The sequence below is a fragment of the Lucilia cuprina genome, chromosome 6 (assembly GCF_022045245.1).
Source record: "Lucilia cuprina isolate Lc7/37 chromosome 6, ASM2204524v1, whole genome shotgun sequence".
Classification (NCBI taxonomy): Eukaryota; Metazoa; Arthropoda; class Insecta; order Diptera; family Calliphoridae; genus Lucilia; species Lucilia cuprina.
In genome coordinates, this window is record NC_060954.1 from 38,394,699 (window position 1) to 38,518,919 (window position 124,221).

The 124,221-nt window shown below is 32.3% G+C and overlaps 10 protein-coding genes across 12 annotated transcripts; 4 read left to right on the forward strand and 6 right to left on the reverse strand.

Moving 5' to 3' along the window:
• Positions 1 to 14,184: 14,184 nt before the first annotated feature.
• LOC111677236 (mucin-5AC) lies at positions 14,185 to 44,465 on the forward strand. Of its 2 annotated transcripts, none has more exons than XM_023438329.2 (4): positions 14,185 to 15,161; positions 40,746 to 41,144; positions 44,026 to 44,169; positions 44,228 to 44,465. In XM_023438329.2, the coding sequence occupies exons 1-4, from the start codon at positions 14,331 to 14,333 to the stop codon at positions 44,342 to 44,344; spliced, it is 1,491 nt and encodes a 496-aa protein (XP_023294097.2). In that variant the 5' UTR covers positions 14,185 to 14,330; the 3' UTR covers positions 44,345 to 44,465. The 2 variants fall into 2 exon arrangements, with proteins under 2 accessions (XP_023294097.2, XP_023294096.2); XM_023438328.2 differs by lacking the exon at positions 14,185 to 15,161 and adding an exon at positions 33,950 to 36,366.
• Positions 44,466 to 53,146: 8,681 nt separating this feature from the next.
• LOC111677234 lies at positions 53,147 to 53,704 on the forward strand. The gene has a single exon (XM_023438326.2). It carries the CDS (start codon positions 53,147 to 53,149, stop codon positions 53,702 to 53,704), a length of 558 nt encoding a protein of 185 aa, XP_023294094.2.
• Positions 53,705 to 64,577: 10,873 nt separating this feature from the next.
• Positions 64,578 to 65,489, reverse strand: LOC111677235. The gene is made up of 2 exons (XM_046955862.1): positions 64,737 to 65,489; positions 64,578 to 64,673 (listed from the first exon to the last, which is right to left on the reverse strand). Exons 1-2 carry the CDS (start codon positions 65,362 to 65,364, stop codon positions 64,600 to 64,602), a joined length of 702 nt encoding a protein of 233 aa, XP_046811818.1. The 5' UTR covers positions 65,365 to 65,489; the 3' UTR covers positions 64,578 to 64,599.
• Positions 65,490 to 68,054: 2,565 nt separating this feature from the next.
• Positions 68,055 to 69,000, forward strand: LOC111677226. Its single transcript, XM_023438318.2, has one exon. The coding sequence runs from the start codon at positions 68,202 to 68,204 to the stop codon at positions 68,928 to 68,930; it is 729 nt and encodes a 242-aa protein (XP_023294086.2). The 5' UTR covers positions 68,055 to 68,201; the 3' UTR covers positions 68,931 to 69,000.
• A 2,029-nt stretch (positions 69,001 to 71,029) lies between these two features.
• LOC111677222 lies at positions 71,030 to 72,016 on the reverse strand. Its single transcript, XM_023438313.2, has one exon. It carries the CDS (start codon positions 71,870 to 71,872, stop codon positions 71,111 to 71,113), a length of 762 nt encoding a protein of 253 aa, XP_023294081.2. The 5' UTR covers positions 71,873 to 72,016; the 3' UTR covers positions 71,030 to 71,110.
• A 3,112-nt stretch (positions 72,017 to 75,128) lies between these two features.
• Positions 75,129 to 90,948, reverse strand: LOC111677213 (probable serine/threonine-protein kinase clkA). 2 transcript variants are annotated; one of them, XM_023438301.2, is made up of 4 exons: positions 89,907 to 90,948; positions 84,837 to 85,931; positions 80,908 to 81,814; positions 75,129 to 76,195 (listed from the first exon to the last, which is right to left on the reverse strand). In XM_023438301.2, exons 1-4 carry the CDS (start codon positions 90,341 to 90,343, stop codon positions 76,193 to 76,195), a joined length of 2,442 nt encoding a protein of 813 aa, XP_023294069.2. In that variant the 5' UTR covers positions 90,344 to 90,948; the 3' UTR covers positions 75,129 to 76,192. The 2 variants fall into 2 exon arrangements, with proteins under 2 accessions (XP_023294069.2, XP_023294068.2); XM_023438300.2 differs by lacking the exon at positions 75,129 to 76,195 and having other exon boundaries at positions 80,455 to 81,814.
• Positions 90,949 to 102,755: 11,807 nt separating this feature from the next.
• On the forward strand, positions 102,756 to 104,672 carry LOC111677209 (zinc finger Ran-binding domain-containing protein 2). Its single transcript, XM_023438297.2, has 3 exons — positions 102,756 to 103,022; positions 103,275 to 103,543; positions 103,606 to 104,672. Exons 1-3 carry the CDS (start codon positions 102,925 to 102,927, stop codon positions 104,469 to 104,471), a joined length of 1,233 nt encoding a protein of 410 aa, XP_023294065.2. The 5' UTR covers positions 102,756 to 102,924; the 3' UTR covers positions 104,472 to 104,672.
• On the reverse strand, positions 104,639 to 106,027 carry LOC111677210 (28S ribosomal protein S15, mitochondrial). The gene is made up of 3 exons (XM_023438298.2): positions 105,741 to 106,027; positions 105,554 to 105,687; positions 104,639 to 105,498 (listed from the first exon to the last, which is right to left on the reverse strand). Exons 1-3 carry the CDS (start codon positions 105,953 to 105,955, stop codon positions 105,002 to 105,004), a joined length of 846 nt encoding a protein of 281 aa, XP_023294066.2. The 5' UTR covers positions 105,956 to 106,027; the 3' UTR covers positions 104,639 to 105,001.
• Positions 106,028 to 106,419: 392 nt separating this feature from the next.
• LOC111677229 (39S ribosomal protein L52, mitochondrial) lies at positions 106,420 to 107,176 on the reverse strand. Its single transcript, XM_023438320.2, has 3 exons — positions 106,986 to 107,176; positions 106,770 to 106,915; positions 106,420 to 106,697 (listed from the first exon to the last, which is right to left on the reverse strand). The coding sequence occupies exons 1-3, from the start codon at positions 107,032 to 107,034 to the stop codon at positions 106,509 to 106,511; spliced, it is 384 nt and encodes a 127-aa protein (XP_023294088.2). The 5' UTR covers positions 107,035 to 107,176; the 3' UTR covers positions 106,420 to 106,508.
• A 397-nt stretch (positions 107,177 to 107,573) lies between these two features.
• Positions 107,574 to 109,378, reverse strand: LOC111677223 (DNA polymerase epsilon subunit 2). Its single transcript, XM_023438315.2, has 2 exons — positions 108,582 to 109,378; positions 107,574 to 108,521 (listed from the first exon to the last, which is right to left on the reverse strand). Exons 1-2 carry the CDS (start codon positions 109,282 to 109,284, stop codon positions 107,647 to 107,649), a joined length of 1,578 nt encoding a protein of 525 aa, XP_023294083.2. The 5' UTR covers positions 109,285 to 109,378; the 3' UTR covers positions 107,574 to 107,646.
• Positions 109,379 to 124,221: the final 14,843 nt, after the last annotated feature.

A 124,221-nucleotide genomic window follows, 5' to 3' on the forward strand; every position in this document is an offset into this window, starting at 1 on the left:
CTCTTGCGTCATCCTTTTTATCTCTTAAAGACGGTCAGGTTTTTTTTGTCGACAGAGTTACTTCTCAACCCCGACCTAATTTAATGCAAACGTGTGCTTTTGTTTTACACTTGGAAACTTTTGTATACATATGAATCGGCTTTAATAATTTCCAACAAATTTTATATAAGCATGACATTATATATGTCCATGACAATTTTAAAGGGAATCCCAAATGCAGCATACAAAGATAAAGGCAATTCTTACAGCGATAACACTGTCTCCTTGATTCCTAAACAAATTTTTCAATTCATTTATAAGTGCAGAAATGTCTAACATGTCATAACATGTTCTATTTATCAAAGAAAACCTTAAAGTAGCGGACGTTATGACATTACCAAAAGTGTCACTATAACCATGACCATAATGATATAAAGTCCTTGGCTCCCATGATAAAATTATAAGATAAAATTGCCTTCATAAATACTAAACAAATTTTCCAAATCATTTTCCAAGTGCAAAAATATCCATGTACACAACGACACTTTTTCGTTAGTCATAGGATTCAGGCCCAAACTGTGGTACAGTGCCGAACTACGTTTTTGTATCTTTTTTTTTTGAGTAATGGAGAATATCAAGCTACGATCGTAAAGCATAGATACGAAATGGAATTGCTTGCTCTTTTTCTAAATATTGCGTATTAATGAAAACAGTAAGTATTGGAACTAATGACTAATGGCTGACTAGTCTATTGGTTAGTTTATGTACTAATCTGTTTCGTACTTTATCGCTCAGTATTTTGATCAATCTATTAGTTAAATAACAATTTTTTAAAGTAATAGATTCTAATATGTTGCAACCCCACATATGAATCGATTTTTCGATATCAAAAAATATAGAAAAAGAACAATTGTATAGAGTTTTCCATTTCTGTTCAGAGTCGAAATTCGGTCCTGATTTGAAGAATAACTTTCACGTCATCGCCATTATTATTTAAGGACGATCTGGCTTGGGCTCGTTGTCTGATATTTGACGGAATTGCATCTTACCAAAGAATATTTATTACAAGAATACGCATCTCGACGTGTGGGTTATTATGATTTAAACGTATTCTTTAAAATATATCTTGTATTTAGGTAATATTTTGACTTTTGAAGACCATAGAATACTCAAACCATTTATATCCTTTTTTTCTTATGTAAGTTTTCCAAAATTCCCAGTTTCCTATATTAAGACATACATAGGACGTCTAAAAAAAAATTTAATACAAAAAATGTTTGAACTAATTTCAGTAAAATATAAATCAATAATTGATCAGATTTGTTTAGAAATTTGTTTTCGAAATTTTTACAAGAATAGCACAATACCGGAAGATGACACAAGATAATATATGTTAACAAAAAAAGTCGAAACACAGAGACCAAGGTATACACTTCTAAAAGAAATGGTTTTCACTGAATCTGAATTAGTCTGAAATTAAAGAAATCGTCAGTTAAAGCTTTCAGATGATTTTATAAATAATTTTATAAAGGTGTCTTCGTGCTATTATAACGTAAATGTTATCCAAAACTCGATTTTTTCGATGGTGTAGAAATACTGGTGTACAGATTTAAAAATACAAACCTGTTTTTATGGTCTGTGTAATTAAAGTTACATTGCAAGGTTCTCTGAGCGACAATATCGCTTAATCCAAACCTAAGGGGTTTATTAACAAACCTACAGATGAATCACAAAAGTCGTTTTTGAAAAGAGGCATCGTTTTAAAGCTCTTGCATTCGGTTTAACTATAACTTTTTCAAAAGAAAGAAGAAAATTTTAGAAGCTCTTGCAATTGTCCTAACTATTAGAGCGGGTTTTTGAGATGGCAATCAAATGCCAATTAATAATCAGATTAGTTAATATAAAAATAAATTGTTTCTGATGTTAATCCACTTTGATGTTTTTGATTACAATATTAAACTACGCAGTGCTGCCATACAAACCTCCATTGGGCAAACAAAGTTAACTAATTGAGTCGTTCCCACAACAATCGGTTCTTCGCACCGGAACGACTCGGAGTTCAATGAACAACGACCAAAGATTGTCAACCCAGCCACACCGACTTTAAACGTAATTGAGTACTCAAAAACAACTTTCGAGGATTAATTTTAATTTAATCCTTAATCATTCTCCTAAAGATTGGCCCTTAGAAGTTAAAATATTGAAAAAATTAGAATTTCAATAGAGCGAATATTTTGTTAAATTCATCAGTCAGAAGTGTAACAGGAACGGCAATTTAATACATCAACTTACTCTGGCAACTCTAATAAAACCCGTTACAAAATAAGTTGAGTGAAAAGAAACTTTAACATTTTTACTCAACGTAAATATTTAAGGAAATTTGGATGTAAATGTAACATACAAAAAAACAATAACAACTATATTAATAAAAAAAAATCGTGATAATTTTAACATTGTTGTCATTTTATTCATTTGTTGTTGCCTGTCTTCACTTTTACTGATTATTGTTATTGCTATTTTCTTTTTTTGTTTTTGTTATTACTGCTGGTACCCAGTGATAAGAAATACATGAACACACATATTCAAAATTATTCTGAAACAAACGAGACGAGCAAATTCTGGAATTTCTCTATTTTTTCAATTGTATTGTATATTGTTTATAAATAAAATTTGTATTTTGTTTATATTGATTTCATTTGTAGCAAAAATTATAAAGAAGTACAGTTTATTTGAGCTTTTTAGAAATAATTAATTTCATGATTTTGTATTGTTTCGTTGGCCTTTTCTTGAACTAAAACAAATTTAATGCATTTTGCAGCAAAAAAAAAAAAAAAAAACAATAACAATAAAAATTTGCGATAATCTTAATTTTTAATTTGGTTTTTCTATGGCCTCCGCCATTATTAGGTGATGATAAATAGCGATGATTTGGTTTTAATTTTATTTAATGTGTGTTTCAAATTGTTAAAAAAAATTTGATTAAAATAACAAATAAGGGGCCGTAAACCCTGTTTTGTTAGAGTTCATTTCATAATTAATTAAAGCCTTTTGTCAAAGGGACTAATCCGATAATAAGTCTGACGATCATGATATGTTTAACTTCTACCTTTTAAACTTCCCTAATTCAAGGAGTCAATGAATGTCGAGAGTTTTAATGTGAACACCTGCCTTGACGGCCTTATCTCACGGTGGTCTTTTTCATCCACTGGGTAGACTTGAGAACGGTCTACCATCGCCCCTTTGTTCTTCAATGAATAACTCAGATGGCAATTTTTGTACATTGGCCTTAACCGGTCCATACACAAGTACTTTGCTGAATCTCTGACCATTGGAAGGCTTCTGTTGATTCGACAACAGCACCTAGAGTCGTAACCGGTTGACGGAAGTATGGATCCATCAAATAAGCCGAAGACATTGTTCTTACTCACAGAGACACAATGTGGTAATTCTGATATGAACAGAGTAGACTCTGAACATATCTGGACAAGGAAGGAAAATTCAATGGTATGATATGTATATCATACCTTTCATCCATCATCATTCAACCCAGCATACATCTCATTCATACGACACATTCATTAGGTAGACGTGTGGGGTAAGGACCGCCGAACCTCACATTCATCCCGTACCATAACAATTAATACCAACTCATTTCCAACGCTTAGTCCCACAGCCACTCCTCTGTGGGGTATCTGTTGTTTTCGGCAACAGCACCAAACATATCCCGAAATATTGACTTTATCTTACATCAGTCTTTTAAACGCCACTTACTCTCCCCTCGAATTTGGGTTTAAACCACAGCCACTACGTGGATTCCCAAGAAACCTCAATCAACTAACCAGCCAGGACATAGTCCTGAGGGCAACTGGCCACTCGTAGTACCAGATTATGCGGTTCTCTGGTCTGACCTCTTTCAATCTATGCAAGAACTAAGCCAAACAGTAGACTGTACACAATTTTTCAGTCTCGACCAGACTGGGGGTATTGGCCACCTCCTTATACCCCGGGATTGCAATAACACCAAGACGGAGGCTTCACTAAGGTAACATGCCCCCGGGGAGAATACAAGAAGTCAAATTATGCCAATGGACCGCAACGCTAATGGACTGCGCGTTTCAATGAATGGTTATTACGTTGCAATACTGCGCGAAGCTTGTAACTATCACCAGCAAAGTTCTAAGCAACAACTGGAGGAGGAAAGAAAATCTATCTCTTAGCGTCGATGGAGCGGAAATTCCGTCCGTGCACCATTCAAAGAATCATGGAGTCATTTTTACTTATTCTCGAGCCACTTGGTCCTTAAAGCTATTGAAATCCGCCAATGTTACCGGAACCATCACAACTTTAATATCAGTAAGATGTTCTCTCTATGTTAGGAAGCACCATTGTGTATAAGAAGATAGCTTATGTACATAGACATGATAGATAGTCCACCTATATGGAACTTGCAGAAAGCAAGAGTAGTTCTGAAGGAACAATATAAAATTGGGATAGAGCAACAGATTCAATGCCTACTGATCACGCGTAGAAAGTGCCGTTCTCATCATACTTGAAATATATTCAACTTCTGAAAAAATACAACTTCAGTTCTTCCATTGGATTTATGAAAACATCCTGTTTAAGTAGCACTCTCAAAGTAAAATTATGCAATAATCTAATCAGATTATTGTATAATTTTACTATTGCAGTTTACTGTTGGGCGTCGATATCGTTGAATTCGCACAGAATTGATTAACATTGATCTGTAACACTGGTTATTGACGACCTTAGCAAAATTGTTTCGAAAAATATATAAACCTATTAAACATCAGCTTGAAATGTGCACGAGACTGCAAGATTTTATGGATCCCTTGTAAACTTTTGAATCTTATAAAGTTTGATGAAAATCAGTTGGTTATCAATAAATTGTTTCTTATAGACTACAAACTAATCAATAGACTATACCGTACGTTTTTTTGAATAGACTATTCCATAGTCCACAGATTTAAAAATAGTAAATCGAATAGATAATGACCAGTTCATGACGCAATGCATAGAATATTTCATTGTCGAGTCATAAGACTAGTCATTAGACAAGTAATAGACTAAGCAATAAACTAGTTAATAAACTCTAGCAGGGTTATTTTTCTAACAGATCCATTTATGGGAACTTTCGTCAATTATAGCCCAAACTCTTCAGATTTCGAAAGAGTGATAAATTTTTAATAACAAATCATTTTTGTTGTATTTCTCTTAATTTTCATTTGTTAACTATAAATCGTAAGATTTTAACTTACTCTTACAGTTAAACTCATCTTCTGAATGGTCAGTTATGTATATAAAAACTAGGGTTGAATATGACCGTGTTTGACCCTATACCGCTTCAACTCTATAAAGATGGGCCTGCATGGCGGAATCATGTTAAAGTCTAATGGTGAGTATAAAAATCATCTGGCAACTTTTACACTAGTGCTGTAAACACCAACTTGATGTGTAATTACATTACAGCTTTGAAATCATGACTTCACATTTAATCGCATGCTGTCCAAGATTAGTTGTTACAAACAATAGTTTAATATATGTCTTTAGTTTTTTTTTCTTTTTTTGTGTTTCTTAAATATATTGCAATGGAGTGTTACGATTATTAACAAGAAATCCAGTTCAAAGTTGTGTATTGTGTTTCTTAGCAAAGTTTAAACTTTAAAGTTAAAAGTATGATTATATCTAATACAACAAACATGCTTATGTATAGGAGAGTATTTTGCAAATTGTTGTAAATTTATTTATTTTTAAATAAAACTTGTTTCCCTTACTTTTACTTTCATTTGTTTAGATTTTAGAGTTTTTCTCAAGTTATTGGTAGTCAAGGTCTATTGAAGTTTTGCAATCGCTTCTTGTAGTCAAGGAAATTGTTGAAAAAAAACATAATTTTTGGGTTTGTTGGCGTGGAAAAATCAAATAACATTATATAAGTTAGTTGTTCTTTTTTGGAGTTTTATATAGGCTGCCATCGAAAACAAAAGTTGCAAAATCTCTCTGCTAAATTTGCAATTTTATTCATATCTAGATATTGTTTTTGTGAACAACCATTGGATAATATATAGGACACATCATGCTTATATAATTTATTTTCCAAAGAAATTTTATCAGGCCTATTCTGAACAACGATTACCTCGGAAAACTGTTATATGCTAAATACCAATTCGCTACTTTATACCAGAATTTCTATGTGCAGTTTTGTTATTATTAACAAAATCTAAACACCTTGATGTCAAATTGGAATTAAAACTTCCATGAATGACAACTATCTGATCTATGGTTTAATAGTCCGGTTGTCAGCAAATTTGTACTATGTATGTCTGAGTCTATGGGAGGTGCAAAGTACATTAGGACCTATATGTGATGCTAAATTTTGTAGGAATTTTCAAAGTCAATAAACTCCAATAATTACCCCGACAAATAGTCGCGTAGCATGTATCAATATATACCGTTGAGAAGGCAACAGCACCGAAGAACTTTCTAAATCAGTACTAATCTCCAATATCAGTCTACGGAATGACAGCCAACCATTGAATTCTAATATGACAAATCCCCAGCATATATCGGCGTCCTACTACGCGACCGCTAAGAAATACCGATCGGGTTCAGGAATCCAGCATATGCTGCTTTGTACACAGACCTGTTCGAAGAGAAAATTATCCAACCCATTTGGTATAGGTTATATCAGTCCTTAAACCAACATTATCTCTGTGGGTATTAAACCACAGCCACTACGTGGATCTCAAAGGAACCTGAACCAATTGACCAGCCAGGACAAGTCCTGCGGGCAACTGGCCACCCGTAGTACCAGATTATCTGATGCTCTGGTTAGACGCCATGTCAAATCATTTCAAGGAAAGACCGAGGATACATTTGATGATCACCAGTTTATAGTCCCGGCAGACTAGAGTTACTGATAGCACCTCGGTTCCCCGGGATTGCAATAACACCAAGGTGGAGTTTTCACCAAGGTAACATGCCCCCGGGCGAAATATGTAGAGCCCGAAGTAAGAGGATTTTATGGAAAGAGGACTTTTCGGTAGTGATTGTTTTTAACACCCTGGGTGAAGGGTATATAAGATTCGCACAGCCAAACATAGAACTCTTACATGTTTAATTTATTAAACAGGGTGTACCACAGCACAGTGTTAATGACTGCTTATTGCATTGGACGTAACTTAAAATTATCAACAGTGCTAAGGAGGCATATCCAAATTCGGACTTCGTAGTCCATGGAGCCCGACTGGATAACATTTGTTTAACTTTTGACAACTTCTTCACCTTCTTAGCTAAAGATGTTGCAATTATGCACAAATAAACACAAGTTCCTCATACTCAAGGTTCTTGAAGTATGGATAAAGTAACCTTGTTGGCTATTATGCTCCATTGTTGGTCAATTACGCTCCATTAGTAAGAAAAAAAACAAGTATGAATGTACTACACCAGTCAGTATGTATGTTAAAAATGGGGATTTTTTTAACTTTATTTCGGAATATTTTTAATTTTTTTAAAAAAAGAGATTTTTTACAAGAGGGCTCAAAGGAGAGTAGGGCAAAATATGGCCCTATCCTTAAAAATGTTGGTAGGGGAAGATAAGTCTTTTTCAATATTATTTATGTAGAATTTAAAAGTGTTATTAGTGTTTGTAAGTGAATTTTGATTTTTAAGTCATTTCCTGATGGGGATTTTGTATGGGGGATAGGGTCAAATGAAGCCCGATCATTAGAAAAATCGGTAGTGTCATTTAAAGTTCTATAAAACTAAGTTTGTCGACTTTTGTTAACATAATGGATCATTTAAATTAATTATAAGGCAAAAGGCCCTATTTGGGGGGTACGGTTGTACGGGGGCTAGTCGAAATAATGGACCGATTTTAACCATTTTCAATAGGCTTCCTTGGTCCAAAAGAAGCGCGTGTGCCAAATTTCATCCAATTATCGTAAAAATTACGGCCTGTACCTTGCGCACAAGGTTTACATGGACAGCCAGCCAGACGGACAGACGGAGATAGCTTAATCGACTCAGAAAATGATTCTAAGCCGATTGGTTATACTCGTATGAAGTAGATTTAAACGACGACCATAGAGACGTCATAGAAATACCTATAGCAGAGATAGAGAAAAACCACTCGCGGAAAACAAGAGCTTCTCTGGCACAACTGAGATCGGAAAGAGCCGAGAGGCTCAATACTTACCAGTTCTCATACACTTTGGCGTCCCTAATACACATATGTCCAACATATGTTCAGGATCCTAATAATATTTACAACAAATTCAATTGCCAAGCCCATTCTAATTCAGTTCCCGTATATACTTTGACGTCCCAGTGATACTCATCAACGCAGATAGAATTTGTATAGTTTAAGAAGTCAATCTTAAACTTTAAGCAGGAATATTTTTTGTTATATTTTTCAACAACATTAAGAGAAATTTCAAATTACTAGCTTCATCCTTTGAATGAGCAGATGTACAAAAGTATGGGCATATGTAACTAGACCGTCTTAAAATAAAAGATGGGGATATAAAAATTTCATATTTTACATTGTGACATTCTTCAATTAAGTGAACGACATGTTCATTTAGAAGAAATAAATCTCTTAAATTTTATTTTACATGCGCTTTTTCGACTTAAAGAGTGACTAAACACCAACTAAGTTAACAATAACAATAAAACAGCAACAACGACGACAACAAAACAGCATGCACATGAAAAGTGAAAGGGTATTTCTTGAAAATAGTAAGAAAAAAATGCATGTCCTCTATTACATGAATATTCGTGATGAAGGCGATGATGATGAGGTTGATAATAGGAAAAAAACACGTTATATTTGTTGTTGGTATTTGGTATCCAACAACAAAAACGTTTATTTTTTAAATATTTGGGGGTAAACCTACAAACCTCCAACAATATAGTACAGTGTGAGTAAGTTAGCGGTTATATAGGAAACAAAAGCACAAGTATTAAAAGAGCTTACTGCTGCTCTCAATATAAAAGTTTATGTACTTTTTGCTACTGTTTTTTTGTATTTGCCGGAGACAAAAACAATAAAAAAATCATCAACAACAAGAAAATACGAAACCAAAAACACACAAAAAACAAACAAAACAAACAAAAACAAAGTTAGAGTCATATTACGTTATAAAGTTTAGTTGTTATATTGAGACACTTGTGACCGGACGTTAAAGTGAATATTAAATAAAATTCACATAAATTCATCGCATAGTTTTATTCCGCCAATTATTTGTTTTTAATTTGTTTCAGTTACAAATTTTTACATGTTTTTTATTATTATTCGCCGTGAGTGTTTGCAGTTTAAAGTGAAAAATTGTTAGTTTTTTTTTGTGTTTGTTGAACATATTTTGGGAGTTTTCTTTTTTACTTCTTTATCATTTTGTTATATTTTTGCAAAAAGTGATAAAAAAAACTACTCAAAGATAATACAAATTATAACGGTTTCATTAAATGTCAAATAAGTACTAAAATAAAAAACAACAACAATAACATAAAAGCATTAAAATAATTGAAAATATTGCCAAATAAAAAGAAAGACGAAAAAAAGGTTATTTTGTTAAGAGAGAGAGTAAAAGAGTGAGGGAGAGATATGTTTCATTATTGGCTAATTAATAATATTGTCAGTTTGTTTTGGTTTATTCGTGTTTTTTGTTTTTATTTAAGATATTTGCGTGCTTTTTAATTTAAGCTTAATTTGGCAATTTCTTTCTTTCTCTGCGTTTTTTTACCAAATTTATTTTTTGCCAGAAGTATTCTTAACAATTTTATTTATTTAACCAATTGAAGGTCTTTGAACTTGTTTTTATGATGATTTTTTTAATGGTTTCAATTAAACAATTTTGCATTTTTGTATATTTTTTCTTTCAATTCTTTTGTCAAGTCCAAATAATGACAAATATTTTTTTTGGACAATATCATTGAAATTTGAATGTGATAAGAATAACAAATGATGCAAAATAATAAAGAATAACAAAACAAATAAATTGTTCTGTTAAAAGTTTAACTAGATAATTTCCGCCTGAGAATTAATTATTAAAACAGCAACAACATCATCAGTAAAAAAAACAACATGTTAGTTATCTTCTCATTTCATCCATCCATCCAACCAGCCAGTCGCTCAGTAAACCGAATACTTTACAAAAATACATAAACAATGTGTTCAGAAATGACCTAGGTTATGTTCGTATAGGGGCTTAGTATAAAATCTTATTGATTGTTCTTAGACCTGTGACTTAGAGAAAACACTTTAACAAAGAGTTTGAAAGTTTTCAAAATGTTTAATCTTAACCAGCAAATAAAGAACTTCCAAAAAAGCGAAAAAGAAGAACAACCCAGCAAATAAAGAACTTTCTAAAAAGCGAAAAAGAAACACAATTTACTTCATGGAATTACTGAAAAAAACTGAAGAGGTTATGATTTTAACACAGGCTTATAATAGGAGGGATTTTCTTCCTAGTGCTAGTTTGGAAGTGGTGATAAATGTTCTTCTTTTGAAAGTACTTCGTTTTATTTTTGCTAGGTACATACATACAATTTTTTAGGCTACCTGATCTAAATAATGACCATTGGTGTTCATTTGCAATTTGTTAATTAAATTTGTTAGAGATATCGTTATTTCCTTTGATGAGCCCTTAAATAGTCCATGTAGGAATTTTGTATTAAAACTTAGGAAAGATGAAGTTATTTTTGTGGACATGGAATTTAAATCTTTTTCCATTGAAAGAGGCAGTAAAATTCAGGGCTATTATACTTTTTTCTTAAATTTTTGGTACTTTTGGACAAAGAAAAGTACCATAGAATCCCCACGATATATTAAATACTTTTTATGTTAAAAACTGTCAATACATAACTCAACAGATATCTCTATACACAAGACCATAAACTAGTCCAATGACTAGTGCGCAGACTATGGGAGATTAGTTCATGACTAGTCCAAAGACTAGAAGATAGACCTCATCATAGACAAGTCTGTAGAAGAACCAATTCATCAGTTATAAACTTTTTAATAGACTTGTAAATTATATTGGGTAATCATAAAACTAATTTATAGACTTGTCAACAGAATAGACCATATACTAGCCAAAAGAATGGAGTAGTCAACAGACTAATCCATAGAGTAGTCATCAATGAACTAACCAACAGATTTACAAATAGATTAGTATATAAACTAGTTCATAGACTTTTCCATCGGTGAGTCAATAGACTCGTCCATAGAAGTATTTTAGTTAGTTTACTAGATTTGTGGGTATCTCGACGTTAATTTCAAACTGCAATATCGATAAAACAGTGAAACTTACCCGGTAACTATTTCGGCGATGCATCGGTCAATCGAAAGGGTTGGATGACCTGCTGTCAGAAATTATATCGTAACAATTTGGCGGTGTATCGGTCAATCATTAGAGAGGGATGACCTACTGACGGAGCCATTTCTGCAAAAAAAAAAAAAAATGAAGTTATCCAAAAACATTATTGGAATACAATATCCGTTTAGTTTTCTTGTATAACTAAGACAAATTATATTGGAAACAATATGGTCCATAGTCTACATTATATAGGACCATGTGGTGGATCATAGGGATAGTTTTGGCATTAGTAGGATTTAATTAATCTGTAGGACATCACAACGCTAAATGATTTTTCATATACATATTTGGATTTATTTTAGACCACATAAAATCCTTTGCGGAGTAGTCTCAATTTTTGCATGGATATAAAAGGGTGCTTTGAATCGATTTCCGATGAACCAAATTTGATAAATAAAAGTCTACTAGTCTTATATCGAGGATGAGTCCGGCAATTTCTCACGATTCGCAATATATATATAAAATAATAAAGCTCCATTGAATTAATAGAATTTGACAATCTTGTTTAGAATTTACCATTGGCAATTTAAAAACCATATCCTTGCTAAATCCATATCATCCCATATATTTCGAATTTCATGGTTTAAAGTTTTTAAGATCTCAAATGTTTCAAAAAAAAAAAATATTAAATATATGAATATACATTTCTTGATTAGCAAAAAATTTAGTGCTTTAATTTATTATTTAATAGATCTTATGTTTTGTTTAAATTTATTTTTAATGCGATAATTATTAATTTAAATAGGTATACTTATACTTAAAATTCACTTAGATTCAATTAGCACATATTTTTGATTAGCGAAATTATGTACTAAAATAGCACAGACAGTTTTCTTGTATAATTAACACAGTATTATTCCATTAAATTAGGACTGATTAGAAATAAATTTAAAAAAATAACATCTACTTTTGAAATTTATTGGAGTCCTACGCCCGACTGAGATGGCTTTCAAAGTTGATTTAGAGATCTTTAAAATTTCAGAGTTGGACGATTACTTCATGTTATTCCTCATTGCCTCAATCTAGTTTGTTCCTTAATAGAATGAATCAGAGTGTCAGTGAAAGCCAGTCACTAAATAAGATGTTTGATGCTAAATATTTGATAAAAAGTAAATTTACTATACATTCTATCCACTTTTAATAGAAAGGCTAAGAAGTCTGCTGTAGATCTTCCACTGCAAAAGCCGGTCACTAAAAAAGTTATTGGATTCAAAATACTTGACAAATTTGAAATTAGCCATACATTAGATGGATTTGGAATGTGCTGAACATATTGAAATCTGGGTTTTGGATATCAGGGTTTTTAGCCTTATCGTTTTCAGAAATTGACATTAATTTAGCAACCATCCAACATGCAGGAAATAGGCCGACATGGTCGAGAATAATCAATAGATTAACTAATAGTCTTAGAAAGTGCTGAACATATTGCAGTGGAGCAGTAAATATCACGAGTGTTAGCCTCTTCTTTTTTCCCCGCGGGGGCATGTTCCCTTTTAAAAAGACCCCATCTTGATATTATTGCAATCATGGGGGGAAAGGTGCTACTAGTACCTCTAGTCTGTCGGACTATAACCTGGTGATGCCATTTCATTCTTTAGATATTCCACTTATCTGGTACTATGGGTGGCCAATTTTTTGAATTTATCTTCCTTGGTATGTTCAGAGAAAACTCTGTTCATACCAGATTTAGGCTCTATTCATACCAGAGGGATGTTTATTCCATGAATTCGTACTTCGATCTACCGATTACGCGTCAAGGTGTTGTTGCCGACTCAACAGAAACTATATCACCTAAGTGGTTGTAAACGGAAGAGATGTTTTTGAACCTCGAAAGTAAAGCAACGGTACAGTAATGTTCAGAGACTAAATAGATCAAGTGCTTGGACTAGAAATTCCATATACGTAAATTGTCACCGGCGTGAAAGAAGCACAATGGGGCGGTGGTTAGTCATCACAAAAGCTCACAGTGTGGTTGAAAAATACCACAGTGAAATGAGGACAACGCGGCAGGTGTTATACACCCTCTCCCTTCTTAGGAATTGGCGTTACATAGGTAACCTTCTAACATGCAGAAAACATTGGTATAGAATGATTAAAAGATTAGCTAATGCATTAGCTAGAGCAGAAGAGCACTACTCCTGTCTTCTGGTCCAGAAGACTTTTTAATGTTGAGATTTGTAAAACCCTTTTACTGATAACTTTTCGAGCTCGAGTTTTCTATCAAGCAAGAATGAAATTTTGCACAAACATCTTCCTTAGTAATGGATCTTAATATATGAAACAGTCGAATATAATATTCTTACTTGTTGGCGGACTCCAAATTCTGATTATTTTTCAAAAATCTAAGACATTCTTGATAAGATTGTCTAATAGCTGACTAATAAGTCTAATATTACTACTGTTCTAATTCATTTCAATGACACTGTATATATTGTTCTTAAAATAAAATTCTAGACAAAAATATCATTCAAAATTCGCTATAATAAATTAAATTTTATGGTGTCATTGTCTGATATTGTTATTGTATTCCTAACAATTTCCTAAGATAACGCAGATGCAGTGTTTTCGTTAGTTTCGCTAGTGATGATGACCTTGAGCTATTGATAACTTGAATTCTGTGTTGTTGGTGGTTCTTAAGCAAGCATGGATCGACGATTGATCTATTTATTCTCTTAAATAATTTTAAATAGCAGTTAATTAGTTGCTCTCTCTCTCTCACTTTCATTCTCTCTTCTTATGCCATATGATTCACTAAAATTTTGTTATTTTTCTTTTTAGTGTGAAATATTTTTTCGCACTGGCAAAATGATAAAAATTTTATTAATAAAATAAACTATATTATGTTAACCACGTGCTTAATTAAATAAAAAGAAAAAAAATTACGAAAAAAAATATTAAAAATAAAAACAATAATAACACCTATTTAAGCAATTTTATATTTGTTTTGCCATATTGTGTATGGCAAATGCAATTTTACGTGACGTTTTATCGACAACTAAAAAGCTAAATCTAAACAGTGCAAAGTGTAATAAAGAAACTGATAATACCATCAGCACCACAACCAACTCTAGCACCAGCCACAGCACTATCAATAACAATTGTACTAAAACAACCCACCGTTTAGTTGATTTTGTATGTTCGTGTGTGTGTCATCACCCAACAAAGCTCTCGGCTGATTCACCCCACTTGATAGCCAAGCTATTGCCGGTCAATATAACAGTTAATAACAATAAAAGCAATACCACCGATTTGAACGATGAAACATTAGACTTTCGCAATTCGTATACAAGTTCAGAAGATTGTCTACGTTCAAATTGTCCAATAGAATATTTTAAATTTCGCACAATTGAAACATTTTCAAATCTAAACATTTCGTCATCTACAGCATTTGAAAATACCTCTAACGAAGAGGTTACGGACGCGGATACCCCACAAACACCACCCAGAGAATATAGCGCCAATTTTAGAGCTTTGGGTATATTACAAGAGAAACGTTCTCCCTTATTTGGTCCAGCTTTGAATACACCCTCCGGAGGAGTGTCATTGCGTAGCCAGAAACCTTACTATACACAGCGTATTCTTAAAAGAGAAGATCTTATATTATCTTCTAAGTCTGTTAAGAGATTTAAGGAAAATATCGATTATACAGCCACCGAAGCAATAAGTATGAATGGCGGGAAACAATTAAATAATGGACCATTGGGAACATTTACAAAATCAAACTCAACTGGAAGGGTGGGAAATGGTGGTATTGATATAAATCGTAATAATGGTGCACCTAGAAATTGGGTAAGTTTTTAATGGATTCTCTATTTAATTAAGTAATTTATGATATTTTTAAGTCAATTTTCAATACCAATACGATTGCCCGATTTTTGTGAATTTTTTTATTCTAAAATTTTAATAACTTTTTTGGCATTTTGCTATTCTGAGTTCTGAGTAAAATTGGACTTAGCATTGCCATATGTTGTCAATCAGTTGTCTGATACTTTTCCCGAAAAAAAAACACAATAAAACAATCTAATTATTGTATTTCGAATTTTTAACATTTTTTAATTGAGTATAAATAGATTTTATAATTCGTCTTAAGATGATTGAAGGAAAACAGGGTTGTAACAGACACTTTTCGTGGTTTTTGAAGAATGATTAGAACATGAAGTTCCGGTTTTATGACTCTTCTCGCAAAACTTGTTGACAAATTTATTTGCAAATCTCAGTGTTGTCAAGTAATGGTCTATCATTTGATCAGACTTTAAATCGGTTTGAAATGTCTACGGTGTAAACCCACACGGGTATATTATACTTAATGAAAGATCCCATCTTGGTGTATTGCAATCCGGGGGTAGATAGGTGCTACCAATACCTCTAGTCGGCTGGGACTATAAATTGGTGTTTACAGTTGACTGCCTGGCTTAGTCCTTGCATAAATTGAAAAGAGGTCTAACCAGAGAACCACATAATCTGGTACTACGGGTGGCCAGTTGCACTCATGACTATGTTCTGGCGGTCAGTTGGTTGAGGTTCCTTCGGGATCCACGTAGTGGCTGAGGGTAAAACCCAAATTCGTGGGAAGAGTGAGTTGCGATTAAAAAACTGATTTAAGGTAAAGTCAATATTTCGGGATAAGTTCGGTGCTGTTGCCGAAACAACAGATACTCCACAGAGGAGTGACTGTGGGACTAATCGTTAAAAATGAGTTGGTATTAATTGTATATGATACGGGATGAATGTGGGGTATGCGGCCCTCACCCCACCCGTATACCTATAATGAATGTGTCGTATTCTTTTCTCTTATGAATGTGTCGGATAAATGGGAAGTGTTTTGGGTTGTCTGATAATGGATGAAAGGTATCATATCACAGTGTGCCCTTGTGAGTAAGAACAAAGTCTCGGCTCATTTGATGGATTCGTACTTCGGTCTAGGTACTGTTGCCAAATCAACAGAGGCCATCCCATCTGCGTGGTTGTAAACGAAAATGATGTTTTACAACTAGGAAGTTACGCAGCGGGGCAGCAATGGTCAGAGGTTAGATAGCTCAAGTTCTCTAGCTAAGTTCTACATGAACCGGTCCAATCCATGCACAAAAATTGCCTATCGTTATCTCAGTTTACACTCAGCACCTAATTTACTCTAAGAGTTTAGATTGGTAAACTCCATTTTGTTACCACCGGTTGTCAGATTAATTAACACATTAAGGAGACATCTAATGAAAGTGGTTACTGCAAGTGTAGAAGCAGCTTTCCTATGTGAATTCCTTCCTACGATATTTCGTTGTTATCCCTGGCAGCATTCTTGATAATCTAGTTGTGATTCCTGAGTCTACATCTATGTCCTGCTTTTCATTAGTCGTTAACGATTGTACCCATTTGAAAATGTATTTTCAGAGGGTATACGTTTAACTTAACTGATAGAGCAGGTTATTCGCAGAGAATATGAAAAACCGACTCTTCCTTTTCCTTGTCTTTGAAACTGCGACCAAGCCGGGTTTTCTTAATTTCGGGTTATAATATGTCTTGTACTGATCTCATTGAAACAAGGTGACAATAAATTGGTCTCTCTTTATGCATATGCCTTGATTACTCCATTTTTAAGATAGAACCTGAGGAACTGAAACTGCATTGTAGATATCTAGTCTATGCCCTACATTGAGGCATACAAACGAGGGTAATGTATATATGATAGCCAGCCTTGACAAATCTTTCTTGCATTATCTGACAAATATGAAAGTGGTTGTTGTCTGCAAATATTGAGGTCATATAGTACCCTACAGAGTGACATAATCCAAACACTACAGTTGCTGAGAAGACTTCTGCTTCTTTGAAGAACACATCAAAACCAAGATCGAAGTTTATTTTAGAACCATCTGTGATGATGCACTCTCTCCCGGATGGAACTCTAACTTGAATGAGTTTGTCAAAGTTCGTATGTGTATATTTAGTATGGTTGGCTCAAGGTTGGTCTGCAACTTCTGGATGAGATAAGCCTTTACATGAGTTAAGTTTCTCACAAATATGATGCGCAATATAGTATTCAGAGTTTTCGAACCAATAGTTCTTAAAGCACCTGTTATTTCACTGCATACTGAGCATTGAACTTTGTTGTATTGCTCTGCAATAAATGTATTCTTCTTTAAGTCCAAAATACAAGGGATCTGTATATTACAGATTCCACTGTTTTATTTACAATTTCTCTTGAATTAAATTTTGAGCCCAAACAAAAATAACTAAAATTCATTGATACTAGTACAAGTAAAACACAACTCGTCGTAAATAATTTCTCTAAATAATTAATTTTATTGTGTTTTTAGTCTGGTATTGTTTGGCACAACTGAACAAAAAAAAAATCAGCTTATACTCTCTTTTACCGCATTCAATGAATATTCAATTGCACTTAAACAAATAGGGAAAGAAAATTACTTAAAACAAATATCAAACCACAGACGTGTTTGAAATAAACAAATAATTTTTAATACATTGACGGACATACTATACACACTAGTATATACATGTTATACTTTAAGAGGTAATGGAAAAACGTTTAATTATTTAAATTAACACATATTCATATATACAAAGGTAAACGGACAGAGAAAGAGAAATACAAAATAAATTGTATAATTTTTTAAATTTTGTTGATTTTTTTTAAACTGGCAGTTGTGTGCTGCACAGTGGAGTTATTTCTTTTCTTTAGCAAAAAGTGGAAATAATTCTGTAATTTCTAGATGTCCAATCCGCCCAGAATATCCTTAACAAAAGAAGTGAACGTGTCAAAATTCCCATTATTTGGAAACTATTAAGCACACTCACTGCAAGTCTATGGATTCAAATTCATAACACAAATCTTACAATAAGAAATTTTTGATTTAACTTCCCTTTCTTTCCGATTTGTTCCCACTGTGCAGCGTAAAAAAGTATTAAACCATATTCTACGTACAGTGAAAAAATATAATAACAAATTGTTGAAATAAATACTACTAATTATTAAACAAGTGTTTTTGTATTTTTTGTTGTCTGTAAAGAATTCCATTGAAATTAAAAGTCAACAAACATGTTTTTGGAAAAATAAAAAAAACAATCTTTAAAATTATTAAAAAAAATATGATAATTGGTCAAGGTCGTTTAACGTTTACACTTCACAGTAATTAGCTTTAATCTTATGGGTTTATATAGTTGTTCCACTTTCGTGGTGAATTGCAACTGCTTGAAATTTAAACGTGTATTTGATTCATTTAATTTAATAGCTAAATACAGATTGTGTGAGAAATGTTGTAAGAAAATATATTCACTTTAAAGAAATTGTTTTAATACTTAAAGTAAATACTCTATGGAAGATCGTTCAGAGATTGGACAACTAACCGGCTTTTTTGTTATATGAGATATTATTAATATTACAAACATCGAATGCCCCCCAGATGCACTGAGAAAGGATTTAATATACATCTTTACCTATAAGCAATCAGCGCGGAAAATTTTTAATAAATCTCCAACTATCTGTCTGTCTGTATCTATCTATCTATCTATCTATCTATCTATCTATCTATCTATCTATCTATCTATCTATCTATCTATCTATCTATCTATCTATCTATCATCTATCTATCTATCTATCTATCTATCTATCTATCTATCTATCTATCTATCTATCTATCTATCTATCTATTTATTTATTTATTTATTTATTTATTTATTTATTTATTTATTAATCTATCTATCTATCTATCTATCTATCTATCTATCTATCTATCTATCTATCTATCTATCTATCTATCTATCTATCTATCTATCTATCTATCTATCTATCTATCTATCTATCTATCTATCTATCTATCTATCTATCTATCTATCTATCTATCTATCTATCTAGTCTATCTAGTCTATAGTCTAGTCTATAGTCTAGTCTATAGTCTAGTCTATAGTCTAGTCTATAGTCTAGTCTATAGTCTAGTCTATAGTCTAGTCTATAGTCTAGTCAATAGTCTAGTCTAGTCTATAGTCTAGTCTATAGTCTAGTCTATAGTCTAGTCTATAGTCTAGTCTAGTCTATAGTCTATAGTCTAGTCTATAGTCTAGTCTAGTCTAGTCTAGTCTATAGTCTAGTCTAGTCTATAGTCTAGTCTATAGTCTAGTCTATAGTCTAGTCTATAGTCTAGTCTATAGCCTAGTCTATAGTCTAGTCTATAGTATAGTCTATAGTCTAGTCTATAGTCTAGTCTATAGTCTAGTCTATAGTCTAGTCTATAGTCTAGTCTATAGTCTAGTCTATAGTCTAGTCTATAGTCTAGTCTATAGTCTAGTCTATAGTCTAGTCTATAGTCTAGTCTATAGTCTAGTCTATAGTCTAGTGTAGTCTATAGTCTAGTCTATAGTCTAGTCTATAGTCTAGTCTATAGTCTAGTCTATAGTCTAGTCTATAGTCTAGTCTATAGTCTAGTCTATAGTCTAGTCTATAGTCTAGTCTATAGTCTAGTCTATAGTCTAGTCTATAGTCTAGTCTATAGTCTAGTCTATAGTCTATTCTATAGTCTAGTCTATAGTCTAGTCTATAGTCTAGTTCAGTCTAGTCTAGTCTTGTTTTTATTCTAGTATAGTCCTTGGTATAGTATAGTCTTTAGTCTTGTATACAGTCTAGTTTTGGGGTTCTGCATCTTTTTCCAAATCTACCAAAAATTACTAGTGTAGGATACATATGTTCGACGGACGCCGACTAGTTTAAATAGTAAAACTGATTGGAACAGGTAAAACTAAATTTCATATAACTTTTATATATAAAGTTACCAACTGCGTTATATAGTAATAGAAATTCTTTTGAAAACAATCGTAATATTTATGTTTAGAATATTTTATTTCCTTTCGTTTTTACTTCACAACATTTAATTTTTGAGCCACACCTTTAAGACATGTAAACATTTGCGATTATTAAATAAATTATTGCATGTGCCAAGTAACAATACATTCGAGACATGTTAGTAGGAAAAACTAAATAAATGCATACAGTGTCTAGTAAAAGTTTAACAATGTATGCAATAAGTTTAGGACATTGAATCTGGACAATACAAAATGTAGTTTTGCAATATACATACAATATTTTCTCTGTTATATGTTTTGCTTGTCACTGTAAACAAATAAGAACACATGAGTACATAACATATAACAAAACCCCTTTTATTTGTTGGCTTTATAAAATTTTAATAAAATCGTTATTTATTGTTTGTTATGAAAGCGAACCATCTATTTTTCGTTAAACCTTAAAAATCATAAGGGTTGTAAGTTTTAAGAGTCACAAAGTTAGTTTTAAGATAATGTAATGAATTGATTTATTTACAAAAAGTGAAATCTAAAATAATGTGAAATCATGTCAACTTTAGTTACATTGATTTAAAAATTGGTTTCAGCTGAAAGACCTGCAAACCTGAAACTTGCAAAACCAAAACTTTTAAGTCGGTATCGATGTAGGGTATCACAGACGAATTAATTTTCGGAAGTAGGTATGCATAACCTCAATCATGGTTCTGTCTTGCTCTTAGGATTTGACTATTTCAGGCTATTGATACTGTAGGCAACTTAGTGGTTTTAAAAAATACGTATAATCTGTCTCCTTGCCAGACATGGGGTCTAATGATTACACAAAGTAATCGCCTTTATGATCATTTACAATTACTTGTCATTGATCAGTCATGGATTTGACTATTTCAGAAAGCCTGCAGTGTCTACTGTAGGCAACATCGTGGTTTTGGAAAATACAGATAAACTGTCTCCTTGCCAGGCATGGGAGGTAATGATTACACAAAATAATTGACTACATGATCAATTACAATTACTTGTAATATGTAATTGAGAAATAACCAATTACAGCATTTTGCCTTATTAGAACTATATAGTTGACTTGAAGAGTACCAGAAGATTCCTCTTCCTAACTACGACCAGTGGTGAGCGCTTAAAAGAACTTTCCGTATAAAACAATTTCTTTTACTGGAAAGAGGACGGCCTTTTTCCTTTTTCAGTGTCTGGTTTACTCCTCAGCATTTTTAGGAATATGTTTTTCAAAAGCCCGCAATTTCAGCGTTGATTCAGCTAACGTTTTCGTCTTCTCAATAGCTGACTTGGTTTTACTCTCATTTTTGATTTCTGGTTAAAAAGACGTACAGCTTGGTTTTGACAGTATTTTAGAAAACGAGGAGATAATTTTTGTTTGTGTTTAATGTTTAACTCATTCGAAGATGGAATTATCTTTTGTTCTAAAATCTTTGGAACTGTCCTTAGCTGGACTCACTATCAACTTCTTTCTCTGTTCCTCATATAGCCACTTTTGCAGATCGAAAACTTGGTTATGTAAGTAACCCACTTGCTGCAACATCTATTCAACTTCAACCTGGTAGCGAAAAGTTGATGGTGATGATGTTTTTATTAATGGACTCGGAAATTGAATCTTCTAATAATGTTTAGATTGCTTGTAGTCCATACCAAGTACAACTTTCTCCTTAATTTTTAAAAATGACGAGTTTTCTACTTGATGCATTGTTCGCTCGTATTTCGTAGTAATTTTTCGAGAGTGATCGCAGGATCACGTCGATACATTTGGCCTAATCTGTAGATTTGATAGTAACTGTCGATAAGACATGTACAACTATAGTGTAATGACGTTTGTAATGTACAAAATATTCGTCCTTTAAGATCTTATCGTATACTCTAGAATAAAGTTCTGAGTTGAATGTAAACCTTATACGATAACCAAGATAATTCTATGAAAAATTAAGTCTAAAGTCTTAGTTAGAAAATCAGTTTTATTTCATAACTGGTGGGTATCATTTGGTCGGCTATGCCCGACTATACTTGTTTAATTGTTCTCTTTTTTTAGAACATACATAACTGATATGAAAATAGCTCAAATATAACTTAAAAACTGAGTGTTTTTTCATACAAATTTCCTAAAGTAATTAAAATAAAATATTTCTCATCTTTAGTTTAATATCTAACAGAAAAAAATATCAAAAAAAAGATAAGATTACAAAGATCCAGTAAACCTATACAAAATGAAATGATGCTTCTTAAATAAACCAAATACAAAGTACTTTAATATAAATACTTTGTTAAAAAAATGAATGCATACAAAAATGGTTACACTTGCACAATCACGTTCGTTTTTATTACAATATTTATTTAAAATTCCTTTTAAATCTTGTTTTTTTTTCATATTTCAATTCTTAATTGCATATTTTTACTATAAACCATATGTTTTTATATGTTTTGTACTCCCTTTTACTTTTACTTTAGGTTTATGTCAAAGGAGAAAATAAAACAACCATTAAGTTTTCTTTATCATAAATTCAATGTATTGCAAGCAACTACCACTTTTTAGACGAAATGTTTGTAGTAAAAAAATGCATTTATGTACCATAAAATCATACTCGTAACTTAAAAGTAGGTTAAAATACGTAAGAAATATTACACTCAACGAAAAGTTTTAGTTAATGACATATATGTTTATAATACTTACTATAGGATAGAGTATTTCAAATCAAATTTATAGTAGTTAGTTAGTTTGAAAGGAGGATGTATACACATCAAATCCGAAGAAATACACCTAGGCCTCAATCGGGCCTGTTGTGCGCTCCTCAACCAGTGCCACGGGTGGGAATCGAACCCACCACCTCTGGTCTACCAGACTAGAACACTAACCACTAACCTACCGGAGGCCACTTATAGTAGTTAAAATGGCCCCTGCATTAGTCATTCTTTAAGTCACTCATATACTACGTATTAAGTTAATACTGCCTTCTATTTGGTGTTTCAGGGGCCAAAGGATCAAATATATTTAAAGGATATAATTTATTTTAACAAAATTTCGAAAGTTTTTCGTATGCGATAATTCAGCCATAGATTGTGAATTATTAAATCTATTTAGCTAAAGCCATAAATTTCCCCAACGTTGCTAGTTAACTTGCCCATGTATGAATTGTGCGTCCCTTTCCTATATTCTGTGTATTCCATTCTACGTTAGTTTTGGTGAAGTCATTTAATTGATTTCTGGTCAATGAATCTGGTCAATTCATTACCACTTGTGGCAGTTTTCCTATCCATAAGGAATGTTATTACCGTATGATTAGGCACAAACGAATACGTGCATACCCCCAGGGGCAAGAAAACAAGAAAACTTGTTAAAGGACCCTCATCTTGGTGCATTGTATAGTCTGCCGCACTATAAACAAATGATGTCATTTCACTCCTCGAACTTTCTTGGAATGATTTGATTTGAAGTCGAACAAGAAAACCACATAATCTGATATTAAGGGTGGCTGTACAGTTGTTTAAAGATTCTTCGTGATCCACGTAGTGTCTGTGGTTTAAACCCAAACTTCGTGTGGAGAGAAAATAGCGGTTAAAAGAGTTAGTGGTCCGTCTGTCCATGTAAACCTTGTAAGCAAACTACAGGTCGCAATTTTGAAGATAATTCAATGATATTTGGTACATGATCTTTTCTGGTACCTATTGAAAATGGTTACCATCTGTCGATTATTTCAAATAGCCCCCATACAACTGAACTCCCGAATAGGACTTGTAAAATTTGTAATCAAAATACAATTTTTGAGATAATTCAATGAAAATTGTCACATGATCTTTTATGGTACCGTAGACCTATTGAAAATGGTTAACATCGGTTCATTATTTCACCTATCCCCCATACAACTGAACTCTGGAATAGGGTTTTATATTCATAATTATATCTCGACAAAAAGCTGAAAAACCAAGTGCTATACTAGACTTGATGGCCCTCATTCCATAATAATAGGTCCTTATATGACCCTAGCCTTTATCAAAATTTCATTTAAATGTCCACAGTTTTATTCACCAATAAACGACTTAAGTATGTATATTTGAGGCAAGGCACAATTCAACGTAAATGCTTTATTATGGCAACTAAATCACATTTTATTTTTTACTTGTTTTATCTTATCAGTGTGTCGGATGAATGCAGAGTTGAATGATGATGGATTGAAGGTATCTCATACAAGTTATACGATTGAATATTTCTTTCTTATCCAGGTATGTTTAGGGTAAACTCTGTTCATACTAGTTTTACCACAGTATGTTCTCTGTGAAAATGAACAAAGTGTCGGCTTATTTTAGGTCCTGTTTTTGCATCTCGGAAGTTAAGTAATGGGCCAGCAATTGTCAGAGATTCCATAGCTCAAGAACTTGAGGTAAGTGCACGTATAGTGGAAATTTTGGTGCTTAAATAAACTGGATCAGGGCATCCAAATTGACTTTAGTATAGCACATGTTTGAATCAATGTAAAATCCTCCCTTATAGCAAAGTACACACTGTTATTGGACTGCTCAATAACTTACCACTTCTGTGTTTGCATTCCCAAATCACATCATAGATCGAAGGCTATTTCGAAGTCTATGAAACAGTAATTCTGTTAAGGTGGTCTTTATTGCAATTTTGGGGTCTGTATATAGTTTGTTTCTGTCTCACTCTATCGGAGGTTCTTTAAAGAATCACCACACCAATAATTATGATCTAAAACGTCGCTCCTAAACAGTTAACCCCTCTAGCTCTAGCCTTTCCAAGTTGATTGAATAATTAGAAGTATTATATTTCTAATTCCGTTGTCACCTAGAGATTAGTAACCTTACACTCTTCTCGGTGATGGATAATTTAGTAGTAATTTATTCTGGTATGGTTTTTTATGGGCTAGAACAATTCGTCTGCTTAAGAACTTTCTGCTGTGATTTGGGTGCTCAAAATTCGTGGGGCTTGATTCCAACCAAAGTCTCTACTAAAGAAACTAAAATACAGCAATGTGTATTTCTTCGGATCCCATGTAGCGTACATCCACCTTTTAAACTAACTAACAACTAACCAATTGTGCGTACTTGCTGATGTTGTTGATCCTTTGAAGCTTAGGCCGTTAAGTATTGAGTTATACTTAACTTTCGTGTTCTTTGTGACATGATTCTAGTTGAGCCATTGCTCTTTAAGGTCATCCTTTGTATTGTCAGACGTGTTTACTTTGCACAAGTGTTTCATGGACGAGGTATATGGATTTCACTCTATTCCAATTCATTCAATTAAACTTCTTGCAAGAGCCAAAGACTGTTCATGAAGTTTTAGAATAGATACATAGGCTCAAAGTCACCATTGTCACGTCTATGTCCTCAAATGGATAGATATCTTTTAATGTTCAGAAACTCAGTTTCCTGGACGTAATTCCTAAGCATTTACAATCAATTTTAGTGAGGAATGTTATTTCCGGAATAATATCACTCCCAATATACATGGAACTAAACTACCTTAACACATAACTCCCCGACAAATGATGATCACTTGTCATATTTGCTCTTCCATCATGTGCTTCACGCCATTTACTGTTTGTCGCTTTCGTTTGAAATGACTATTCAAAAAACAAATTCTTAGAACAGATTTTGGGTTCAGAATAGCTTAAACTTCTTTAGAATTTAACAAACTTAAGAGTTCTTATCTTATTGGCAACTACTACTTACTAATACCAGTAAAGTCCAAAAAAGTGTTTATTATTTGAAATTTAAGGACAATTTTTTCGTGAGGGTTCTAAAATAGATAGCATTTGAATACTAAAATAAGGAAATAAGCTGTTCAAGTACTAACACGTGTATATATGTGTGTATGTATGTGATTTGCATTTTATATTAAATATTTCATTAAGAATATTCTATACTACAACTACGTACAAAATAAAATGGTACGTGCCTTTTTCTTAAAAATTCCTAGATCCTTTATAAATATGAGTAATTATGAGTTAAATGCAGTTATATATATGTATTATATGTAAAGAGAGAATGTGTATATACATTTTAATATTTACATATTTATAACCAAATTAAAATTTAATTTAAGTAATTATATTTAAGTTCATGGCCCTAGGGATAAATTATTTGAATAAAGATTTAAAGAAATATAAAAAACAATAATAGTTCGGCTATATGAATTGATGTGTAATCTATAACATTCATAATAATATCAAGTATTGTAATCATTGATGGCGCTAAATTTTCCTGATAACTGAATGCAACATGAACTAAATATATAGTATTTTCTAATCAAATATACGTAGAAAATATGTTTGCTATAGTAATTGACTTTAAGGAAATATATTTTATTTGCAAAGATAAATATGATACATTTTACTATTTGCGGTTAATGGTTTTATTGATTTGGAAATCAGCTAGTACAAGTATTTCGTCATTTTTAAATATAATATAAATGAATATATCATTTCAAAAAGGGCATTAGTCACATTTTTTTTAAATGGCTGTAAAACTTTTTGGCTCCATTTTATTCAGGATTTTTAAATATGTTGTTTCTGTAAAAAGGACATATGTTTTACTGTATTCGGATTTGTAGGCAAATTACAAATTTCTAAACTACCCAGCTAGCATTTGTTGAAATTTTTGATCACATTCGAGTCATTTATGACTCTTCTACACGATTAAAATTATCATATGCGCTCATTTTATGATCATAAAAAATACATTCCTCGGAAGAAAATGGTACGCTACTCTTTTAAACGAGACGTTTATGAGCCCCACTTCTGATCAGTTCTGACTCACATTTTAATCTTCTTTGTGTCATTAATAAGCCGAATTATTGGTCGTTTTAGAGTTATTTTTGAATCATATTATAGTTTTTTTTTGTGTCTTTTCTGACTAATTTTTTTAATGTTTCAGAAAAATACTATACAGCAAAAAAACTGTTTTTTTTTTACTATATTCGGATCTGTAGGCAAATTAGAAATTCCTAAACTACCTAGCTAGCATTTTTTGACATTTTTGATCACATTCGAGTCATTTATGACTCTTCTACACAATTAAAATGATCATATATGCGCTCATTTTCTGATCATAAATGATTCATTCCTCGGGAGAAAACGGTACCTTATCCGCGACTCTGCTAAATGAGTCGTTTTTGAGCCCCACTTCTGATCAGTTCTGACTCATTTTTTAACTTTTTTTGAGTCAATAATGAGCCGAATTACTGATTGTTTTAGTGTTATTTTCGAATAATATTATAGTCTTTTATGTGTCTTTTCTAAATAATTTTTTGTATGTTTCAGACAAATACTATATAGCAAAAAACAGTTTTTGATCTTCCGAATGCGCGAAATATAACTACAAAAAATTTATAAACAATCATATTTGAAACACCTGGAAGATCTATTTGAGATTGCTGTACATTTTATTATTGTTTTTAAAATAAAACAGATTTTAAAATTAATTGGAATTATTTAGACCTAGGATAGGGTTAGGTTAGGTTGATAGGAGGGTATATACATCAAATCCGAAGAAATACACGTAGGCCATTATCGGGCCTGTTGTGCGCTCCTTATCAGAAAAAAGGAACTGAATAAATTATTTTTCAGTGTTCAGAAACTCTGTTTCCTGAACGTAATTCCTAAGAATCCTCCAATCTGTGTTAGTCAGGAATGTTATTTCCGGAATTAGTACAACACTTACAAGATACTTGGATTTAACTTCGACGAATGCCTGGCAGTGGCAAAGAAAGTGTTCTAGAGTTTCATTGTCCTCTCCACATGCTCCACATACGTCTAAATCCGCACGTCCAATATGTACCTTCATACTAACTTCAGACTTTCTCATTTTGAGAAGATTTTTCGTCTTGCTCTCACCAGGGTCACCCCATAGGATAATCTTGGTTCTACCCACTATTTCATTATTCCAAGAGATCTTATGGGATTCTCTCACCCATATTTTTAGTCTAGCTTTTGTTGTATCGAATGGTTTTGTGTTTGTCAGGTTAACTACCTCGTGCTCCCTTCCCTTTAAAGCTATTTGTTACCGACTATTCCCAAGTGGGCAGGTACCCATATGAGAGTATTCTCATATGGGAGAGCCACACAAAATTATTTGCTTTAATACAATCCAATAGTTCTATCACCTGATATCGCCCTAATTGGCTTCTGGCTGCCGGTAGAAATATTAACCGCTGTGGGCGCATTCCGTCATTGCTCATACTTCTTCCGTTTTTACTGGGTTAACATTGACTTATTTTAGTGATGAGTCATCCAAATATCGTCCGTAGAAGATCATTAAACATATAAAATTATTATAATTAAATCATAATATAATTTTAATTTCCTTCACAGAAAATCGACTTAATAAATATCATATTAATTGAAATAATTATACTTTTAATTTTCTAAACATAATGAGAATTATATCAATTCATTTTAAGCCACACAAAATTATTTGCCAAATTTTCTATAAGAGTCCTTCTCTGAACCAATTACATAAATAACCACTTAAGATTTGATCATATATCAAGCAGTTCTGCTTGATATATGATCACAAAATAAGTTTTTAAAACCATCATCTATTTAACAACAAGATGATCAATTTATGATTGCTATACATTTTGTTATTGTTTTTTAAATAGTAATTTTTCAATCAAATATCGGGATAATTTTCGAATAATTTTTTAAGCGCTCAACATATTAAACATTTTCAAGTCATCAAAACGGTTAAAAAATGACTCAGTTTACTGATAAATCATCAAACAATATTCCAAATACTAGCTGGGTAAGGGGTTAAAATGTTAAAATTTACCTACGCAATAGCATTTTAATTAATTATTTTAACATGGTCTTCATTTTAGGCAAGTACTTACCACAATCTCTTACAAGTAAGTTGTTTGAAAAAAACTTAAACAGCATCTATATTTCAATGAAGATGCTTAATAAGAATTTAGAATTATAAAGTATTTATATAACACATTATTTATAAGGCGTTATTAATGTACTTCTATGTAATCAGAGCGATATGCAGTAGTCAATGACAAGTATGTTAATAAGGAAGCGGTTACAATTATCGTTAGGGCATTACCACGTCTAAGAAGACATTTCTTGAAAATATGTTCTTTTATCACTGTAGTATTTTATCACTACAGTGAAATAGAAATAGAGTCTTTTGAAGTAATGGACTTATGCCCTTTTCGAATTGCAAATATGTATGAAGTATGTATGAATATCGATACATTAACATTACACTTACTGACTTAGAATTATTTAAAACCCATCAAGTGCGTGTGAGAAATATTTTTTTACTTGAGTGATTAATTTTTGCCTTCTTATCCAATACTTGTTCTAACTTAGGTTAAAATGCAGTGATTTATGAACATTTGTTATTGTATATAATGCCAAGAAGCTAAACAGGTTAACTATACTTGGATTGTATATTATTTCTAAATTTGGTGTAGGTCGGTATAATAGGCATATCGAGGTACTATATTCAAGAGTGTCTATCTTAAAAACCAAACGTTACTAGAAAAAAAATTCTATAATATTGCCAAAATATATATTTCTCTTTGAAATCTATATCACGGACGTGGAATTGTTTGTTGAATAGTATAGTAGTCCCTTCAAGATTTGTTATTGAATATAAAGACGCCATTTAAGAGAGACATGGTCATGGAATACGTTATAGCTTTTCCATAGGCTTGCTGTGAACTACTGATGGTCACATTTATAAGTGTATGGAATTATGAGATCTTACCATTTTAATTAATGTCTGGCTTCAACCTTCACAGAACGAATACTTTAAAACTGATCCAGAGGCTTATGGCAGACTACTGATGGTCATATTTAGAAGTGCATGTGATCGTAAGATCATGACTTTGTAATCTGCAGATGGTACAGCTTTGACAGATAGGCTATTTAGATTTAGAATCTTGTCAATGTGTAACATCCTTTAGCTCTTACAGATCGTGTATGAACTATTTAATACGATCGGCGTTCGAAGTAGTTGGATCAAGCAGTTACCATATATTTATTTCAATTAATGAACAATTTACGAATATTTAAAAGTGCATTGGATCGTGAGTTCAAGAATGTTTGATCTATGGCTGGATTTAGCCCTCACTGATCGCATGTTTTAAATCTGATACCGAATCTTGCAGTATGCTACTCAAGGTCATATTGAAACTTACATGGGCTCTTGAGATAATACATGTTTAATCTGGGACTGGCATTATCCATAGTTTAATAAATGGTTAAGGTCATATTTAGACGAACTTGGGATCCAGACATAATATGTGACTAGCTTCAGTTCATTAAGATTGTGCATGGATCATACTAATACGATCAGCATTAGTATTAAGTAATCTATCGAATTCAACGCTTCATTATATATGAGATTTATGGATATCAAAAAGGCATTTAAAGCAGTTATATTAAGGTCATATTTATACGTGCATGGGATCTTGGCTGAGTTCTTAAAGATACTAATACGATTCAAATACTAAACTACAGATGAACCAAGCAGTTTTTTTGAAAAAAATCTTGTTTTCCAATTATTGAACAGCCTTTATCTGTTTGCAATATTAAAATTTTTGACTTTTGGAACATTTTTATATAAACTTAATCTAAAGGTGACCTTATATGATGGGTAGAGTTAAATGTGAACCGATTTTTTCATACTTTATAAAATAATCAAATTTTTCCCATAACTATAAGGACCTACAACTGTCGACCTAGATTTACTTATACTTATTTATCATATTTTTTTTGACTTCACATAAATATGCATTGTTAAATCTAGTCAAGCATAAAAGGTAACGGATCTGGTTAACCATCGATTAATAACTTAAATTACATTATGTAATATTCCCTACCATTGTAACTGATACTTATTTTTATATGCAAACTAGCAAATGTATGAAGTTTTCCTTCCCTGCAGCATCAATATTACATTAAAATTGCATTGACTATTGACTTCTATATTTAGTGATTAAAATTGAAATCATAATTTTTAACTAAAGTATCTTTTGTATTGGTTTGTCATTTATATATTAAATCAATACATTTGATTGTTTTTTTATATGTTTGCAAATATGTTAAGATTTTGTTCATTCAATTGGAATGTCAGGGTTTTGATTTAGTTTGTAATGTTTTTTTCTAATCTTAATCACTAAATATTTGTGTGAAATAATAAAACTGACCATTGTTGTGTGAAATATAAAGACTTTTTATTATTTATTAATCAGTGATAATTATTTTAAAATAATTTTTAGACAGTGCATTTCAAAATTAGTGTTTAGAATGTTGATGATTATATTGGTTGTTTTTTTGTTTTTCACTTTTCACGCCTTTATGTATTTATATAAACTTTTTGGAACTAAATCTAGAAATACGATTTACGTACCAGGCTTTTGTTATAGTAATTCAGTCCACAAACGGCTGCTATTTGGGTGATTTTTCAAGCCCAATAGTTTTAAAAAGTAATTATAGCTGGTCTATCAGCATAACTTAGTGACTTAACAGAAAATAATTGAGAGTTATAAATCGCATAGCTGTGTGGACCATTTTACAGAACTGTTTCACGTAATCACCAGTCAGTATATGGGGATTATTAAAAAATAAAGCATTTGAATTGTTTTTAACTTTATTTTCAGGGGGTTCAGTTGTATGGGGGTTAGGTGAAAAAATGGACTGATTTTAACCATTTTCAATAATCTTTGTTCTTGGGTCAAAACAAACGTGTATTTGATAACAACGTTTACATGGACACACGGTCGGTCGGACGGACGGACATCGTTAAATCGATCGACTCAGAAAGTGCATCTGACTAATATTTTAATACGTTACAAACATCAGCACAAACGCATAATACCCTTTCCACTATAGTGTAGTAGGGTATAAAAAGGATTTTTTACGTAGAGGAGGAAATATACTCCTATCGTAATTAATTTTGGTAGAGAGTGGTAGTGAATTTTGACTTTCAAGTCATATTACTGAAGGGGAGATTTCTACGGGGGATAGGGTTAAATGAGGCCCGATCATTACAAAAACCGGTAGTGTCATTAAAAGTTCTATAAAACTAAGTTTTAGCCGACTTTTGTTGATATAATAAAACATTAGGGTGCTAGGCGAGATAATGGACCGATTTGATCCATTATCAATAGACTTCATCATGTGTGACCTGTACCGTGCGCACAAGGTTTACAGCCAGACGGACGTACATAGTTTACCCTCTCAGAAAACGATTCTAAGCCGATTGATATACTTTAAGGTGGGTATATGAGGAATATTTTTGTATCTTACAAACATCACTACTAAAGTGGTGTAGGGTATACAAACATTATTGATCATGGTGCAATGTAACAATCTTCATTGGAGTAAGCTTCAGCTTCATTTTTGATGAAATAAGTTTTGATTATGCAACAAGCTGAATTGAATGAATTGTTCACAGCAAGTTCACGATTGCAATTTTCTCTTTGAAGAGAATACAAATTTGAGGGGAAAAAACATTTCACTTCTATCTAGGGACTGAGCCTGACAACCTGACATCGCTGAACACAATTTTGTGTTAAATTATCGGTCAATCGATCACGACTGGTCCGGTCATTTCTCCTTTATATAGTAGTAGCTATAGACTAGAGGAAGCAACTATATAAGCTTACACGGACTGGTAAATGTCTGATTGCTTTGCGTTAGTAACTTTCATATAGAGACGTATTGGATGATCTACAAAGAAAATAAGAATTCTCTCTTCCACACGGATGACACAAGTAGGGAAATTGTATCGATATCGTACATCCATCGCCATTCAAACTACTCTATTATCCGACATATTCATAAGATCTTCTGTTTGAGAAATGTTTACAGTTTCACTGACCACAATATTTTGGTAAAGTCAATTCAAGTTGTTCACATAGTAAAATATATGAAGCTATAGAGAGAATCATTTAACAGATATGAATTTTAAGGGTTTATCCTAGAACTATTAAAGAGATAATCGGTTGTTTTTTATGGCAAGTGGTCAACATTAAAGCATGATAGTTTGCTTTAATTTGACTCTGTAATTAAAAAAAATCTTCCAAAGTGGCATTTGTGTAATTAATATATATAATATGTGCGAAAATTCACACTAATCCAGATTTCAGATTTACATTTTAAATGTGGATCTATTAGAAAATTAAACTTCTAATAGTTTAAACTTTTTCACTTCCTACTTGTATACATTGTTATTTTCAAATATTTAATCTTCTTACAAAAAATTCACACTGAATTATCTCGCATGTATTGGAGCATAAGTGTAGTAACATGTGTCAACACATTCACTTGTATATTCATACATGTCTATGCACTTGTTGCAAGCACTGTACATTGACCGCAATCAATTTTGAGCAGAACTCAAATTTCTACCTCAAATTGTACTCATTTGGTGTGATGGTTGTTGGTCCCTTTAACTTAGACCAGACTAGAATAGATAGAATTGGTTTGACTTAACTTGAGGTGTCTACATAGTAGTATATTATGTGTATGTGTGTGTGTGTGTAAACATATTACATATTGTAATCTAAAACCCTTATTCACAACAAATTGCAAATACTACATGGACTGACTACTGAAATACATTGTTTGTTTGTCGTTCGTGGTTGGTTTGGCCCTCAAATGTATAGAGCAGATGACGACGTTTGTGTTTTGATATATATATAGTTTTTTTTTGCAGCTGAATAAAAACTAAAAACAAAAACAACAAAAAAAATTATAAAAAGCCTACAAATACCTAGAAGAGAATAGTTATGTTCAAATTGGCGTTGTAAACGGTGGTGATTTAAATACAATTAAATAACGGACAAATATTTACAGTTAATTACTGCAAGCAGCAACAATAACCGGTTAAAGCTCCGTCCGCAAACAAGGATATAAAATTTTGAAATTATGAGTGAAAATGGACCAGGATGTCGGAAATATAATAATGGAATTTTATACAAGAATTTGTAAAAGTTTTTTATGAATTTAAATTTGTGTTCTATTTAAAATAATTGCATTAAAGAAACCTTATAAGTGCTTTTAGTGAAATCAAAAGAATCTTTTGCAATAATTTATGTTAAATCAATTGAAATCTTGTTGTACAAAGCCCTTTATCCTCCACGTCCTATTTAAAATTCCCCTAATTCCTTTTACTTGTGCTAAAAATTTATAATAATATGCCAAATATTGACCCGGGCGAAAATAACGATACTTTTAACAAGTTTGACAACTTGCAACTAACAAAACCCACGTCACTGGAAAGTTTGACTTGTGAACAGCATCAACTTTTAGAGGATAGTTCTAAAGCTGAAAGTTCTCGTAACATACACTCTGATCCGGAGGAGACTCAAGCTAAGACCAAAAGTCGTTCACGTTTTTCCTCTGCTCTTAAAAAGCTCTCACGTTCTACTCGTAAAAAAGAGAAACCAAATATCAAAGGCTCTTCCACAGCTACCGAATCTTCTGAGCAGATTGTTTCAAGTGGAACTGAAGATTTACCCGAATCTAAACTGTCAACAGATGAGGATAAGAAATCAAAGAAAAAGAAGAAATCTGGTAAATCTTTATTTGGACTGAAAAAGTCCAAGGTAGTGCCGAAACAAGACCAAGACACAAAACTAAATTTCGAAGAACAGGAGACTGCAAAACTTTTGCAGCCGATTTTTCAGGATAATGAAAATGAAGTAGTTGTTACTACGGAACGTCTAACACCTTTGAACTCTAGAAGTAAAGTTCAAATTACCATAAAATCGAAGAAAATCGAAACCGTGGCTTCACAAGAACTATTAAATAAAAACCCAGCAACTCCATCATCATCACCAACGCCAACGCCGTCCCCAAGCAATAACACCAATACCTTAGATGATAATAAACCTAAGACCTCAGATACCGTGACGAAATCATCTGATGAACCATTAGATAAAAGCAAAAAACTCAAACCTAAACATACAACTCAAACGACGCAGAAACCCTCAACAACAGCAACAGCACAATCTAAAAGTAAACAGCAAGAAGAGATAACAATCACTCAAAGTTCTAAAGATACGCCACCCAAAGAGAGAGCACCCACTAAGCCATCACGCTTAACAACGACAACAAATACGAGTACGACAACATCTACACCTACCAGTCAAACGAGTACAAGCAGTGGTGCAATACGCAAAACATCTACCACAACTAGAGCAGCTATTAAACTAGTAACGGGTGCAAAATCCAAACAAAAATCATCGTCTTTGAAGACCGCAAAAGGATCCAGCGCCAGCAATAACAGCACAGCTGTCAATACGACAACAGCCGCAACAGATAAAACTGTAGCAACGACAAAAAAGGAAACAGAATTAATGATAAATCCACAAAGAGGTCACAGACTTCCAAGACCTACCTCAACAACAACACCACCACCAAATACTGTTAAGCAACCCCAACTTGTGGAATCAGCAGTTGCTGAACCAGCAACAGCCACACATGCAACTCAAGCCATAGATCATACATCACTGCCAACGAATTCATTAATCCAAAAACAACTACAACCAACAACACCCGACAGTCTGACTACTTGTAAAAGTTTACCACAAACATCGTCTGAAATTCAATCTTCTTCAACTAACGCTTCATTGGCAACACCGCCGACGCCGCCGATTTCAATCACAACAACATCAGCCACCGACGACATTACCACTGTTAGACAGCAGCAACAGGAAAATATACAAACATCTCCCATTGACAATTCGAATTCAGTTCAATTAAAAACCTTTCCACAAGCAGACGATCACATCTCAATAGCGGAAAGTGTTAAACCAGGCGATTATTCCACGCATTACGATTCCCTTGAAGCTATCAAGGAACCGGTTACCGTACATTTCGCTGTAGGCAGTCCAGTTAGAGCTCCTTTCCAGCAGTCTTTATTTGAGTTTACCATTCAGCAACCGGTCAATCTATCGGAAAAATACATTGACGACAAAGATACATCCTTAGCAGAGGCAAATCGTCGTCGCATACACTATATATCACAGTCGAGTATATACGACGAGTTAAATTCGTTGGAATTGAAACGTTCTCATTTCCGTTATCAATCGGGTGTTAGTGATTTATCTTTGGATACGGACGAAAACCAAGTTTCACTTGAAGAGTTACAACAGATGCCAGCTTTTGGTGATTTAACTATGGATCAAGATATGGAACCGGTAAGAATATTAGCATATATTAGTATGTCTTAATGGAATTGTGCTGTTATCCGGTAATATGTGTTTAAATTAACCGGAGTGTTTTAAGTTCATGGGACCTCCAAAAATGTTTGCATATTTTGGGATTAATCTGACGTCTGAATAACGTAGTCCTTACCTAAGATATTGTAACATTAAATGGAGCATGAGTTTTTATATATTTGGATTACTTTTGCTCTAATCCTAGACCTCGGAAGATACCTAATCTGGGTGCTATGACTTATAAAGATCCAATATATACATACCATAACTATTTGAGTAAAATACTGAATCGATATTGATCCATTTATGATTACCCGCAACATTCAACATACGATTATGTATTTTCGACTTGAGAGATTATATGAGTGCCATAGTCAATTATCGTCCGCTTCTACAAAATTTTAGTATATCCAAAACATTTTTAAATGGATGTCGTTAAAAACTAAAGCGTGTTTAGGTTATATATCGCATCAAAGCGATATTTTATAATGTTATGTTCCACACAGTTGGATCAAATTTTGTGTTGATATCATAACTTGATCTTAAGAGAGTGAACTTATATGGAAGCTATATTCGATTATGGACTGATCTAGGAAAACATTTTGTATAGATTTTAACATCAATTTCGAGAATATGTAAATTTTTATAAAAGTAATAGGAAATTGTGCACCTTTTTCCTCAATTATATGTATATTCTGGGTCCTTATTAAATTCAGAGACAATCTAGCCATATCCGCCTATCTATTGAAATCACTATAAGGATAAAAGCTAGACAGTTTGATAACGTTTGGTATTGGAAATGTTTTATCATTCATAACTGATTTAAAAATACTAGAATATCGATGAAATTATACATAAAAAGTCTTATGTGAACGTAAATCTCTTAACCTAGTTTTATGAGGATCGGTTTATAATTGACTCTATCCCAGATATAAGGCTGCCTTCAGAAAATGTCTTTAACGCTCATTACTAGATGAGTATGTTTTGTATGAGCCAAAATCTCTCTACCAACTTTAGTGAGAATCAGTCTATATTTGACCCAAACCCCCAATGTACTAGTCAATTGACTAGACAATAAACGAATATATAAAGTTTAAAACTAGTCCTAAGATTCATTCATAGGATAATCTCTAGAAATAAACGACTAGTTAAAAGTACTTTAAGACTATAGATTAGTCAATAATTAAGACCATATACCCAGCAAAAAAAGTGTGAAAAATGATGCAGTATTTTCATCAAAACTATTAACCCGAAGTGCTTTAAATTCAGGTGAAAACTCTATGAAGTTTACATTAGCGTTTCATTGTAGGAATGTTTAATTTTAAAAGCAATAAAAATCCAATATTTGGAAGTCTTTTTTTTAAATTTCACTGGTTGTTTACCAAACTTTGATGTACTCCACATATGTTATTTGTAATGACTTTTCTACATCTCTTTTCTCACTTATATTCGGTTATAAAAGAGAATAATATGTAGTAGCATTTTACAATTATTTTTAGCTGGGTAGGCAATAGACTGCTTCTTAGGCCGAGTTTCTTACTCCTCAGTTAAACTAGGCTTAACTTGCTGTTAGAATAAACTCGGAACAAATTTCAACTTTTCACTCAAAAACATAAACAATGAACAGCAGTTTTTTGCAAAAAATACTTTTGTAAAATGGACAATTTTGGAAATTTCCTTATAATATTAAGTTCCTGTTCTTCCGAAATTATTGTTTAATTGTTTATGTTAATTATGTTTTCTTACTTATAACTAGAGTTTAATTGGCCAATTACACTCAGTTAAACTAAGATAATAAGTAACATTACTGATAACTGAAAAACACGAAACATATATTAAACCCAGTTTAACCAAAGAATGAAGATTATCTCTATCAGTAAAACCCGCCCTTAAACTGACTGTCTATTGTCTTTCTATATATTAGAGCACAAATTATATAAGTCTATAAACTAGACAAAAGTCTATAAACTAGGCATTAGATTAGAGTATTGTCTAGTCTACAGAATAGCCCAAAGACTTATTCAGAGAATAGAAAGGCGATCAGATAAAAAAGCACACTCTGTTATATGGTTACAATATCTTCAAGGATTCTTTACAATATTCTCTTCTGAAGTTTAGTAAAAATTAGACAAAGCAGGTTGTTCTTTGAGCTATGTATTAAAAGTAAAATTTTTTAATTAATCAATAAGGGAATATACTTTAAATTGTTCAAATTTGGTTCTTGGTGTTCCTTTGTACTTTTGAAGATCGGTTTGTATCAAAAGAAGTAAAATTGTACCAATTCTGCCAACCCTGATCGGACTATCTTTAGTTTATTTATAAGGAAGCAATTCGAATATAACACTCTTGTTTGTTTTATATTCCGATTTATACCTTTTACATTCTAGTAACTTGCTCTCATTGCTACAAGAATTTTTACTTAGTTTTTCGAGATGTCGTATTCTATAATTTAAAAAATACATATCTGGCCATATTTGAGACGTCAAATTTTAAATGGAACCACTATAAATTCTAAGAAAACACGATATGTATTAGTTTATTAGAAACTAAATATAGTTAACAGATTAAACTTACAGATGCTTAATCTGTGGATTAAGTATCTTTAAGGATTAAAACGTTTCAAATATACTCGATATCTTGAAAACTTGATGTGATTAAGACTTTTCGAGTTTAGACTAGATCGATCCTTTAGAAAAGTTTACTTTGTTCTCTGGTTAATAATAAGCCCCATTACCTTTAAGGTATTCATTGATTTCAATCTATTTTAACATTAGCTTTACACATGTTGTAATAATTTCTACATACAAATGTTGTAAAACATTTTTACTCATGTTTTCTTGGTATTAAGCGAATAAATCTGAGAAGGACAAGTTTAGTCACTCGTGCAAATCGTTTTGATTTAAATAAGTTAGTTTTTCTCTATTCAAATACTCAGATCAATTACAAAATTTGCATACATATTTTAAAATATTATAATCATACATATTCACAATGCAAATCTTCTATGTATATCATTCGTTAAATGTTTTTTCACACTCAGTATTTTTATATTCTCAGACTATTTCCTCATTGATTTAGTTGTTGCAATCGGTTTTTGAGTGAAAACTACAAGAGAAATTTGAGTCTGGAAACCTTAAAAATGTAATTGTTGATTTCTTTTCCTGATTTTTAATGTTACTGTCTGTTGCTGCAAATGAATAAATACTGGAAATAGTATCGATGTTTTAATCTAAATTATTATTACTTTTTTGAACAAGCTTTTTCAATGACTTTATAGTTTCGTTTTTTTTTTTTTAATTTGTTTTATCATTATACCCTATACCACTATAGTGGGGAGGGTATAATACGTTTGTGCTGATGTTTGTAACATACAAAAATATTCAGAATCATTTTTTAATCGATTAAGACATGTCCGTCCGTCTGTCAGGCTGGCTGTCCATGTAAATCTTGTGCGCAAGGTACAGGCCGCAATTTTCAAGATAATTTGATGAAATTTGAACCAATCATGTTTTTTGGCACAGGGACGAAGCCTATTGAAAATGGTTGAAATCGGTCCATTATTCCGCCTAGCCCCCATACAACCGTACCTCCCGATTTGAACTTTTTATGTCATAATTACGTCAAATATTCTATTATCTCTCTAAAAATTGGTACAAATAAGTTTTATGTAAGCATAAATGACACTGCAGATTTTTGTAAGGATTGGCCCTTACAAACCCCCCCAAAAAATGTCTTAAACGTCTAAATTGCCTTGTACACATTTGTATCGCAATGAAACTCAACAAAACTAACTGCTATTTAAAAATATATCCCTTTCCCAAATTTACCTAGGATCGGCCCATATTTTGGAATATTTTGAAATAATATTCAACATAAAAAAGTAAAAATTTTAAAAATATACTCATGGTGTAGGGTATTATATGGTCGGCCATGCCCGACTATACTTTCCTACTTGTTTTTAAATCTTATTGTTAGGCCAGAGAACCATGTTCAAGGAAATAAAAGTCATTCAACTATTTACATATAAGAAACCCTAGGGCTTATAAGAAAATCCAAAGAAAACGTCCAAGACTTAGTAGTTCAAATAAGTTTAAGAAAACATACATATAAGAAAAGTTTTTGTCTTTAAAAAACTATAAATCAAAGAAAAAAATAAGAAAAAAAATCAGTTTTTTTGATTTAAGGCTTCAGATTAAGAATATTTTTAAGACATTACTGAAAAAAGTTAGTAACTTTCTTTTTAAATTAAGAATTTTCAAAGCTTTTCTTTTAAGCCTTCTTTGTTCTTAAACATTTTCCATTATATTCTCTTCTACTAAAGAATATTTTTCTTTTCTTATAAATATATTTATTTCCAGACTGTAATGACATCATCAAGCACTGAAAAGCGTGAGCATCTCTATAAAATTCTAGTCATCGGTGAATTGGGCACTGGCAAAACATCATTTATCAAACGTTATGTTCATCAGTTTTTCAGTCAAAATTATCGTGCCACAATTGGTGTGGATTTCGCTTTAAAAGTTTTACACTGGGATCCCAATACGATTGTACGTTTACAGTTATGGGATATTGCCGGTCAGGAGCGTTTCGGTAATATGACAAGAGTGTATTATAAGGAAGCCGTTGGTGCCTTTATTGTTTTCGATGTAACACGTAGCGGTACATTTGATTGTGTTAGTAAATGGAAAGAGGATTTAGATTCTAAAGTACAATTGCCAGATGGTAGTCCGATTCCGTGTATATTGCTGGCCAATAAGGTATGTTATATGTTGTTTTGAAAGTGAACTAAACCCGGAAACCTAATGTTGATGGTCCTATTTACCACCTATTAACCTTTTTATACCAAACATATGTAAATATATTTAAGCAATATTCTGGGTGTCATAAATCATGAAACGATTAAATATCAAATGATTTTGAAAAACTTCAACCAACTTGTGCTTTCTAACCCTATTGTGCTTTCAAGCACCAGACCGACACTGTCGAATGTAATAAAACCCGAAGTTTATATTCATCAAGGTTTCAGTATGTATGGATTCGACATTCATTCTATTGATCCAGTTCCTAAATAAATTTTTCAACTTCTTCTACTTCTTAGCTTCGCTAGAAGTAGTTCCGACATCTAGCGAAGCTAAGAAGAAAATACTTAAGAATATGTCAAAGAAAAAAACGGACCTTTGTCAAACTTTAGAAACCGATATCACGAAAACTTGATATGATGAAAAAATTCTGCAGCCAGATTCTTATACGCAGGTCTTTGGATTAAAAAGGTTTTCGCCTATGTAAGTTTTAGTTAGTTTTGATAGGAGGATGTATAATAAATCAAATCCGAAGAAATGCACCTTGGTAGCTATCGGTCCTTTCTCCATGGAAAATATTTGTTGATAAAAACAAAAGCATATAGTCCGATGTTCATAAACTCATTTTCCTGGACGTAATTCCTAAGAGTTTCATTGTTATGGGATTCTCACAATCGTTATTTTTAATTTAGTCCACGTTATTGTTGTAATAGTTAAAACTATACAATAATCTAATTGGAAGTTTCACAACAATGTCCAAGTCTTTAAATTGTGCTACTTCAACTGAATGTGTCCATAAATCCATTGGACAAAGAGAAGTAGGGTTGTCTAAGCAGTTTATTATGTAATGCTTATCGTGGAGACCTTGACCACATGCTGGACATTCATTGGACATAGGACGGTCTATACGTGGCCAATAGGCATTAAGCCTCTTTTTCCATTCCGATCTGAGTTGTGGTAGAACTACTCTAGTGTCATGCGATATCCTTTGTTCCCGGATTTCATGGCGTCTCTATGAATGGCGGTCAAAGTTTTCGTGTATGAGGAAAGATCTATTGAATCATGTACATATCTGCGTATGTTCTCGATTTCGTCGATTAAAGTCTCCATATTGGTAAGAATCGCAGGGAAAAGTGGTGCTACCAATACCTCTAGTCTGCCAGGACTATAAACTGGCGATTATCAAAGGTATTCTCAGCCTTTCCATGGAATGAATTGAAATGGTATAGACACAGAGCACCACATAATCTGGTACTACTGGTGGCCGGATGTCTGGCAGACTTTGTCTAGGCTGGTCAGTTGGTTGAGGTTCCTTATGAATGAAATGTTATTCTTCATAAGTGCATCGGATGAATGTGAAATGTGCTGGGTTAAATGCAGATGGAGGTATCTGCATATCATAGTTTAGGGAAAAATTCTGTTAATTTCAGATTTACCACAGTGTGTTCTCTGTGAGTAAGAACAAAGGCCTCGGCTAATTTGATGGATTCGATTTTCAAATTCCTAATATGTCTCTAGGTGATGTTGACGACTCAACATAGGCCATTCCATCTGCGTGGTGGCCAACTAAAGAAATGTTTTTACATCTCGAAAGTTAAGCAACGGAGCTTGCATGAGGACCGATAGAATCATGTGCAAAAACTGAGACCTGCGTGTATAATAACCCAAAGGTCTTCAAAGAAGCTCACGCAGTGGTTGAAAAAGACAAACGTGAAATAAGCCAGCACTACAGGTGTTCATGTAAAGGCTTATTTCAAGGACTCGTATTAGCAGATGCCATCATATATGCTTGGTTGTAAATGGCAACGGTCAGAGATTAGATGTTTGTACATGGACCGGCAGAACATTGTACAAAAACTGGCATCAGTGTGTATGATACTCAGAGGGGAGGTAGTGAGCCATCAGGCACACCCAGTAGATAAAAAAGACTACCGAGAAATAGCACTTCGATATTCATATGATCTCCTCGTATATACCTTTCAAACATGCGTACTATGTGATGTAAAAGTTAGGATAATATCCCAGGTTGAACTGTTAAGTCAACATGACTTTGCACCTTAACTGGGTGGACATTAGTTTCTTTGTGTAGAGGATGTTTCGATGTAATTTGTAAGCAGCCCATTACAGTTCATAGGGCAGTGTTTTGGCAAAATTGAATGTTTCTCCAATGGGTATCAGTAAGCAAATGTTACCACACTGCAGCAAGGTTTCTTTAGCAGCAACAATTCAGACCCAGGGTAGCGTTGATTGATTTTGTGTTCGTCAGGTCAACTATCTCGAAATCTTTCCCCTCTACAGCATTTACTCTTTTGCTGCCGAATACTTCAACCAGTGGTTGGAAAATACCACCGTAAAATAGGCAAACACGGTGGAAGTTAGCGTAAAGCAATTCGTTATAGATTTCTTCTCCTCGTATATAGGAAGGACTTTCATGGCATTATAATTGTGTGCTGTTAAAGTTAGGATCATATCCTATGAGGAATTGTTTAATCAACATGATATTGTTCCTTAACTGGAAGTGCCTCAGTTTCATTGTGCAGAGAATGTTCCTTGGTTATTTGTAAGCAAATAACCAGCGTTTTGGCAGCTTTGAATGTTTCTCAATTTTGTAGCTAACAAGGTTTCTTTAGCAACAAAAATTCAAATGTTGAATTATTTCGAGCTCAATTCTCTTTTGCTTCCGAGTGATCTGGTACCGGTACGAGTTAAACATAACATAAGGTTAAAGGTTTCTTACCACCCAATAAAAACTTAGATTCAAATTTTTCACCTGCTATAACCCCAACTACTCGCTGGACATTCAAAGCTAACTAAAAATATTTTCAAATTCTTTTTTCAGTGCGATCAAGATAAACAGGGTGTTGTAACGAATACCGAGAAAATGGATGAATATGTTAAGGAACATGGTTTTGCTGGATGGTTTGAAACATCCGCCAAAGAAAATATTAACATAGATGAGGCAGCTAGAGCGTTAGTTAATAAGGTAAAGAAATAAAAAATTAACTGTAATATATAATCTTAAACTTATATATATATTGCAGATTTTATTAAACGATAAACTAATAAGTGCTGCAGATTTGGCCGATAGTGAAAAATTCAATCTCAACAATACGGGAGATCAAACAGCTTTAGATGGCAAAAACAAATGTTCCTGTTGATTTTGTTTTTATCATCATTAATATTATTATTATATTTAAATATTATCATTATTACTATTATTATTTAAATATATTGAGAGAAAATTAAAATACTGTTTGCCTTATACATATATTTATAAAATACAAGTTTCACTTTTCTTTAATTTATAAAAATTTAAAGAATTTTCTTTTCTAATATTGTATATGTATTTATTTAAAAAAAAATAATCGAAAAAGTTTTGTCATGTTTCATATAAAAATAATTAATTATTACAACACTTTAGTAGAACAAAACACAATACACTATAAACATTTTTTATAAAAAAATATATATTATACATTTAAAAAAAAAAAACTAAAATAAAAAACAAATAATAATTAAACAAATATAATAATTTATAAATGAAAAGAGTAAAGAAAGTAATTTATTCTTCTCAAATATTTCTGTTTTTTTTTTCTTCTTTCACAGGGCCCTTGATTTTTTATAAACAATTTTCACTATTTTTAGTATATAAAGTAATTACAGCAATTAACAGTAGAATTATGTTATAAAATAATTTATGTGCTGCATACATAAATATATATAAATAAATATAAAAATCTAACATTTAATAATGGTGTGAAATCCGTCTGTAGCCATATGCCCCAATGCATACATAAAATATTTACTTTAGTTTCTAAGATAAGCAGCAAAAAAAATCATATTTTTTATTAAAAAAATGTTTATGTTAAAATTCTTAAAAAAAAACATGGTTTTTATCTTAATTTGTTTGTTTTTTTTAGATTTGTTTTTCTATTTAAATATTTGTTTATTCTTTTTTTTAAATTTATTAACTTTTGTATTATGATGCAACTTAAAACAAAACTTTCTATTTAATATTTTATTGTTTCATAATTTGTGTCTTTTGTTTTTTTTTCGTATTTTATCTATTTATTTAAGAAAACATAAATAATAAAAGAAATTAATCTCAAATCGAGACAATTGTCTAAAGAATGCTATCTTTTATAAACTATATTAAAGTTTTTGGACTTTATATCAGAAATAATTATGAGCAGAATGATTACAATGCATTTTTATTTAAAAACTAGCATACCCTGGATGCTTCGCTACCCTAACTATGTTCAATATCGTAAAAATATGAAAAAGTACCATCGGAAAAACGAAAAAAGTACAAAGAGATCTCTCATTAAATTCTCATTTAATAAGGACAGTGTGTTCCGGTTAACCATTATAAAGAATCCATTTGAAGATTAGAAAAGTACCAAATAGTTCTCACTTACAGAATATTATTCAGTCAAGACCATGTATGTTAAAATTAATGATTCTAGGTTGAATATTTTAGAAAATTAAAAAAAGTACAATTTATGAGATAACAAGTTAGAGTGCTATATTCGGCTGTGCCGAATCTTAGATACCCTCCACCAGCTACTTTTATGTTATTACTTTTCTAATTGATCAAATATTTGTAGAAATAAGTTTTCTCATGTTAATTTATTAAAATTCAAGATTTATTGAACATTATAAATTTAGTAATTTGTATGTGAAAGATTTAGAGAATTTCAAAATACAAATACATATATAATTATGTTCTACACAAAATTTTGTTCAACACAAATTGATAATGCTCTTTAAATACGGTTAAAGCGCTTTTAGGGGCAGGACCTAATATAGGAGAAATATAAGTATACAAAACTAATATTTTTGCCAAATTATGTATCAATAGCTTAATTTGGTAATAAGTAATGTGTGTTTAAGAGATTTTCGTAAAAGGACTTTGTATGGGAGCTATGTCCAATTATGTATATAAAGACAAAGATTCAGAATTTTGTATCTATATTATTACTTGGTAATAAATATTGTGAATCTAAGTGATTTTCTGGACCTAGTAGAGAGCTATGACCAAATATGGACCGATCGTAAAACAATTTTATAGTGAATTTATGTATACAAGAGCAATATTTTTGATAAATGTATGGATATCAATATTTGGTTATGAGTTATGTGCGTTTTTTCTGATTTCCGGAAGGGAATTTTGTATGTGTGTTTTTCTAAGAGGGACCTTGTGTGGGAGCTATAATCAATTATGGACCGATCAGAAAAACATTTCATAATATTATTTTTCTGTATATGAGCAACACTTGTGCCAAACTTTATATGGATATTTTAATTTAGTAATGAATTATGTGCGTTTTAGTTATTTTCGGGAGAAGATCTTGTATGGGAGCTATGACCAGTTATAGACCGATGGAAAAAATTTCTTAGTAATATTTTTTGTATATGATCAATACTTGTACCAAATTTTATATGGATATCTTAATTAAGTAATGATTTGTACGTGTTTAAGTGTTTTTCGGAAGGGGAACTAATATGGGAGCTATGACCAATTATGGACCGATCGGAAAAAGATTTCGTGGTAGTATTCCTTTCTGTGAGAACAATGCTTACAACAAATTTTATATGGATATCTTAATTTACTAATGAATTATGTGCGTTTAGGTGATTTTCGGGAGGGGACCTTGTATGGGAGCTATGACCAATTATGAACCGATCCAAATAAACTTTCATGGTTATATTTCTGTATATAAGAGCAATACTTGTACCAAATTTTATATGGATACCTTAATAAAGAAATGAGTTATGTGCGTTTTAGTTATTTTCGGGAGGTGACCTTGTATGGGAGCTATGACCAATTATGGACCGATCCAAAAAATCTTTCATTGTAATACTTATTTCTGTATATAAAATCAATACTAGTACCAAATTTTATATCGATATCTTGATTTACTAATGAGTTATGCGGGTTTAACTGATTTTCGGGAGGGGACCTTGTATGGGAGCTATGACCAATTATGGACCGATCCAAATAAACTTTCATGGTTCTATTTTTAAGGATACCTTAATTAAGAAATGAGTTATGTGCGTTTTAGTTATTTTCGGGAGGGGACCTTGTATGGGAGCTATGACCAATTATGGACCGATCCAAAAAAAGCTTTCATTGTAATATTCCTGTATATAAGATAAATATTTGGACCAAACTTTATATCGATATCTTAATTTGGTAATGAGTTATGCGGGTTTAACTGATTTTCGGGAGGGGACCTTGTATGGGAGCTATGACCAATTATGGACCGATCCAAAAAATCTTTCATTGTAATATTTCTGTATATAAAAGCAATACTAGTACCAAATTTTATATCGATATCTTGATTTACTAATGAGTTATGCGGGTTTAACTGATTTTCGGGAGGGTACCTTGTATGGGAGCTATGACCAAATATGGACCGATCCAAAAAATCTTTTATTGTAATATTTCTGTATATAAAAGCAATTACTAGTACCAAATTTTATATCGATATCTTGATTTACTAATGAGTTATGCGGGTTTAACTGATTTTCGGGAGGGGACCTTGTATGGGAGCTATGACCAATTATGGACCGATCCAAAAATCCTTTCATTGTAATATTTCTGTATATAAGAGCAATACTTGTACCAAATTTTATATCGATATCTTAATTTAATAATGAGTTATGCGCGTTTAACTGATTTTCAGGAGAGGACCTTGTATGGGAGCTATGACCAATTATGGACCCATTGAAAAAAATTTTCCTTTGTATAAATTCTATTGTCATAAAATTTTAATTTCTAAAATTTTGTGAAGATATCGACATTAGGACGGAAGTTATTAACAAAAAACCAAATTTCCGGGAATTTGTACTTTTGTATGGGAGGTATATGAAATTGTTGACCGATTCTGGCGATTTTACGCAGAGATAAAGCTCTTGTGTGGAAACGGATGTGTGCCGATTTTTATGGAATTATCTTGCATAGTTTTCGAGAAAAATACATCAGAATGTGTAAAAAATGTCTATTTTTTTCGAGGTTGTTTCAAATTTTGATTCATAACTTTTCCCGATGTGAACCGATTTTGCCCATTTTCAATACCAAACAACTTAGGAAAACGAAAAACATTTTGGGTGAATTTGGTTAACTTCTATTGCTTCGTTTTATCGTGAGCGTGTTTTACACAGACAGACGGACATAGCTAGATCGACTCAGAATTTGATAAGGACCCAGAATATATATACTTTGTTGGGTCTTAGATGAATATTTCTTGGTGTTACACACGGAATGACAAAGTTATATATACCCTCTATCACCACTGATGGTGGTGGAGGGTATAAAAAGTACTAAAAAGTGGTCTCTTAAAGAATCTTATTCAATGAGCACCGTGTATGTTTAATAATAATGTGTTTTCAATTCATATTAAAGAACATACATTTGAAGGAAGAAAAAGTACCTAAAGTGGAATAAAGTTTACCTAAATGGAAAGTACTAATAAAAAGAGTACAATGTTTCCCCTTTTCGCTTAGAAGTATACTTTTTCGAGAATTAAGCTTACAAAATGTTCCGTATTTAAATCTACATATATATCACAGTTAAAACTCAAACTGATTCAAATCTGCATTCATTTATTCCAGAAAAATTGTTCTTTAAAAAAGGTACCAAACAATTTCCTCGAATTTGGTCCTATATAGGCCTTAGTACCAAAAGCTTATTTTGTGTGAGTAAATAAATTACTTCTTGAAATTTTTTAAAAGTTGGCTAAATGAGTTTGAATAAAATTAAATTTCCCGTTTTTCCCCTTTTTGGTACTTTTTTTACCCAGTGAAATAGCAAAATTTTTAATACAATAAATATTACAGAGTTAGTCCGTAGGTGTCTTATAATTTTGAGAGATGTTTCCAAAATATTTAGAAAAATTTGATTATGTTAATTAGTTTAAAAGTTATAAAGGACTAAAATAGGTACCAAAATCACAAAGAAAACCTGTTTTACCCGTTTTTCCCCTTTTTACATGTAAATGTGCAAATTTCCAAAAATCCCTCCTTAGTGGATCTACATATCAAAATTTCATGATTCTAGGTTCAGCCGTTTGTGCTGTGCGATGATGAATCAGTCAGTCAGTAACGCTACTCTTTTATATATATAGATACACTATTTTGGTAATCATACTCAAGGTTAACATTTGTTTTATAAATATACTACAAAAGATCTTTCTGACATGCAAACTGTGTGATGTTAAAGTTAGGATGGAACTGATTAGTCCACACGTAATTCCTAAGAATTTTAAAATCAGTGTTCATGAAGGATGTTATATCTAGAATATCACATTCAAGACATTTGGATCTAATTTCGAAAAAATCCTCATAATGGCAAAGAGAGTTTTACTGTCCTCTCTACATTCATCTGTATCCGCACGCCCAATTTTGTAAAGCTTTAACTTAAGGGGGAGGACCTTGATTTCTTCGTGCAGAGGATGTTCCGACGTAATTTGTAAGCAGCCAATTACAGTTTTAAGGGTAGTGTTTTGGCAGTATTAAATGTTTCTTCACTGGATATCAGTAAGCGAAGGTTACCAAACTAGAGGTCCGTAATAATAATAGCTATCAAGGCTTCTTAAGCAACAACAATTCAGGCCCAGGGTAGCGTTAACTGATTTTGTGTGCGTTAGGTAAACTATCACGATCTCCCTTCCCTTTACAGCTAGTGCATTTACTCTTTTGCTGCCGACTACTTCCGGGTGGTCTGGTACCAGCTCAACCAGTGGTTGAAAAATACTACCGTAAAATAGGCCAACACAATTGTTCTCCTCGTATATAGGAAGGACTTTCATGACATACTAATTGTCAGCTATTAAAGTTAGGTTCATATCATATGAGGAATCGTTTAGTCAACATGATATTATTCCTTAACTGGGAGGGCCTTAGTTCCTTTGTGCAGAGAATGTTCATTTGTTATTCGTAAGCAGCCTATTAGCTATAGGGTAGAAGGGGGATCAGTCACCAAAAGGGCACATCTGTCAAACCCGAATGACGACTAGAAAATCGATTAATCGATTTTATCACGTTATCAAATTTTGTTCTGCGTTTATCAATTATCTATCATTCCTGAACGTTTAAAAGATTAATTTTAAATATGATGATAGGCGTCTGTCTTTGTTATTCACAGGGGATGTGAAATTATTTCACTGTGTGAATTTTTTGTGTAACTAATATATTGGTTAGTTATAGAATATCAATAATAGTGAACAATAAGAAATTTTTCTCGATATAATAATTTAAAGTACGAAAAACCCCCGAAATGCCACTGGGGGCAAGGGTCAAATAAGGCCCAATCATTTTATATAAATCGGCAGCGTCATATAGGCTTCTTTAGAACTAAGTTTTGCCGATTCTTGTTGACATAATATAACATTCAACATAATCAAATTATCATGAAAATTGCAACCTGAGGCGTGCGCACAAGCTTTACATGGACACATAGACAGACAGACGGACGGACGTGTAGGTACATAGCTAAATCGATTTAGAAAGTGATAATAAGGGTATACTTTAAGGTAGGTGAAGAACCATTATTTTTGGGTCTTACAAACATCAGCACAAACGCATTTTAACCTCCCCACTATAGCGGTGTCATTACTAAGAACACATTTGGGTCCATTACGTTAATCCCTTTGTTATATCCGCAAAACTAAAACCAGTTTCTCTCACGAATAAATAAGTCTATCTTTCGAATTTAAAATTCAGCTATGACGTCTTGACAACTCCTGTAGTAAGTTTAGTCTTCTAGTATTGTGCCCGAAAGTTCAGAAGCCAGATACCACTGCAGTTAAATTCCGTAGATTTGCTCTCGGAAAGTGATTTAAGTGACAATTTACAGATCAGTCTGAAATGACCATTTGTGTTGGACATGCTCGTACAGTTTATTACGAATTGAGCATTTGCAGTTTGCATTCCGACTTTCAAACATTTTGCTTGCAAGTAGTCCATATTAGCAAAAGAGTTTCCATCAATGGTATCTTTTTATGACCTAAAATCGAGTACAGTGCTATTGTGAAATGTTTTACTATTACATTTAAGAATGTTCGACATTCTGAAATCATATTATATTTTATCGAAATATCACTTATAGGTGTATATTCGTTTCAAAACATTGGTCATGAAGTTAGGAGAAATCTTGCGCCCGCAATATGTCGAATGGTTCTGAATTCGTCAAGTTAACTTCTTCAAGTGTTAATCCATTTAAATCAAGAACATTCGCTCTTTTATTTGCGATTATTCGCGAGTATTTTATAACACCTACAACATTGGGATTACTGTGTATTTCATACAGCCCAATGCTGCTAAAATTTTAGATAGTCAGTCCCGTTTGGTTCCTAATTAACAACAATCCATGTAAATGATGCAACTCCACTCTGTACTTTATGATCCACCCTTATGATCGTAAATATTTCGTTCTATACAATTGCATAAGTGGGGTAGAAGGGGGATCATTGCCATAGGGGCACATCTGTAAATGCGAATAACTTGAAAACCGATTAATCAATTTTATCACATTATCAAATTTTGTTTTCGATTATCTATCATCACCTGAACGTTTGAAAAGTTAGTTTTACATATGATGGGAGTCAGACGAGATTGATTGCTTTTCAAAGGGCTATGAAAATATTTCACTGTGTGTATTTTTTGTGGGATGGGGGTATGGATGGGGCGGTATTGTTGTTTTTGGTCTTGTCCACAATGCCGTTTTTTTAGGCCGCATCAAAAAAAGTATGGTCCCAAAACGTTTCGTTAATTGACATTATTATGAACTATTTAATTAATAAATTGTCATCACTAAATATAATAATAAATTGTTTTAATTATATTGTTCTAATATTAACTATCCGATTATTTATATTAAAAGACTTCCCATTAAACTTTCTGATTGTACTTATAGTGGTGCTCATAGCACTTATTATAGAACAATTCAAAACAAAATTTGAAATAATTCTTATAAATAGATTCAATTTCACCATGGAATAGCAAAGTAATCAGTTTTAAAGCTTTTAATGTCTTAATACAAGTAAGAAATTATAGTCGGACGAGGCCGACCATATAATACTCTACACCTTTTACAAAAATAATAAAAATGAATTATACCTTGCCTCATATATACTTAAGCCGTTTATTGTTGAATAAAATTGTGGACATTTAAGTGAAATTTTGATTGGGGGCTTTTCATAGGGTCTAGGGTCATATATGTCCCTATAATTATAGAACTCGTTATTCAAGTCTAGTATAGAACTTGGTTTTGCAGCCTTTTGTCGTGATATGAGTATATTAAACGAAATTATGAACTTAAAAGCCCTATTCGGCGGGTTCAGCTGTATGGGGACTAGGTGAAAAAATGGACTAAAGTTTAACCATTATCAATAGGCTTTTGCTACGGTACCATAGACGATCATGTTCCAAATTTCATTGAAAATTGTGACCGGTAGTTTGAATAGAAGGTTTACAAGCCCTATTCATCTCAATAGACTTCGCCCCTGGGACCTGTAGTTTGATTAGAAGGTTTACATGGACGGACACTCAAAAAATGCTTCTGAGCCGATTGGTATACTTTAAGGTGGGTATAGGATCAATATTATTGCGCGTTACCAACGTCAGCACAAATTCAATACACATATATTATGTACACATGTATATATAATTGGAATCGAATAATTAGTAAAAAATCGGATGCAATATTAATATTATTCATTAGATGATGTAATTTAATCATCTACTTATGTGGTACTTTGATAACCGCAATGCAAGTGAAGACATGCGACAGAATAATGACGTTTTTTAAGCGGATTTTTTCTATAAACATTTTGCAATAAAAAGAAGCGTTATATTCTTAAAACAACTAGTAAAAAAGAAGACTTCAGATCAACAACTAAAGTCTTCTAATCTAAAAAAAAAAACTATTAAAGCAATTAAAAAAAAATTAATTAAAAATGGAATCATCAAGTGTTCAATGCTCAAATTGTGATAAATATTTCAATAACGATGACATTATTTGCGCATCAACCAAATGTGGACATTTGTATCATCAAACATGTTTGAAGGCCAAGTTTGAAAAGGATTCTCGATTATGTGATGGTAGATATCGGTGTTCAGCGACTTGTTATCCACGCTATTGTCGACGTGTGTATTTACAGTTTAATACGTTCAATTGGTTCGAAATAAAACCCAAAATCTTTAAACGTGATGAAAAGGAGTTCGCGGACAGAGTTTTAATGTTGGGCACCAATAAAAAAGGTCACAATATATATGCCGCTCGTGTTCTTCTTGAAGATACAGTTAAAAAATGTTACTATAATGCGCAAACCGAACAGATATATGCTGATTTTGAATGCAATTCAGAATATGTCTCTAAGACATATGAAATTTTAGATATAAGCCAGGATACGGAACATCAATATATTTGGGAAGATTGCCGACAAACATCATCTAATGATTATTATAAAAATAATAAAATATTATTAAGGATACCTACCCGAAATGTAATATAATTGGAGGAAATCTGTGCTGTCTAGTTTAAGATCTAATACTCTTGATATTTTATTTTTTTTATTTAAGTGAGGCAACCATTTTTTATATTTATTAATAAAATTAACATTTAATAAAAAACTTTACAGATCTATATTAATTATAAAAACTACAATCGTGAATCTATCGAGAAACGATTATACGAGAATTCGGAATATATAGTTTTAAAAAATGTTCTGAACTTGCTTGAATTAAAGCGCTTTATTATCAAATAAGTTAATCTCTCCCCCAAGCTTTCCCGTTATCGAGCGCGAATAGGGTGGCGGACCAAAATACTAGAAAAAAACATGGAAAATAAAAATAAAAAGATGAAAGTTACGGTACAGTACCGGCGGCAAAGTTTGATCCACTACCGAGTCACTTGTCGTCGTCATCCTGCAAACGTGTTCAAAATACTACTACGCATTGTCGGGCCTCCGCGGCGGACAATGCGTCAAGTGTACAGCATGTCATTGGCAAAAACATAGGGGTGAAAGATAAGAATGTTCTCGGAAAAAGTTCTAAGATACCTCAGCCTTTAAATATAGCTGAGGGTTCCGACTCTAAGTCCTCAAAGGATGAAGTAGAGCAAATGGTGAAACAGGTGAGTGATAACATAGATAAACTTCCTATTACTAAGAAAAGATTATCTGGAGCACAGATGAAAAGTAATAAAATTTTTACTAAAATAAACATTAAAATGACTGATTTATCGATATCGGTATTTATCGGTATAAATTATAGGGACTTCACACTATATTTTTTTGTTTTAAATTGAAGTTTTTATTAATTTTCATATTACATTTACGATTGTCTTCGTCTTTTTTATAAAACATGCATTGTTTTGATAACAAACAGTGACGTTTTCTGTTGTTTTGTATGGCAACACTGCAAGGTTTAATCAAAGGGAATTAACATCAAAATCAATTTATTTTTAGATTAACTAATCTAATTATTAATTGGCTTTTGATTGCCAACTTAAAAACCCGCTCTTAGATGTTTTGAGTACAAATTTAAACTTCAGAGTGTTGACATACAAAACAACGCTATCTGTTTGCTATCAAAGAATAAAAAAGAAAATGATATCCATAAGTGTAATATGAAAATAAACGAAAACTTGAAAACAAAAACTTTGTATTTTGCCGTCTCCATAATAGTTACTGCTAAATATCTGGGTGTTATCCTGGATTCAAAACTATCATGGCATTTGAACACTCAATCTAGGGTGTCTAAAAGCGGCTTCGGCCTTATGCTCGTGTAAAAGAGCAATTGGTAAATCATGGGGCATAAACCCTAAGAATACCAAATGGCTCATTGACATGGTAGTCAAGCCCATATTACTGTATGGTGCACCTGTGTGGTGGAAGTCTGTACAAAAGGACTCACAAAAGTTTTGACGGAATCCTTCGCACATCAGCTCTGTTGATAAAGGGGGCCCTTCGCACCACCCCATCAAAGGCTCTTTTTGTCATGATGGGACAACTACCAATTGATTTAATGGCTCAAGTGGTTGCCCTCAACGCTACCATTACACTCAATACAATTGGTACGTGGCATAAGATTCAACCAGGTCACTCTTCCATTCTAAATTGTCTAGGAGAGATCCCTGACAATATCGACTATTGCATCGCCAAACCGTCTTTTGATAAAAGTTTTTGTCGGTATACCGCATTTAACCTGCAAACGCTCGATACGGAACTTAACACCAGTGGTAACTGGCCACTGGCTTTTCGAACTCCATGCAAGAAGACTTAACTTACCCAGTAACGACTTCTGCAGGAGCTGCCAGGATTAAGAGGAAGAAGAAAGTATAACTCACTTCCTCTGTCATCGTCCCTATCTGATCACAGAATGGGTCTGCTAGGTAGCTATTTTCTGCATGACTTATCGAGTCTATCGTAGGTCTATATCCGAAAGATAGATTCCCAAATCCGTGCGACAAACTGGTTTGGTCTAGAAAACCAGAGTAATTAGGCAAAAGTGTACTAATTCGCCGACCATGTCCTCTTTTTTGAGGTACCACAAAGGGATCAAATACTGTACCCAAGTGTGTCCCCAGTGATGATATCGCGAGAACGACCTGCCTACGTAACCTAACCTACTGGTGAAGTACCATCAAAATCTCCAGTGCTTGAAGGATCCTACTTCCTATATGAGGATATAGGTCGACTTGAAGGTTTTCCTTTAAACCAACGTGGGATACTCAAAAAGTAAATACTTACCTACTTTTTCTGGGATATTTCTTTAAATTTAAACGGGTTTCATTCATTTATATAAGTTTCATAATGATTGAAATTATTGAATCACTTACTACTAAGCTGAGTCTAGAGCAATACACAAAACATTGTGCAATACGAACAACCGCAAAAATAATGAATCGACAAAAGATGAATAAAGTTATTTTCTTTGAAAGCAATAGTTTAATATATTATTATATACATATGTATCAATCGTCATATTAAGTAAGGTAATGTTCGTATATTTATTTTTATCTCGATATAATTGGTCATCAATTACAAATCGTAATTGAAATAATTAAACAATTAATTCTAATACTATGTGATATTCATGTTTCAAACTCATCATGTGCATTTATTTCAATATAAATTGAAGCCGCTGCGAAAAATAGTTGGAAAATCCCCCGAGGCATGTAAGGAAGGATATTCGTATATACGAGAACATACAAAGATATGTGCAGGATTCATTAGATCAGTCTTCGTATACGACAGCTTTGAAAGACATTCATGGACACTATAAATTCCGCGGTTGCAGGATATCGGATTAATGTCGTACTTATGCCTGGGTATTGATGTTGAACTCCCAACCAGATTATTGTGTAGTTTTAACTGTTACAAATTATTTCCCCCCGGGGGCATGTTACCTTGGCGAAACCTCCACCATGGTGTTATTGCAATCCTGGGGAACAGAGGTGTTACCAACACCTCTAGTCGGTCGGGACTATAAATTGGTGTTGAAAAGAGGTCTAACCAGAGAACCACATAATCTGGTACTACGGGTGGCCAGTTGCCCGCAGGACTATGTCCTGGCTGATTAGTTGGTTGAAGTTCCTTCGGGATCCACGTAGTGGCTGTGATTTAACAAACTAAACACCAATATCTACCATCTCATAATCAGGAATGCTTTTCAAATTTGGCCTTTAAGTATGTTTGATGATATAAATAATCACATTTGGTAGATACGCAAATAATGTCATAGTTTTTTTTCAATATTTATCATATATAGAGCATTGAACACTTGATGATTCAATTTTTAATACAACTGTTTTAATTACTTTTAATAAGATCTTTGGAAAAAAGTTGTTAATCATCAGATTAACAACTAAATTTGATATTAAAATTGCCTTTTATTACAAAGTATTTATAAAAAACTAGCATTTTGTACCCGGTGTTGCTTGGAATTTTAAATGATTTATAATATTAAGTCTATAGATCAATGCATGCAAATTAACATTGATTTTGCATTTTACCCCCGAAAATAAATTGGCGCAATTAAAATATACATTCAAAATATATAATTCAGAACAACTTTCACAAAATTTACCAAAAACTCACACATTTTCTCCCTTTCCTAAATTCTTTAGGCTTGCATGGTGGTAAAAAAATACCTTTAAAATTTTAAATGTTATAAAGCTACAAAAATGTTAATACTTAAGGGCCAAATAGACTAAACAAGCGGCTTGACAAACATACTAGAATATTACGTTTATGCAAGCCTGTTGTATAGTGTATGAGGGTTTTTCGTGTTTGTACAAATACTTGCGGTTGGCTTGTACAAAAATAATTGATTTTTTTTGTCAATGCGCTTGTGTAGTCTATTTGGGCCTTTAAAATTTCGGATTTCTAATCATTTTCTCTTTTAAAGCAGTTTAAAAGGTATATTACTAAAAATTGAAAAAGCCAAAACCAGCTTTCACACGATCACACTTTACTTACGTAAGTCTAATGAAAAAGTAAGATAAAATTCCATACATTTTTCAAAAAATAGAATGAAAGTTGTATGATTTATACTTTTTGTGTTTACACGATTGGTATAAAACAATAATAAAGTAAGATGGAAACAGATGTTTCACTTTTACTTGTTAAGTTTGAAGTACCCACATGCCTATTTCCCCCTTTACATTTTACACATTACTTTCTTACAGTTTAGATAGATAAATCGAAAATAATTTCGCGTTAGAATATACAAAAATCAGTTTTCAGAATAAAAGTACCAATTTTTCCTGTTTATCGCCCTTTTACCACTTTTTGATATCCTATTTGTTCCAACTTACGCAACTAAACTACGTCCAGAAAATTGAATTTCTAAACATTGGGCAAACATAGATCTTTATATGAAATTTGTAACGCAAATTTTTTTAGAATATTTTTGCAAAATATTCAAGTTTTTATACTCAAAAAATGCCTTCAAATCTATCGTATACTTTTAGGAGGCTTATAATAAAGTTATGGAAAATCAGTGTTGCCAAAAGAAAGTTTTTTATTTACGAACTTTCTTTTAAAGCGGGGTTTTGAGTTGGTGATCAAATGCCAATTAATAAGGAGTGAGATCGAAAAATTCTTAACATACATATATGTTTATAAAAAAGAAACCACTAAACTTACAGATTTATTTTTTTTTATTTGATTCAAATTATTATTACAATTTACAAAAAAAAAAAATATTTTTATAGTTTTAATCACTAGTGATGAAATTTTGAACTCTTTTCGGAAACCCTTCCATTAACGTTTTTATATTGCTTTCTGTCACTTTGCTCGAACATGTAGCCCATCTCCGTTTAAAATCTACCACACTTTTGGACACCTTTTTTGTACTCTTCAATTCTCTTTTAACAAGAGCCCAATATCTCTCCACTGGCCTTAGATCCGGGCAGTTTGGAGGATTTGCCTCTCTTGGTACAAATACCACATTATTGTTCTTGTACCACTCAAGGGCTTGTTTACCATAGTGACAGGATGCCAAGTCAGGCCAAAAATAAGTGGACACATTATGAAGTCTTATGAATGGAAGCAGCCTTTTTTGTAAACATTTCTTGATGTAAATTTCGGTATTTATAGAGCCCGTTGTAACAAATGATTGGCTTCTTTTGCCGCAACTGCATATTGCTTGCCATACCAAGAACTTTCTGGGAAATTTTGTCTGCTTTTGGGTCCTAAACTTTTCTTCAACATTCCCTCGAGCATCAGAAACATAAAACTTTTGACCTGGAAGTTGCGAAAAATCTGCCAGAACATACGTTTCGTCATCCATTATGCAGCAAGAATATTTTTTTATAAAACTTGACTTCAATTTTCCATTGGAACTTTCACTGCATTACATTCCGACATTCCAAATTTATCCAATAGTTTGTTTATACTCGGTTCTTGTGATATTTTTAAAGTTCTATTTTCAAATGTTAGTTTCATTCCAAGGAAATATTTTAGAGGGCCACAATCCGACATTTCAAATTTTCTTTCAAGGTTAGTTTTTAATTTGTTAATACTTTCGATGTTGCTTCCAACAATAAGCAAATCACCAACATATAGAATTAGGTATAAAGTTTCATTTTTCTTTTTTATCTATTTTAACATATAAACAATAATCGTGTTTTGACCTTGTGAAACCAAGAGATTCTAAGAAGTTATTGAATTTATCATTCCAGCATTTTGGAGCCTGCTTAAGACCGTAAAGGGATTTCACCAACTTGCAACACTCTTCACCATTTCCTTTAACACCTTCCGGAAGAGCCATATAAATGTTTTCTTTTAAATCGCCATGTAAAAATGCAGTTTTGACATCGAGTTGATGAAATTTGTATCCATGGTGCAGACCAACAGCTAACACTATTCTTATGGTACTCAATTTTGCTACAGGAGCATATGTATCCCAGTAGTCTGTGCCGTATTTTTGAAGAAAGCCTTTGACAACTAGCCTAGCCTTATATTTTGTTGGGTTTCCATTCTCATCTTCTTTTATTCGAAACACCCATTTCGATTTTAATAATTTAGTCCTAGGTGGAGGCTGGACTATATCCCAAACATGATTTATTTTTTAATGAATTCAATTCATCTGCAACAGCCTTCTCCCATTGATTTGTATCACCTCTATTAAAAATTTCTTCATATGTTTGAGGTACATTGTTTTGAACTATTTCAGCATTGAAGCCTGTTATGTAATCAAAAAGTTTACTGGGTAACCGACTTATTCTTTCACTTCTTCGTACTTCAAGTTGGGGCTCAGCTGCAGATTCTTCTTCATCAGTTAAATCGTTTGTTAAATCCAAAACTTCTGTAACATTGGATGGATTTAAAGATGCATTTTCACACTCAGTCTCTAATTCATTTTCAGCTTCGCAAGGCATTGGAGTTGATTCTACAGAAGAAGAAACATTATTTATATCAGACACAGCAATACATTCATCATCCCCCTCTTGCTCGTGGCTGGTTATTATAATATTATTTGAAGTTTCTTTCGGTGTTGGTTCTGATTTAAAAGGATAACAAAACTCATTAAACTTTACATCACGAGCTAATATTATTTTTCTGTGTTTCCATGTCCCACAAACGAAATCCATTTGGAGCATAACCAACCATTACCGTTTGCTTACATCTTGGATCGAGTTTCTTTCGAGTGGCTTTAGGTACCCAGGTATAAGCTTTACAACCAAATGTTCTTATTTTCTGTAGATTAATTTTATCACGATACCACAAATTTGCAGGGGTTTCATCTTTAGCAATTGCTCTAGTAGGACATCTATTAATTATATATACTGCTGACAGAGCTGCTTCGTTCCACAAGTATTTTGGCACACCAGATTCTAATAACATAGATCTTACCTTATTAAAAACTGTTCTGTTGAATCTTTCCGACACCCCGTTTTGTTGTGGGGTATAAACAACAGTACACTCGACTTGAATGCCCTTATTCTTGTACCAATCTAACTGATTGGATGACAGATACTCCCTTCCTTGATCGATGGTTATTGAAGAAATTTTTGATTCAGGAAACATTGCGCAAACCAAGGCCTCGTATTCTTGCATTTTACTAAAAACATCGGACTTCTTCTTCATACAAAAGATCATTGCAAAATGTGTGAAGTCATCTATAAAGGTTACGACATAATTATCACCATTCCAGGCAGTAGGTGTGATTGGACCGCATACATCAGAGTGAATTCTTTGAATAACTCTAGTAGCTCTACGTCTGCTCCCATTAAAAGGCTCGCGGCACATCTTGGATTCCATACATACATCACAAAAACTAAGTAAATTTGGTTTAAGATCACGATTTATTAATCCAATTTTCTTAAGTTGTTCAAAGCCACTAATACCAATATGACCTAGACGCTTATGCCATAATTCAACTTCATTTTTAGTACAGGATAAAGCCGACCGTGTTTCATAATCAAATTTTAATTCATATAGGTTTCAACGAATAAAAGCTGTTGCAATTTCAATTTCACCCTTTGATATTACTGCTTTATTATTTTGAAAATTCACTGAAAGTCCGGAGTTTACAAGTTTTCGAACTGATATTAAATTATCGCGTAAGTCAGGAGTATACAAAACATCTTTTATATTAACTGCAATGCCTTTATTGCTAATTCCATTTATTTCTCCAATGTGATTTGCATAAATTGATTCATTGTTTTTAGCAACACTTATTTCAACAGGGACTTCAAGTTTTCTGATAGTAGAAAAATAGGACTTGTCCTTTGCTAAATGATCACTAGCGCCTGAGTCTAATTTAAAATGAATTTGTTTGTTACCACACTCTTGTTCACCAACATTTCTTTTAATCATAAAAGATACTGCATTTGTTTTAGCCACTTTTGCTTCACCCTGCCAGCAATCTTTTGCTTGATGTCCAAATTTATTACACTTGTAGCATTTTCCTTTAAATTTCTTCTTTTTATGAGATTTCTTACTTGAGAATGCCGTTTTAATCTTCTGCGGTTTCATTATTACGATCAGCAAGCTTTGCCTCTTCCGACATCAACCGCTCTTTCACAAGATTTAAATTCAATTTGTCACCATCCACGTTTTGGAGAGCCGTTACGAGAGGGTCGTATTTTTCTGGAAGTGTTAAAAATAATTGCGCTAACACATCCGAATCTTCCATCTTAGCTCCAGCCAATTTTAACTGTCGGATCAAATTTTCAAATGCTAAAACGTGGGTCACAATTGAATCACCTTCGTTCATTCTTAACTTTGCCAATTTCTTCCTTATAAGTAATTGGTTGACAATGGATTGTTTGGCGAAGGCGGCTTGCAGACTGCTCCACATTTCAAATGCGGTTTCTTTTTCCCTTATGAAGCTCAAACAATCCGAATGAACAAGACTTACGATTCTGTCTTTTGCTTTCTTATCCTTTTTTAAATATTCTGCTAAGGCAGCTGCATCACTTGGAGGACTGCCGGTTAGAACATCCAGTAAGTTCAGCGAATCCAGATGAGTTTTCACCCGGAACTGCCAGTCATCGAATCCTTCCCTTTAAATTGAGGAATTCCGTTTATATCTTTATTGTCGCCCATAATAAAACGTTTATTCGTTTAAAATAATTTTTCAGAATATCAAATTTTTCAATAGCATGAAAAACTTAAAATCAAAATCTACTGCGATTGAAAACTTATTTCAACAGTAAAAATGAACACATATTTTTTGTTCAAATACGAATATTTTAAATTTAGTATTTTAAATTTTTGATTTAGCTTTTTAAAATTGGAAAAAAATAGACTATAGACTACACTACAGACTAGACTATAGACTAGACTATCTACTGCGATTGAAAACTTATTTCAACAGTAAAAATGAACACATATTTTTTGTTCAAATACGAATATTTTAAATTTAGTATTTTAAATTTTTGATTTAGCTTTTTAAAATTGGAAAAAATAGACTATAGACTACACTACAGACTAGACTATAGACTAAACTATAGACTTGACTATGGACTAAACTTTAACTAGACTATAGACTATGCTATAGACTAGACTGTAGACTAGGCTATAGACTAGACTATAGACTAGGTTATAGACTAGACTACAGACTAGACTATATAGACTATAAACTATACTATAGACTAGACTATAGACTAGACTATAGATTAGACTATAGACTAGACTATAGACTAGACTATAGACTAGACTATAGACTAGACTATAGACTAGACTATAGACTAGACTATAGACTAGACTATAGACTAGACTATAGACTAGACTATAGACTAGACTATAGACTAGACTATAGACTAGACTATAGACTAGACTATAGACTAGACTATAGACTAGACTATAGACTAGACTATAGACTAGACTATAGACTAGACTATAGACTAGACTATAGACTAGACTATAGACAGACTAGACTATAGACTAGACTATAGACTAGACTATAGACTAGACTATAGACTAGACTATAGACTAGACTATAGACTAGACTAATACTAGACTATAGACTAGACTATAGACTAGACTATAGACTAGACTATAGACTAGACTATAGACTAGACTATAGACTAGACTATAGACTAGACTATAGACTAGACTATAGACTAGACTATAGACTAGACTATAGACTAGACTATAGACTAGACTATAGACTAGACTATAGACTAGACTATAGACTAGACTATAGACTAGACTATAGACTAGACTATAGACTAGACTATAGACTAGACTATAGACTAGACTATAGACTAGACTATAGACTAGACTATAGACTAGACTATAGACTAGACTATAGACTAGACTATAGACTAGACTATAGACTAGACTATAGACTAGACTATAGACTAGACTATAGACTAGACTATAGACTAGACTATAGACTAGACTATAGACTAGACTATAGACTAGACTATAGACTAGACTATAGACTAGACTATAGACTAGACTATAGACTAGACTATAGACTAGACTATAGACTAGACTATAGACTAGACTATAGACTAGACTATAGACTAGACTATAGACTAGACTATAGACTAGACTATAGACTAGACTATAGACTAGACTATAGACTAGACTATAGACTAGACTATAGACTAGACTATAGACTAGACTATAGACTAGACTATAGACTAGACTATAGACTAGACTATAGACTAGACTATAGACTAGACTATAGACTAGACTATAGACTAGACTATGGACTAGACTATAGACTAGACTATAGACTAGACTATAGACTAGACTATAGACTAGACTATAGACTAGGACTAGACTAGACTATAGACTAGACTATAGACTAGACTATAGACTAGACTATAGACTAGACTATAGACTAGACTATAGACTAGACTATAGACTAGACTATAGACTAGACTATAGACTAGACTATGGACTAGACTATAGACTAGACTATAGACTAGATTATAGACTAGACAATAGACAAGACTATAGACTAGACTATAGACTAGACAATAGACTAGACAATAGACTAGACTATAGACTACAATGTAGACTAGACTCTAGACTATACTGCTTTGTAGATTACTTAACAAATTTATAAGTAATTTAGAAAAAACTAAGAATATGTATTGAGGATACCGCGGCATTTTGCGGTTACAAAAATTACTAAACTGTTTTTGAAATTTCTATGCCTGAGGTGAATTAAAAAGCGATAATCTATATTGACGATAATATAGTTTACCAAGTCGCTCCACCATAAAAATTTCGTTACAATATTGAATATTTCTAAAATATATTTCCAAAACACTCTTAAATACTTTGCTTATCATTTAATAAATATTAGAAATTTTTAAATTTTGCATACGTTTAAATTTTTAATAAATTACATAAATATTTTCTTGAATTCATAATAAAAAATAAAAAAATACTATACGTTATGATGAATAACATTTCAGTGACATGTACTGCTTTTATGGATATCTTACTAGAACTTCGCAGATCTCATTGCCATTAGTATTAAATTCGATCTCTTCGTTTTCAAAAGCTAAATAAATTTTATTGTTTTCACCATTGTCTGTCGACCATAACTTTCCATAAAGAGTTTTACCTTTGTATACACCACGAACAATAAAAAGCTTCTCGTCCAAATTATCTGGTCCATCAACATCACTCGACAATAAACCCAAAGAGCACGGCGTTATATCAAATGCATTTACAGGTAGCTGATCGTTTTCAAATGGTTGCCATTTATATAAACGTAGATCATCTCCACTAATATCCAGAAGATCAATATCCTCTTTTAGCTGATACACATGACCGCCAAAAGTTGTAATGGCACACTTACGGGCGGCTACATAATAAGCTGGTAATATCTTTCCATCAAGAAAAACTCTTGCTGCGTAAATATCATCATTTTTGGTATCAGTTCCCAGTTTAAGGCAAGTTTTAGACAATTCCTGTGGTTCCATAAGTGTTTTGGAATCACAATATATCCAACTATATTCCCAAGGATAATAGCCATCTTCTCTTTGGGCGTTCGATTCTGAATATGCATTTAATTTACGACACTGTCGTTTATCGTACTGTACATGACAAATGCTGCACGTTCTTTTGTATATAATTTTTCTTAGGCACTCTTTATGATAAATGTGACCACATTTTATTATAGAATATACGTCCTTAGAATCATTTAAATTATCCAAACATAAACTACACAGAACACTTTGAGAATTCATTTTGTCACTTTGAGGATCGCTCGTTCTTTGTAATAACACAATAATTCAGTTTCTGATATGGTCGAGATATTATCGTAAGTTTTTTTTTAACTAATGAATAATGCATTTCATTAATACATACTAAAGGCCTGCACAAGATAACAATAATGCGACTATTTTCTATCAAATTTCTTTATTAATTTATTTAAAAGATTTTGAAAAAAAATATAATTAACATATCATCTTCTTGATAAATACCTAATATTGAAGAATTGAAATTGCAGTTACAATAGAATGAATTGCTTTAATTTTATTTTGGCAAAAAAAGAATTTTTTACAAGAGGGCTCAAAGGGGAGTATGGCAAAATATGGCCCTATAGGGGAAGTTAAGTCTTCTTCAATATTATTTATAAAGAATTTAAAAGTGTTATTAGTGTTTGTAAGTGAATTTTGATCTTTAAGGCATTTTCTGAAGGGGAGTTTGTATGGAGGATAGGGTCAAATAAAGCCCGATCATTACAAAGATCGGTAGTGTCATTTAAAATTCTATAAAACTAAGTTTTGTCGACTTTTGTTAACATAATAGATCATTTATTTTAACAACATAGTGTCATTTAAAATTCTATAAAACTAAGTTTTGTCGACTTTTGTTAACATAATAGATCATTTAAATTAATTATAAGCCAAAAGGCCCTATTTGAGGGGTACGGTTGTATGGGGGCTAGTCGAAATAATGGACCGATTTCAACCATTTTCAATAGGCTTCGTCCTTGGGCCAAAAGTAGCGTGTGTGCCAAATTTCATCTAATTATCTTCAAAATTGCGGACTGTACCTTGCGCACAAGGTTTACATGGACAGACGGACGGACGGACGGACATAGCTTAATCGACTCAGAAAATGATTCTAAGCCGATTGGTATACTTTAAGGTGGGTATAGGACGATTATTTTTGTATATTACAAACATCAGCACAAACTCAATATACCCTCCCCAATAAAGTGGTGTAGGGTATAATGAGAAAGAATTGTTCGTTCGCATTTAGAGAAACAGACAGTAAGTTTTGTTTGGTATTAAAAATGGGAAATACCTATCTGTCCATGATTTCTGCTTGCCGCAAAAACAAGTTCTATACGGTTTTGAAATGATGGACCGATGTTAACCATTTTATAAAGGCTTCGTCTACGGTACCATAAAAGATCATGGAGCGTTTTCGCTGATTTAGAAAAACGTAATTTAATGCGAAGGTAAACTGTATAGATTTTGCTTTTTAAAAAACTCACTTAAAAAAGATATGTCGGCAGTATGTGTAATGGAGTTTTACCGTTATTCATCATTTAGACCATAAAATAATGCAATTTAGACACGTTATTATAAATAAAATCTTATCTTTTCATACCTGTGTTTTTAACAATCTGATTTTACTTGCAGGCAAAACTAATTTCATCTTCTAATCCTTGCACATTTTAAAGCCTTAAATAATCACTTTTTTCACTTTTATAATAATTTTTTGATATTGTTTTAAAATTTGTATTTTCTTTATGTTTTCTGCACAATTGTAAAAAAGGTACTTTTTACACTACGACAGCGCTGTATATTGCTACCCAGTCAGATTTTAGGTTAACTTAGACCTGGTTCACATAGGAAACTTTTTTTGGGAAACTTTTGATTTTTGTGTGTGAGAGAAAGAAATATCAACCATCTCTTTCTCTCACACACAAAATCAAAAGTTTCTCAACAAAAATTTCCTAGTGTGAACCAGGTCTAAATGGACTGTTTCCAAAAATCTACTAGATTTTGTGTATGTGTAACTGCCGGTCCACTTTTTTTGATACTATTTGATGTGCAAAAGTACCGTGATACTCCCGAGTCTTATTTGATACTTTCAGGGCTACATATAACGCCCATTCTAATATAAAAATGTATAAATATATTTCAGAAATTACAAACTTTTAGCAAAAAAAAATATTTTAGTACTTTGGATTGTAAGAAAGCTTTAACTGAATACTACCCCAGAGGTAGGTTTCGCTCGAAAGAGCGAATGTAATAGCTTTAAAGGGAAGGGAGCTCGAGGCAGTTAACCTGACAAACGCAAAACCATTGGACGCAACAAAAGCTGAACTAAAAATATGGGTGAGAGTATCCCATAAGACCTCTTGGAATAATGAAACAGTGAGTAGAACCACGAAAATCCTATGGGGTGACCCTGATAAGAGCAATACGACAAATCTCCTAAAAATAAGCAAGTCTGAAGTTAGTAAAATAATACGTATTCGTATTGGACAAACACGATTACGAGCACATGCAAAATTAGACGTGTAGATTCAGACGTATATAGAGCATGTGGAGAGGACAGTGGAACTCTGGAGCACTTTCTTTGCCACTGCCCGACATTCATCGAAGTTAGATCCAAGTATCTTGATGTTATTCCGAAAATAACATTCCTGATAACACTGGCTGGAAGATTCTTAAGTACTTTGAGACCCAAAAAAGTACTCTCTGAAATATATTTTAATACTGAAACAAAATCACTTTTTCCATCCCTGCTTTATTCCCAATCTGACTATATGAGTAGAATTAACAGTAGTGGTGAATTAATAAAAACAAAAGTGTTGCCATATTAGAGAGTTTAACTCATAACATTGCTATATTATATTAATAGAAAAATCGCTAAATTGCCATACTACTAAGAATGCAATTTGACAAATTTAATTTCACAACATTACTACCTACTACTGCATTATTTAAATCGTAAACAATTCATATCTGTTATTTATATATTAAAGAACAGAAAATAAACAAATTTATATCTAAAAGTTCTAAATTGTTTTATTTAATTTTAATTACTTTAAAATTTGCAAATGTCTACGTTAAATATTTTGTGTGCAATTTGTAGTGAATATTTTAAACAAAACGATACAATATACTCGACCCGTTGTGGACATGTATTCCATAAGAGATGTCTGTTCAGGTGGCTAAGACGTTCATTAACCTGTCCACAATGTCGAAAGAATTGTTTGAAACATAATTGTCATCAGTTGTATATTAATTTTGTGGAAACGGTACCTAATGAAAACGGAACGGAAATAGAATTTCCTAAATGTTACGATTGGCTTTATATAGAGACAGATATGGATATGACTGATATAGAGAGTTTTGCTTTGAAATTTGGTCAGGATGAAGAGGGCAATGTTATATATGCCGCTCGTGGTCGATTCAATGGTGATCTTATACCTGGCTATTATGTACCTCAAAAGAAATCCGTTATTGTTCCTTGGGGTTTTAAATCACACACAACTACTGATGACATTGAATTATTGGACATTTCAAATGATAATGCAGAATACAAATGGGTTGCAGCATCAAATGGTGATATACCCGAAAATGCCTTTGCCACTGGACACACTGTCATGGGTGATGTTCTCTATACGGCGCGAGCAAAACATGAGAATATGATATTATATGGTAAACTGCATCAACGTTATAATTCAGCATATGTGCCTTTTAAAGATCTGGAAATTTGTACTAGTACCTACGAGATTTTAGTGAGGAAACCTAAAAAAAATACTACTACAAATGTTCAGCTCTAAAAGCATATCCTAATATTTTATGAATAAAAATAAAACAAAATAATTGCAAACTGAAACTTTAGTTTTAAAATTTGTTGTAATTATTCTAAAATGAAGGAACCTGAAACAATTAATGCGCTGATCTGATACTTGTTGCATAGCATGAATGATATTTACCATTGCTGTTCCTAATAGAACCAAGAAGATTTTTGAGTAGTGTAGAACAAAATACTTTGTTCATAATTTAATTTGTTTATTATAAAATATGATTGTAAGCTTTGAATAATTTGTATAAAGTAAAGAAAGAACTCTAAAACAAGTATGAATGTATAGTCGGGCGTAGCCGACCATATGATACCCTACACCAGTCAGTATGTATGTTAAAAATGGGGATTATTAAAAAAACATTTGGTTTGTTTTTTTTAACTTTATTTCGGAATATTTTTACTTTTTTTTGGCAAAAAAGAGATTTTTTTAAGAGGGGAGCAGGGTAAAATATGGCCCTATCCTTAAAAATGTTGGTAGGGCGAGTTAAGTCTTCTTCAATATTATTTATGTAGAATTTAAAAGTGTTATTAGTGTTTGTAAGTGAATTTTGACCTTTAAGTTTGTATGGGGGATAGGGTCAAATGAAGCCCGATCATTACAAAAATCGGTAATGTCATTTAAAATTCTATAAAACTAAGTTTTGTCGACTTTTGTTAACATAATAGATCATTTAAATTAATTATAAGCCAAAAGACCCTATTTGGGGTGTACGGTTGTATGGGGGATAGTCGAAATAATGGACCGATTTTAATTATTTTCAATAGGCTTCGTCCTTGGGCCAAAAGAAGCGTACAATTACCTTGAAAATTGCGGACTGTACCTTGCGCACAAGGTTTACATGGACAACCAGCCAGACGGACGGACATAGCTTAATCGACTCAGAAAATGAGCCGATTGGTATACTTTAAGGTGGGTATAGGACGATTATTTTTGTATGTTACAAACATCAGCACAAACCCAATATACCCTCCCCACTAAAGTGGTGTAGGGTATAATAAAACCATAAACTATAAATATCAATTACAATAAATAGTTCATATCGTCACTTAAATCGCAAACGGCCCTAACATTTATAAAATTTTACAGGAGAAGCAATAAAATATTTAAATTGAATAGTTTATTTCTATCAACTCGATTTATTTTTAGTAAATAAACATATTAGTAGATTTAGTTTTCCTTAAATCGCGCTAGGCTAACTCAATTAACTAACTTTCATAGTGGATATTTGAGAAAACACAATTAACAAAAACAATAAAACAATGATTTTGAAAGAACAAAAAGTAAATTGCAATCTTCTAATATTTTATGCAAATATTAATTATTTGATTTGTTTTATTAATATTATTAATGAAGATTATCTTTATCAGAAAAATTCGCCCTTAAACTTTTCGAAATAATTCTTTGATAATAGCAGGAGGTTTTCATTTCAGAACTATAAAAGATAATCAATAGATGATTCATATTTTCATTACCAACTCTGTTGAGAAAATTAACTTTTTGTAATTACTAATTGGGTAGACTGATTGACTCACCCTCCATTATTATAACAACAAAAAAATTAATTTAAATAACAGATACAACGAGATGTCAAACACATCTGAATAAGGTGTTGTGTTTAAAAATATGATATTGGTTGCATATATTTACTACTCATCAAGGTATTACTGAAGAACTTTATAAAAAGAAAAGAACAAGTTATGACCTCAAATTCAATATAAACATTAAAGTAATAAATTATTAAAATAGAAGTAAATTTTTGCAAAAAAAAAATATTCTTTATTCTACATTTCACCTTCTTGGGAAGGGTATATAATAATAGTTTAATAACAATTACAATGTTATAATAATAATAATAATAATTTAGAAAATATTAAGACGCAAAACTTTTAAATTGGAAAAATTACAGTATTCTATACTGTATTATTATATAAAATAAGCTAAAGATTTAAAAAAAATTAAATATTGGTACAATTTAAATTCAATTTTTGTTCATCTTAAAATAAAAACAACATTAATATATCTTATATTAAAATATTTTTAACAAATACATAACGCTAATTTCGGTAAATCCAAATAGATAAAAAAATAATCTATAAGCGTTATTTATACAATATACTAACAAATATACAGAAAGATTTAAACATAAAATTGATTTATACACTATCCTTGGGTATTCTAACCAATACTTCATAGTTTTTATTATTTAATTCCTTTCCTTTATACGGTATATAGGCACAGCCATGCGATGGATGTAATTTTCCATAACGCATTCTATCATTGTGTACATAACGGGCAGTATATAATGTTTCACCAGTTTCCGCATAGCCGGATGCTAAAGCATTTGTTGGTATTTCACCATTCGAGCTTGGCAACCATTTGTATTCAGCATTATCGTTATTAATGTGTAATAGTTCAATGCCTTCGGTTAGAAAATGAGATTCACAATTCCAAGCGGCGTAAGCACCTTTTAACTTGGGCACATAATATGCCGGTAAGAGATCATCCTCTAAATAGACACGAGCCGCAAATAAAGGATCACTTTCTTTATCTAAACCCAATAGAAAACCAAATTGTGCTATTTCTTCAGCTGTAATACCTTCATCCACATACAACCACTCAAAACTCTTAATGGGTTCGGCATCGATTTCGTCCATTGCAGTGGGTTCACTGAAGTTCAAATATAAACGATGTACATTGTGTTTATGTACACTGGCACGACACTGAGGACATGTATTGGAACGTGTTAGCCAACGAAACAGACACTGACGATGAAAAACATGACCACACTTTGAAGTACTATAAATTATATCAGAACTTTTAAAAAATTCACTACAAATTGCACACATTACGTTTAAAGATGATTGCAATGATGTCACTTTACACTCAACATTATCCTCTTTATTTTTTTCCTCCATTATAGTTAGTTTTGAAAATAATTATGAAATTTCGACTAGAGAAGAATTAACTTTTTCTTTGTCTTTAAAGTGTAGACTAATGAAGGCAAATGCATCCAACAAATTTCGCAATAACAAATATAAATAAAAACACAACACAAAGACGCAATGACGATTAATTGAAAACCAAATTCCCTATAGGAAATTTTAAAAATAGTACCTAAAAGTAGGGTTCTATAAATCGACTTTCGAATAATCGAACAATCGACTTTTTGTCGAAAAAAGTCGACTATTTATAAAATATTAAAAGTCGAAAAATCGACTTTTAATTATATGAAAAAAGTCGAAAAATCGACTTTTACCTAAATGCAAAAAGTCGAAAAGTTGCTTTAACACAAAAGTCTATTATACATTGTGTACATAAGATTTGATTGTTATAGGTTTTCTTTTTATGGACTTTCTACGATTCAGAATTAATTTCCATAAACAAATTTTTAACTAAATTTTGGAATGACTTTATGATAATTTATCTATATCAGATTGACCAGGCATATATTTCCATGAGCAAAACTAGTTTCCAATTAAAATGAAATCCGTTTGTATAATTCGTTTAACTTTTTTCTATTTTTCCAATTAGGTTCATTTAAACATATGTTCATAGTGCTGCCAAGTTTTAGGTTAAATATATGTTAAAAAGTGTAACCCAAACTTGCACTGTGAGGTGAAGTCGTTACGGAAGCTGATTTTTATTTCTTTATTTAAATAGTGGGTTGTGCCAAAATAAATTTATTTAAAATAAAATATATAATAAAATACTTTTTAATTTCAAATCAAAAATTATAAATTAAAATGTTTATAAAAAGTTTTTAAAGAAGAAAATTTAAATGAAAAAGCATTAAAACATTGTCAATTAACGTGTTAAATTATACAAGTTAATTTTAACTTCGATAAAAGTGCTACCAAGTCAAAAATAAGAATACAAATATTTTCAAGATATTGTAAATAATTTCAAGATTTAGCTGACTTTTTTCTTTGAGGTGATGCCAAGTCAGGAAATGTTCGTTTTGTTGCTAAGACCTGGTTCACACTAGGAAACTTTTAATTTTTGTGTGTGAGAGAAAGGGAATGAAATATCAAACATCTCTTTCTCTCACACACAAAATCAAAAGTTTCTTAACAAAAGTTTCCCAGTGTGAACCAGTTCTAACCACTGAACACTAACTGCCGGTCCACACTAGGTTTCCTAGTGTGTGATGAATGTGTGATTTTGCGTGAGAGAGAAAGAGAAAGAATATCATCTCTCTCGCGGTACGGAGTTTCTCGTACTCGGAAACTTGTTTTGTTTTGTTATTCTTCTCATTCGTACAGCAACAAATCAATACAATTAATACGTAGTTTCTGAAACAAAAGTTTCTATGTGTGGACATTAAGGAAACTTCAAAAGAGAATTATGTAAAAGTTTCTCAACAAAAGTTTCCTAGTTTGGACCAGGTCTTATATGTAAACAAAAAAAATGCGCTTCTTTGTATTTTCGAACGGAAGATCATGCAAAATGGATAAGTTGATTTTAAGTTTTATTTTGATCTGGATGATAATAGTTTAGTTTAGTTTAAAAGGGTTGTATATCAATGTATACATCCACTCGGAGACCCAATGGTCCATTGTGAATCCCTTTAATAAAAGACAAGGAGAAAACAGAAAAAAGGAGAGATGAGAAGAGTGAGATTTTCCCTCCAATAAGAGAACAGGAAAAAGAAGTGGTCATGGAAGGGAAATCCTTAATTGTCTATTAACTGAAAATCCAAAAAGTTCCCCTAATGAAGCCCATAATGTCGCCTAGGTTACACCCTGCTACATCCCCTAGTTCATCGTGGAATCTTTTACCTAGCCATTTCAGTCTCAGACTCTGTAATCTGGGACAGTGGCATAAAATATGCTCTACTGTCTCCAGTTCCTCTTCGTCCTCACACAACCTGCAAAAATCCTGTGTGTTACAGACCTCATTACCCCTAAAGGCTCCAATTGAGCAGTGTCCGGTTATTACCCCTACTAAAATCCTTGTACTCTTCCTGTCCAATCCTAATAGCATTCTGGTTGCTTTTGGATTTAACTTCGGTCATAGTGTCCTAGAAACCCTACAATCCAGTCTACTGTACCAGGATTGGTTGGTGGTTTTTTTGAAATATTCGGAAATTAGTCTATAGTAATGACAAATGGGGGGATGATAATAAAAACGAAATTAAATTATGCAATAAACTAAATTAATAAATATAAACAAATAAGAAAGTATAGTCGGGCGTATGAATATTAAATGTGATTTATTTTTCATAATAAAGCATTTATCTTCATTGTTCCGATGCATTTAAGCAATTGGTTGATGAAAACCTAATTTTCTCAAAGAGGCTTTATATGGGCGCTAGGGGAAAATATGGACCAATCCCGATAAAATATTGTGAATATATTTATATTTACATCGAGATATTTGTCTTTTTAAATTAATTTTGGACATTCAAGTAATTTTCTGAAGGGGATTTTGTATGGGAGTTAGGGTCAAATGAGGCCCGGTCTTTATGTAATTTAGCAAGGTCATCAAGACTTTAGGTGAAATAATTGACCGATTTTAACCATTTTCAATAGTCTTCGTCCTTAGGCGATATATATACAAATAATAAAACAAATTAATTAAAATTTAATTACTCATTTAATGCATCAGCCTTTTTCTTGGTGCGTGTTTGCCGCCCGTTTGCACATCAAATGTTACAGTGATGTATTTTAAACACACTACATTTGCAGTGTTGTAAAGTGATAAATTTAAAAACAGTGTTGTAAAGTGATACATTTTCGAACGTGCTGCTAATCAAATGCAGCGTAGTGATGCATTTCCGAACAGGCCCAATATTCGTAAATAACTCATGAATATGCTAATGTATATGCAATTCAATTTTCCCGAACGGTCCATAACTGACAAAGCCAGGTCAAAAATGTATAAATATCAATCATGGTTTTTTATGTTCTAATTATAAATTTATTTGTTTTTAACATTTGTTTTAAACTTAATTATTTTTTGTTTTAATAAATCTCTTAAAAACTATTAATGGATTTTGTTTTATTACTTTATTTTTTTATATATATTTTTTTTGTTATTTATTTTCCTTATAACAATGTGATAATTTAAAATGTAATACATTTTTAAGTATTTTTTTCAGTTATTTTTTTTTGTGATAAAATATGAAGAAAATAGAAAATTAACTTAAAGAAATTAAACAAAAAGTGAAAATAAAATTAAAATACATTTATTTAAAATAATCATGTTTTATTTTTAAACAATCTTAATAAACATACAAAGAAGAAAGAAACATGTTTTGTCTTATTTATTAAACAATAAAATTTAAGTAAAAAAATAAAACATAATTGAAAACAAAAAAAAAAAAAAGATATTAATATTATTAAATATAATTATAATGATAAATGGAGCATACATACATAAAGTCTATATACAATGATATATTATGCGGAGAGGGGTAAATGGGGATATTGGATATTAGACACATAGAATAGAAAATGGCGGATACATATATGATAATTATTAATTTGTAAAAAACAATAAACAAAATGGCAACTGAATTAACTATGTATTTATTTATTTAATTTAAAGGTGGTTGGTTAAAACTTTTTGTAACAAATTGTTAATTTTTATTTATTACTTTTTGTTTTAATTTGAGTTTGAGCTAAAAGGCAGTTTATAATTTCTGATTTAAATAATTGTTGTTGTTGTTTTCTTAAAAACCTGAGCTCCGGCGGAAATTTTGTTATATTTTTCTAAATCTATATTACTATATAATTTGTAATTTTATTTCTGTTAGCAACAAACCATTTAGAATGGCCAATTATTTGTTTTAAATAGTTTTTTTATACAATTTTTTTTATTTAATTAAAATAAACTAAAAATAAGTGTTCAAATCAAAATAGTTAACAAATAAAAAGAAGCAAATTTGTTAACAATAATTGTAAATTCTAAAATAGTATTAAGTAAAAGGAAAAGGGTTATAAAGGGGTTGTTGTTGAATGGTTAGTAGTTTTGTAATTTATAAATGATAATAAATGTTTATTTTTTTAAATGTTTTATATGTTTAACTTTGTAGCTTTTAATGTTCAGATCTTTTGTTTAATTTAAAAAAAATGTTCAAATACCATTTTCTTTTGTTTTTTTCTTTTTTGTTTTGTTTTTTAACACATAAAATTTGTATACCACAGAGTATCTATTGGTTTTTAGTTAAATTTTTACTAGAGCAGACATTGAAAGGAATACATTCTTTATCTTTGCCTTATCTTCCAAAAAATTCACTAAAAATAAACAAGAAAGAAATATTTTCAATAAATTTAATAAAAATCATTCTAATTTATCAATGTGTTTCATATGTGTGTATGTATAAGTATGAAAACCACAACGACAACATCTTCTCTAGCTTACCCATGCTTTTTTACAATATTTTGTACATACATGTTGATTTAATAAGACCCGGTCCACACTAGGAAACTTTTGTTGAGAAACTTTTTCTTAAGACCTGGTTCACACTGGGAAACTTTTGTTGAGAAACTTTTGATTTTGTGTGTGAGAGAAAGAGATGATTGATATTTATTTCTATTTCTCTCACACACAAAAATCAAAAGTTTCCTAGTGTGAACCAGGTCTAATTCTGTTTTAAAGTTTCCTTAGACCTGGTTCACACTGGGAAACTTTTTTTGAGAAACTTTTGATTTTGTGTGTGAGAGAAAGATATGGTTGATATTTCTTTCTCTTTCTCTCACACACACAAAAATCAAGTTTCCCAAAAAAGTTTCCTAGTATGAACCAGGTCTTAATGTCCACACATAGAAACTTTTGTTTCAGAAACTACGTATTAATTGCATTGATTTGTTGTTGTACTAATGAGAAGAATAAGACCTGGTTCACACTAGTAAATTTCTTTGGGAAACTTTTGATTTTTGTGTGTGAGAGAAAAAGATAGAAATATCAACCAGCTCTTTCTCTCAAGCACAAAATCAAAAGTTTCTCAACTAAAGTTTCCCAGTGTGAACCAGGTCTAACAAAACAAAACAAGTTTCCGAGAAACTCCGTACCGCGAGAAAGATGAATGATATTCTTTCTCTTTCTAACGCAAAATCAAAAGTTTCCCAAAAAAATGTTTCCTAGTGTGGACCGGCAGTAAATTTACTAATATGTTTAGCGTGCAAGTGAAAAGAAAATATATAAACATTTTTTTATACTAGGATCATGCATAAATAAATGCCCAAATTAGGAACAATTTTTAAAGAAAATAATATTGCAAATTAAAAGAATTAATGAAATATTAATGAAATTAACTACAAAAGAGGTTTCTACATATTTTAAATTTAAGTACAGGGCAGATATTTTTGGTGAAAACAATTTAAATTACTCTTTTCCCTTAACCAGTATTACGACAAGATTTTCATTTTAATAAGACTCAATAAAATCGGCATAGCAGAATTAAACTATTTAAATATTTTTATTGTTAATACCAATTATCTTTTCACCTAAACAGTAATTGAATTTTAAAAGAATTTAAAAAAATGGCAAGATTATTAATTTATATTATAGGATCATTAATCATCTTTATGAATAGACTCTAAAAATGCGGGATCCATAACAGATATCTAATATTTAAAAAAAAGTAAAAATATAGAGGCAAGTGTCAAATATAGGCAAATCCTCCTACATTGGACCCTATTCTGCATTTCAATTTGAATCGAAATTTTCTCCGTTTGACAACTTTGGTATTCTGCATTTCAACAACTTACAGAAACGTAATTACGATCGAAATGCAAAATACCCGCAATGTAAAAATAAATTGATTCTGATGTTAATCTCCTTTGATGTTTTTAAGTACAAGATTAAACTTCGTAGTGCTGCAACAACAGAAAACGTTACTGTTTGTTGTCAAAACAATGTACATACATATGTTTATAAAAAAAGGAAGATAATTGTAAATGTAATATGAAAATTAATTAAAACTTAAATTTAAAACAAAAAAATGTATTGTGAAGTCCCCATAATTTATACTAATCAATAAATTTAACATTTTAATGTTTATTTTTATAAAAAATTATATTAATTTTTTTTACATCAGCTGTTTACACTTTTGCATTTCTTGCTCAAGTTTAAATCACTTCCATTGGGCGCTTGAACTAGGCAACAAAATTAACTAATTGAGTACTCAAAAACAACTTTGTATGATTAATTTTAATTTAATCCCTAATCCTTCACTTAAGGATTGGCTCTTAAACTAGCAAACAAAATTAACTAAGTGCCGGTTCACACAGGGAAACTTTTGATTTTTGCGTGGGAAAGAAAGAGAAAGAAATATAATTTTTTTCACACACAAAATCAAAAGATTCTCAACAAAAGTTTGACAACTAACTGAGTACTCAAAAATAAATTTGTTCCTTAATGGGAATTTTTATTGTAACGATCTTTCTGAAATTTATATCCGTAAAAATGTTCATATAGGATTTCAAAGTTTGTATAAAAGCTAGGTGGAATAATGAACCAATTTTAACTTCGTTCTTAGACCAGAAAAGACGTTTGATCCAAATTTCATGAAATCATCTCTTACTGACAAGGCTAGAGTTCCATAACCTTCCCGAAATAACATTTACACAGTTCGAAAAAAGGCAGGAAACTGATGTATCCTCTTTAAAATGTTATATAAACACTATTTGTTATTGTTTTGCTGGCTTATATAGATGATTTTGTAAACATGAAAATCTATAGATTTTACCAAAATCTCTTTTGATTCGCGATTCACGAGGACTGTTTCGATAATTTAATTTGAAGTGTAAGTTAAATTAAAGCACAAAACTTCTCCTAGAACACATCAGTCAGTTACAAGAAATGATGTAGAAATATTAAAAAAATATATGCTTTTAAGATGAGATTGGCAAGACTGTCCAACTAGGAGGATTTGTTCGTGTATTCGATGTGTGAGAAGTTATTTCTTAAACGGTCCAAGATGAATATCGTACGTATGTCGGTGTCTATATATCACTGATACTGATATAAAAAGATTTTTTAAACTATCTGACGAATGTAGTGTAGATGAAGCAGAGATCCTAGCGATCTAGAAAACGACTGAACTGTTACGAAATTATATGGTTGGGTTTCGTGGCACTGCAATGTGTATGGTAATGATGATGCGGAGGAACTTGCCAAATTACTATTGAAGTGTGCTCAACTCAAGATACTTATAGTACTGTTTAGGCGCAGTTAAAGGATTCATAAAGAGAGATCATAACCAAAATATTACAGAATATATGAAGATACAAAGAAAAAAGAAACGATTAAGCAAATTAATTCCCACAGTCCTAGAATCCAGAATATCAGATTAAAGTGGCTGAGAAATACGACAAACTGGGTTAACAGATAAATTGACTTAAATTCAAAACTGAAAAACACAATCATCGGTTATAGTCCGCCTAAATTTGTTTCGAGTTTAATCTAACAGCAGTTGAGCCTAGTTTAACTGAGTAGTAAGAAACCCGCCCTTAATGACCTAAACTTTGGCAGGACTGAAATAATGCGATAAAAAAGTATGCATCAGAAACAGGTACATAACTGGAGTGCATCTGATGTGCAGTATTTGTTTATACATAACAAGTACTATTTAGATTCTAAAACTTTATTGTCTGCTTTTCAATTGAATCGAAATTTTCCCTTTTTTTTATTGGACCAGCACTCAGGGGATGACCCCTACTTATGCAAACCATTGTGTTGGAACTAAGAAAATAGGTTGTGGGGTGGAGGATATAGGGAGTAGTGTTTGTAGTCATTTGATTTAAATCTTCTTATATCGAAAGTGGCAGGGAATACCTCAAAGGTACACATTACATTGTAGTATCGATAGAACAGTGAAATACACCCCACGTTGCGACGGCAGATGTATTTCCAAATATATCCCATTTGTTATTTTGTTTTACTAAGTTTTAAGAACGTGTTATATCTTCTTTCTTTTGAAATCCTACATTCGCCGATTACAAGGAAATACGTCTCCCGCAACTCTTTTATGTTCTCTCATTTATAATAAAGTTTAGAGATTTAATTTCTCTCGTTTTACAAAGAAGGCATTATATTTTGACTTTCATAACAATTTATCTAAAAATCTTAATCTATATTACTTTAATCTCAAATTTTTGTATAAATTTGGATGCAATAGTTCTTGAGTTTATTTACCCTAATATAAAAAGTATAAAATAGTCCATTTTATTTTTGTGATTATCGAAAAAGTAAGAGTTTCTTGCTATCAGAAAGTATTTAAATAAAAGAAGCAAGTCACACTTCATAATCAAATATAGAAAATAATGGATTTCATTTGTTAAAAGATTAACAAAAGAATTTCCATATATAATGAAATAAAGAATTAAAGTTTATACAATTTATAGACAAATAATTATTAATCAGACATTAATTAAACACAATTTACTATTAACACAAAACAATAGATAACAAACTTTTAAAATCTGCTACAAAAAACACACCCGAAAATTAGATAAATAATGATTAGTTTTCTGAAGTTTTTTTTTTTTTAAATAAATAGCATTCCTTTCAATGTCTGTAATGTGTTAAACAAAAACAAAAAAACTAAATAAATACAAAATTAAAAAAAAATGTAATAAAGTATGAAAAGGATATTAAAACCATACATATTAACACCACACACGCACACACTCTATGTATAGGATAAATATTAATTTTTCCAGACAAAAAAAAAACATACAAAAATAAACTTATTTCAAAATTTAGATATCATTCTTAAATGTTAAAAAAATATTTGTTTAGCAATTATATTCTTTTAGAGGGAAAAATTATTTTAGTTTTTTTCTTTTCTTTCGAAAAAAAATGGCAAAAAATAATTTTTCTCTCCAAACTGAAAACGTTAAAAAATATAACGTATCCTTTTGTTACATTTGATAGAGGAGCAGGTTCATTTTTTGGATGATAAATAATTCATATAGTCTGTAGTTTGACGAGCATTACGTACCAATTCACTATTTGTATCCTTGTCATTCCAATGCTGAATATCATTGGGAAGATCTTGTTGCTGTTGCGAAGATGTACGTCGGGAAAATGAACGATTTCTTTGATGGTGGCGACGATCTAAAGTGCTGGAAGCATCACTGGCCAAACTGCTTTGACTACTATAACGGCTACCGAATTTGTGTGATCGATTTTTATTTTGATGCTGATTATGATGTTGATGATGATTGCCACCACCACCGCGCTGCTGATAACTGTTGGGACTTTGACTGCGTCTATAGTTATTGCTTTGATTGTTGCCATCAATTCTAGACTTGGCCGGTCTGGGCAAGGTGCGTGCTCTTGAGGAGCTGCGACTATTTGACTCGGGTCCATTTGTGTTGTATGAAGAATTTTCATCCACATATTGTAAATTACTATTTGAACTTCTCCAGGTATCTGAATTTTTATCTTTAGCATTTTTATTATTCTTCTGAAAACGTGGTGGCTTATCGTAAGTGGGCCTATTATTATAGTGTCTACCACCACCTCTACGATGGTTATTGCCACGCTCATAGTTGCTCATGTAGGAACGTTCACTGCGATCGTCCCGTTGTGATTGTCGATCCCAATTGGAATTCGCTATACCCGTATACGATGACTGATTGCCAGAACGTTCAATTTTCTCCTGAGCATGTTTCAGGCGATCATTAATGCTGTAGAGGCGTATACTGCCACCATCACTGCGTATACTTTGACGATCATCGTCAAAACTGGCACTAAAACGTCTTTGAGCATTGCGCGATCGATTGTCTTTATTTTGATCGTCACGATTAAATCTGGGAGCTCGCCAACGTGGCAAAGGTTTTGATTCGTCACGTTCTTCATTACCGCTATTTTGAGAATCGCGACTATTCTGTAACGGTTCATTGCTAGAAAATAATCGTAAAATAAAAATAAACAAAAAAAATAAAATTTAGAATTTGGAAAACAAAAAAAGGTTTAGTCAATTGCAAATTAAAGTGTAATAAATAGCTTTTTAAAGGGACACCACACATCTCAGCCAACAGAAAGGGTTAGTTATTCAAAACGATTTGATTTTAAATGTCTGACAATGCCTTTACACAACCTTCACCAAAAATATTCCAAAATAAATTCAAAATTCTGTGTTTAAACTGAAGTCACAAACTAAATTATTGGAGTGACTGACTAGTTTTCTATAGAATTCCATTTGTTGCAAAAGTTCAGCATATTAATTAACAAAAAGTTTCAATTTCCCTAAACAATGTTCATGGCAAACTTAATAATAGATAAAACTATATCATTCAAAGATTCATGTTGCGTTTAAAGGAAGCATTCATTAACTTTTGAAAATTGCTGTTCTAGCATAAACAAGCGTTTAATAACTTAAGGTCTGAATGCCGCCAAACGATGTAGAAAAAGATCACCATTGACAATCAACAATTTTGGATTACACACGCTTCAGTGGATTATGTTTCTCTTTCTTTGAATAATTGAAAGCATACGTCTCAGGTTATGCGATGATGCCGAGGAAATTACAGAGAATACAGATATCAGGTTGAAAAAGCTAGATAATAGGTTCCATGACGAAATTGCGAGACATTTTAAGCAGTTTTCATTAATCTCTCTCTCTGTCTCTTTAACTATATTCTTTTTAGTTTTTCTAGTGTTCATTTTTCTTTTTTACATAAACCTATACGTCCCTTTCATTTAATGTTTATCATGTTCTACTATATTAACCACTTCATATCAATTCGATACAAAATTTGTGCTAATAGTTGTATATTGAAGTAAATTGAAGAACACGGACACCCAAAATTCTATACCAAAATGACTGACAGGAAGGTGTTGTAAAAGAAAAAAGTATTTGAAAACAAAAAATAATGAAGTATGCCAATAATTTTGTTCAATCAAATTGGACACTTTTTTTTAATTATTTTAATTAAAAATACACGATAATAATACCTCGATAGAAACAAAGTAAATTTTCTGGAAAACTAGTCATTCTATAAAATTAAGATTTCTATATTGAAAATCTATTTAATATCATGAAGTTTAAAGTATGTATTTAAAGTACGTACTGTGCCAATAATTTAGTTCGAAATTGTATTTAAAGCTTAATTTAACGAAGCCGGTGTAAAATAAATGGATACTGTCATCTTTTGATGTACTACAATATCGATGTACATTATGACATTAGATAGATATTATGTTATGTCATTGGTAATCTCGATTTAGAGGCCATTAATAGTCATGAGAATCTCACCTTACCAATGGTTATTTGAGAAACGTTTCAAGATCTTTTATTGGACTTTACACATTTGAATCTAAATCATAAACTCAAGAACCGTTGCACCAAAATTTCCAAATTAATTTCATTACTAATTAGTTCTAGCTTTCAACAAAAAGTAAATACACTATAGATTAGACTGTAAAGTAGACTTAACTATAGACAAGACTGCAGACAATACTTTAGACTAGTTTATAGGCTAGACCAGACTATACACTAGACTAGACTATACTATACTATATACTAGACTATAGACCGGAGTATAGACAATAGAATAGATTAGTGTATAGAATAGACTATATACTATACTATAGACTAGAGTATAGACTATAGATTTGACTTTAGAAAAGATTATAGACTAAACCATGGAATATACTATTGACTATACTATAGACTAGACTACAGGCTAAACTATAGACTAGACTATAATATAGACTAGACTATACTATAGACTAGAATATACATATACTAGACTATTGACTAGAATATAGAAGAAACTATAGAGTAGACTATATATTATACCATAGACTAAACTATAGACTAGACTACAGACTGGACTAAAGACTAAACTATAGATTAGACTAAAGACAAGACTATAGACAAGACTATAGACTAGACTACAGACTAGATTATAGACTAGACTATAGACTAGACTATAGATTAGACTATAAACTAGACTAGACTATAGACTAGACTATAGACTAGACTATAGACTAGACTATAGACTAGACTATAGACTAGACTATAGACTAGACTATAGACTAAACTATAGACTAAACTATAGACTAGACTATAAACTAGACTATAGACTAGACTATAGACTAGACTATAGACTAGACTATAGACTAGACTATAGACTAGACTATAGACTAGACTATAACTAGACTATAGACTAGACTATAGACTAGACTATAGTCTAGACTATAGACTAGTGTATAGACTACCGATTTGACTTTAGAAAAGACTGTAGACTAAACTATGGGCTATACTATAGACTAGATTAGACTATAGACTTGAGTATAAACTAGACTAGGATATTGATCACTTTTCAAAAGATTATAAGTTATAAAAGGTACCAACATGTCGTGGAGGTTCCGCAGTTATTTTCAATGTCAAGAGCTACTAAAGTACTGAATTTTTATGTTATAAATTTGTAAATATTTTTTTATGAGGTTTTAAGATATGTAATGTAATATAATGAAAGAAGAAATTTAAAAATCTTTACGAATTAGCGAAATAAACAGTTTTTGTTCTTTTGAAAAGTTTTGTTTTTTAAGTTGGAGACATCACTTCGATGTAAACAACAATGTGATCCGATCAAAAAAAATTACATATGCATAATTATTCCATTTAAAAATAAAATCCAAAATTAACAAAATTTCTAACAATAAAGTTTTGCTAATCAATATAAAAATAATAGTACTATGTAAAAAGCATTAAAAATAATTTACTAACTAAAGACGCTATCACCAGAAATATTTGTCCCAAAATAAAAAAATTAAAAATATACCAAAAATTAGTTTTTAATATAAACATGACATGTATTTCTTTCGTACAATTTACAATTGTATTTGTGATAGATAGATAAATAAATAAGACTTTATACTTTTCTTACATTACAAATAAACTTAAAATAAACTTACCTATTGAAGTTTTGTTTAAGTGGTCTTGGTGATTGTCTGGGTTGAAATGAGCGTCTTGAGTTGCGACTCTGTCTATCGCTGTCATTATCATAACTCCTATTAGAAGAATGCTGACGATCACGTACATCACCAAAGCTTCTGTTCAATTGATCTTGATTACCACCACTGCTGCTCAAGTTTAATTCACTTTCGACACCGTTATACTCCTCAAAAGAATCCTCACAAACTTGTTCGCTCCACTTCTTATAGCTGTCGGGATCATCTTCGGTGTTGTCGTTAACATTACCAGAATCACCATTTTCATAACTGGTATTATTCGACGACGAAGGCAGGGGAACTTCATCGTAACTATTTTGCTGCTGTTGTAGTTGAGTTGAAGGGCAGGTAAAATTTGGTTGTTGTTGTTGTTGATGCTGGGGACTATTGTTGGTTTGATTTTGTTGCTGTTGCGCATGATGAGAATTAGCTTGCGACGAGGGTGTTTGTTGATTTGAATTTTGATTATTGTTACCCTCGTCATCGTCCTCCATAATGAAATATTTTGTATACATTACTTCTAATTGTGACCCTAAACTTGCAAAATTGCTATAAAATAAATCTAAAGTCATTAACATAATGGCTTTAACGGTTGGCTTCAAATTTGGCTGCTCTATTAGATTCTTTCGTATGTGATATAGTAATTGTGATATTTCCGTTTTATGCAGATTGCGCATCAAATCACCATTGAGTGTTATTTGTGACAATATTAATTTCGCCAATTTTACATCGTTCACATTCTTTTCCTCCTTAATTTCACGTATGAGTAGACCCAATAACGACTCACCCAATATGTTGATGGGCGAATTATCTGCCAAACGTACACGATGATAATATTCTCCCAAAAGTGTTATAGAATTATAAAGACGTTCACGATCATGCAATCTATAGTTTTCAGCATTAACGAAATTCTTTTGCAACAGCGTTAACATGGCTGTTCGCACTTTTGTCTCCTTCATGGCGAGAACATCAAAATTATGTGATGCAAAGAGTAAAGCAAATTTTAAAGCTGTTTCACCGTCTTCCAATGCTTTGTCATTTAGATATTCCATTGATTCACTAAAAGAGAAGAGAAAAAAGTTTAAAATTATTAATATTAATTTAAAAAGTTAAAAACTGTAATTGATGATAATTTATTGTTTTGGTACAAAATTAATTAAGAAGATTTTTTTTATTTCATATTATTTTGTGTATGAATGTTTTGATGACTTTCTTTTTATTAAAATTGTGTTATTGTTAGTGTGGGAGTTGTTGGTTAAATATACAAAAATACATTCGTCATAATTTAATTTAACAGTATTAATAAGTCTTAATTAAAAAGCTGTATAAAGTAAATAAAAAACACTGTGTATGAAATTTAAACTTTGAATTAAAAAGTTTTTAATAAAAAACTTTTTCCAATAAAATGATATGAATGATATCTCTCTATCGTTCTGTGTACTTGACTATTGTTTGGTCTAAGAAATTATCTATGGACTAGTCTATTCAATTTTATAGTCTACTAGTGTAGATTATAATATTGATAAAATTATTGACTAGTCTAATAAACAATCTAACCATAAACTTTTGACTTCGGGTAACTATTGTCCCGCCTATTGACTTTTTTGATGGAGTAGTCTTTTAAGGGCTTTTATAAAATAGTCCTTAATTTATAAACTATACTATTCACTTGTCTATTTTTCTCCGCCTTGGTGTTATTGCAATCCCGAGGTATAAAGAAGTGGCCAATACCTCTAGTCTGGCCGGGACTAAAAAATTGGTTAAAGTCTACTGTTTGGCTAAGTCCTTGCATAGATTGAAAGAGGTCAGACCAGAGCATGGCATAATCTGGTACTACGAGTGACTAGTTGCCCCCAGGACAGTGTCCTGGCTGGTCAGTTGGTTGAGGTTCCTTTGGGATCCACGTAGTGGCTGTGGTTTAAACCCAAATTCGCGGGGAGAGTAATTGGCGGTTAAAAGATTGATGTAAGGTAAAGTCAATATTTCGGGATAAGTTCGGTGATGTTGCCGAAACAACCGATACCCCACAGATGAGAGACTCTAGGACTAAGCGTTGGAAATAAGTTGATATTAATTGTATATGGTACGGGATGAATGTGAGGTACGGCGGGCCTCACCCTACACGTCTACCTATAATGAATGTGTCGTATGTTGTTCTCTTATGAATGTGTGGTATGAATGAAATGTGTGCTGGGTTGTCTGATGATGGATGAAAGGTATCATATACAAATGATGCATTGAATTTTCCTTCCTTGTCCAGATATGTTCAGAGTATTCTCTGTTCATATCAGAATTACCACAGTGTGTCCCCGTGACTAAGAACAATGTCTTCGGCTTAATTGATGGATTCATACTTCAGAGATCAGATAGTTTGAGCATTTCAGCAAAGTGCTTGTGCATGGACCGTTCAAAGCCAATGTACAAAAATTGACACTTGAGTTCTTCATTGAGGGATAAAGGGGCGATGGTGCACCGTTCTCTAGTCTACCCAGTGGATGAAAAAGACCACCAAGAAATAAGACCGTCAAGGCAGGTGTTCACGTTAAAACTCTCGACATTCATGTCTATTTTTCTTTCGTCTAAAGTATTAACTATTTTAAGGACTAAACTAATGCTATGTATACACGGTTGTTAGATCTTACAACGTTGTCAGTAAAATGTGCAGAAATTGTCTAATAATACTGTCAACTTACAAATTTTGTCTTGCAATATTTTCGGTAATATTTTTTCTGACAACGTTGCAAAAGAAAAATTGAAAGTTTAGTTTCTAACTTTTTTTTGCAGGACTTTTTCTGTTATTCGAATCTTTGCCTTTTAATGGGAATATCAATCGACAATAGTCATAGTCTTAAGTAAAATTTAATTTAAAAAATCCTAAGTAAAATATCGCATAATAATGATTTTTTTATTTTAAAAAAGGTGACATAAATATTTTTATTATTAATTTAAGATACAAAAGCCGCAACAGTGAATCATTTAATTAAAAATATCTTTAATGTATATAAAAATGGAAAACCTAAGACAACTAAAACAGATTATATACAAATACATGCATAAGTAAATAAATACAATACAAGTATATAAAGAACTTAACAACATAATAAATTTGCAAACAAAAAAAAAATAAATAAAAGTAAATGACAACAATGGAAAAAAAATAACAACGTAAGTTAGAAAATAGTTTATAAAAAAATTAATGACAAACCAAACGCTGACCACACAGTAGTTGAATTTTAAATTGTATTAAAAACATTGACAAGAAAAACAAAAACGACAACAAAACAGAAAAAAAAACGGACAACATGAACAACATAAATTAGCAAATAAAGAGATACATACAATGAAGTAAATCAATTTGCTGCTACGACTAAAGGTACAAAAAAGAAAGAAATATAAACAACTACAGTACACTTCAAAGCAACAAATTAACCATCTACTACTAAACACTAACTAACTTATAAAGAACATATACTTAAGGCTGTTTCTGTTAGTGGTGCTATCTATCTCTGCGATGGTTTAAATATGCTGTAAAATAACAATAATTATTTGCTATAATCTATACAAACATACAATCATAGTTGCATAGATAGATATGTGTATGTATATATGTCATGTTCATTAGGGTGGTAATGAAAAATTTACATTCTTTATCTTGTCACATCTTGGTGCGATTTAGAGTATACGTTTGGAAACATCGCTATTGGATGTTGTTGAAGAGAATTCTATTCTAGGAAATCATTATTAAGAAGGGAACAACCAATTGTCATGTATGTTTATTTATACAGTTTGTGTGCCCTGAGAATAATAGAAGTGGTGTTTGACTCGAGCGGGTTTCTTGCTCCTCAGTTAAACTAGGCTTAACTTGCTGTTAGATTAAACTCGGAACAAATTTAGGCGGACTTTAACCGATAATTGTGTTTTTCAGTTTTAGATTTAAGCTCAGTTAACTTTGTTAGTATTGCCAAGTTTTCACTCAAAAACATAAACAATGAACAGCTGTTTTTTGCAAACAATACTTTTGTAAAATGGAAAATTTTAATTACAGCGATGTCGTTCTATTGACAAGTTTAGAGCTGAGGTTGTTGTTGTAAAAGATTCGCTGTAACTGGACGTTCTTCCCTATGGAACAAAAGCTGATGTTGTGTTATGTGATTCAGTAAAAACATGACGTTATCTTGCGAGTGAGAAAATCCATTTCTGGGTTTGTTAGTAATTGCGATTTTTAAAAAATTTTCTGCAGTCTGAACCGTTTTCCAGATATCTAGCACATAGAAAATAATAAGACTCTATAAACCTACACAATCTTATCATCAGCCTATAACTACTACAATGAGTAGTATTTTCTTTAATTTGAATCCCTTTTGAAGATGCCTATTGCATCCTATTTGTAAGTTTTAGTTAAAGTACTACAAATACATCTAATACATAGAAGATAATAAGACTCTGTAATCCTACATAATCATATCATCTGTCAATAACCCCTTCAATGAGTAAAAATTTCTTTAATTGTTAATCCCTTTTGAAGATGCCTATTGCATCCTATTTGTAACTTCTAGTTAAAGTACTACAATTCTACCGTATACCTATCGTAAAGTTGAATTAAAATTTGTTTACATAAACATATTTCACTGCACCCTAATGTTTATCTATAATTTTAGACGGATTTTTCTCATTAAAAAAAACAATACTAATACCCTTTATCCATATCATTATAAAGATACATGCATAAGGTACTAATATACTAACTATATACAAATACAACTACTAGGTATCATGAAGTAGTGATGATATCGAGTAGTAGCAGTAGTAAGAAAAAAATAAAAATAAAAACACATTCATTTTGTACAAAATTATAACCTCAATTGATGCTTTCTTTCACATTAATCTAACTAATAAAGTTGATTTTCATGCAAACAAATACAAACAAGACAGTGGTGTTGCTATTGTAGAATGGAAATGAGTTATGATTGATAAGAATACATGTAGTATGTACAATGTATAAAGATACGATGATGGTTGGCTGATACTACTTACCACAACATATTTTCATCACGTACAATATTACAGAAATCTGTTTCGATTGATTTGATCTTGTGATTCATGGTTATGCCATCGTCTTGTAGATCCAGACCACGTATCATTTCGATTATGTGATCGTAGGGACAAACACCAGGCGGCAGGGACATTGTATTATTGATGGGTTGCAAATAGCTACGCAAATCACTAAGACTAGTTACACCGTCGTTGGCAGGGTGTACGGGCATACCACTACCACCACCACTGCTGCTGCCACATACAACAGCATTACGACCTGTTGTTGCATTTACTAGGTTAACCGAGCTGGCTGCTGTGGCAGTAGAAATGTTTGAAGCAGAGGAAGAGTTAGACATTAGACCTCCTCTGGCCATACCACCAACACCACCATTTTTTGATTTTGTATTATTATTGTTACTAATCATATTAGCAGCCATATAGCCAAAAAGTGACGACGATACAATGTCTGTTGTCTCTATGCCTTTGTGTCTGTCTCTCTGTCCGTGTCAATGGCTGTTGCTCAGTTCGCTAATTGCGCCTTTCCCTTATGTATTTAGTTGGCTTAAAAAATTTTTTATTGCTGCTGTTTCTGCTTCTGTTGAATTTGTTTTTGTAGTCTGCTTAATTTTTCGGTGGTAATTTATTTATTTTCTCCCTTTTTAGTTAAACGTTTTGTTAATAAAAAAAATATAACAAAAAGAATGTGTGTGTGTCCAATATACATAAATCGAACAAATTGTATATAGGGAGACAACAGAAATGCGTCTTAAACACGATTTTTTTGTTTTATGGTGAAATTTTTTGTTAAATTTATGACTTTTTTTAAGCACCTGATATTTGTAAAGTTGTTTGCTTTTTTATAAGTTACTTATAATTACAATTTAAAACTTAATAAACACTAGACATTTAATAACTATTTACGTTCTTTACTTTAAATTTGAAAAAGAAATGTTACAATTTTGCAAAGAAAAATCTTTTTTTTTTTCGTGGAAAAAATATATTTTGCCCGAAAAACGTTAGAAGAATGCAAAATCATAAAGAAGAAAAAACAAGAAAGAAGAAATCAAAAGAGACAAAAACAGGCGGCGATAACAATTTGTACGTATCAAAAATCGATAACTGTGTATTAATACAAAAAGCAGATACTAATCGAAGCAACACTGCTTATATGGTTGCCAATATATTTATATTTCCTTTAACTTTATTCAAAATTATAAAAGTTAATTGTTTCGATATGTTGAGGTTGATGGGCTCCATGAACAGAAAATTTTCTGTTTACATTGTTTGTTGATTGTGTGTTGTCATCTTGGGCTGTCGCGTTTTAATTTTTTTAGAAGCACTAGTATTTGTTATAGTTATTGTATTTATTCTTTGTAATTTTTGTTTAAATTTGTATTATTTTGATTAAAATTTTGTTTTATGTGGTTAATGTGATTCTTGTTGTTTGTTTTGATCTTATGTTAAATGTTTGTTATTGTTAAAACGTCAAAATGTGAGACGAGATCAACGACAGGGTGGGTCGTATATAATAATAATGATTACGAAGGTAGGGTTACCAAAAGATACATAAGAGAAGGAAGAGAAATATGAACATTACAAAAACAACGAAACTTATCTCTTAAATAGAGGACAAATTTTCAAGGCCAAGGCTATAGGTACATTGACCCAAACTGTGTCAATATCCACTATATTATAAAAATCATGTTATGTTTTTTTTATTATGATATTTGTTTGTATGTTTTTCTGTTACTTTTCGTGTTTTAAATTTTAAGGAAAAACATAGGTAATAGACATGATAAGTTTTTTTTAATGCACAGTCTACAAGATAAACTTGCTAACGTAACATTGAAAGTTAAACTAAGAAAATATAAAATTTAAGGAATAGTGAACAGTGATTTTAAAAAATAGGAAGAACCTGAATGTGTTTAGTTATTTAAAATTTAAAATTTGATGAGGAAATTTGTGAGTATAAATTGAAGAATACGCTGGGAAATACAAATTTATTTAAATAGGTAAATTTTTATAATAGATTTGTGCCAGAGAGGATTAGGAAGCCACACAATAAAGTGAAAACGTCACCAATACGACGAGAATTCCCCAAACATCCTGCTACGGGCCAATAAGAATAAAAATATTTAAATTTAAAAGAATTAAACCGAAGGTAATAATGTTCATATAAAACTTCCTGATTATTGTTGACCCTGTAAATATAAAAAAATTGAATACGCCATCTACGGAGGGAAATTTGTACTAGGATCTATTCCACAAAGTGGGTCGTAGAGAACCCTTGATTAGAACCATTAAACCAGGACAAGAACCTGAAATTAGGATCCACACAAAAAAAAAAAATCCCAAAACATTGACTGTATAAAGAAAAAAAGGCATTAGGGTAGTGTTAAGTAGGGTAGATTTAGTACAAAATTTGTTTGTGATATGATAAGTTAGCTTTTAAGGATTATAGTTTTTGTCAGTGAAGTGTATTGTAAAAGGATAGAACTAAAAGAGTATAATATAAAGTAACAAACAAAGAAGATAATTAATGCTCAACACTAGGCTCTTAGGTGTCTTTCAGGGAGCTCCTTTAGGGACATAAAACAGAGTAAAGTGAATAAAATAGAAGAAATAAGAGGAAATTTTAACTCTTCAAAATTCACCTTTTAGTAATCCTTGTGTAGGCAAATTGTGTATTTTTTTTTGTATTGTGTAAAATAAGTTAGTGACATTGTTTAAATTGTATTTCCTGTTAGAATAAGTTTAATTTCAATTATTAATTAGTATTTTTTTTAGTTATTAATCTTTTATTTTGAAAAGTCATAATACTATTACAGTTTCCATTAAAGAGAATACTAAATATTTATTATGATTATTTTTCACTGTCTCTAATGGCATGTGATTTATAAAAAAAAAATCAATAAGAAAGATTTATAAAAAGATTTTAAAGAAAACATTGCGAATATCGTAATACGATTTGTTTAAACGTTAATATCTGGTCAAAAGACCGTTCGAATTAACCCAAAGGTTTTGATATTTTAGTATTTTAAAAGGAAACGCGTACAGAACATAATTTTTACAAAAGTAACTGACATTTTAACTTTTAAAGAATATCTATAAGACCTTTTTTTTTTTTAGTTGATTATAGTGAGAAACATTTTGATTTTTGTATTTATGTTTAAGTTTTATTTATGTTTAGGTTAAGTGTTTTATTCAATAAATGTTATGTGAAATAGAATTTGTATAAATATGTGTGGCTAATGATATAATTTCAGGTACAGTGGGCCGAAGATGAAATGAATGTGATGAGTTAGTAAGTTATTGGATTGGTTATTGTAGGGGTCATTCAAGGATGAAATGACTATGGTAGGGAGGGCAACGTATGTGGACTTAACATCTAATCCACAGTGAAATTGTTTGATGTTCTGGGTTAGTGAGACTAGTTTTTTTATGTTAGGTATTCGTTAGGGATTTTGTTTTGTTTATATTGTTTTTCTTGTATTTCTTATTGGTACAGTCTCTTGGTACTGTAGATGCGGGTTGGGTTCCCACGCCGAAAGTTTGGGCTAGACGAGGCGGCATCGAAGTACACCAGATCAAGAAAGAGGCTCATAACAATAATGGCGCCCAAGCAGAAAGTAGACAACCGGAAATGCAGTTTCAAATAAATGAATCTGTATTTTAAGTTGCATAAATAGGACGTGTACAACAGCTAAACGTGTGAAATGTTCAGTTATTAGGAATAGGCATAGAGAAAAATTTAAGTTAATTTGAAATCGGCCTAACAAAAATATTTGAAAAGTTAGTTTGCGTGTTTTGAATTAAACGTTTTTTTGTAGGTTATCGTCTGAATACAAGTGTCCTGTTTTTTTTTTATGATTCAGTTTGCATCTTGTATTGGGAAAATAGGAATAATATCAAGATAAATTAGTGTTTATCCTATAGAATATTATATAAATATAGTTGTAAATATGGATTTGCTTTGTTATTATTAAACCGGAAACCGGAAACATGAATCGGAAATTGTCCTGTTCTATGAAAGTGTTCAGTTTGCGTGTTTACGATTCATGTAGATGGAATAGATTTTTATACTAGAACATCATCAATTAGAGGAAAACGTTAAAAAAAGCCAACAACTATCATCATTACTCTTATTTTTTTCTGCAGGAATACCACTGTACCTGTTACTTTTTGTGTAAACTGTTTTATAGTCAAATATTATTGTGTTGTGAACGTTTTGTTTTGTAAAATATTATAGTATATGTATGTATTTTATCTTGTAATTATTGTTTTGTAAAATCATTTATATGTTTGTAGGTCACATAAAAAAGTGTAACGTTTATTTATGTTCAGATTTTAATGAATAGAATAAGTGTAATTTGTTAAGTGTAGGTATTTGTTTATTATATGTTTAATTTACTTATTTCTATAACAATTAAAAAAAAGTTACCATTATAAGAAAATTTTAAGTTTCAAGGAAAATAGAATTCCAAAATGCCATTAGGGAGAACACCAATGAATACAGATAGGGAACCTAGGGAACAAGGAAACATTATAGATATGTCAGCTACAATTTTAACACCACAAACTCACCAATCAGATAATATACAGTCGCAAACACCTACAGTAGTTCCTAATCAACAAACCGGAGCAATTCCAAAAACGTCAGTTCCTCCGGGACCATACAATTTTCCACCTCCGAATATTCCTCAAAATCGAAAAGGTTTTTCACCGGGAAATAATCCTAGAGTTTATGCTGGTCTTATCCGTGAAATTATTGCTGAAAATGTTAAAGATTACAGATCAGAACTCGAAGACAAAATTGATTTAAAGATAAAGGAAAGCTTGGAAGAAGGTTTTGGTAAAATGATTAGGGAAATAAAGAAAATGAACGTAACTAGTAGAATAAGCGACGGTGTTGAATCGTTAGCTAGTGAAGAAGTTGAAAAACGATCTACAATAGAAATGGCACCTACAAAGGGGAAGCCGGGGAATCAACCACATCCACAAAGACGGTTAGATTTTAGGGAATCAAATTCAAACATTGAGACTCCTCTTGAAAACGTTTCCCCAACGAATGATTATCCAAATAATAGACCAATTAGAAATCTAACCAGCGTAGACAAATGGGACATTAGTTTCGATGGAAATATGGAAAAATTGTATATCGATGATTTCATATTTCGCATCGAATATATGCTAAAATACCATAATTATGCATGGCAAGATGTACAGGGAGAATTCCATAAACTCTTAAAGGGAGATGCGAAGGACTGGTACTGGTTACTAGTCCAACAAAGATCCATCGAGTCCTGGGAGGAATTAAAGAAGGCACTCAGAGTTCAATATGGCTCTATAAGATCAGAGTATGAGCTTTTGAGAGACTTTGAGGAACGTAAACAACATCCAGGTGAATCTATAGATGATTATTTCTTAGCTATGCGAAGACTAAGGGCACGTTTGAAAAATCCATTACCAGAATATGAGGTGATAAGAATAATAAAGCGAAACGTAAAACAAAGTATATCACAAATCGTGTACTCAGTCCAAGTATTTTCGGTGGAACATCTGCGTGATACTTGTAAGGATGTTGAAAGGAATTATTTTCGCAAGCAAACTTTCAATACTCCACAAACCAGGTTCGTACCACAGAGAAGACAAGTAGAGGAAGTAGAAATAGGAATCGATAGAGAAAAGGAAACGGAATCAGTGGAGGAAATAAGATATAAAACTGACAGTACTTACAGGAAAACTAATAACATCAATACTGACAGAATACTGTGTTGGAACTGCAGATTGCCAGGTCATTTGTTTACAGACTGTCCCAGTGTTCAGAGAACATTATTTTGTTATAAATGTGGATTAACAGGTGTTGTTACTCCTAATTGTCCCAAATGTTCGGGAAACAAGATAGGGAGTGTGACGAAAGCGGCGGAGTCGCGCTCCACCCAAACTATAGCCGAACAACAGCCAATGTAGGCATTCAATGTGATGTGAGTGAACCTGAAAAGAGTAAAATGGAAGATGAGAAAGTGATAATAGTGAGGAAAAGTGATATGAAAGTAGTACAGGAAAATAAGAATAGAAGAATAGTAGGATCATATGATGAGCGTTTAAAAAAATACATGGAAGTTAGAAATAGGATTTTTAATACGGAAAATGACAATACAAAACTGGAAAGGATCAAAAGACTTAGGAAAAGATTTAAAAGTAAAAAAGCACTTTGTGATGAAATAGGCAATGTAGTCAGAAAATGTGATGATATAAACAACTATGATATCGATCCTAGAGCCTTTGCCGAGATAAAATTAGAGAATATATTAGTAAAAGGTCTCTTGGACAGTGGAGCCTCGATAAGTCTGCTTGGAAAAGATTGCGAAAAGATTATAGACAAGCTAAATAGTCCAATAAAACCAATTTTTTCTAACATACAAACTGCAGGTGGAAAACACTATCAAGTTCTGGGGAAAATTGATGTTATGGTAGAATATAATGGAAAAAAGAATATAATAGAATTCTACTTATGTCCTAATTTAATTCAGAATGCTTATTTAGGTGTAGATTTCTGGACGAAATTCCATATAGCCCCTAATTTGTTTCAATTATCGGAAATACAATTTGATAAATTGAAGGATCATTATCCCCTTGAATTGAAAGATGTAGAACAACATGAACTAACTGCTCAACAAAAGGATAAGTTAGTAAATGTTGTAAACAAATTTCGAACTTTTGAGAGAGATGGATTAGGTAGAACTAATCTAGAAATTCACACTATTGAGCTTATAGATAACACAACACCAGTCAAGGATAGATACTATCCGGTATCACCAGCTGTTCAGGAATTGATATATGCCGAAGTAGATAATATGTTGAAATTAGGTATTATAGAAGAGAGCAACAGTCCTTGGAGCAATAGATGTACTCTAGTTAGAAAACCAGAAAAAAATCGACTATGTCTAGATGCTAGGAAATTAAACGACAGGACAATCAAGGATGCTTATCCCATACAAAACATTGAGGGAATTCTAAGTAGACTTGACGAGACCTTTTACATCAGCAGTGTCGATTTAAAATTCGCTTTCTGGCAAATCAAACTGGAAGAGAAATCGAGAACATACACAGCTTTTACGATTCCAGGCCGACCACTATACCAATATGTTGTAATGCCATTTGGTTTATGCAACGCGGCGCAAAGACTGTGTAGGCTAATGGATAGGGTTATACCGCAAGAGTTAAGACAGAATGTTTTCATATATTTAGATGATTTGTTGATCATATCAGCAGACTTTGATAAACATTTAGAGTTGTTAGAGAAAGTAGCAGATTGTTTAAACAAGGCAAACCTAACCATAGGCCTAAGCAAATCAAAATTCTGTTTTAAAGAACTAAATTATTTAGGATTTATTGTAGGAGGGGGAATGATGAAAACAGATCCCAGGAAAATAGAGGCAATTCGAAATATACCGCTGCCTAAATCCGTAAGAGAAATCCGCAGTTTCTTAGGTACAGCGGGTTGGTACCGACGCTTTATTCGCGACTTCTCTTCATTAACCGCACCACTATCTGACCTCATAAAGAAAGGAACTAAATTTGAAATGACAGAAAAGGCAATCGAAAATTTTAACAAGTTGAAAACTGCGTTAACAACAGCACCTGTATTAGCACATCCGAATTTCAATAAGCGATTTTTCGTGCAATGTGACGCTTCGGATTATGCGGTCGGAGCAGTGTTGTTCCAAAAGGACGAGTTAGGCAACGAAAAACCCATTTCATTTTTTTCACAAAAGCTCATAGAAGCACAGAAAAACTACAGCGTTACCGAAAAGGAATGCTTAGCTGCTGTCCTAGCCATTAAACGATTCAGACCATACATTGAACTGATGCCTTTTACGGTGATAACAGACCATGCGAGCTTAAAGTGGCTGATGTCACTAAAAGATTTAAATGGAAGGTTAGCTAGATGGGCCTTGCAGTTACAAAGTTATGATTTTGAAATTGAACATTGTAAGGGAGCTGAGAACATTGTAGCAGATACGTTATCAAGATTGGTTGAGTCAATAGAAATAGATAGAGGAAAAATATTAGGTTTTGAAACGTTAGAATTCGAGTCGGAGGAGTACAAAGATTTATTAGATACTGTTAGGAAAAATCAAGAGAAATTGCCGGATATAAAGATAATGAATGACTTAGTATTTAAGAGAAATATAACTGATTATGAACTACAAGAATTTGAGTGGAAATTATGGATTCCAAGTTCATTAACACACATACTGATTAGGGAATCTCATGAACCAGAGGACAAAGCTCACGGAGGTATCAACAAAACCTTGCAACGTTTAAGAACAAAATACTACTGGCCTAATATGGTAACTCAGGTCAAACATTATATAAGAAATTGTACAACCTGTAAGGAAACGAAACCCACAAATACTATATTGAGACCGGAAATAGGAAAACAAGTAACAACAGATAGACCTTTTCAAAAGATTTACATTGATTTTCTTGGTAAATATCCAAGATCTAAAAGCGGAAATGCTTATATTTTCATAGTAGTTGATCATATGACCAAGTTTGTATTTTTAAAGGCAATGAAAGAAGCTACAACGGCAAATGTTGTGAGATTTCTAAAAGATCAAGTTTTCCATATATTTGGTGTACCAGAGGTTATCCATTCAGACAATGGACAACAATTTACTTCGAAAGAATTTGCAAGAATGATTGAAACATATCAGATAACACATCTAAGAACTGCTGTTTACTCTCCACAATCAAACGCTTCTGAGAGAGTAAATCAGAGTGTTTTGTCTGCCATCAGAGCATATATGGAAAATGATCACAGGGAATGGGATATTAACTTACCGGATATTGAGTTGTCTTTGCGCACATCTTGGCATTCTGCAACAGGTTGTAGTCCATTCTTCGCGTTGTTTGGACAAAATATGTTCACTTGCGGTTCGGACTACAAGTTAGCAAGACAATTGAAAGCTTTGGACGATAATGAAACCATAATTGAAAACTCTGATAGGATAAAACTAATAAGAGACAAAATGAAAGAGAACCTGGATAATGCATATAAGAAAAGTGCTTTAAGATATAACCGTGGGGCGAGAATAGTTAAATTTGTTCCTGGACAGGAAGTTTACAAAAGAAATTTTCTACTTAGCAACTTTAAGAACAACATTAACGCTAAATTTTGTAGAAAATTTACTAAATGTAGGATTGTGAAAGTGATAGGAAACAATATGTATGAATTGGAAACCTTAACAGGTACACCATTAGGTATTTTCCACGCAAAGGATATTAAACAATGAACATAATAAAGTGCAATATAGTTTATAAGGATCAAATGTGCAATATATTAGTGACAAATAATCAAATTTTTACTTACGAGTGCAATATTTATGTGTGCAATATTAGGTTAAGATTTGTGTTTTGTCATTGATGTATTAATTATTTCTTCCTTGATTATACAAAAATTGTTCTTCGTCCAGTGTTTAAGGTCCTTTGTGACTAAAATGGTACCAGTGAAAATTAGAAGGCCTACTCATATTCATACAAGACAGTAAATTGAGATACATTCCTAGGTTAAACATTCGTGGTGGATTGCCCGGCTAACTCTTTCAATGTAGTTTCGTGGGTGTAGCCTACGTTGGGCGCTGAAAGACATATGTGTAGCAAAAAAAAAAATTTTTTAAACCTACCTCACACTGTCGTCTCGGCAACAGGTCTTGATACGCCAGAGTTTTGTTGAGGTTGATGGGCTCCATGAACAGAAAATTTTCTGTTTACATTGTTTGTTGATTGTGTGTTGTCATCTTGGGCTGTCGCGTTTTAATTTTTTTAGAAGCACTAGTATTTGTTATAGTTATTGTATTTATTCTTTGTAATTTTTGTTTAAATTTGTATTATTTTGATTAAAATTTTGTTTTATGTGGTTAATGTGATTCTTGTTGTTTGTTTTGATCTTATGTTAAATGTTTGTTATTGTTAAAACGTCAAAATGTGAGACGAGATCAACGACAGGGTGGGTCGTATATAATAATAATGATTACGAAGGTAGGGTTACCAAAAGATACATAAGAGAAGGAAGAGAAATATGAACATTACAAAAACAACGAAACTTATCTCTTAAATAGAGGACAAATTTTCAAGGCCAAGGCTATAGGTACATTGACCCAAACTGTGTCAATATCCACTATATTATAAAATCATGTTATGTTTTTTTTATTATGATATTTGTTTGTATGTTTTTCTGTTACTTTTCGTGTTTTAAATTTTAAGGAAAAACATAGGTAATAGACATGATAAGTTTTTTTTAATGCACAGTCTACAAGATAAACTTGCTAACGTAACATTGAAAGTTAAACTAAGAAAATATAAAATTTAAGGAATAGTGAACAGTGATTTTAAAAAATAGGAAGAACCTGAATGTGTTTAGTTATTTAAAATTTAAAATTTGATGAGGAAATTTGTGAGTATAAATTGAAGAATACGCTGGGAAATACAAATTTATTTAAATAGGTAAATTTTTATAATAGATTTGTGCCAGAGAGGATTAGGAAGCCACACAATAAAGTGAAAACGTCACCAATACGACGAGAATTCCCCAAACATCCTGCTACGGGCCAATAAGAATAAAAATATTTAAATTTAAAAGAATTAAACCGAAGGTAATAATGTTCATATAAAACTTCCTGATTATTGTTGACCCTGTAAATATAAAAAAAATGAATACGCCATCTACGGAGGGAAATTTGTACTAGGATCTATTCCACAAAGTGGGTCGTAGAGAACCCTTGATTAGAACCATTAAACCAGGACAAGAACCTGAAATTAGGATCCACACAAAAAAAAAATCCCAAAACATTGACTGTATAAAGAAAAAAGGCATTAGGGTAGTGTTAAGTAGGGTAGATTTAGTACAAAATTTGTTTGTGATATGATAAGTTAGCTTTTAAGGATTATAGTTTTTTTGTCAGTGAAGTGTATTGTAAAAGGATAGAACTAAAAGAGTATAATATAAAGTAACAAACAAAGAAGATAATTAATGCTCAACACTAGGCTCTTAGGTGTCTTTCAGGGAGCTCCTTTAGGGACATAAAACAGAGTAAAGTGAATAAAATAGAAGAAATAAGAGGAAATTTTAACTCTTCAAAATTCACCTTTTAGTAATCCTTGTGTAGGCAAATTGTGTATTTTTTTTTGTATTGTGTAAAATAAGTTAGTGACATTGTTTAAATTGTATTTCCTGTTAGAATAAGTTTAATTTCAATTATTAATTAGTATTTTTTTAGTTATTAATCTTTTATTTTGAAAAGTCATAATACTATTACAGTTTCCATTAAAGAGAATACTAAATATTTATTATGATTATTTTTCACTGTCTCTAATGGCATGTGATTTATAAAAAAAAAATCAATAAGAAAGATTTATAAAAAGATTTTAAAGAAAACATTGCGAATATCGTAATACGATTTGTTTAAACGTTAATATCTGGTCAAAAGACCGTTCGAATTAACCCAAAGGTTTTGATATTTTAGTATTTTAAAAGGAAACGCGTACAGAACATAATTTTTACAAAAGTAACTGACATTTTAACTTTTAAAGAATATCTATAAGACCTTTTTTTTTTTTAGTTGATTATAGTGAGAAACATTTTGATTTTTGTATTTATGTTTAAGTTTTATTTATGTTTAGGTTAAGTGTTTTATTCAATAAATGTTATGTGAAATAGAATTTGTATAAATATGTGTGGCTAATGATATAATTTCAGGTACAGTGGGCCGAAGATGAAATGAATGTGATGAGTTAGTAAGTTATTGGATTGGTTATTGTAGGGGTCATTCAAGGATGAAATGACTATGGTAGGGAGGGCAACGTATGTGGACTTAACATCTAATCCACAGTGAAATTGTTTGATGTTCTGGGTTAGTGAGACTAGTTTTTTTATGTTAGGTATTCGTTAGGGATTTTGTTTTGTTTATATTGTTTTTCTTGTATTTCTTATTGGTACAGTCTCTTGGTACTGTAGATGCGGGTTGGGTTCCCACGCCGAAAGTTTGGGCTAGACGAGGCGGCATCGAAGTACACCAGATCAAGAAAGAGGCTCATAACAGATATCGATTAAAATATTTCTTTAAACTAAATTGAATTTTGCTAAATATCTAATTGCTTTTTTATTCCATCGTTTAAAAGCTTAAACCTTCTTAAATTTACACTAAAAACTTCTCTAAACAATTGCTAAATCTTTTAAAGATATATTATGTAGATTTTTTTAGGGGTTACGTAATTTTTGTCTAAAATTTGATGTGTAGCTTATGTAGACTTAAAAAGGTAACAGTAACATAACGGAATCGGTAACCCTTAGTTAATTCTAGTTTATTCTAAAATACATTTTTTGCGATTTATATAAATTAAATTGGATAGCAACCCAGCAAAAACTTGAAAAATAAAAAAATTTAAAAAAAATTAAAATCAGCTATTCACAACATATTCATTTACATCAACTATAAAGGCAAGTAGGTACTTACGCTCGCTTACAAATAGGGAGTTAAAAAAGTTGTTTTGTTACATAATTGTTTTCACGCCGAAAAACTATTTTCTTTCTATGTGTGGAAATACAGTTGCTCACTAACAAATGCAAAATAATACTTAAAAGTAATGCAGAAGATATGTAGTACAAGTTATCATCAAGTTTTTGCTGGGATAAAACTATATTTATTACAATTGTTTAATATTTTTTTCTCATGACCTTTTATTATAATAAAAAAACTATTTTTGAAACTTAACCGGCTTATAGTCGATTTAAGTTGCCGTCGAAGATCATAGTATCTGCCGCCGTTGACGTTGATATTTGCCAGCGCAGGTCTTTGACTACTTGACGCAAAAATGCTGCGAAAAAAATTCGATAAAATTTTGCAGCAGTAATAATAAAAAACTAAAAAGGACATTTAATCTAAATAAAAACAAAGTTATTTAAAGAATATTCAGAAAAAAGGACATTTTTTGTGTGGAAACAAAGAAGAATATGTCTTCCAGCTTATCGGACGTGTGCGGTGGTAGCAGTCGTGATGGCGTTGGTACCGGTGGAGTTAATAGTGGTGATTGGATTTGTAGCGATGTAACGTGAGTGTAAAGCATCGTGTGCTTTGGACGCTTATCAATCCACAACCAATAATAAATATACATACATATTAATTTATTTATAAAATCTAAACATGAAGAAAAATCACTAATATGTATTTTTTTACTTAATCCCGTTTCTTTTTGGTGAATGCCTTGCGCTTACACTATTAACCCCTAAACGTAATTGTGGGGTCGTTGTCGGGCATATCCGGCCAATGTGTATTTTTGTGTATAATCTTTTTACATATTTAGCTGTCGTCATTCGAATTTCGCTCGACGTCAGCAGTGTAACAAATGCCAACGTGATCGCAGCTTGGAACGCAGTAGTAGTGTGGGTAGCAGTGGTTCGAATAAAAAGAAATTGGGCACGGAAATCGGCAAAGCTGCAGCGGAGAAATCACGCGGTCTTTTTAGTGCCGAAGATTGGCAATGCAATAAATGTGCCAATGTTAATTGGGCCCGTCGTTCCACCTGTAATATGTGTAATGCTCCCAAGTTTTGTGATGTTGAGGAGAGAACAGGTGAGTAGTTGTAGAAAAATTGTTGTTGGAACTTGTGATAGCTACTCATAATTATTTTGAAGGTTTTGGAGGTGGATACAACGATCGCGGTGTGGTGGAATATAAAGAAAGGGAAGAATCAGACAGTGAGTATGATGAGTTTGGCCGCTTAAAGAAGCGTAGAAAGAGTTCTTATAATAATGATGAAATTCGAATTAAAAATAATGCAAATAAAGAAAAATCCAATGTTGATGAGGCAGACGAAGATGACGAAGAAGAGGAAGAAGATGGAGATGATGACGATTTAGCTAAATACAATCTATTTAGTGATGATGAGGAGGTTTTGCCATCTGTTAAATCAGAAAATTCCAAAGCTGGGGAAAATAATTCAAAGGAAATTTTAAACAAATCGTCAAATGAAAAAGATAAATCCAATAATAGACGGTCAAGATCAAAAACTCGTTCAGATGTTAGAAGACGTCAATCATATTCATCCTCCCGAGGCTCATCCTCTTCTAGATCTACCTCATCAACGTCATCCTCTTCATCGTCATCATCTTCGTCGTCTTCCTCTTCCTCCACATCATCATCTTCACAGCACTCAAAATCACGCGAACGTATTCGTTCAAAAAAACGTTCGTCTTCACGTTCTCGCAGTCGTAGTCGCACAAGGTCAGCATCGAAACGACAAAGATCCTCCTCCCGTGATGGTAATACAAAAAAACGATCTCATGAAAAATTAAAGTTGTCCACTACTGAACGACATCGCGGATATTCTTCAAAATCTCGCTCCAAATCGCGTAGTTCCCATCACAGCTCTCTATCGCCCTCCTCTACTAAGCGCAATCGGAATTCCAGCTCTTTGCGGAAACGCTCACGTTCGCCGCGTTCATCGCATCGCAAGAGAACAACACGCTCCCGCTCGGTGACACCCAAACGTAGACGTTGATCGTAGTGACGATGCTAACCAGTGATGTTGAAAAGTAGAAAATTATGAAAATTATTTTTAAACAATGCACTTGTTTTTATATATATATAGTAAGATGATAATGATGTCCACACACACTTTATTCCAAAAAACCAGAAAACGATTTAAAAGCAAGCAAAGACAAATAATGAAATGAGCTTTTCTTAAAGCTTTGTAAGAAAATTTCAAAGTTGTTTTATTTAATCGTTTGTTAGGTGATCGTAATTTATTATCTAATGTTGAATTTGATAAATTTATGTTTTTTACTTAGTCCTTACGATTCCCCCAGAGCGAAGAAAGGTATTCCAATAAAAACGGAGTAATAAGGAGCATTTTCATGTTAATCTGCATAACGATTCTAGATTTGTGTGTAATCTGCATAACGATTCTAGATTTGTTTTTAAAGTTATAATTTTAGTGACGGAGCATCGAAGTGCGGAAAAAAGAATTATAAATTCAAATTATTTTGTTTTAATTTCTATATAACATTTACTATTAACAGCAATAATTAATTAATATTTTATTAGTTCATCCTTCTTCGCTGCTGCTTTCGTTTCCTCCCTAAAGAGTTTCAATTCTTCCAATTGTTTTTTGTGCTCTTCTATCTCTTCCTTGGTAACAGTCACTGGTATATCCAAATCAATTTGTTCCTGGCGTATAAATTCCATTTTTTTAATGGCATCTTCCAAAAATGGTATCTGTTGCTCTTCCAATGTCTTACGATACTCATTCAACCTTTCCTGTTTCAATTGCTCGCAATGTATGTCGGTCAGTTTTTGTAAGGATTCTTTACGGGTAATCCAGTGGAATTCTACTGGTGGTGGTTTGTAGACTAAATCTAATTTTTCTAAAATCCACTCAAAACGTCTGTAATCCCAACGTCTTAGATACTTAAGGAACTTCTTGCGTTTCTCGATTAATTCCTTAAGTTGTACTTTGCGTTTTTTGTCGCGGGGATGTTCCTGCATATACTCTTGATAACGTCTAATGGTAGCAGTCATTCGGGCCACTAAAATTAATTTATTAAAACAAACTTTAAGTTTGAATAGAATGGTAGAACTTACATCTCGCTTCCATGGAGCCAAAATCTAAAGGATGTCTTTGCACTTCCTTAATCATCTGCTCACGATAGAAGTTGGTGGTAAGATAATTAGGATTATTACCTAATTCAAATAAGGAACGTACCATGGCATCAGCTCTAAAAGAAGTAAAAATTTTAGTCTTGTCTATCATACATAAAGAGCAACTTACGTTTCCAATTCCTTTGATTTGTCAAAACCTTTCATTAGTGTCTGACCATTAACTGCTGGCAGTTTGCTGCAATCACCACTTTTGGCTGGATCAATAGATTGTATCTTTTCGGGTCTTACCCATTTTATTTTTAAATCTGACTTAAAGGCATATTGACGCACCAATTGTCGATTTGCAATTAATGTGCCGGTACGTAATAAAGGTGTTATGTTCATTTTATTAAAATATTTATTTAAAATTAAATGAAATTATTACGCTGCTTTGCACAGGGGTAATGAAAAATAATAAAATTATGTGCAAAAAGAGGTTATGTCACAAACAGCTGTTTGTGGTGCTATAAAAAAGAGTGATGCCAAACGTAAATAAAATTAATGGAAAAAAGGTAAACAAATGACTAAAATAAAAAAAATATATAAAATGAAATGGTTTAAATTTTTTTATAAAATAAACATTTTTATACAATTTTTAAATTATTGTAATAAATAAAATTATATTTATATAGATAGATTATATCTATATAAATTTTTATATATGTCTACATATTTATGACAAGTAGGCATCACTTCCCATCAACCGGCAGCTGTCGAATAATGCTGTAATTTGTGTTAATAATTTCAAGTGAATGCAGCAAAATGTAAACAAAGATTTTTATACTATTTCATAAAATAAAAACTCAAAATTACTTTTTATATATGAATTTTTTAATAAATTTTGTAACATTTAATGACCTAACAGAATTTTTCTAATATCTCACAGAGATTAGCGACTTTACTTCTTCTGTTCCAATAAATATTTGCCTTTGGGTTTCAATTTTGCTTGCATAACCTTTTGTCTTTCGGCAGCTTGCTGTTCCTGCAATTGTTTATAACGTTGTTTGGCCATATCTAATTCCTTGTTCATGGTGACAATTTTTGCAGCGATTTCCTGCTGTTTAATTAAACGTTTCCTTTGATTTGACTAAAAAGAGATAAAAATGTTTTTGTTTGTATATTTAAAATTTTAAAGTAGATTCTTATGGTAAATACTCACGCCTAAGGGTGTGGGACGACCATCCAAGAAAGTATAATCGGGTAAATTGGTTAAAGGTCCAAACTCATTGGGATTTTCGGGCAAGCCCTGTTCTTCACGCCACTTTTGATCTAGTGCCAGTCTAGCTGTGCACGAGATATTTCTAGCTACAATTTGATTTTAAAAATGTTAGCAGTTTCTTAATGTGGCGTTTTTTATTAACAGTTTTTCATTTACCCATAGTGCTTTTAATTAATTGTGTGGAGGTTTTGGTAATTTTCAACATCTTCCAAGTATTTTTTAATTAAAAACTCTTTAAAATAACTTTATTTACAAAATTACTAAAATATTAACCTCTTATTAACTTTTATAGCAAATGTTTAAACATCTAAGCTAGCAAATGTTGAACTGACGGCGTCAGTCTCCTTAATAGTCAGATGCGGATTCATGTTAGTTTTTTAATTGTAATTTCATAATTTAAACAAAATTTATATGTTAAACTTAAAATTTTTCTTTAACTATTTTTTAAATTTTATTTCATAATTAAACAAAAATTTAAATTTTATAAAAACTAATTATTCACAAAAAAAAAATACAAAATAATTTTAACAATTTAAATTTGAAATTAAATTATTACTAAAATTTTAAAAATGTTTATAAAAATAAATATGAAAGATAAGTCCATGACATAATGAAGTATTGTAGTGATGCAGTCACCTTTCTAAGTGGGCCCTGGATAAGTCCAAGGATGGGATAGTTATTTAAATTGAAACTAATTTTTTTACAAAATAACCCTGAATTTAAAAAACAAATGGCAGGAACATTTTTAAAAATATTTTTATTTGAAAATTTAAAAACATTATTTATACTAAAAATAAACAAACAATAACTTAAAACATTATTCCTCCATTTCATCAGGTATTTCCGAATCTTCAATGGTCTTTGTCGATGGTATATAAACTTTAAAGGCAAATTTCGATTTGACAAATGAACCGGTATTCAATACCGTACAACCGTGTTGTGATGTCGAAAAACTTTGACACGAATCACCAATAACTATTAAATCCGGCAACGGATATAGCCACAATGCGGCATCATAATCCCAATGCACTGGCATGGCTATAGGGTGAATTGGTGTTAAGTGACCCTGACATATAAGGGTACGCGCAAAGTGTTGTTCAATCTTGGACGTATCTGGGGGGAAATGTAAAGTATTACGACAAAATTTCGCCATCAAATCGAGACGACAAACGACAATTTGTTGTGTGCAATATTGCAGACGACACGGATTGGTCGCCAAACGTGTGCGAGGCCAAACCTTAAGCAAACCGGCCGCTAAGGTATTTGGTATAGGTGAACGAGGAAAAATATTGGGCGCAGCAGGATCCTCACAAGAAGGTATGAGTATAAGTTCGGTTTGTTTTTTAAGTTGTTCACAGCCATTTGCCAGGGCACCCAAGGCATTGAGATGTTGCTTTAAGGCATGATGTTGTCTTTCGCTGGCCGCAAATGGTCCCATGAGCACTATAGCTACTGGAGGGCAAGAGTCATAACCCACAAATAACATACGTAGTTTTTCCATAACTACCGGTACATCTAATCGGACATCTGAGAGAAAAACTATAGTAGCTTCTGTATTGGTTCTCTCTAATTCCTGTAGCCGAGTAGAGTATTTTAGTAATTTAGTAGATTCTCCTCCCCAACTATTTTGAGTGCCAAAGAAAGCTCGACTACTGGCTGCAGGTTCAGCAGGAGGAAATCCCAAACCATCAACTAATAATAATTTATAGTTAATAATATAAAATCTTGAACTTTAATAATCAATATGCCTACCTTTTAAAACTCCTCCATTATAGCAACCTTCAGCTAAAACAAAGCATCCCTCACAGAAGAAGCCTGCATGAAATCTAGCCGCACTTAAATCCAATTCGACACAACCCGTAGGATCTTCTATATAGAATTTTCCCTCCTTCAATTGGGTTAACAAACCTAAAACGACTGCCTCCTCAACCGAAGAGTTGGCTAATAGGTTTTCACAATACAACAGTTTAAATTTCTTTGCTCTCGATTCTGAGGTAACTCCATTTTCAATAACTGCTGGTGCAAACAACTCATGTCTCAAAGTTTTTTGCAATAACATTTCATAACGCTGTCTCAGTTGTCCAGACTTTAAAGAAGGCTTTGCCAAAATACATCTTTGTCCCTGATCCAGTTCAAATTTTTTGTTCATTTTATTGTAAACATATCGGGGAACATCAAATGCATTTATCACTGAAAATACCGCTTCACCTTCATCCAGACCTACACGATTTATTTCATTGATGGCTTTTTCCAAAGCTGCTCTCTCTACATGAGCAGATTTTAAACGTTGGCTTTGTAGATTTTCAGTGATTATCGTCAACCATTTGTCACGTTCATCCTCTTCGAATGGCAGCAATTGTTCCGCCAGGAATACACTATTCTCGGATCTTATTAGAAATCCACTTATTTTAAAGGAATTTGTTATTTTCTTTTTTAATTTTGCCAAGTCGTCCATTGTTTTCGGTATTTGTTAAATTTGTGGTAAAAAATGTTTGCAAAAAACAACAAACAAAAGATGTAAACAAAATTAAAATTTTCTGATTAGTGTCAAAAAATTGCGCCACTTTTGCAATATACGTGTTGCCAGATTGCCAACACGAGTATTGATCGAGGAAATATTTAGGAAAAAGATTTGAAACTTTTTTGGGAAACTTTTGATTTTTGTGTCTTAGAGAAAGAGAAAGAAATATCTTTCTTTCGCACACAAAATAAAAATTTTCTTAACAAAAGTTTCCCAGTGTAAAAATTAATTTATTGTTAATAAAGGTGGAAGTTGTTGTTGTAACAGCTCGACTGTGGCCGATGATACAGTCGCTGTCGCTGGGTTGACAATCTTTGGCGAGTATGACTCGGTTCGTTCCGGAGCGAAGATCCAATTGTCGTGGGAACGAAGGTGGAAGTAACCAATAGGGGTTGTGCTCGGCAACACAATGTTGAAATAGTGTATGTAATTAGGATTCTATAGTTGAAACGAAAAGTCGACTTTTCGATTTTCTCATTTGGGTCATTTGGGTAAAAGTCGACTTTTTGCATTTAGATAAAAGTCGACTTTTCAACTTTTTTTATTTTATGCAAAGTCGATTTTTCAACTTTTCGACTTTTTTCAGTTAGTTAAAAGTCGAATTTTAGTATTTTGTAATTAGTCGACTTTTCGACTATTTTTTACTTTCCGACTTTTTTTTGACTTTTTCTGACTTTTTTCGACTATTTTCGACTTTTTGACTATTTTCGACTTTTCGACTATTTTTGACCTTTTCCGACTTTTTGACTATTTTCGACTTTTTCCGACTTTTCAAGTATTTTCGACTACTCGACTATTTTTGTCTTTTTTCGACTTTTCAACTATTTTAGACATTTTAACTTTTTCCGACTTTTAACCTATTTTTGACTTTTTCCGACTTTTTGACTATTTTCGACTTTTGACTTTTCGACTATTTCCGACTTTTTAACTATTTCTGACTTTTTCCGATTTTTCGACTATTTTCGACTTTTGACTTTTCGACTATTTCCAACTTTTTAACTATTTCTGACTTTTTTCGATTTTTCAATTTTTTTCCGATTTTTAGACTATTTTCGACTTTTGCCGACTTTTTGACTATTTTTGACTTTTTCCGACTTTTTGACTTTTTTCGATTTTTTAATTTTTTCGACTTTTCGATTTTTTGACTTTTTCCGACTTTTTGACTTATTTGGACATTCCAGTTTTTATTTCCAAAGTCAACTTTTCGACCTTTTCCAAAGACGATAGTCGAGTTATCGACTTTTTTCGAACAATATAGTCGACTTCGACTTTTTTTACAAAAAAGGCGATTGTTCGAAAGTCGATTTATAGAACCCTATTTGTAACTCGTCTGCCGCGAAAAGCTTAGCAATATACAACTTTTGACGCGTCCGCAGCTGATCATTGTTTTATTTTGTTTTGTATAGAATAAAAATATACTAATATAAAATAAATTTCACCAACAATGAAAGAAAAATATTAAAAATTTAAACAAGAGTCGTAATTCAGGTCTGAGTTGGGGAACAACTCTCGCATCATCGCGATTATTTCTTAAACTCGTTCTGGCTTGTGTTAACTCCTTGTAAATGAACACAAAATATAAATGTAATACCTATTAATAGTCATAGCTTTCACTTTTAAAAAGTACTTAATCATAAATAACTCATTACTAAATAATAATATCAGTATTTAATCCTACGTGAATATGTTGTGCAAACACAAAATTTATTTATCACGCAAATAATTCAAACTTAAAGAATTTTTTGTTTTAAAATTCTCTTAGTTAGAAGGGATTTTAAATTAATAGCTTTGATGTTTACACATATGTATATAAGTGTGAAATATATCTCACAATTATAAATCTCTATTAAAATCACCTTTTCACATTAAATCGTCATTAAATCATTTTATGTACTAAAATCGAAAGTGTTAAATTAAACTCAATACCTCAGCTATGTGGTCACTAATCAATCTATGTTTCCAATTCCAATTGACATTCAACGTAATCCAATTTTACATCAGTGTTTAATCATTTAAAGCAATGAATACCAATATGGGAATCGTTGGATATGAAGAACAAACATCATTAATAAATTATGAGAAATTTTGAACATAAATGACATACATGACCTATTTACAAGAATAAATCACAAAATTCATTGACAAACAATTGTGTCAAAAGGTATTATTCGATTACATATAACCACCCAGCAGTTCGACGGGACAGTCCCGAACTGACCACTTAACCTAGCACTTGTGGTAGCCCCTAGCCACCTGATTACCCAGGTGACCGACCATTTTAACATGGGCTTGTCCTACGAGGAAGTCAATCGTCACTCTACACCCTACAAAGAGATAGTAAAGAGACGATTGCCTCCGCTCTCGCTTACAAATGGGACACTAAAGTGACGACTGTCTTCATTCTCGATTACAAAGAGTTTATTTGCGACGAAAGACCAAAAAAAAAATACGAAACTGGCAAGGATGGGTGTTACCCAGCTGATCTCCCAACTTATTAGTAGGCTTTTGACTAATAGAGTCAAATTTCTACCATGGGAATGCACTCCACAATGAAGAGTCTTATCACCTCTCCTATGGAATATTTCCATCCACTCATTACTCATGGAACTCGATTCTATAAAGGGCAATACCATTGCATATGCGAATGACGTAGCGGTTGCTGTCTCTGGCAAACATCTAACCACCATCTCACAATGTCTGCAACAATCACTGAGCCGACTGAGTTGATGTAGCTACAACAGTGGTCTCAGTGTCAATCCTGGGAAAACCGAACTTGTTCTGTAATCAAATAGATACAAGATTCCTTTCTTTCCTCATCCTCGCCTGATTGGCGAAGAGCTTAAACTCTCTGACAGTGCAAAATACTTAGGTATCATTCTTGATTATAAACTACTATGGAATATGAACATCAAAGCGAGGGCCTCTGAGGCATCTATCGCGTTGTACGCATGTAGGAAGGCCATTGGTAAGAACCGGGGAATTAGTTTCAAGACTGCAAAATGGATCTTCGACATGTTTATAAAGCCTATTCCGATGTATGGAGCGCTTGTCTGGTGGAAAACTTTGGAAAAATCCACCTACTGCAATCATACTGAAGGAATAATGCGAGCTTCTGCACTAATTATAACTGGTTTTAAACTCGGAACTCAGACTTTATGCTGCCGGAATATAGAAGCTAAACCGACATGTTCATTCTGCTATCATGGGGAGTATGACTAACATCCCCAATAATTTAGATTACTGCTCTCCCACGCTCCTTTCGGACAATAGATTCACTGTTAACAGGGCACTGTATTATAGGTACGCATACATGAAGACTAAATCTTCCATACAATGACTATTGCAGGAGATGTCAAAGTGAGGACGAAGAGGAAACGAAGAGGAACACTTTCTCTGCCCTGCTCTAATTTTTATCGAGTATTTATAAAAGTCAGCTGTTTGTTTCCATTGGTTGGATACAAATAAAAAATAAAATTACAAACAAGTAGGAAAGTATAGTTGGGCATGGCCGACCATATAATACCCTACATTTATACTTTTTATAAAAAAACTTTTATGTTGAATATTTTTCAAAAATATTTAAGCAATTTATTGATAAAAAAACTAAAATTTCTAAATGAGGCTTTATATAGGTCAAATTGGGCCGATCCTCGGTAAATTTTGGAAAAGGATATGTTTTTTAATAACAGTTAGTTTTGTTGAGTTTCATTGCGATACAAATGGTTACAAGTCAATTTTAGACGTTTAAGACATTTTTTGAAGGAGGGTTTGTATGGGGGCTAGGGTCAAATAAGGGCCAATCCTTACAAAAATCTGCAGTGTCATTTATACTTATATAAAACTTATTTGTACCAATTTTTAGAGAGATAATAGAATATTTGACGTAATTATGGCATAAAAAAATCGGGAGGTACACTTGAATGGGGGCTAGGTGAAATAATGGACCGATTTCAACCATTTTCAATAGGCTTCATCCCTGTGCCAAAAAACATGCTTGGTCCAAATTTCATCAAATTATCTTGAAAATTGCGCTCTGTACCTTGGGCACAAGGTTTACATGGACAGCCAGCCAGCCGGACAGACGGACGGACGGTCGGACATGTCTTAATCGACTCAGAAAATGATTCTGAATCGATCGGTATACTTTAAGGTGGGTATTGGACCAATATTTTTGTATGTTACAAACATCAGCACAAACGTATAACACCCTCCCCACTATAGTGGTGTAGGGTATAAAATATGCAAAAATAGAAAATATATAACTTAATTTATTAAAATAATGTATCATACACAAATACTAATATTCCAAAAAATTACAAAATTATGAAAAAAAATATGGCGAAGAACTGTCAAAACGTATTACTAATGTGTCGTAGATATGGGTTAATTGGCTATCATCATTCAGAGGTCGAATTAAATAATTCAACTGATCGTGGAAACATGGTATTAATAAAGTTATTTATGGTTTATTGTAGGAATTTTGTATGGAAAATTTGCGTAATAAACCTAAAATAAGCGATTAATATATTGATGAAAATGGGGGATAGTTAGTAAGTTAGTTCGTTAGTTAGTTAGTTAGTTAGTTAGTTAGTTAGTTAGTTAGTTAGTAAGTTAGTTAGTTAGTGTGATTTGTAATTTAATGTCCCTGTAACTAATTACAAAGGTTCTTTTATGACATGAGAATTCTATTGATGTCCATCATATGTGTATATGGCACATATAATAATAAAAAATTTAATATGAGATTTTAATTAATCCTTTAAAACAAAATGTGTAGTTCAAATCGTTTAGTTTATCTTTTGTTTGTACCTTAGCGGATAACTAGTGTATTCCTAGTGTTCAAAATACACTTATCAATGCGAATTTAATTACTCGAGCTGTCGGCTGATTACAGAAATTCTCTTCTTCTGGTTATTTTCAAAATAAACATACAAACAATATTGGCGGCTTTAATCATCAGGCCACGTATTCAGTTAAAATCCAGTCTGTGCGATGCATACTAATTAGAACTTTGTGTTTGTTCAATATGTATGCATTTGAATTTCAAACACCGAAATCTAGGCTGCAATTTTGTGTCCTTTCTGGTGTGTTAAGGTTTGTGTACATTACATTAGGGGTCCCATTAGTATGGATGTTTAATTTGGTACTGATGTTTCCACCGATTGATTAAGGAATCTGCGAATCTTAAGAAAAGGACAACAAAATTTGAAAAATGAAAAACCTGAGTCCACAATATGGGTTTCTAATTGAAAAGCTCTGCTATCTGAGACATTATAATAGCGCGAAGACACCTCTATTTATTAAGATTTGTTACAGCACCTGAAAGTCTAATCTGTCGAGTTTAAAATGAAGGTTCACCCTTTTTCGAGATATGTAACCTCAAATTTGATCTTGGTTTGTTTGCGATTAGTATTGCATAGTAATCCACTAAAACGAAGTTGCAATAAACTCTGGAGCATTTAATCTAGGCTGTGAATTGAAAACAACCGTTGCAATCAATCAAGAGCTCTTGGTCTATGAATGAGATACAATCGGCTTAACTGCACCAAGTAAATATGAATTCGCTTTTGATCTCGACAAACTGTAAAAAAAGTACTAAAATTCGTTCTAATATAGAATGATAAAGATCAAGTGAGACAGGGGTGTTCGAAGAGAATCTGTAGTTTCCAATTCATTGAATGTAAACAATGACGTCTAGTATCCGCAGGCTAATAATATTAAAAAGAGGGCAAAAACAGAGCGAATACAAAGTTTTCTGTATTTAAATGTACCAGTACCAAAAGTACTATTTAGAGCGGGTTTTAGAGTTGGCAATCAAATGCCAATTAATAATCAGATTAGTTAATTTAATAATAAATTTAATATATTGTTTATCCCTTTGTTTTTAAGTACAACATTAAACTTTTCAGTGTACCACACAAAACTCAAAAACAATTTTGGGGGATTAATTTTAATTTAATCCCTAATCCTTCACCTAAAGATTGGCCCTTAATAAAACACTCAAATCCCTGTTTCAAACTCACAAAATTACTTACATAACAAAAGCATCCAATTTAACACTTAAATATTTAGCGTAAATCACAAAATAAAACATGTTATCGCAGTTTGCTAGAAAATCATAACGAACATATTAATGAACACAAGTAGAGAAAGTGCTCAGTGGGGAACAATTAGACATCAGTTGTTTCGTATAACGAAAGGTCAATGTGAATTGTTATGAATTGGAAATAAAAACTGTATGCATTTGGAATAATTAAACAAATATTTTATGAATGTGAGGATTTTGTTTTGTTTATAGTGTCAGAGTTTGAGAAACATGTTGCAATTAAGGACACTACAGGACATCAACACGTACATGCATAAACTTATAAATCATTTAAATGTAATGTTATGTACCTACAAACATTTGTCTATAAAGTTTAATTAAAATGTTAATGATATATTTTTATCTAAATATATGATTTTAATAAAGTGTGACTAGCAAGAATATATAACATTAGGGCGGACCTAAGATGTGTGTTAAAATTAAAAAAAAAATAGTTCATATATCGTGTGGGAATTGGAAATTGTTCTTGTTGTCCGAAAAACTAATCTGTTGACTTTAAATTAAAGGTTTAACCAAGGTGAAGTCATTTCATTTTGCGGCGAATTCATAAAATTTTTTTATATATGTATGTAGTTTGACAGCGTCGGGTTGGAGAGTGAGTTTTTATACCCTACACCACTATAGTGGGGGGGGGGGGTTATTATGCGTTTGTGCTGAAGTTTGTAACACCCAAAAATATTGATCCTAGACCCTCCTTAAAAAATACCAATCGCCTCAGAATCACTTCTGAGCTATGTCCGTCTGTCTGTCTGTGTGTCCATGTAAACCTTGTGCGCACGCTACAGGTCGCAATTTTCAAGATAATTTGATGAAATTTGGCACATACTCTTTTTTCGGTTCAAGGACGATCGCAATTCTCTAGCCCCCATACAACCATACTCCCCCAAATCGGGCCTTTAGGCTCATAACTACGTTAAATGTTTTATAATGTCAACAAAAATCAGCAAAAATTAGTTTTATAGAACAATAAATGACAATACTAATTTTTATTGTAATCGGGCCTCATTTGACCCTAGCCCCCATACAAACTCCCCTTCAGAAAAAGACTTGAAGGTCAAAATCAACTTATAATTACTTATAAAACGATTAAAATCCACATAAATGACTTTGTAGTAGACGTAAATTCATCTACCTAAATTTATAAGGATAGGCCAATAATTACCCCTCCTCCCCTATGAGCCCTCCTGTAGAAAATCTCTTTTTTTGTCAACAATAAGTAAAAATATTCCACAATAAAACAAATTAAAAAAATCAAAATTTTAACATACTGACTGGTGTAGGGTATCATATGGTCGGCAATGTCTGACTATGAATTCATACTTGTTTTATATTGAGTTTGACAGCTTCGGGCTAAATTTCCATGGACAAAAAAGCAATCAGCTGTTGAAATGACTTCACCTTATTAGTTTCGCCATGGTTTAACCTCTATTATATCATTGTTACGATGTCCCAAAATGGCCTCAAAAAAGCGAAAATTTAAGGGACACAATATCTTTAAAACTTGATGTGATATAGAAATTGTAATAGTTTTATGTAATGCATTCAACACAGTTTAATTGGTAATTTGTAGGTCTGTGTAATTAATGTTTAAGGGCAGGTTTCTTACTACTTAGTTAAACTAGGTTTAACTTGCTGTTAGATTAAACTCGAAACAAATTTAAGCGGACTTTAACCGATGATTTATTGTTTGTGTTTTGATTTTATTAAATGTGTTTTCTCACTTAGAACTTAGGTTTAATTAGCCAATAATACTCAGTTAAACTGAGATAATAACTAACTTAACTGATTGTTGAAAAACACAAAACATATATTAAACCACATCAACCCAAAGAATAAAGATTATCTTTGTCAGAAAAACCCTCCCTAAAAAAGATACATTTTGGAGTATATACTCAATTAAAATTTCCATGTAAATATTTTCTCTATAAGCGCGTGAAAATAAATAACGGCCATGTGTGGGAATTTCAACGAACCACAAAAACTTTTGTTTTTGATAATAACTCCGAAAAAGAGGGAAGGGGATGATGTGGATTGTTGTTAAAATACCAGTATTGAAACAATGTAAATAAAGTGTTATTTGTTTGGCTGGTGAACCATTGAAAAGGTCATTTCAAAAACGACAACACCATTAAGTGATCTAAGAGACGGGGATTGTGCAAAAAGTTCTTAAACGATTTTTAATTTTTTTATGATAATCAAAGTCTTACTTTTTCTTCTCTTTCTGGATTAGTTTTTAAATCTTTTGATTAAAGTGGTGTTGGCTGTGTAGTGGAATATGTAGTAAGCCTCTTGGAGTCAGTAATGGGTGACCTACATTGGGTGTAAAAGCAACTTTATGACGTTTCAGTTCGTGATTTTTCTAAATAATCCAAGGCCTCTTCCAGCAGATCTTGTCACGGTTTTTAAGACTTTGAGATCGAGATTAAATGTCAAGGCCACCAAAAACAATTCGCTATGAACTAGGTGATGTAAAAATGTTGTCTAAGCTTTATCGGAAAAATTTAATGAAGATTAAGTTGACGAATCATAAAGACACTATTTCTATTTAAATTTCTTCGGAACTCGTGCTCCTATATGCTACGATAAGCAATTTTGGATTTATCTTCTATATTATACAAAGTACTTAGATACTTAAGTCATTTAAAAAGCTTAGAATTGTCACACTGATACTTTTATCCAATCCCTACCCCAGTTTTATATTGACCGGGTGCTCCGTAACTGGATCAACTGCTGCGAGATGTACGATATAACTATCAGGAAAAGGGTATTTCGCGATATACCATAGGGTGAAATTTTGTCACCTTTACTCTGGATTACCACGATTAATAGCCTCCCAAGAACCCTAACTGAGAAAGGACTGCTACGTAGACGATGTCGTAATACATTTAAAGGGAAAGGATCAAAATTAATTGTGTAGAAGAGCTGAGGAACCCTAACTGAGAAAGGACTTAGACCTATCTGCTACGCAGACGATGTCGTAATACTTTTAAAGGGAAAGGATCAAAATTAATTGTGTAGAAGAGCTGAGGAGCTGGGATCAACCGAGAGGCCTCTATGTTAACCCGGCGAAGACCGAAATCTGTCTTTTCGCAAGAAAGACAAAAATTTCTATGTATATTGAACCTTGCTTCCTGTACTAGAAGATACCGGTGACAGACAAAGTTAATTACTTAGGTGCAATTCTCGAACGAAGACCGTAGGAGAACTATAGGAATGAAATGGGGTCTTAGTCCTACTATGACAAATTGGCTTTATAAAAGTGTAATTAGACCAATTCTTGCTTATGCTTCAAAAATCTTCTCTACTGCTTTAAACTAAAAGTGTAATATCAAACTACAGGTAGTTCAGCGCACATACTGCTTCGGTATAAGTGGTACCATGTGTACTTTGGAAGGTTATACGCAATCATAGAATGTGCCTGATCGCATTACAGACACAGAATATGTGGGAAACTTTGAAACGCTGACCCCAGGGAGAATGTCTTGGTCAAGCGGAAAACTAGAGCAAACACCAGGAGGAATCACGGATGGTTCTAAGTTGGGGATAAAGTGGGCTTCGGGTTCTATATTAATCAGAATGTGTCTGATCGCTTTACAGACACAGAATATGTGGGAAACTTTGAAACGCTGACCCCAGGGAGAATGTCTTGGTCAAGCGGAAAACTAGAGCAAACACCAGCAAGAATCACGGATGGTTCTAAGTTGGGGATAAAGTGGGTCTGGGGTTCTATATTAAAGACCCAGAAAAAGAAATATACCACCGTTTACCTAACCATAAAACAAACTTCCTGGCACTAGTGCGAATAATAACGAAATGCGTAAATTGGATTAGAATAAATATAGCGCCCCAACCCTTAATATATTTACCGACAGCTAGAGGGCAATTAGGGCGAGATCAGATGATAGAAGTAAATCTAAGAGCGTATTGAATTGAAAGAGATATTTAACTTAATACTCTCCCAGAGGTAAGGTTTACATCATATGGGTACCAGGCCACTCGGGAGTAGTCGGCAGCGAAAGGCCGAATGTAACAGCTTTAAAGGTAAGTGAGCTCGATGTAGTTAACCTGACAAATTCAAAACCATTCGACGCAACAAAAGCTGAATTGTAAATATGGATGAGAGAATCTTATAAGCCCTCTTGGAATAATAAAACGGTGGGTAGAACCACAAAGATCCCATGGGGTGACCCTGGTGAGAATAATACAAGAAATCTCCTCAAAATGAGCATGTCTGAAGTAAGTATGATGATAAATATTCTGAGTGGAGCACATTTATACAAAATTGATCGTGAGCATTTACTGGAGCATTTTCTCTGCCACTGTAAGGCTTTTGTCAAAGTTAGATCCAAGTATGTTAAAAGGGATGTTATTCAGGAAATAATATTCCTGACTAACACTGATTGGAAAATTCTAAGGAATTACGTGCAGGAAACTGATTTCGTTCGATAAATTTTTGAAATTCTGTTCGAAGATGTTCACCAACCCAATAAGTTTATAGAGGAAAACATGATTCGATTGATTCGTAGAATCATCAGGCATTCTAAAATGTTCTCTGCGAAGACTGCCTGTCTGATGATAGGCACAATTCATTAGGAGAAAAAGAACTTGCAGATGATCAAGAATCAAAGGCAGCCACTCATTTTCTATATTTTCTATTGACATCCTTGCCCAAATCAGTCTCTTTAGGTTAGATTAGGTTGATAGGAGGATGTTTACTACATCAAATCCGAAGAAATACAACTAGGTCACAATCGGGCCTGTTGTGTGCTTCTTATTATGAAGCACACAAAAAAGGGAACTGAATGAATATCAGTGGACAAAAATACGTTTTTATGAAAAGGAGCCCACAACAGCCCCGATAATGTCCTAGGAGTATTTTTTCGGATTTGATGTGTTATACATCCTTCTATCCTTCTATCAATTGTCACACAATCCTCGAATATAAATTCTCACCACATTTCGTGAAGCGTAGAAATTTGCCTAAAAAGGCGCGTATACAATCAGCCAGCCATTCAAAATTCCTAAATAAACATTTACAACGTTATTTTAAATGAACCCTTCACAGTTTTTAGGCGTTTTGGGGTTTTCTATGTTTTTAAGCGACCAAGCAAACGAGTAAATTTTGTATGTGTGTTATTGCCGTTGTTGTTGTTGCTTTGTCAAGTTCATAGAAATGTTTTGAAATTTGGTTGTGGTAAACCAGCCAACACATACGCACAAATTCCTTTACCGCCCTCTCTTACAGCAATTGCATATGTATGTATATATATTTGTTTGAAAATAACATTTTTAACACGCTGATAAATAAGAAAAACTCTTAAAAAAATATTTGTAAACCTTTTGATCTTTAACCATACACACATACTTTTTGTGTACATGGTTTTATTGGAGGAGCAACAAAAAAATTAAAATCATGTTTATTGGTACTTTTTCGTTCTTCAAAAGGTATTTTTTGAAATTTCTATAATATTGAACCTAGAAACATGAAATTAAGTATGCATGGCCCGGATTAAGTGAGGACCCAAACAAGGGGAGTTTTTGGTACTTTTTCGTTTTTCAAAAGGTACTTTTTGCAATTTCTACAATATTGAACTTAGAAACATGTAATTAAGTATGTATGGCCCGGATTAAGTGAGGACCCATAAAAGGGGACTTTTTCGTTGTTCAAAAGGTACTTTTTGCAATTTCTACATTATTGAACCTAGAAACATTTAATTAAGTATGTATGGCCCGGATTAAGTGAGGACCCATAAAAGGGGACTTTTTGGTACTTTTTCGTTATTCAAAAGGTACTTTTTGCAATTTCTACAATATTGAACCTAGAAACATGTAATTAAGTATGTATGGCCCGGATAAAGTGAGGACCCATACAAGGGGACTTTTTGGTACTTTTTCGTTATTCAAAAGGTACTTTTTGCAATTTCTACATTATTGAACCTAGAAACATTTAATTAAGTATGTATGGCCCGGATTAAGTGAGGACCCATAAAAGGGGACTTTTTGGTACTTTTTCGTTCTTCAAAAGGTACTTTTTGCAATTTCTACAATATTGAACCTAGAAACATGTAATTAAGTATGTATGGCCCGGATTAAGTGAGGACCCATACAAGGGGACTTTTTGGTACTTTTTCGTTTTTCAAAAGGTACTTTTTGCAATTTCTACGATATTAAACCTAGAAACATGAAATTATGTATGTATGGCCCGGATTAAGTAAGGACCCATAAAAGGGGACTTATTGGTACTTTTTCGTTTTTCAAAAGGTACTTTTTGCAATTTCTACGATATTAAACCTAGAAACATTTAATTAAGTATGTATGGCCAGGATTAAGTGAGGACCCATGAAAGGGAACTTTTTGGTACTTTTTCATTTTTCAAAAGGTACTTTTTGAAATTTCTATAATATTGAACCTAGAAATATGTTATTAAGTTCGTATATCCCGGATAAAGTGAGAACCAGTAAAAAGGGACTTCTTGATACTTTTTCGTTCTTCAAAAGGTACCTTTTACAATTTCTACAATATTGAACCTAGGAACATGTAATTAAGTTTGTATGGCCCGGATTAACTGAGGACCCATAGATGGGGACTTTTTGGTACTTTTTCGTTCTTCAAAAGGTAAAAAAGGCTTTAAACACATCATGGTGAAGGGTATATTAGATTCGGCACAGCCGAATATAGAACTCTTACTTGTTTGTTTGAATGAATGTTTCATAATTTGGTAAATTACCACTAACGCATAAACATGTGTTAGTTCACACGTGTGTGTGTGAGTGTTTTTGTCAGTAAACATGCTACCGTAACCGCAAATACAAATTACGTTATTTGTTTGAATTTTCATTAACTGGAAATTACTGGAGTATTACCAAAAGGCATTTTATAGAAATTACTTTGGGTGTATTAGGGTATAAGGAGTTACCCCGAAAAATTTTAAAGTTAACGTTATTTCTTTTAAATTAAAAGAATGAATTTTCCATTGCGATTGACTTAAAATCTTCCACCAAACTCAAAGTAAAATACTAGTCTATGGATATGAAACAACTTATATTAGACCCACATCTCACCAAAACCTGATACGATGAACGTCATATGCAAAAATGTGAATTTAGTCTCCAACAGCTGATGTGCTAAGACAAGATCAATCCAATCGTTCGATTAATTTTTGATATTTTGTTCGAAGATGTTCACTCAACCCTATAAGTTTATAGAGGGAAACCTGATTCGATTGATTAGTAGTATCATCAGTCATTCTAAAATGTTCTCTGCAAAGACTGCCTGTCTGATTTGCAGAAGAAGAACCTGTAGAAGATCCAGAAGGGTTATTACGAATCAGTCTAAGAATAAGCCCATTAAAACTCCTCAACCAGCCAGCAAAAACTAAGCAAAGACAGCCACTTATTTACTATATTTTTCTGTTGACATCCTTGGACAGTCTCTTTAGGTTGGGTTAGGTTGATAGGAGGTTGTATACTACATCAAATTCGAAGAAATACAACTAGGTCACAATTGGGGCTGTTGTGTGCTCCTTATCATGAAGATAAAAAGGGGAACTGAATGAATTATTTTTCATTGTTTAGAAACTCAGTTTCTTGAACGTAATTCCTAAGAATCTTCCAATCAGTATTAGTCAGGAATGTATCTTGAAAGTAATGTTACTTCCAAGATACTTGAATTTAACTACGAGTGGCAGTGGCAAAGAAAGTTTCGGAGCTTCACTGTCTTCTCCACATGTTCTACATACGTCTGAATCCGCACGTTCACTTTTGCATAAATGTACTCGTAATCCTGTGTGTCCACTCAGAATACGTACCATCATACTAACTTTAGACTTGCTCATTAGGGTCACCCCATAGGTTTTTCGTGGTTCTACCCACTGTTTCGTTGTTCCAAGAGGTCTTGTGGGATTCTCTCACCCATAATTTAAGTTCAGCATTTGTTGCATCGAATGGTTTTGCGTTTGTCAGGTTAACTGCCTCGAGCTCCCTTCCATTTAAAGCTATTGCATTCGCCCATTCGTTATCGACTATTCCCGAGTGAGCTGGTACCCATATGATGTGAACCTTACCTCTGGGAGAGTATTCTGTTAAAGCTTTCTTACAATCCAATACGGTCTAAGATTTAGATCCCCTGATATCGCACTAATTGCCTTAAAGCGCTGTGAGCGCCATATTTATTCTAATCCAATTTACTCATCCCGTTATTAATCAGTCTCTTACATATATGAATAATTAAAATATAACGAAGCCCAGTGTGACCCATTTTAGAATTCCTACAGGATAATCTGATAGTTTTTCTAATAAGAGTACCAACAATGAGAGGAGAACATAATTTGGCAAGCAACTGATTTGTTTGTCAAAGCATTCTTTATTAAAGTATATTGCTCATTTGAAATGCAAACTTCTCGAATGATTTTGATCTTGAAGATATGTGGGAAGACCATACATTTACTTTATGATTGCATTACAGGCCTTAACGCCCTGCCAGCGATTGGAAATCTTGGTCTCAGTACAATGTGTGCAATTTTTTTGAATGGTTCTCTGTCTCTCTCTCTACAGATAACAATATTAAAAGGTCTCAGATCAGTGCAACATATTAGGATAACGTTAAAAAATGGAGTCAACTTGAAATGAACAATCAGTGTGGCATCTTTTCTAAAATCTGCAAGCAGTTTTACCAGGATATACAATTGAAGCTTTTACTGACAACAGTTTTTTACAGTTTATCCATAATTTAAAGTATTTGTCTTGTAAATGTAATATGGGCAGAGT

Excerpts from the sequence above, each read along its gene's own strand:
- LOC111677236 (XM_023438328.2), top strand. The coding sequence starts at position 34,360 with ATGCCAAATATTGACCCGGGCGAAAATAACGATACTTTTAACAAGTTT. Across the intron at positions 41,145-44,025 it reads GTATATTGCTGGCCAATAAG|TGCGATCAAGATAAACAGGG; the intron begins GTATGTTATATG and ends TTCTTTTTTCAG. Across the intron at positions 44,170-44,227 it reads CTAGAGCGTTAGTTAATAAG|ATTTTATTAAACGATAAACT; the intron begins GTAAAGAAATAA and ends TATATATTGCAG.
- LOC111677235 (XM_046955862.1), bottom strand. The coding sequence starts at position 65,364 with ATGAATTCTCAAAGTGTTCTGTGTAGTTTATGTTTGGATAATTTAAAT. Across the intron at positions 64,674-64,736 it reads TGTTCGTGGTGTATACAAAG|CTTTTGAAAACGAAGAGATC; the intron begins GTAAAACTCTTT and ends AAATTTATTTAG.
- LOC111677210 (XM_023438298.2), bottom strand. The coding sequence starts at position 105,955 with ATGAACATAACACCTTTATTACGTACCGGCACATTAATTGCAAATCGA. Across the intron at positions 105,688-105,740 it reads AAATCAAAGGAATTGGAAAC|AGCTGATGCCATGGTACGTT; the intron begins GTAAGTTGCTCT and ends TACTTCTTTTAG. Across the intron at positions 105,499-105,553 it reads TGGCTCCATGGAAGCGAGAT|TGGCCCGAATGACTGCTACC; the intron begins GTAAGTTCTACC and ends AATTAATTTTAG.
- LOC111677209 (XM_023438297.2), top strand. The coding sequence starts at position 102,925 with ATGTCTTCCAGCTTATCGGACGTGTGCGGTGGTAGCAGTCGTGATGGC. Across the intron at positions 103,023-103,274 it reads TGGATTTGTAGCGATGTAAC|CTGTCGTCATTCGAATTTCG; the intron begins GTGAGTGTAAAG and ends TTACATATTTAG. Across the intron at positions 103,544-103,605 it reads TGATGTTGAGGAGAGAACAG|GTTTTGGAGGTGGATACAAC; the intron begins GTGAGTAGTTGT and ends ATTATTTTGAAG.
- LOC111677226 (XM_023438318.2), top strand. The coding sequence starts at position 68,202 with ATGTCTACGTTAAATATTTTGTGTGCAATTTGTAGTGAATATTTTAAA.
- LOC111677222 (XM_023438313.2), bottom strand. The coding sequence starts at position 71,872 with ATGGAGGAAAAAAATAAAGAGGATAATGTTGAGTGTAAAGTGACATCA.
- LOC111677213 (XM_023438300.2), bottom strand. The coding sequence starts at position 90,343 with ATGGCTGCTAATATGATTAGTAACAATAATAATACAAAATCAAAAAAT. Across the intron at positions 85,932-89,906 it reads CGTGATGAAAATATGTTGTG|TGAATCAATGGAATATCTAA; the intron begins GTAAGTAGTATC and ends CTTCTCTTTTAG. Across the intron at positions 81,815-84,836 it reads CTTAAACAAAACTTCAATAG|CAATGAACCGTTACAGAATA; the intron begins GTAAGTTTATTT and ends ATTATTTTCTAG.
- LOC111677234 (XM_023438326.2), top strand. The coding sequence starts at position 53,147 with ATGGAATCATCAAGTGTTCAATGCTCAAATTGTGATAAATATTTCAAT.
- LOC111677223 (XM_023438315.2), bottom strand. The coding sequence starts at position 109,284 with ATGGACGACTTGGCAAAATTAAAAAAGAAAATAACAAATTCCTTTAAA. Across the intron at positions 108,522-108,581 it reads TAATGGAGGAGTTTTAAAAG|TTGATGGTTTGGGATTTCCT; the intron begins GTAGGCATATTG and ends AATTATTATTAG.
- LOC111677229 (XM_023438320.2), bottom strand. The coding sequence starts at position 107,034 with ATGTTGAAAATTACCAAAACCTCCACACAATTAATTAAAAGCACTATG. Across the intron at positions 106,916-106,985 it reads ATTAATTAAAAGCACTATGG|CTAGAAATATCTCGTGCACA; the intron begins GTAAATGAAAAA and ends ATCAAATTGTAG. Across the intron at positions 106,698-106,769 it reads GTCGTCCCACACCCTTAGGC|TCAAATCAAAGGAAACGTTT; the intron begins GTGAGTATTTAC and ends ATCTCTTTTTAG.